General features: G+C 40.4%; 3 protein-coding genes and 2 long non-coding RNA genes across 14 annotated transcripts; 1 reads left to right on the forward strand and 4 right to left on the reverse strand.

Moving 5' to 3' along the window:
- Positions 1-302: 302 nt before the first annotated feature.
- On the reverse strand, positions 303-7,373 carry P2RX4 (purinergic receptor P2X 4). 6 transcript variants are annotated; one of them, XM_074920922.1, is made up of 12 exons: positions 7,066-7,373; positions 6,259-6,406; positions 5,188-5,259; positions 5,025-5,097; positions 4,470-4,566; positions 4,210-4,290; positions 3,527-3,663; positions 2,610-2,625; positions 2,041-2,134; positions 1,889-1,954; positions 1,706-1,801; positions 303-1,011 (listed from the first exon to the last, which is right to left on the reverse strand). In XM_074920922.1, exons 1-12 carry the CDS (start codon positions 7,194-7,196, stop codon positions 979-981), a joined length of 1,044 nt encoding a protein of 347 aa, XP_074777023.1. In that variant the 5' UTR covers positions 7,197-7,373; the 3' UTR covers positions 303-978. The 6 variants fall into 6 exon arrangements, 4 of the variants coding, with proteins under 4 accessions (XP_074777023.1, XP_074777022.1, XP_074777021.1 ...); XM_074920921.1 differs by lacking the exon at positions 2,610-2,625 and adding an exon at positions 3,965-4,106 and having other exon boundaries at positions 1,892-1,954; XM_074920920.1 differs by lacking the exon at positions 2,610-2,625 and adding an exon at positions 3,965-4,106.
- A 711-nt stretch (positions 7,374-8,084) lies between these two features.
- Positions 8,085-24,900, reverse strand: P2RX7 (purinergic receptor P2X 7). The gene is made up of 13 exons (XM_074920972.1): positions 24,455-24,900; positions 22,719-22,851; positions 22,109-22,180; positions 21,179-21,251; positions 20,149-20,245; positions 17,023-17,103; positions 16,311-16,440; positions 15,259-15,383; positions 11,863-11,959; positions 11,337-11,402; positions 11,117-11,233; positions 10,409-10,504; positions 8,085-9,928 (listed from the first exon to the last, which is right to left on the reverse strand). Exons 1-13 carry the CDS (start codon positions 24,577-24,579, stop codon positions 9,455-9,457), a joined length of 1,686 nt encoding a protein of 561 aa, XP_074777073.1. The 5' UTR covers positions 24,580-24,900; the 3' UTR covers positions 8,085-9,454.
- A 668-nt stretch (positions 24,901-25,568) lies between these two features.
- LOC141967428 (uncharacterized) lies at positions 25,569-29,183 on the reverse strand. Of its 2 annotated transcripts, none has more exons than XR_012634697.1 (3): positions 28,811-29,183; positions 28,083-28,205; positions 25,569-26,258 (listed from the first exon to the last, which is right to left on the reverse strand). It is a non-coding gene; the product is annotated as an uncharacterized LOC141967428 (long non-coding RNA). The 2 variants fall into 2 exon arrangements; XR_012634696.1 differs by lacking the exon at positions 28,811-29,183 and adding an exon at positions 28,670-28,798.
- A 70-nt stretch (positions 29,184-29,253) lies between these two features.
- On the forward strand, positions 29,254-74,486 carry IFT81 (intraflagellar transport 81). 4 transcript variants are annotated; one of them, XR_012634670.1, is made up of 19 exons: positions 29,254-29,330; positions 29,699-29,863; positions 30,645-30,748; positions 31,384-31,564; positions 34,500-34,589; positions 35,665-35,730; positions 36,049-36,159; positions 37,390-37,474; positions 45,390-45,553; positions 48,204-48,299; positions 50,308-50,454; positions 58,827-58,976; positions 60,911-61,039; positions 62,168-62,257; positions 63,265-63,351; positions 64,852-64,923; positions 65,014-65,099; positions 69,542-69,852; positions 70,760-70,860. XR_012634670.1 is itself a non-coding variant. In XM_074920853.1 (19 exons), the coding sequence occupies exons 2-19, from the start codon at positions 29,720-29,722 to the stop codon at positions 70,940-70,942; spliced, it is 2,031 nt and encodes a 676-aa protein (XP_074776954.1). In that variant the 5' UTR covers positions 29,254-29,330; positions 29,699-29,719; the 3' UTR covers positions 70,943-74,486. The 4 variants fall into 4 exon arrangements, 3 of the variants coding, with proteins under 3 accessions (XP_074776954.1, XP_074776955.1, XP_074776956.1); XM_074920853.1 differs by having other exon boundaries at positions 69,807-69,852; positions 70,760-74,486; XM_074920854.1 differs by lacking the exon at positions 70,760-70,860 and having other exon boundaries at positions 69,542-70,382.
- A 4,475-nt stretch (positions 74,487-78,961) lies between these two features.
- Positions 78,962-103,664, reverse strand: LOC141967259 (uncharacterized). The gene is made up of 5 exons (XR_012634671.1): positions 103,371-103,664; positions 90,719-90,829; positions 82,576-82,666; positions 80,664-80,827; positions 78,962-79,079 (listed from the first exon to the last, which is right to left on the reverse strand). It is a non-coding gene; the product is annotated as an uncharacterized LOC141967259 (long non-coding RNA).
- Positions 103,665-104,511: the final 847 nt, after the last annotated feature.

The following is a 104,511-nucleotide window of genomic DNA, read 5'->3' on the forward strand; positions in this document are numbered from 1 at the left end:
TACAGACCTGGTCTGAGCAGCTGGCACTAGTGTTTGGCTAAGGCCATGCTCAGCCAACCCACCCTGGCCTCTAACTTTCAACTCTTTTTCCCTTGGATAAGGTTTTAATGCAACACAGATGAGGTGTTAGGAGAATCAAGGTGGAGCAGAAGCTGGAGTTGCAGCAGCGCTCTCACTGAGGGAATCAAGAGGCAAAGCAGACAGCAGCACGGGCTGCGACAGCTCTCCTGTATAAAACAAAGACAGTTCATGGAGCCTAACCTTCACAGGCCCTGGGGAAAAATAAACAAGCAAACCCCAGCTTGCAGGACTCTGAAGAGGGCAATATTTTATTATAAAGGAAGTAAATTTTAAAGTAGTACCATAAAAATTAGACAAAATGGGAAAAAAAAAATCTCTGTACAGTAAGCCATTTACCATAACACAATGGAACCAGACACTGCTTTGTTTTGGCCTGTGTCCACTGGAGCTTGGAGACACGATTCAAGAGTAGGCACAGGCTCAGCTAAGCATCACAATCCTTCAGGGCAAGGAAAAAGCCAACGGCAAGGAGCTGCCCTCCCAAGGTCAGGCAACCCCTGGCAGCGGCCGTGTTCAGTGTAAGGAGGAATCTGTGCCTGTAACCCTGTGCTCTGCCACAGGTGAGCTCAGGGAAAGGACTGTCAAAACAACAATGTGGGAGTAGTCTCTCTCTCAGGCTTAGCTGGCGCAGAGGCCTGGCATAAACGCACAATTCTCCCTCTGTGCTTAGTGCAATTAACCTGGAAAGACAGCAGACAAGGAGCAGACCCCGTTCTTCTCCCTGGGGGGTTGGCTCCAGCCAGCAAAAGTAGTGAAATGTAATGAAGAAGGTCCCTTTCTCACGTTTGTTCCCCCCTTCCTTCCTTCCAGCAACAAGGGGGTGGATCTCATGGCAGGGTCAGAGTAACGTTCACAGCAGCAGTTGACAGCAGCGGTTGGTGCTGGAGCAGCAGGAGGTCAGGAGTCTGTTCCGTATGTATCGTTGACTCCCTGCAAGGATCAGAGATTAGAGCTCTGCCAGCAAACTTCTTACTCCCCCTTCCTCTCACATAAAACCCTCTGCACAGGCAAGCTACTCTCCACTACTCAGGGTTTACTTTTCCAGTGCCACAAGGTCTTTTGATTCAGTAACCCACCCTCTGCAGCACCACTTCTCACCAAGCACAGAGCTGCAGGGCCAAGCTCTGCCCTCAGCACCAGTCAAGCAATGCCACTGCCCTGCTAAACCCTTCTGCTGGCCAAGCAGATCACAGGGACCCTGGAGGGAGCTGCAGTTGCAGCTGTCAGGGAAAATACCAACCCACTGGATGGGTTTTCTCACAGCAGCAGGAACCCCCAAAAGCCAAGAAGGAAGGATTTGATGGGGACAGAGCTGTTGCCTGCAGCTTTCAGGAGGCAACTGCCAAGGACTGCAACCCAAAAAAGAGGAGCAGTGGGAGCATGACAAGTTCTTGAACATACATTTCCTTCTCCAAGACTGGTTGCCCAGGAAACATGACAATATTTGTTTCTGGTGCTTCTCCCTGCAACAGCTTTGAGGTAATAAAATTAGCTTCTCTGACGAAGACCAAGTTTCCTCAAAGCTGTGGTTCAAAATCCCCATTTGCTGTGGACTTTCTACATCCTCTTTCAGACTCTCTCCAGAGTCAGAGGAGGAAGGAACTTTGCTTTCACTCATGCTTACCAGTTCATAATCCTCCACATATTTGTATTTCTTCTCCCGATAGTAGTATCTCTTCTTCATGCAATACAGAACAACTATGTCACACAACACTGTTGCCTAGTGAAGATTGAAAGAGTTTTAAGACAATAATCCTCAGAACGAAGGCACTAATCCAGAATTGAGTCCAAGTGCAGTGTCACCTACCACGCCAAAGAGCGCCAAGCCAGAGCCGATGTTAATCATGGTGGGAATTACATCAAATTTCCCTGCCTAGAAGACAGTTAAAAGGGTGAATATACTTTTCAGCATCTCTGAAAGCCCTCACCACAAGAACTCCAGGAATTAAATCAGCCTACCTTTCCAAACACTATGATATCAAAGCGGATGCCATAAGCTTTGACCAGCGTCCGTGATTCAGTGCCATTAGTATCCTTGTAGTATTTTGCAAATCTGGAAAAAAGACAGGTCAGAGCTTAGCTGGAAATTTTGCAGTTGCTTATGTGATCATGCAACATCCAGGTGTGTCCCCCGTCCCAAGAGGATGGGCTGAACATCGGTACCTCCAGAGACAAACCCCAAACGATGGAGGGAGAGTCCATGCAGGCAAGCACAGCTAGGAGAAAATCCCAGAACAGGCGAATTTAAGACAGCGGGTTAGCACCAGCCAAATCAGAAAACTTGCAAAGCATAGGGTGGGGAGAAAGTTAGCTTTAGCAGGGGAGAAGAAGGAAGAGCAGCTACACGAGGCAAGCAGGAGGCTGCAGGAGCGCAGGCAGCCACGAGAGGGCAGGGCAGGGAGCAGGCAGCGGGGGAGGCAGCACAGCTCAGCCTGGCACACAAAGGCTCTTCCTTGTCCCGCACAATGTGACTCGCAGGCAAATGACAGGGAAAAAGGATGAGAACAAATAAGTGAGGTCAGACTTACTCCGCCACATGGTTGACTAAGCCAGGAGGAAGCAGAGAAGAGGGTGGAAGAGAAGAGGAAGGATTGGTAAGGGCCTGCACCACGGTCTGGAATCAGCAAGAGCACTTCAGAACCCACACCAGCTGGGCTGCCGTATCCTCCAGCAGGTCTCACCCGACACCCCAGTACCCACAGGCCTGGCACCTCCCAAACACACGCTGGTGCTGTCTGCGTGAGAGCAGCTTCTCAGTGAATTCATCCAAGTTCCACCAAGAGTGTGAGTGTGATTCTAGAAACAAGCACAGCCCTGAGCCGTGTTTCCTCAGGAGCAGGTCTGTTGCTAGGATCTTGGCAAGGTGGCCAGTCTGCACTGTTCTAGCTCTAAGTCTGGCTGCACCCAGGGACTCAGTTCTGTTTTACTGGAGGTGCTGGACCCACCCGTACTGGCCAGAGTGTCTATGTGGTGGAATATGCCAGGATACTCCTGGTGCAGACATAGTCTTCAGCTGACAGAGCCACTTTCTAGAGGTTAGTTTTCCCCTCACACAGAGCGAGGGAGGTACTTCAGTCTCCCATCCCCACGCCCCAGCCCCCTCAAATGGTGCCCTACCAGCACACCCCAAAACAGCCCATTCTCACATCGCCATGCCATGGGATGCCAGCCCAAACGGGCACCCAAATGCTGATGCAAATATGACTCAGACACTCTGATGTAATCGGTGGAGCTTCACTGACCTTCCCTCTCTGCTGTGGTTTGCACACGGCGAGGATCAGACCTGCTCTCTATTTTACAGCCTGAGAAACTCCGAAAGTTTTACAGCACCATCAAAAGTCCAAGGACTACCCGCAACTGCTCGAGGAGTGCAGGCAGCCTGTAACACTGTCCCAGCAGCAGACTGAGCAACAGGGTCACCAGGTGCCCTTCATAGCCACATTACCTGAAGTTGTAGCCGGGTGAGACAGTGTGGGCAGAGTCCTTGTTGTCGAGGCGCCGGAAGGAGTACTTTGGCACACAGTGGGAAGCAGCTCTGTCAAGGTTGCAGTCCCAGTTGATCTGCAGCGCCATGACTCCACCCTGTCAAGTGGAGGAGAGGAGAAAGTGAGCAGTCCAAGTCCCTGTGGACGGTGACCTCCATTTACTGGCTCTTGTCCCAGTCCCAAACACTCCTTCCCCCAGCTACATACAGAAGGACCTTGCACATAACCCCACCCAAACAAGCCAAGGCCAAATATTTGTTAAGTAGAATTGACTCCAGTCCCTCTGGCCAGAGCAGCTACTCTGCGTCCTGTGGCTCATGCCACGAAGCAGAGGGGGACAACCGCCTACCACTCCTTCTCTGCACAGCTGAGGCCCGAGACAAGGGTCTGCCAGATACCTCCACCGCCATTTCCTGGAAGTTCTGCCCTGCAGCTTCAACTATTTTCCCTAAACGAAAGATAGGGCAGAAGGGATCTGTCTGGGAGTCATAGATGCAGTTCTTGAGGTAGGTGGAGTTGATAGTGGGGAGGATGTTTCGCCTACAGGGGAACAGAGAGAGATCTGTTGCATCTTCTTCCACTCCTCCAGCTCCCCTTTACCGGCCAAGAGACCAGAAAGTGCAATGCCCCCCATGCTATTTACTTGCTGAAGTTGAACTTGGGGTACCAAATGTTGTTCTTCACCAGAATGGTGAAGTTCTCAGCTTCTTGCAGGAATGCTGGCCTACAAAACAATAGGAAAAGTAAGTTTTACTTATATTTTCACAAACAGGACTCTGCAGGGTCCTTGGTGAACACTTCTTCAGCTGTTCCCAATGGTACCTTACAGGGAGAAACATCAGCTGCATACTGCTAGCCTCCTCTTAGGAGGGCCACCACAGGGTAGGAGGACAGAGCACTCACTTGGGTATATGATAGTCATCCTCCACAGGACACCATGCAAAGACTTCACAGGTCTTAATGCTGTTGTTGTATGGTATACACTCCCCAGTCTGGATGCCTGGGAAGACAGGTGAATGCAGCTACACAGAGGCAGTATTTGTCCTGCAGTATCTCCTCACTCCAGAAGGTGAAAGCAATCTGCTCAGAGGTGAAGTGCCAGTACCAAGACCCACATTATCCTCCACTGCCATTTGTAGTGCCATTTCAGAGAAAGAAGCATCAGGTCCTCTAGTCAAATCCTCATCTACGTGAAATACTGCTTCATGGACTCAAAGTCTTGAGAAATCCCTCACACCGTTTGCTAACTCACCAAAGCACACATCTATCCAGCATCCATGCAATACAGAATAAGCCCATCTGCTCTCGCCCAGAAGAAAAATCTGAGCTTTCCTTTCAGTTCTCTTAGGTGTGAGAGAATGAAAACAAGGAGATCGAAGTGAAATGCTGTTTCCTTTACAGGAGGGAAGGCACAGCACAGATGTATCACAACACAGACCCTTGTAGCAAGCTTCTTACCACTGCTGTGGGTGCTGACGTATCCTGGAACACAGTTGTTCTTCACGTTGCACTCTGTTTGATCATCTGGAAACTGGAGAGGCACAATAATTACACTAAACTCTATGAAATCTCTCTCCCCCACACTCCCACCCACACATGGCAGGATTAAAGCAGATCCTACCTCTGGGCAGCGGTCTTGGCGCTGGTTCAGTGTGAGTATCACATTGGTCATGACAAACACACTGTTCTCCTCCTGATCATGCAAAACAAGAAGGAAATTTAAGAGTGACAGTCTGCAAAGAATATCCAAGGCACTGCCCCAAATGTCTCTGTTGACAGAGCCTAGGTGGCCCCACAGAGGGGACCCACCTTGGACAGTGCTGCTGGAGAGTGCTATTCCCAGAGCAGATTCCCACATGTATCGCCTGATGCTTCTGTCTTTAGGCAGAGGAAGGACTGTGGGATTAGCAGCTCTTTCTGTCCTCCCACTTAGCCCAAGTTTCCTCATTCACATTATGAAAACAGAGATCACACAGCTGCTCAGGGGAGTCGTAAGGCAGAAGCAGAAATAAAGCTCCAGCTGCAACTCTGAGCACAACTCCCACTCACTTTTTGCAATATATCTACTAGAGATTTGACCAGTCCTGGTTTGTTTCTCCAGGGAGCACCACTTCCATTCTTTTCATTCTGTACCATTTGGGATCTGTGGTTTGCTTCTGCTCCACTGATATGCAAATACTCTGCCTAAATTTGGCTAAATCTGTCGTTTTTTTCTGCACCAGTCTCACGTAGACAGAGTGACCCACAACTAGCAGCTTGGCTGTGCCTGCCAACCCCAGAGGCTGCCACATATTGCCCACACAGCCCAGATTCCCACAGTCAATCAGTAACTACAGTTCCGGATCAAGTGACTTGCAGTCTGCTCCCAGGGTTTCTGTCAACAAGTTAACTTTTGAGTTGTTTGCTTTAGAAAGCAGTAAGAGCACACATGATTATTGTTGCAACATTTTCCTGAAGCCCGCAAAATTCTCCCTCCTATATAAGTGCACACACAGACACTTTTCTTGAAACAAGCTTCCCCAGGGCTAGTGGTGCAGGTGCCCAGCATGACCTGCAGTGGAGCAAAAAGCTGCTTCACTCTCCCATGTCAAGGCCTCGCTGGAGCCGAAGCTGCTCCAGAGCTCAGGGGACTTTGCAGAGCAGTAGGTGTTTGTTAGAAAACCCTCCCTCTGCGTGTGAAAGTGATTGATACCTGAGGAGGGATGACATAGTCCGCTACATCCCAGATCCTGGGTCCCAAGGTGGATGTGTTTGTCAGCGTTACTCCTTTCACCTTTGTGGTTACAGAACTAACCACAGAGTCTGTTTCCTGGTAGCCCTTCTCCCACAAAAACACCCAGCTGCAAGAGAAGGTTGTGCGAAAGAAACAACAACAAAAAAAATGATAAACACCATAAACCACCACTGGCAGTGGGAAATTCTCCTTTTTCTCATGTGTCACCTGAATGGGATCGTCCAGATAGTTTTATAGTGTTTCCCTACAACAGGGTCACAGGACTAGCAATCTCCTTTCTGATTTTTTTTCTTTTTTTTTTTTGTCTTCTCAGAGCAGTTTGGCGGGGTGTCATTATTGCTTTTATGTACACCCCAGCCAGGGGAATGATGAACAGCCTCGGGGACGTCTCTCGTCCTGTCCGCAGCCGCCTGTAAGCAGCCCCGCAATCCCAGTTACTCCCAGTTAAACCGTCCCACCACCTCCTTGGTGGGGGCGGCTGCCACGGGCGAGCCCCGGCCTCCCCTCAGCCCCGCGGCGGGCACTTCCCGCCGCCGCGGCCCGGCCCGCGCCTCCCTCACAGGGAAGCGGGGGGGCGCCGGCCGCTGCCCTCCCGCCTCGCCCCGAGGGGAGCGGCCGGTTCCCGCCCCTCGGCCCCGGGGGGCTCCCAGCGAGGAGCCGCCCTTCCCCTCCCGGCGGCCGCCCCGAGATCAGCCCCTGCCGGCCCCCCCAGCGCAACCCGGCGGGGAGGGGGGGCCGCAGCCCGGCGCCCAGCCGCCCGCTCACCCGATCACGTAGGCGAGGATGGCGAGCTGCACCCCGCGGTTGATGAGCCCCACTTTGCGGCTCCGGATCAGCACGATGCGGGGGGTGTCGTACTCGAAAAGGAAGCTGCGGAAAGCCCCGCACGACACCATGGCGGCGGCCTGGAGGGAAGGAGGGAGCTTCCACACGCCGGGTAGCGGCTGCTACAACCCCGCGGATCCCGGAGAAGGTTCCCGCGGCCCCGGGGCTTGCACCGGTTCTTGATTGCCGGCCCCCGCCCTCCTCCGCCGGCTGCCTGCCAGCCACCGGCCCTGCCCGCGGCCCGGAGGTGCCGCAGCCTCCCCCCCCGGGCTGTTTTCGGTAGGAAAAAGGGGATTCACCGCCGCTCTTCGGGGCAGACCGGGATAACCCGCGGCTCGGCTCAGCCCTGAGGCCTCCCGCTGGCCTTGGGCAGTGCGGGTGGTGGGTCATCCCGAGGAGGATGCTCTCAACCTGGTTCCTAAATCTGGGAGACTTTTTTTTTTTTTTTTTTTTCCGGTGCTACTCTTTGTTAGCAAGTTTATGGGGAGCTTTTCACCTCCATACTGGCCAGACGTGAGTCAGCCGTTACCTGGAAGTCTGCTACTGTCAGCCCTCTCCTGAGTCTTGGCTGCTAAATCTCAGAAAGAAGCTGGACAGATGACCTCAGGCAAGGGCCATCCTAACACCAAGACGTAAGTTGCAGCCAGCTCAGGGCAAGGCCAGAGCACCTGCCTGCAAAAGATAGCAGAAGCATATCTAAGCCTGTCACCCTCCACAATGAGCAAATCCTTTATCCTCCTGCAGAATTAATCTTTAAAAGCGGAGCTCCACACCACCTAATTCATGCACCTTCCACCTGATGCTGAGCTGCCCAGCACAGTGCTTTATTTAGAAACATGACCACAACCCTCATAATAGCAGGTAAATCATTAGAAAGAGATGAAGTGAGCTGGCAAATTGGCAGTGGGAATTTCAGACAGCATGAAACTATTAAAGAGACTTTGAGTCAGCTATGGATTAGTAAAATTCTCTATTTATTACAAAAACAATCAAAATTGGAAGGACCAAAAAAAGCTGGGATAAGTAAGAATCTATATCCAAACGTGAAAGGAGATTAAAATCGCCGTCTTTAGTGAATATTCAGTGTAATTCTTCCAAAAGGAGAGTGGGTTCATGTATTGCAACTAGAATGCATTAATGACAACTGTATTTCCCATTCTAAACAGGTAAGACGCTGCAATATGAACGTTAATACAATTAATGCTTGTTCTAACTGAAGATACACACACCTGGCATAATCTGCCAGCAATATATCTTAAAATACATGTGGGTAACGGAAATGGCAGACTGCAGGATTAGCTTGGAAAGAACAAAGCTTAGTTGAAAGGAGTGCAGAATATACATGTTACAATCCTTTTCACCTTGTTTCTACAAAAATAGAACACGTCCAAGTATAACAAAAAGAAAGAACTGAAAAGGTGTTGGAGCACAGATTAATCTACCCTGAGTTTGCTGCTCCTGGGCTGTAGTCTGGCCTTACGCATCACAGCACAAAGCAACTCGCACTGTGCCAAGTTCAGTAGGAGGAGGTGTAAGAGGCAAGGCCTGTTTGAAGCTAAGAGCAAACAGGAGGCCGAAGTCCAACATTATAATTTCAGTGTGTATGAATGAAATGCCCCAAAACATTACATAAAGACAGCAAAAGTACTTTTCATTTTAATTCCCGAGTTCAAACTAAAAGGAATAATACAAAGAGAACAGCCAAGCTTTTCAGAAAATGCTTTATCCGTGTCACTGAAATCATCTAAAATGAGCCTGTTTAATCTGGATGGACCATGAGGCCTTCAATGGTTGAGTTACTAAACTACATGCTCAGTGGCATCTTTCTAGAGCCTCTTGATCCAGGGCTGCAGAAAGGTGGTGAGGCTTGGGGGAGAAAAATGCTCAGTACCACGTTTTCAAGTGACTTTTGGACTTCCTTCAGGGGTCATGTTTTGAGATGACGCTCAGCTCCACCGTATTTTCAGGTCATCTCCTGACTCAGGGGGGATTCGGGTATGTGCTAGTGCAAAGGCAGGAGGCCTGGAACCTCCCACTAAATGGTAGTCGCTAAGAACTCACCCCAAAGCTTGCATTTCCAGACCACGTGGGGTGACTCACAGAATGAAGCAAAGGCAGAAGTAAGCACTTTAGCTCAAGGTATCTATTCCTCTATGCTAAGCAGTAGGCAATGGTGCCTTTCCAAAGACAGTGTACCAGAAATCAGCAGTACTACAGAACGTTTTGGGAAGTCACACACATTCTTCTCTTTTTTAAAAGGCCTGTGAAAGAAAACAAAGGTTAAATGCCCAAGGTGGGTCACAGTGTGAGCTCAAGTTGTACTACGTCCTCATTCCGTCTCAAAACCAGTATAGTTGTTGTCTGCTTTGGGATAAGCATCTCTAATTTTCCACCTGCAGCAGCTCGGGACGACAGCTCTGTCTTCCAGATCAAACGAGCCAAAGCGCCAGCGTACGTATTGCTTGTAAGCAAGGTGACGCAGCTGGTCGTTGATTCTGTCATCCGTCAAGTCCAGAAAGGGGTCTTTGTAGAGAAGGGCTTTATTCAGGGCGTGACGGGACAGCACCAGCTGCTGAAACAACTGGGAGGTTGTGATGCACGGCCCTTCTTTCCTTCGGCAGCAGAGCTGCTCATGGTACTCCTGTGTTGGCCGGCATTTGCCACAGCAGCACCACTCTGGGAGGTACGGGGAAAAGGCCTCTTGTCTGAGAGCGCGTGTCAGCGCGTATTCTTCATTATCATCATTCTCCTCAGCCTCACTGGGGCAGCAGCCGCCAGCATCGTCGAATTTCACCAAGTCGCTCTGTAACAACAATTCCCAACATAAATGAAAGAAACCAGCGTTCGCTGTTTCATCCAACTGCAGGGAGACTTTACACCAGTGATCCTTACCATTGGGGTTTTTTCATTTGACACAGCACAATAGGGATAATGACGATAGATCAGCAGATCTGGAGGAGGATTGTCTTTCTGTGTTGCCAACACCCACCCTAGCGAAATCGAATCGACACCTCGCAAGTTGTTTCTACACCAACGCACTCCCGCTGGCACATACGCATCACAGGAAAGCAGCAAATTTTAGCTGACTCTAGAAAATAACATGCTCTGCTCACAGGACCGATTAACTTGAAGCGGACAGTAAGAATGTAGTTTTAACCCCTCAGAATTTAATCTGGAAATACGGGGGGGGGTGGCGGTGGTGGAAACCCAAATCAGTTTGGAATGATGTTCCTCAGTTCTCCCTTCTGAAGGGAGAATCCCAAAGGTTAGTGTCTGTCTTTACCTCAACAATGCTGCCTTGAGTATGCTGCAAGCTTGTTTTCAGAGGCTTCTTTATCAAGGTAACATGTGGCTCATCAACGTAGGACACATACATCACCTGTGCAGCAGAAGAAATGAGCACTGTCAGCTGAGTAGTTACTTGGAGAACTGGGGATAAACACAGCATAGACCTGACATCAGGGCTTGGGTTCTGCTGCCTGTACTCCAACAACCACCCCCTGCAAATGCATGTTGCAAGGACCAGTATTTCCAGTGTCCAGCACAGACAGGACATGGGGTGCTGCAGGGACAGAGGGAACGGGAATGAACAGGTATGGAACTAGCTGTAGGAGTGGGGTTGTGCAGGGCCTTCAGGTACTCTTCTCTTCACCCTTCTTTAAAAATACATGCCTAAAATGCTGGGGGATTAGCAGAGGCAGCCTACAGAAGTAACAATTAACGTCTTGAAAATGAGGAAGAAGCAACTGAAGTTGGCAGGGAAGAGGCTTTGAGCAGTGCCCTCTTCATGGACAGCCCTCTCATGATATCCTTCTGCTTTTTTGAAGGCTCACTACTCCCTGCAGGTTTCCCTGATAGAGCTGGTGTGTGTGACTCTGCCATGCCATGTAGTGGGTAGAGCCCACTACACTCATGCAGTGCACAGCTCCATGGAATCTTCCTGGATCAGCTGCATTTTTGTATCCACACAGCAGCAATTTACATTCTTTACCTGTCTTGGATTCAGCACAGTCTCAGTCTTTTTCCTGTTGTAAAGTCTGTAGAATGGTGATTTGCAGCAGCCGGAGCAATTACCTACACAAATAGCAATTTCAATGGCCGTTGCAACCTGCACATGAAAAAAAAAAAAAAAAAAGCAAATGGTGATTCCACTTTCTAAATGAGGCTTTATCTCCAGAATTCGTTTTATTAACACAAAAAATGTCTCTCACCAAGCCAAAATAGGACATCATGGACCCAATGTTTTTAATGAGTTCAATGGGGTTAAATTTTCTACCCTGAAAGAAAGCAGGAAAGAATAACTGGGAGGCCAGATCTATTATCATCCATTCAACTTAATGCCTTTTCTCTTTTTGTCTCTTTACAATGTATCTTTGTCTCTACAATTCAATCAATCCCAAAATTCCATAGACCATCTTAGACACTTTGCAGGGGAGAATAACCCACTTGAGAGGGACACAGCGGTGACACACAGTGTTCATGACGGTAACATCATGTCATGGGGATACCTGCTGTTGTCTCAGTTTTAAACAACAATCCTGCCTCCCACCCACCCCTGCCATTTCATCCTCAGCTTTGCTCTCCTATGCTGCTCAGTTCAGTTTACATCTACTCATCTGACATGACTTCCATCCCAGAATGATGGACAGGAGAGGGGAGAGCAGTATAAGGCAGAAGTGGGGTTAAGGAAATAGCAAGCTTTCTTGTCCCTCCACAAGGAAAAAGAATGGCATTTACTGTGCCGAAGACAAGGACATCAAAGCGTATTCCGTAGACTTTGAAAAGGGTTCTTTGCTCCTTCCCATTTGGTAGCAGCTTGTAGTACCTTGCATATCTGCAAAAGAGTAAATGAAGATCTGTGCAGCTTCCCTGGGGGATATAATGCCATGAGGCTGCAGAGTTTCTTCTCCCTTCTTCCTCCAGCCCTTTCAGACTTCTGAAGGGAAGGTGCTGAGGCCAGCTCGATGAACAGTACTTTGTCCAGCATCTGACCTGGCAGTCTAAACTAAATTAATACATACATAGAGATTTAGACAAATTAAAAATCTAACTAATATCCAATGAGTGTTTTGCTGTCTCAATTCAAATTGGAACCTGAAGCTGCAGAAAGCAGTTCAATCACGGGTAAAGGAGAGAGAAAACCCTGGTGAGGATACGTGAGGAGCTGGCAATGGCAAGAGTGCCCATGCTTTGGAGGCTTTAATATCATGTTATCCAAGACGAGCTCTGAACTCCTGAGCACACTTCAGCATGCTGGATATCGGCCATCTTCCATCCCTCAATCAGCAGAGATTCATGTGAGCCTTTACTAACTTCCAGTGTTTTATTCTATCAAGAACATGACCCTCCTGATGCACAGCTCACATCAGCTTATGGATCAATAAGCAGTCACAGAGCATGAAACAAAGAGATCTTTTTTAATCTGACAGTGAAAAGCTGGCAGTACAGACAAAATCATTACATTAAACTGCAAGACATATAAACCACACAATGCTACTAATATCCAACAACCTCTGATAACAATACCCATGTGTCTTCTGCCTCAGACATGCTGTCAGGACTTAAAGTGCTGTATTGTTCTTGACTGGTTTACTTGAGTGATCTCTGACTCCCATTCTCCTTCGTTTAGATAAATAATTTGAATTTGAATGTGAATTTGCTTAGCCAAAAGGACAGAAGGTCAGTTCCAGGAGCAGCAGATACTCACAGGTTACTCTGTCATTGCTAATCAAAATTTGTTTTATAGTTGGTTAGTTGTTCAAGTACAGAAAGAGTAAACCTTTTAATAGGATATGTCTGGTGTCAACGTCATGAGCTCAGCCCTCTGCTTTCTAGCATCTCCAGGTACTCATTCAGATAATGGAGACATCTAAAGAAAAATACATTTTCCTCCTTTCCTTTCTCATTGGGTTCAGTCCCTGCTGCTCTGCTTTGCCATCTCGATGCTAACAAGCTAGCCCAGAGCAAGCTTTTACGTGATTCCACTCTCCTGCACATCCTACTGCAAGCTAAGTTTGGCAAACTTTGAGTGCTTTTAATCAGAGTCCCCAAGATCATGCGATTGTTTGCTTCCCATTCACCACAATCTGATTTGTATTCTATGAAGGCAGTGAGTCACTCAGAAAAACACAATGTAATGTGTTCTGCTTTCTCCTTGCTTGCACAGACATGAAATCTCCTTTTTTGTGTGCTGAACAGTTTCACAGTCTGTGCCCAGTCTGGTCAGCTCTTCGCCTTTGAAGCCTACAGGTCAGTTAGGTTTTATCTGAAAGTTTTCCTAACTCTTTCCAGAATCAGAGGTTTTCTCTAGCCCTCAGGGTAGAGGTTATTTCACATCTGCTCTTGATGGACAGAAGCCTTCTCCGAACAGCTCTGTGCTCAGAGGTGACCTGTTAAGAGCTTTTTTGATCACTGGCTGAAGCTTTGCTCCCTTGCACCTCAAGTAGTTATTTTCTTTTGGAAGGTTAAAGCCTGTTTCCATTTAAGTCTATCACAAAATTCCTTTTGCAACTGAGATGAAATCAATAGGGCTCCATGCACACAGAGGTTATAAGCTGCCCAAAGTAGCTTTCCTCACTTCCAGGACAGCTAGACTGCAAGGTAAGCAGCATTCTACACGAGCCCTGTTTCTTACACTCTTTTCCAAAATTTTCTCCTGCTATTGATCTTTGTTAGCTTTAGGACACTGGGCTGGATGGAACCTTTGATATGATAATATTTTACATTCTTATGACGAAAAAGTTTTCTTGAAGATCTTAATTGTAACATCATTTCTAGTTCTCCCCTCCTTGCTCACTTGGGTAGTTCTACTGAAATCAGCAGCTCTGTTTATACAAGTTGGCATAAACAAGCTGAACGGTGTGTCAGGGTTTGTGCATGTTCACTTGTTTTAAATAGTATTATGCTCAATCTATTCACTGCTTTTCAACTTCCACTCTCTTTGCTTTTTAAAGTGCTGCACCAAACTACTCTGCTCCTCTTTTTTAATTTTGGAGACATTAGAGAATGGCATTTCTTTGCCAATAAACCCCCCGATTAACAGATACAGAGTCAGGCCACCAGGATGTGGTCTGGCACCGTGCACACTCTCCCAGCAGCCTGTGTTCTCACACCAGGCTCTCTTCCTGCAGCAGAGATTTCAGCTGAACTGCAGCAAAACAACCTTGCTACAGACTGGTATTGTGATACTTAAAAGATAGCAAATGTTGGGCAAAACCATTTTTGGCATTTTGACCGCAGCTGTTAATCTGACAGTAAACATCCTCAAAACTACTCCACTGTCTTCTTCCAAAAGCCTTCTCAGAAACGGCTTTGACTACAAAAACGTATTCAATGGAAAGGTTGCTGTCTTGCTTTTTCCTTGTGATCTCCCCCATCTCCTGTCCGTGGCTGCCAGGACAGAGGGAACACCTATTTGTTCTTTGTTTGCACAGCTCCAGCACGATGCAACTTTGGAATACGCTGGCAGTTCCTAGGCAGTTATGGCACTCATGTTAGCATCACAAATGCATGAAAACCTATCATGTAATAATAATCACGTCATGAGTCAAAAGAGTGTTGTTACACAAGAGTTTTGACCGAGATCTGAGGGACAGCTTTAGTTTTAAACGTGTTGATAAGCATTTGATAAAAGGTTTGTGTAACTATTCAGAACTGGAGTCACGTCAAACTTCTCATAAATCTGCTACATGCACACGGAACCAAAAGCTCTAATTTGCTTTTGAATAAATCTTGATTCAGTGAACTGTGGGGTTACCCAGATGGAAGAAAAACACTTTGTTATTTTATTTGTGTTAATTGCCTTGGGAAACTCACAAGTTTAGGTAGTTTCAAGCCTCGATTGCCGTATGGTGGAATCTGCCCAAACAATTCTTGTGTTTACTCCCAGAATACTTGTGAGAAATTTCTAGGCCTTTCAATACAGAAATAAAATCTCCTGCAATACAAGCATGCCCATTTGCAAAATGACCATGATGATACATCTACACAACTACAGTAACTGCAGATTAAGGACATGACTACAAGAGTGAAGAAGGAGAATGAAACATCTTGTCATTCCAAGTCACCATTCCCTTCACCTCATCGCATCTCTGCTTCAACTCAGAAAACATGCCTTCATATAACATTTTTTACCTGAACTGGAATCCAGGCTTTATTTTTTTGTCATCAAGGCGGCGGAAACCATACTCTGGATGGCAGTTGAAAAACCACCTGTCCAAGTTACAGTCCCAGTTAATCTCAATGGCAATGATTCCTCCCTAGAAATGGAAACAGTAAGTTTAGGGACTAGTGCTGTGATGGCTGCCTGTGCTAACTGCTGTTAAAGTCAGTGGAGACTTGAGGGATGCCACTGGCAGGGACATATCTCTACAGACACGTTAACAAGCAACATTTGCCAATCAAGCAGTCTTCTATGGAAGTGACTTAGTTATGTGACCCAGAAGCCACCATTCAGGCCTTTCCTATCTTCTTATTTCTCTTCATCTTAGTAGCCCAAGTGTGGATGTAGCTGATATACTGTGACAGTTCTTTCATTGCTTTAAACTACACAGAGCTTCAAACCAAAAGCCTAAGTTTTGTAGGCACCTAGTCCAAATGTTTCATCTTGAATGCAGTGTGCCAGGCTGCAAATCAGTAAATGTGGCTCAGTTGATGACTCTGGGCAGGACACTTTGTCTCTACTTTTATTTTACCCATCTGTTAATATTGACTTTCTAGAGGTATGGCTGGATACTGTGTTAAGGGCATTTGGCTCAATACCCTAAAGAACAGAGTAAAAATGTAATGGCAAAAATAAGTGCTTTTTGACTCTGAACATAAGCTGCCATTTGTGCCAGTCTGACTTTTGGATGATTCCCCCAGCAACATGATTTAGGATCTGCTTGAGTAGAATCAAAAGATGACCGCAAGTGGCAGCCTTGTATAGGACTTACTTAAATGCACTTGGATTTGTAAAAGGGCCTCTACATGCTACAATACTAACAAAATAATATCACCTCTGTCAACATGGGTCCCATCCAGTGAGCTGTTAAGCACATTTAATTCTTGAAAGCTGGGATTACTTTGCTTCTCATACATCAGTTTCTAAACCTAGAACAATTCCATGATACAGCAGGCAGAAAAACATGCAAGAAGAGAATCAAGGAAGCTGAAACTGAGCATGAAAAAAAAGTGGTATCACAGACCTTTACTGCCATTTCAGAAAAATTCTCTTTGGCTTCCTGAATAATATCTCCCAGACGGAAAATTGGACAGTGCGGGGAAGTATTCTTGTTGTATGTGCAGGAAGTATTTAAATTTTGTGGAATATTTAGTCTGTGAAGAACACACACAATTGTTTAAATTTAAAAACAAGCTGGAGCAGCTACGGATACAGGTAAGGGACTTCACCCTTACTAACTAGAACCTGTGTTAAATGTGCTCTGTTTGTAAGTATACGAGCTTCTGGTTTTGTTGCTACCAGATCTATATATCCCTAACTGGGATCTGGCAATCAAGATGATTTCTTTACTCTTTGGCTATTATCACCAGCAAAATTTTACCTGTGTATACTCAACACTTTCACCTTATAATTTCAATCACATGTCTTTTGTGATATATTTTAGTAATTTTACCCTAACATAAACCAGTGTATCTGAATGAACAATTCTGTTGTCCAGTGCATAAGAGAAATAATTATGCTGGGAGGTTCTTCTCCCAAGCTCTCCTTATTTCTCTTGGTTCCTGAAGGATTAATAGGGCTAAAGAATTATAGAAACTTGAGATTTATCACTCCGGCAGATACAACCCTGAATGCATAGCCTTTTTGAGTAAAGAAGGTGCCAATTTATACAATTCTTTTTTTTCAGAGCACAACTACTCACTCTTCAGAAAGCATTGAGGAATGCTTGCACTTACACGGTGTAATTAAATTTTGGGAAGTGAATGTTGTTCTTTATCAGCACAGTGAAATCTTCAGAATGCCTCAGAACAGCAGGGCTAAAAAAGAAACATTAAATTAACAAAAACTTCTTTTACTTAAATACATCAGTTAATGTTATGCTACTTTACTATTACCTGGAAAGCTGTCAGTAGGAGGAATATGTTGCTAAGAATAACAGATTGAAATGCAGGGAGTTAGGTGGCTTGGGGAATCAAGAAAGATACAGGTGGTTTTCTTAAGTTTTAGGTATAAATTGTTCTCTCTCTATTGCACTTGTTTGTGTGGGCCAAGCCTAACTAGAATCTCTACATGCAGCTGAAATATGATCTCAGGAGAGTTCTCATAGAAATCATGCTATAGAATAGTAGTAAGAAATTGCACCATTTGACAGCTGATGATTTCTGCACAGTGAACTGGCAGTTTCCTTGCTGATCCCCACGGAGAGGTGGGCATTTACACCAGAGCTGCACAGGTAGTAGAAGTATAAAAATGAGCCATGCGCTCAATCCTAGAGGATGTCTCTGGCAGTCAGGTGTCAGTCACAACACCAAAGGTTGTGCTGCCTTCCTAGCAGATTCCAGTTTTAGGACCTCCCCTACAGTGGTTTGCATCACTAAATCCATAGGTGGAACGCAGACACACTGGAAAGCAGGCTGACAGTCTGACCCTTCCTCGAAAGAGTGATTTCTCTGAAGCTAATATGGCAGGAAAGAAGGAATCTTCCCACAAGTTGCTAGCTGGGTAGCCTTGGCCTAGACTGTGTGAGACAAGCTCTGCTATACTCCAGGACTTGCCAGAGCTATAGGAAAGTAAGAGAGAAAGTTTTTAGCATTGTTTGTCTAGCACAGGGACTATGCTGAACTGGAATACTGGCACTGTTCCATTTAAGAATAACCAGGAACATTTTAATTTCCATCAAGACAGTGATTCCAAGGGGGAAACCCAGTCTTCGAAGCAGTCATCCACATAAAGGACAGTGCTTCTAAGCAAGGAATATTTTTCCTATCACTGTATTTTGAGCAGTGCCTCTGCATCAGAGAACTGTGATGACAAGAAGCACATTAGCTGGATGACGTGCAGCTTCCATGAGGGACTTGTCATGAGTGTCTTCTAAACCAAGTCAACGAATGAGACTTGATTGCAAACCAAATTAACATTTGTGGGTGCTACCCGGACACAAAAGTCACTGATGACTTCCAGTGTATAATAGTCAAGATATTAATAAAGTGTGTTAATTTTTAAAGAACTAAATATGAATGAACCTATAATTGAAACTGTAATTCATCCGCTGGGAAGCATCTGGAATCTGATGCAAGGCTCTTCTGTCCTTCAGCCAGCTAATCTGACAACTGTGCCCTGCTGCAGGCTGAAAGGAACGATCAAAAATAAAAGAATCTTCTTGGCAACATGCAATGTCTTTGTTCAGTTCCTGCCATAACTAACAGGAAGGAAAAGGAGGTCGCCTGTATAGTTCATGAAACATACCTTTCAAAGGAATTTGGACAATGAAGACAATCATGGGTGTAACCAAAGCCCAACATTGCTACCTCAGTATCTCAACCAGATGGCAAAGCTTCCTGTGTTCTGACCTTGGTCATATGTATCATTCTGGAGGAAAAAAAAACACTCAACTTTGCTTTTTAGTGAATCCTCATTTTTTCCTTGTCAATGGAACTTGTGAAGAAACTTTATAAATTAGAGGTTTGGATCAAAGCTCTTACCCATTATTGTTGGTCCCTGGTAGTGACCAACTATTGGCACTTTAGAGGAAGGTTAGGAAACAAGACAGAATGTGTCAACTGTGCCATGTAATTAAAAGCAAAATTCCCCCTGTAATATACACAGCAGTGAGCCTACGCAGTGTGACATTTAAAAATGACTGGCAGTCAGTGAAACTTTTTAAAACCCCCTAGGATTTCATTAACTCAGGAAGCTCATGCATATCTTTCTTGGAAGCCGTATGAACAATGCAGCCTTCCTGTTGTTGGAGAAAGCCTTTTTCAGATCACAATTCTGTCCACAGAAGAAGGGATGGAAATTCCTTTAAAGAGCTGGAAAAAGCTCAGCAGAAGGAGCTGCAGAAGGCATTGTGGGCTCTCGAATGGACCTGGCAGTGGAAAAAATGCTCAGTCTCTGCAGAAAACCCTGAATTAGGGGGTTAGATGGGATATATACATAGAATCATGCTTGTATCTTTTAAAAGCAATGAGTTAATAAAAGTGATAATTGACCTAGTTTCTTATACATGTCTTTCAAAGCTGGTTGAGATGAGCTAAAATTGATTGTCATTGGCTCTCTTAGAGTATAATTTCCATCATTTCAGTTGAAATCAAATCCTTTATAAAATTTTTTCATGCTTTGGCTGATACAGAATAGAACATGTTCATCTGGGAACACTGTACTGTCACGGGGTTACAAAAAAAAGATGGCTACAAGGCCCCCCCATCCTACTCTCTAGGTCACAGGAGCATTGTTCCATGAAGTCTTTTTCCTGGAGTTTTCTTCAGCTCGCTATTCCAGATGCCATCATTGAGGCCTTTATCATCTACCTAGAGAGGTTGGAGAGACTGTTCTTCAGCCTGAGGTGGATCCCTGAACACTAGCCTGCAACACAATGTACAGACAACCAACCTCCTCCTTCTGTTCTGGGAGGTGGAAGCAACCTCACTGTCATAAATGAACCCACAAAGAACTTCTGCACCATAGAGCCCTAAGCCTTTGCAGAAGAAAACCCCAAGTTAGGAAACCTTTTATTTCTGTCACTGATTAAACCTATCTTACATTGATGCATTATCCTTGACATTTGAATTAATGAGCCAAATGCCTCTAGTGAATTCAAGATGAGCCTGTGACATCTAAAACTGTTTCTATGGCAGCTGCATGATGATACAAACTGGAGGCTATGACTTCACTGCAGAATCATACAGTAGGACAGATTGTTAGAAGTTATTTAAATATTATAAAGAGTGTTAATGGTATGGCTGTTTTACATACATGAGATCTAGACGTGCCTAGGCAAAGGGATTATCCTAAAAGATCATGACTGTCAAAGTAAATCCTTCTTTTGACATTAAAACCATGCAGATATCTCTTTCACTTACTCAGGGGGGTTTTCCATGGATTCCACAGGGCACCATGCTCTGACCTCACAGGTTTTAACAGTTGCATTATAATACACACATCTTCCTGTTTGAATTCCTGTAGAGAAACAAGCTCTTACTCAGCAAAGACAAGAGTTTCTCGACTATTAGAGACAATTTCAACATATCAGTGGATTCCTCCTCAAATGTAAGACAGGGAACCCGACATTTCAGATTGTTGAGGCTTTCTATAAGAGGGAGCTGTAGAAAGAACCACCCAAACCATGGTTCTGCCACACCTCACCAGTCCTTGTTTAGCCATTTACTTGGGTCAACGGTGCTCGTCATTGTTTGGGCTGAGGGTGAAATAGTTTCCTTTACAGTTTTGTACAAAGTTACATATCTCAGTCTTGGGATAGATCAAGAAACCAACTGTTTCAGTCAGAAGTTTAATTCAACAACATGGGCAAATTAAACCAGGATATAAAGATGGGCAGGAAACCTTCATTCTTTCTGTACTAGTCTGCAGTTTCTGTGAGCATTCAGTCTTTACCAGAGGAGATAATAATCCAGCCATCCGCCCAAATTCAGGGAATCTCAGCCCTACAAAGAACTCAGATAGCTGATGAAAACAGTATGATGCCTTCTGGACAACTGATCCCAGAAAAAGGACAGGAGTCTCCTGACTTATTCCGAGAACTACTGAACCATCATAGGGGGTGTTACAGACCCTTCAAGCAGATCCCGCAGTCACTCCACTTGCTAAGCAGCCACGGACTTCAACAAGAACTCATTCACACCAGTTAGTGCTCTTCTTCACATCTCCCTTCCTCTGCTCCCTGCCACCGTTTCTCCTTTTAGTAAGGGCACACACGAGCTGGTAAGAACTCTGTTTTGTGGTTTCAAAAATATTTTCTCAGATATCTCTTAGGATTCCATACTGTTCTACTGCCATTCTCCAAGTTGGATCTTGCACATGCTGCACTGGTCAATAATACAATAGAAGATAGTACCCACAAAAAAAAATTACAATCTGAAAATGTTTACATACCATGACTGTTGATGTCTACACTTCCTTTTTCACAGGACTTGTCTGAAGAGCAGATAGCTTTAGGGAAGGGATACTGGAAAAAAATTACATAAAAGTGATTAAAAAAAAAATAATCTCCCTCACCACACCTATGTAAAAAGCCTTACTCAGCTTCAACGTAAAAGTATCAAATAATAAGAGAAAATAACAATGCAGAGCAGGTATAACCCTTACTAATGATTTGGCTTATAGGAGATAAAAGCTCAGCTACCTGCAAAACCAGAAAAAAGTCCTTTCCTTGCTTACAATAACATTTTCCTTTATTATTTATCTCTTTTCCCATTTTCCACACTCTCTCTTATACTATTAAGCACAATAAATGTAATACGGGACTATTTAATTCTTTGTTTAGTAACAGTTTCATATACTTTTGCAAGTGAAAGTCAACTTGTATTGGGGAACTACTCTGCAAGGTCCCACTTCTAGTCCAGCCAAATGAAAAGGAGAGCTGCAGCTGACGACCAGGTTTGACCTACAGAAAGGAAGGAAGGGGACATGTAGGAATGAGCAACGGTAATAGTAAGAGCGCCATATTAGCAGAGAAGCTGGTAACAATTCTGTAGCTCCATCATTCCTTCGGGTTTTCCTCAAGAGCAGCAACAGTGCCAGGGAAGCTGGACAGCAATCACTGGCCTGAATGTCATCACCTCCTGAAAGTGATGCAGATAGGTTTGACTGCAAGGTCACTGGTGTGAAGCAAAGTCACAGCTGCCAGCTGACTCCCCGAGAAAGAAAAGGAGCAATTAAACTAGATCTTGCACGTTATCTGCTGAGACACAGACATAAAGAGCAACAGTATTTGCTTGTACCAGACTGGTCCAAGAACAGTCCACTCTTTTACATCAACATGCATTCGATACATCCCAAGTATAAATCACAAAACATAGTTACCTCAGGGCACCTCTGCTCAATCTGATTCTCTGTCTTAATGATGTTGGTCATCACAAAAAAAGAGTTTACCGCCTACATGGAGGAAAGAATATGAATTTGACTGAAATTTCACATACTTGATTCAGACCTCAGTCATTCCAGAACATCACCTGGAATGACAAGGCTGTTCTTGCTCTATCTCCCCCTGATAAACATTCAGATTCTACCCAGCTCAAACAAGAAAAGCCAGGGACATCATCAGGGCAGGAATGAGCAGCTAGAGGCAAGAAGGCACTGATCTTTTTTTAAACTGGCATTACAACCAAGACACACGAGCATTAATTGGTAATAACACTACTGTGTTTCGTACAGCTATACTGCAGTGAATCTGTTCCTAAGTTTGCTATTACCAAAATAATAAATGATGTAAAAATTGTTTAACAAATAGCACCACAGAAATCTCATAAAAGAGGATTTTTTCCTTATATTAAGGGAGGAAGGGAAGATTTGGCTTTAAACATTGCTGTCTCCAATGGAAAGTAATCACACTGAATGGTAGGATAGAGACACATCAGGAAACCAACCAGATGTGTCAGTGGAAGTTGAATTCTGGAATGACATTAAGACTTGCCTGCATTGGTATAGTGTATTCTGCTGTATCCCAGATCCTGTTGTCTGTGTAAGCCACTCCCTTCACACTAGTGCGAATTGAGCTGTTAACTTCATCCGTCTCCTGATAGAGTCTGTAAATGAGGACTATACAACTGGCCAGATAAAACAGAAAGGACAGATAAGCCCATAAAAATAAAATGGGTCAGCTTCTTTGTATCATTCTTGGACAAAATACCCTGCAAGATAGAAGTCAGATGGACATTTTCAAGTAATTGAGAGGTTTTTTTGTGTGAGACACATGCACTGGCTGGACCAAAGTCTGCCTTGGTTTCACTTTCACAACTTTGGCTTTATCAGAAATGAACTGATATATGCAAGAAGAGAACTTCTATTTTCCCATCTGAAATGACATAGATAACATGAGGTGACATCCCGGCCCTTCAAGATGCCATTTGTGAAACACCAATTAACTGCAACGGGGCTTGATGTCATCCAAAAACTTTCACCCATGCTGCATTGCTGTGTACCAAGACTTTGACTTTTTCTGTCACAAACAGACACAAATGTCCTCTCTACATTTTTTTTTTTTTTAAAGAGAGCTTAAAATACTTAGTTCTTAACTCCCCAGAGTAACTATTTTTATGCCTCATGCAGATTGCTTCAAAAACTTTGTCCTAATGTTTTCACTTTTTCATTAATGTGTTAATAAAAGGAGGGACGCATCTGTGTTTAAGCTGACAGGGAAGTCATATAGCTTATCTAACTCATAAAAGGACTGTTAACTTTGAGAAACTATTGTACGTTCAGAAAATACTTTCTGCACTAGATAAAAGTGATATAAAAGGTTTGCTTTGAAAAACAAACCGTAAGAGCTAGCACTATTTCAGTTTAACAACAGACTGTCTGGGCGGGTGTGATAAAATAGTATCTGAAGACCAGAAATACAAAGCACCTAGTCAGCGTTCCTTTACTTGTACCATCTATTACAATAGCATATCAGCCTTTTCCTCCTGGAGAACAGTGCTTTGGGATAACCATGGCGTTGGGAATGGGCAGTGGGAACCCAGCTCTGAGCAGCAGTAGGTGGGTACAGTACCTTAGTAAGAAAACTTGAATTTCCTGCAGACTTGATTCTTTGAGAGATTGGGATCAGTGTGCTCAATGTCCTTGCTTGCTGCCCTCCCATGAGAACAAAACCAACTCTATGAACTTTTTGGCAGACTTTGTTCAGCAAGCACTTAGCACTGAGAACAGCCCTAGTTTGGCAGCAAAGAGGAAAATCTGCCCTTTAGAGACAAGAAATTATTGCATATTCCTAAAACATCTTATTGTTCTTGAACTCTGCTGCAAGGGGCAACTGGCTATTTCATCTGAACAGGAGACTCTACAGAGCACTTTAATCGCAAAAACACTGTTGTACATCTGAGATTATTCACTAGAGTTATTTTGGATTTTTCCAACAACAAACGAAACCAGACAGCATGGCAAGAAATGAAACTAAAAGTGTTTTTTAGAGCAAGCTTAGTTAACTCTGTGCAAGCAACCGCACTTTGTTACATAACCTCATATACCACACTCCCACCACAAAATTCCCACAACCATATCCCTCTTCCGAGAATGATCTAACACCATATCAATGAGCTTGTTTGCTGCCACAAAACTCAAAGTGCTGAAAGCCAAGCTGTAACCAGACAATGCCCAATACAAGAAACATTTGTTCACATACAACACAGCCTCCCGGTGCCATGCACTTACCCAATAGACAGAGCAACAGTTGCAGAGAGGAAACATCTCAGGCCACCCCATGTAACACTGTGAATGCGTATGTATTTCACAGAGTTGTACTCAGTCAGGCTCTCCGGCCAGCTACATACACCCATCACTAGCACTTCCTATGAGACGCCACCTTTTGAAAACTGCAGCTGCCTAGTGACCTCTTCTTCCACCCCTGCATTCTTCCTGGACCACCCCACTTAAAGGCGCAGTCAGAAACCTCTATGAGAATGGCACCACAGGACTTTTAAAAAATGGCAGTTGATGGAATCAGGAATGGCCTCAAGCGCCACATACTTAGGTTTGTTCACAGAAAAAAAAATAAAAAAAAAAATTCACCCTGGAGCTGCAGAGCTGATTGCTCAGCACTGTTCTTGTCACCTTTTGTTTATGGCACCATCTCTCCTCAGCACTACCAGACTTCACCACTCTGAAGTAACGCTGGGACAACTGCAGAGATGAGACTAAACAGATGGAAGCCAACATCATGTAGAGCTGCTTCTGCACCATCCCAACACTTCGCACCAGCACAAAGAAGATGCAATGCACTTCTGGATGGGCTGATGCACGCAACACCCACTTCGTAGAGGTGGCAACAGCCATGCAAGGCTCAGGGCAATGGTAAAGCAAGTTTTTGGGTCATCAGTGTCCAGAGAGATCTCCAGCATCTTCTCTCACATTGCATGGGACATGCATCCTACTTGGTTTTAGATTGGGTTTGTATTAGCTCATGGGATTAAAAGGGCGTGACAAAGTCACTACTCGTCTCAGCAGAGCCAAAACATGGCTGCAGCCTTTCCTGCTCTCCAGAAGCAGGCACAAGCCATAGTTGGTCAGTGTGCTGCAAGCATCTGGTCCAGGGGGTCAAGGATCAGGTGTGAAGCCATCATCTGACACTGTAAACACAGGAGGTGGAGCCCTAAAGATGCAGAGCTCTCAAGGTGGGGACTTGTAAATCTCAAGCTCAGAGTTTGAAAGACACGAAGCTTGGATCGGACCCAGATTAAAAGGACCAGGGTCCTCTCTCTTGCAACAGAAGACCCACCCAGAGGCACAAAACATACAAACTCTACAACACAGATCTGATGTTTTTCTTCCATTCCTTTTGTATTTTAAATCACCTCGGATGCTACCTATGGCTGTAGTCATGACAAAACATTCAGAACCAGACAGGCTTCTTGGCTGTCAATATTACCTTAAATGCTTTAGCAGATAGGAACAAGTTACATTCTGCACAAACAAGCTTAATTTTTTGAGACATCTGTGATCGCTCCTTAAGCTTTTGCTGACCAGAGTCCATCCTGCTGTGGTTGGTACTAGCGACACTTCGGCAAGCAAAATCCTGCTACATAATAACAACTGAAAACGCTGCAAGTTGGAACCAGAAACAGATCTGTGATGCATTTAGATGCTAGAATAGCCACAAAGAAATTGATTTTTAACATAAGACAGTCAGACCTATGTATACATACACATAACACAATATTTATAATAAAACAGCCAAACAGGAGGGCTCAGATTGCATAAGCAGAGCAGAAGTAAGTGTTGTCTTCTCTTCCTAAATGCTCTTCTTTTTACATTAACGTCTTCCATCTGTTTGGGATCTGACCTCAGCAGCTCAGCCGGACGTATTCATCTTCTTGCCCATGATGTTCCCATATAAGGTGATCTCTCTTCGCCCATGGAGCATGATTTTGATTTGCTCAGGTTTCATTCCACTCTGATTTGCTGGCCTCTATGGTCGAGCTCTCACAGTTTTGCAAGGCAGTCATCCACACAGCAGTAGCTATAAAGGGAGGAGAAAATCAGGAGGGAGTAATGAAGCCATGCCGGCAGATCTAAAGAACTCTGGATAGTTTATCTGCAGGCTCCATTCTCTTTCTTCTGCCCGTTGCCTCTGCCTTTTCAAGAAGCAGCTTCCATAAGCCTTTCCCAAGCAACATAAAACATAAGCCCTATGCAGAGAACTGGATGGAACTATAGGGCTGAACTTCTATTAGAACTCTCATGTCATTAGGAAACTGCTTGAAACTCTATCATTCTCCACTCTAACTGGGGAATTTGGAAAATGCCCCCTGAAATATACAACAAATATATATGAACACTGGCCTTTGATTCTTTAAGACTTGACCCACATATCACATCACCCCAACTAAGGTAACTTAAGACAAGTTAGAAGTCAAACAAATATCTCATCTGCTTTCTGTAATATCTACCCAAGGCTGCACTGAAAGCTATCATCTCTTTTAGGGCTGTAAAGATTCTGTTGTGATACAGAGGTCGACAAAGCTAAACCTTAATTTTTTAAGCAGTAAGTTTCCAAATTCAGACACCACTACAGACTGTAAATATCAAGCAGCAGGTGGGCAGCCTGGACTAGCAGTATGGCTACTTTGGGCTGCACATACAACACAAAACCGTTGGAAGAAAGGATTGTGAAAACACACTTTAAGGAAGACTCAGGATCCCCGACGCTATCCCCAAGTTGGGAAGTCTCACAGAACTGGGCTGTGATGTATGATTTTGCTCCCACCTTCAATTAGTTGAGCTTTCAAACAGGCCAGCAAGCCGGAGCTCAATCAGTCCAGTTCTATAATAACATCTGGTCACAGAGGTCTCCGTCCCCAAGAGTCAGAACAATCAGACTTCATGGGTTTCCACCACAACAGAGTGAAACAATCTAATCATCTTTTTTCCTTATTATCTTGGTATTTTCTAAAGTTTTCAGACATCCTTCCTCTTCTTTATCTGTTGCCTCTTTAACATTACAGAGACGTGAGAAGAGGGGAATGGTCCTTTGCTTCTTGGAAGGTGTGGGGACTGAAATAGTCTCATGTAAAGGAGAATCTCAGAGCAGCACCCTCCTGCTGCACCCAGCACAGATCCCTCTCCATCCTCAGCACTGTGGACACAATCATTCTCTCCTCTGCACAAAGGTCTGAAGAAAAGATGTTTATCAGTATTTTCAGAAAGTGTTTCTCTAGCATTAAGTGGTGGACCCACATTCACCACTTCCTGTTACCTTTAATTAATGTGATTTGTGGGGAGCAGACCTGGCCCCCAACGTCTCCACAGGAAATAGTGTTTCCATTTGCTCTCTCTGTGTCTTCTATAGGCTCAAAATACTCATCAGAAGAAAAGTGTAATTGATACTAGGAAAGCATGTCAAGAGAAAGTAGATCTCTTCTGTGAACTTGTAGGTAAATACGATTCCTAAAGGTCAGTATACAGACTGAAAGCACAAAGGAAACATGATCTGGTTTTAAAGTTCAAATCCAAGAGTCAGGAGACTTGGATTAAGTTCCTGGCTCTACCACAGCTTTCATGCACAATCACAAGCAACCCATCCGTCCCCTCTGGAACTTAGTTTAGTCAGTTAAAAGGTAGGACACCAATGCAGTGTCACTTTTCAGGCTTTCTGTGAAGACCAGCAAATTAGTATTTTATGAAGCATTTTCTGTTCCTCTGAAAGAAAAAAGGAGGTAACCTAAGATAGACGCAGTGCTTAGCATTGCAAAGTATTACATTTACGATTGCTATTTACTGAGTCAAATTCTGCAGTGATTTACAACCTGTGCATTTCAATTGGCACCAATTTAATATGACTCACCGCATATTTTAATCCATCATCTGTGGACTCACATGGTTTTCTAAGACTATCCAAGAAGCTAATTGCAATAGCAGGGGCTCCAAAATCCATCTATTTAAGGCCTAAGCATGGGGTTTGAAGGATCTGCAACAAAAAACTTGCAGATTGAGAGATACCCGTTTCATCAACAACTCTAACTTTAATATGTAGTCTATCTTTGATTTGTCTGGTGTTTTTCAAGCTCCAGTCCTTCAGATTTAGCATAGCTAGCACTACATTTTTATGGCTACTTTGAGGCACGCTGACAACTGATGTTCAGCCCAGAGGACATGAATTTGCCATTTGCCCCTAATGAAGCCTGGCACAGGAGGGGCATTCCTGCTTCACAAGGATCCTCTGTGCGTTTTACCATTTCAAAGAAATGAAGTAACCATTCACCTGATATGTACATCAGCCACACTTTACATCTTTATGCTGTCAAAGACTGCCAGAAGTCTTTATTGGGTAACTGCATCAATCTGTTTGTACATCTCCTACACATGCGACAACAGCCTCCCTCTTAAGAAACCGCAAAGCTAAGTTTATACTTTAAAGAGTGAATCTCAAACCTATTTCTGCCGTTCCTTGCATCAAGAGCACTTGTGCTGTGAAGAAGCCCCACGAGAGACTTGGCCTATGGAGCTTACGCCCCAGCATCACCCACAGCGACCACAGCCGTGCTTCCCACAGGACAGAGCAGCTCAACCCACCCGGTGCCCAGCGATGGCGCTGCCCCTACCCCTGCCGCCTCACACCACGCCGCCTGGCAGGGCCTGCTGCTGTGGCACCGCCACCAGCCGCCCTCCGGTCAGGAGCTGGGGATAAAAAAAACTCAATTCCTGCCCAATTCGGGGCGGGATGGGGAGAGACTGAGCTTCCCAGCTCCCCGCCGGGCTGGCAATGAGGCGCGGCGGAAAGGCCTCCCGGTGCGGCCTACTCCGCGTTGTCTCCTCTCAGGCCGCAGCCAGCTCCGGGGGCAGCGAAACAAGCGAGGAGAGGGCGGGGACCCGCGTTCCGCCGGGACAACCCGCCCCGTCCCGTCCCGTCCCGCCGGGGCGGCCGCTCCTCCCCGCAGGCCGCCCCCGGCCCGCTCCGCCCCGCCGCCGCCGCTCTGCGCATGCGCGGACACCTCCTGGCCCGGGCCCCTTTCCAGCCGTTCGCGCGCGTTGGCAGAGGGCGCGGTAGCGTCGGAAGTGACGCCATCGCCCTGGCCTGGCAACCGTTACCAGGGTAACCGGGAGGCGCGCGCCGAAGGGCCCGGGCCGAGGGGGGGGCGGGGGGGGCGAGGGACGAGGCCGCCTCGTCGCCTCAGGGCGCTGCCCCTCGAGCGCGGGTGGCCCCCGGCAGGCCTGGCTGGCAGTAGGGGCCTGGTCGCCTTCCCCCGCTGGCCTCTGTGAGGGGCCGGACCTTCCCCCATAGGCCAAGGGGTGCCCCCACCGGCGCTGAGGGCGCGGCCGGGCTGGGCCCCACCGAGCCCGGTGCCAGCCCACCGCCTCTGGGCTGCTGTGGGCCTTGCTGAGGTGGTGCCTTCAGCCGCCCTCCTGGCAGCTCCCTCTCCCTGCCGAGGCTTTGTGACATCGCTTCTGTCTTTTCTGCAGAGGTTTTTCCAGGACACGATCATGAGTGAGCAAATCCAGTTCATTGTTGAGAAGCTCAATCAGGAGCCCTTCAGGAAGAACTACAATTTAATCACATTTGACTCCTTAGAGTCAACGCAGCTGTTGCAGCTGCTCAATGATGTTCTGGGGGAGATTGACCCAAAGGTAAGGAAAGCAATTGGAGGTGCTCAGACCTATGTAATTGCAAACATCTTAAATGGGCTTGACACAGAAATTTGCTTTTCTTCAGGTCTGGCTGCGTATAATCCTGTGGCATGTTTGGTTTACCAAAATAGCTTGTATGAATCTTCCTGGAAATAAATGCACCTGGCAAGAATCCTTTCTGTCTATACATCTGTGTGGTTTTGGCAAACCAGGAAATGTTTCTTGGGCCAGGGACCCTGGATCCCTGTCCCCCAGAGACCGATGACTATATTTTTCCTTAGGAATCGGGATACAGATCTTAACTTGGTTCCTACTAACAACCACTCTGTTAAGTCAAAGATCGGGTTGTCTTGCACACATACACAGGGCAAGAACTGATCCTCATGATTTATCTGATGCAATACATATTGAATCCCTCTCCTTTGAGGTGGCCAAAAATGTGTGTAAGATCGGAAGGGATTGTTCATACATCTGGGGTGCAGATACATGTATCTTGCTGTGCAGGGATATCTGACTTCCTTGGTGGAAGTAATCGGTTTGTCTGCATAGATGAGGTCCCATGAGCAAGGGAGAATAAATTTACCTGAATACACATGTTGAAGAAAAACTCGTTTGAAGAGAATGGAAGTTTGGTGATAAAAAGGATGTTATGTGTGAAGCATCTCACTTCATTGACATAATCATGTGATAAATGGATAAAGTAATTTTTTTAGTATTACTAGTTAATTAACATGACTTGGACAAACTGGTTAATTATTTTTATTTTTTAAAAACTATTTAGCATGCTGTTGACATTAGAGAGGAGCTGCCGGAACAAACAGCTAAAAGAATGTTGAGTCTTCTTGGTATCCTTAAATACAAACCTCCAGGAAGTATATCAGACTTGTAAGTATCTTTTTGTCTACACATCACAGTAAAACATCTTTTACAGCTGATGCAGTAACGACCTTGAATTCAGTAGTTGCGTGTATTTTTGACCTCCAGCATCCCAGTGGGGTATGTTTAACGCCTTGCATACAGCTGCTCCCTTGTCCCCATGGAGTAATGGTGTAGGGGCTGCCGGCAGAAGGCTCCCGCGGGTGTAGGCTGCCCTCGGGCCCTGCTGCAGCAGCTGCTATTGCGGAGCCAGCCAGGAGAGGGTGCCGCACGACTGGAAGGGTCGGTCCCTTCCCCATCCCTCAGACCAGCCGCCCGGGGCTGGATTGCACCCTCCTGCGCCAGGTTATAACTGAGAAAACCCCCACTCTTCCCACATTGCCCTTATTCCCGAAGAATATCGCTGAAAAGGAAGAGTCGTTGTTGCTGGCTTTAGCGTTTCGATGTGTTATGGGGTTTTTATCTGTCTCAAGGTAATTGGGATCATAAATAGCAAACTGGCATCACGAGTGTTTTCTCTTTTAACAGCATTAAGAAAATCATTAGGCAAGTGGAGAGGGAATGTCAAAATACTGCAAATTGTGTGTTTCAAGCCAGTGTTCTTTGAGATTTATTGATATTTTCTTTTTGTTGATTTTATATAGGAGTGCTTTTCGCCAAGGGTTAGTGACTGGAAGCAAACCCGTAATTCATCCTGTCTTACATTGGCTTCTTCAGAGGACCAATGAGCTCAAGAAAAGAGCTTACCTGGCACGTTTCTTGGTAAAATTGGAAGTGCCAGCAGAGTTCCTACAGGATGACACTGTGGCTGACATCAACAAACAGGTACCATTTTTCATGACTGCCAACATTTTACGTTAATTAATTGCCAATAGGAAGAGGGATAAATGAATTGGGGAGTTATGTTGAGATACATGTTCAAGTGAGTTTTAAGAGCATGATGGAATCAAGGGTGAGCAAAAATTTGTAATAAGAAATACATGTCTTGACCACCTTTCTTCCAGTAACCCTGAAAATGTCTATTAATAGGTAGTATTGAATTAAAAGGTTTTAAGCCCCTTAAGTACTGGGTGCTAAATAATGTTCAGAGCCATGGTGGCCAAGACAGATTTTTATTTTTAATTTTTAAACACTTTTTTTTTTCCCCCCTTATGAACTATGACATGGATATTTTTAACTTTATAAATCACCACTTCAAACTAGTCCAGAAAATGTTCCAACCAAAAGCCAATGTCTCCTAATTATCAATTGATTGTATAGTGTTTAGCACCTAATATTTGTATTAGCTTTATCCCACTTCTGCTTCAACCATTTATTTTTTTGTGAATAAGTAAAAAATTTCTTTTTCCTGGACTGACATTCCTACTCATTATGTTCCCACTTCTTTTGTGAGCATTAAATGTTGATTTTAGATAGTCAGAGTGGGTGGGTTTGAAATGTAGAGCTTAAAGTGAGCCAAAGTTATGTTTTTAGATCGGTATTATCTGAGGTACATATTTACCTAATTTTTATCCAGTTTTCTATGCCTTTTGTTATGTATAATGACTTGCAAAATCACAGTGGGTTTGAATGTTTGTAACAGAGAACTCGATTTATTAACCAGCAAAGCTGTATAGTCTGACTGAAGCTTGACTAAGCCTTTTATTTTTTTGTTATCACTAACAATATTGGATTTATAACTTGGAATAACCAAGCAGAAGTAGCATAGAGAGAAAGGAATGCAGATTGTATGTTTTTTCAGTATGTCACAGTCTTAATATGTATAAATATCCAGCTCCGTTATTTCCATTACGTAAGATGTATTCCTTTTTGGGATTACAGTAATATAACCATTTTATTAAACTAATACCCTGCTGATTAATTCAAAACAGAAGCTGGGGTAATGCACTGCCTTAATGTAGTTTAATATTACAATGCAGATATTTAGGTACTAATGAATTAAAGAATTTAGCCTAAATTATTGAGATATACAGGCTTGCAATAGTGTCTTTTAAGAGAAACATTCTGAATATGAGAGTTTGGAAATCTTAGAACACAGTCAAGTTTTATGGGTGTCTAGAATTAAGCTCAAATGTAATTTTATAAATTATTGAAAGAAGATGCTGAGAATACTTGCCACCTTCCTGATCACATTATGGTTCAGACATCAGATTGGCTGCAGTATATAATTTAAGAAGTAAGCAAATTCAGGTGTAAATCTTGCTGTCCAGTCTTCAGTGAGTTGCCCCCAGGTGCCGGGAATGTTTTTTTCCACTATAGGAACCTGAGTGTTCTTTGGTCATTTGAGTGTGTTGCTTATTCTGGGTGCACATGGGGTAGCTGCAGCTTTTTTTCAGTGAAAGTGAGAAATCCTCCCTTGTTATGGTCTGGCAAACTGTGCTATGCCCTTGTTTGAATCTTGCCACCGGTCTTGAAATTTTGTGTCCCAATAAGGAAAAGATTTACCCAACTCCCCTTTTGAAAGAGGTGGGGAATCCATGCAAGAGAAAGCTGTTGGACATCAGCAATCCTGAATACAGTTGCTCAGAGACTACCTGTTATTTTGTATTTGTTAAAGTATTTAACTTCTATAATGCTCAAGTGATATATAATACAGGCCAGCTGTGTTTTTACTCCTACTTTTTTGTAATTCATTCTTTGTTGTCCAGTGTGTGCATACCTTATCATACCTTTGTTTGCCATTTAATGAAGCTCTTTCTCTATTATTTTCTCTTCTTCTCAGTAGCCATTTTATTGCTATTTTTTTTAATTCATTCCAGCTTGTCAGTGTGTGCCTGATACTGAAATGACCAGGAATGAACAGAGCATTCTAGATGCTGGTTCTCCAGGGGTTCATAGAATTGAATTGCTGCTTCACTGCTCAGGGATATGATGCCTTTGTTTGAGCTGGCCTTTGCTGTTGCCATTTTGTGTTCAACATTCATATCAATTGCTCTTTCCGGGAAGTAAGAAATGACTTGCTATTCTCTTTTTAGATTTTTCCATCTCATTTAATGACTGTTTCTGTGGAGATTATCTTTCCTTCCATCTCAGCTTGCATTTCTCCAAGTTGAATCTAAATTTATTTCCAATCCATATTTCTAAACTCTTTCTGTCCCCTGTTATTTCTCTACCCACACAGACTTTCACACTGCCTCTCAGTTTAAGCTTACTGGTGGGCAATGTACTGGTGTGGAAGTAGCGCACTGTCTACTTCTTTCTAACTACCGAACTACATCTATCAATCTCTGTAAGATACTGAGGGCATGATTACACAATGTGTCAAAACTATTTCTCACGTGTTAAATCAGGTGTGTTCTTGGACCGCTTTGCTGGATTGAAGCTCAGTGCTGTATAAATTCAAGCCCCATTGCTCGATCAAGCATGTTGTTAGCTCACGCTCTTCCTTTCTGGGCTGATAAATTTATGTATGTGATGTACACCGATTTGTAGTAAGAGAGAATATTTTGTTAATATAGTTCAGATAACATCTTACCTTCATGTTTTGAAAATACACTATGTATTACAAGGGAAGAGGTGAAAACAGTGAAGAAATTGTGCTACTTCTTAGCGCTCCTTCAAATGGAAGATAATTCACTGTGATTTTTTTAAATTTTTGCTTTATAAGTTGACAAGCTTTTGTGATGAAAAAATGCCTTTAATTCTTGTTCTCATGATATTTCTGTTTCTATATTTACCGTCTTAGTAGTAAAACAACATGTTGATATGAAAATCCTTAGACACAGAGCTCATTCTGCATGGTTTTTATTTCATTTTATAGTATGAAGAACTGATGGAAGCATTTAAAAACCTACATAAGGAGTGCGAGCAGCTCAAAACATCTGGTTTATCTACTGCAGAAATACGAAGGGTAAAAAAAATCTGACAAAATCACACAACTTTTGTTTAGGGTTTTTTTTGAATGTCAGTTCTATTTTTGTTGGTTTTGTGGATTCATTGCAATGTATAAGTTGTAGAGGTTAGAGCTGGTAGGCACTGCAGCTGCCTTTTTGAAACTGTTCTGTGTTGGCAAACAGATTAGAAAGTCCTTGCTTGTGCTTAGAACTGAGCTTTCTGAAGCAGATTGGGAAGCAAGGCTGCCAAGACTGTGTTCAGCATGATTTTCCAATATTAGAACTCCTTTTCCTGTGAATGCAAACTGATACAAAGCCTTTTGCTTTACTGATGTAGGGTAATAATTTCAGAGGATATTGAATGAATTAAGAGCTTTACTCAACAAAAATGGTGATCCTGTGTGACTGAGGTGTTAAGTAAAGATATTTGCCCTCTTTCAGCAAAATATTTAAGCGCGGTACAGCTTTCCAGTAAGACATATGGACAAGATAAGAAAATGTTGAGATAAGGCCTAAATTTGGAGAATTTATTTCCCTTTCTCTCATAACCATCGATCCCTGGGATCCTGCTGTGGTAAGATAAGATTAAAGGAGAGTAATAATCGGATACATGTTTTAGCACTAGAAAGTGTTTCTTTTAACACAATTTTACTGCAAAAAGTGGCAGCAAACATCACTCATATGCAACTACATGCAAAATTATCTGCCAGGAAGTGGGTAATGATGGTAACATTAAGAACATGTGTTTGACTGCATCAGATGTTGTATTCATACTGATTTTGGCTTGGTCGTTTCTGATTGTTTGGTTTCATTTTAGAGAAATCCACCTGCTTTTATTTTAAGTGTTCACACTAATATTCAAGGATGCGGATGAAGGAATGTTAGCATAAAGAGAGTGGGAGCTGTGGGGGAAGTAAGAGAGAGAAGAGAGACTGAAATCTAGGATGTCCTGATCATAGATCAATAAAATTATAACTGCTTCAGTGTATTCAGAGAATTCTGATTTTTGTGTTTATTTGAATAGAATTTAGTCCAATCCATATTATATTGTAAATAAATTAACACTGTATCTATTTTGTTTCTGCTTTTTAGGACATCAGTGCAATGGAAGAGGAGAAAGATCAACTCATCAAAAGAGTAGAGCGTCTTAAGAAGAGGGTAATAAGAGAAGTAACGCTGTTACATTTCAGTGTCATAATCCTTGGCTTGCAACTCTGATTTAGGAATGCAAACAAGGATTAAGATAAACATACTGTATGTCTAGGAAGGAATCGAATAACTAATTGACCCACAGGGAATCTCCCTAGGCGTTAGTCCAGAGCTTTTAAGAATCTTGAGTCCAGTACTTTGCTGTCATTTCTGAGTAGTAACATGTATGGAAAGGAAGTGCTAAGTGGGCTTGTGAGACATATGATCTCTTTAATGTATTTCTCAACTATCTGACAGTAACATGCACTATTTATCCACTTGCTGTAGGTGGAGACAGTACAAAATCATCAACGGATGCTTGAAATAGCAAGACAACTTCGCTTAGAAAAAGAGAGAGAAGAGTCTTTGGCTCAACAGAAACAAGAACAAAAAAATCAGGTACTGACATAGAAGCATACCTGTTAAAATAAATAGTTGTTATTTGTTTGGGAATCATGCATTTGAAAAGTACATCAGGAACAGCAGTCCAGAGCTTCTCCCAACACCAGAAAACTAAATCCCAGTAAAATATCAAGGTACATTTTAAGGGAAGAGGCTTGACCCTGCAAGTTTGGAAACCTCATTCAAGGTACTTGGCTGCCCCAGCTGCCTCTGACATCGTCATTTACCAGTCCCAGTTCCATGACTTACTGTTGTAGCACTCAAAGAGAAGTCTTTATATTTATGGTAGTGAGCAAATCTTTCCTTAGTTTGATTTGTATCTCTGTGCATCTGCACTAAGATTTCAGGGGCTGAGTAACACAGCGAGTACCTTAGGAATATGTTTTCAGGAGCAACCTTGGGAGTTTGCTCCCTGAGTTTGACAACGATGATGTCCTAGGAAGCACTGGAAGCAGTTGACATCTGAATATAAGGGTAGGTTTTATTCCGGAGCTATGTTGTCAAAACCAGATACTTTTATAACATCCAGTGCCATACTGTTATATCATCTCACCAAATTCTGTAGCGTGTCCTTCAACACCGTATTAAAAGGAGAAAAACCTTCAGATTTCTAGTATTGCAGTCTGTATGTGGATGTGGAATCAATGTGTACCAGTAGGCTTTCAAGCGGTTGGGTCTTTGCTTTGAACCTGAGTGAGATCACAAGTAAAATGAATGTGATGTCCAGCTAATTCCAGTTCTTAGTACACATCTCTCCAAATCACAAAAATGCTAATGAACAGGGGGGTGTTTGGCAACAAGCTTTCCAGTGTGCTCTCAGGTTGGACAGTGGATTGCTGTGACAACTCCGCTGCAGTGAAGAACTGCAGTCTAAGGGTACTTACCTGCTGCCATCCTGATTCTTGCTGTCTATTTTTTTTGTTGTTCTAATGTTCAAGACACTCGTATTTTTTGTTGAAAATTGCTTAAAGAATTTCTGCCGTAGAGAAAATATCACTTGGGAGTATAAGAATACTTACCTTAATTAATACTGGAGGATATCAAGTAAACCCAGGCCAATTGCTGAAAATTTGTTTTGGCACATTCCCTTGTGAAACAGATAATCACCAGATGCTTACAGCTACCATTTTTTATATTTGGGATTCTTTTTGATACTCTTTTGTTTTAGTTGTTTAAATATGCATTTCAAAGGATTGTACTTAGGTGTGTCCAATTCTCTCTCAAAAGTTGTTCCATGCAGAGCAGAGACTACAAAGAGCACAGCTCCAGCTGAAAGAGATGCACCATGCAGTAGTGGATTCAAAACCTGAAAGTAAGTAGTAATCTATAAAAGCTGGGGGTTTATGCTTCTCTCTTAGAAATTAAATCAAAACTGGATGGCTGTCAGTAATATTGTGGTGCCAAAAAGCATATGGGAACTTAAGAGAATCTGAAGAAAGAAATAACTCGTGTTCTAAAGGCACATGCTGGAGATCCTAAGCCTGATGATGTCATATTTTTGAGGTCCACTTTTTAAAAAATCTTAAAACACTTAAATACTGAATACTAACCATAAGACTCTGCAAGAAAGAATCAGTTGGAATTATAGAGGGCTGGAAAAAGCAGAAACCTCTTCCTAAATCAGAAGTTTGTCTTTTCTAAGGTTTTATGCCTTTTGTATTTGTAATTGGGCATTGGTGAAATACTGCTTCTTCCAGATTTTCTCAGTGAACATACAAATACATTGAATGCTGTGTTTTATTCAGTGTAGGCTTATTTTTCTAGTTACCGTCTATAAAATACTTTGTTTGAAAAGCTTTAATGCCTGTTTCTTTTTGTAGTGCAGTTATGTTGTAGTTTTGTATGGTACCAAAAATAAAGCTACTTCTTAGTTAAGCTTTTTTAATTGAGCATGGATTATATATATACACAGACCCTTATATATGATAATGTTTCTAAGTATATATACTTGATATATCTATATAGTGAAGTCTATTTATATATGAATAAATTTGTTTACATATGAAAATACTTTGTTCTCATTATACGACTAGCTCATTTGAGTTGTATGTTGCTGTGTTATATTAATATAGTGAAATTGCTTCTCATTTTCAGTGGTATCTCAGTCTGCAAATAACCTCAGCAAAATAAATTATACTACTTGTGGAGCAAGTTAGTACTCTATGATCATTTATAAAATGAGCAGGTGGGAAGGAATTGCAGGTACTAGATAAGCGCATAACTAGCTGTCTCGAAGGTTACAATTTGACAGCCTCTAGGTTTGTGAAGATTTAATCGCTTTGAAAAAAAAATATAACACGGATTAGCCTGGCAGTTTGACAACAGCACTAGGAGTCAGTTTAGGGTTCAGTGTTTCAGATGTATGTGATCTTTGGCAAATCGCTTAAGCCCTTTCGGTTTTTCTCTTGCACTTGGTTGTTAATAACACATCACAGGATTGATAGAGGTTTTATGTGCTGTTCATACAGGCATTGAGATTGATTTATAGGGAAATACTTTGCTGTATATGAGGTAGTGTGAAGGTATAAGAGTCAGAATGGCCCTTTTCACAGGGCTTTTCCAGTTCCATTCTAACTTGCTGTGGTAAAAAAAAAGCCATAGAATGATTATTATATGTATAAATTACTTCCAAAATGATAGAATCTGACTACTTATTGATTTAAACTTAGCAAAGTAAGTCATTGGCCTACTCTTCCAAGTGCATTTAATATTCCTGTTGCCTTGGCAGCTGTTTTGAATTAGAGAATATTTTTCAGTCACCACCACATTGTGTTGTCATTACTTTGTAATTTTACTTTAATTTTTTTACGATGCTCATCAGCTGCTGAACCACAAATGGAACTAAAAGAGTATCTGAACTATCTTCTTTACTCAAAGGGACCTGCAGTGGATTTTATAACTGTTCCATTTTTGCAGTAGCTATTGGATCGTTTATACAGCAAAGCTGTGTCAACATTTCTATTTCAGTTCCTGGGTTTTTTTTAAGGCCAATGGAAACTTGATGAGTTCAGTTCACAGAAGCAAAGGTAACATAATAAAAAGCCAGTAAATGTGTCATTTAATCATTGAGATGAAAATAAAGATAAAGTTAACATTTAATTTTCTTATCTTGAGTCCTGCTTGCAGGGGAAGAGAAAGTGTTTAGATGTTCTGAAGAAAAACTTGGAGTCATTACTTAAAGAAAACTTGTGTTGAAATATTGCCCAAACAAAGACTTCAAGACTTAGCTTTGTAATTGCTTTTCCCCCTAGTAGTTACAAAGACACTGCCTGTAGTAGCAGTTACAGAATGCCAACTGTGTGTTTTAAATAATTGAAATTAGGTGACCACAGTGCACTGAATAGGATTCCATTTATTTTAAAAGCTTTGTTGGTCTACAGTTAGCACAAATTATATTTTAAAAATTCCCTTTGGCTGCAGTTTGGTACCTCAGCTGCCTGTTGAATCTCTAGAGCTTGTGTGCTGACAATTCAATGGCTGGTTGGTAGGTGTGGATTTCCGCTGGAAGTGACATTCCTTTTAAAATAATATTCTTCCATTTTTAATACTTCAGGTGTTTTTACTTCCAGAGCAAGTTAAAATGATAAAAGTTGTTAGTGAGTGGAAGCATTTTTGTTTGTCTTAAGGATGCAAGCTGCTTTGATTACTTCATCTTATAATTAATTTAGGATAAAGAAATGAAAAGGAACTCTTTAAGTAATGCAACTAGCGCGTATTCATGAGTATCATTAACATGCAGTTAGCATCAGCCTGCTTTAGCTGTGCCAGGAAAATACAGCTTATGGTTAGTAGGTTTTTAACGCTTAGAAATAATAATATTTAGAAGACTTCGTATTGTATCATGAAAAGCAGTTGATTGTTATGAGATGTTTTGTTGACCAAAATTGGTCATACTGGTTTCCACAGTACACTCCTTTCCTGTTTATTAACTTCAGTACGTTGTCTATCTAACAGAGAGGCAGTTGCTTCTGGTAGCACTAAGTAACATGAATTTGCTGTTTCTGGGGGTTTTTGTGTTGTTGTTTTGGATATGAATAGTATTTTTATTAACACTGACCAGTAGAGTTTGAATAATCTAGCTCATGCTTTCTCAGCAGGATTGCCATCTTTTTGCTTTGAATATCTCTGCTGGCACAAACACAAATTGTTAATGCCAAGAAACAAAATGAATGACTGAAATTCTTGATCTCTGTCCATTTTACAGGACATTATTGTTCACTTTATTGGCAAAAATACGAAGAAGTGGATGACTAGCTTGAAAATATTGATTAAAAGAATGTGTTAAGATGATTGATGATAAACAGTGAAATGTGTAATTTATATACTCCATTAAGTTAATATGCAGTAATAGATTTAGAGCACTGAGAACTTCAAAGATACCAATCAAAGGGGAATTGCTTTGTACCGATGTCTATTTTATGTCATTCTGAACACTTGGTGAAAAATAGACATTTAGGATGCTATATTGTTTAAATATTCCATTTGAGTGAAAACATTAACATTTTTCTTTTCCACAGAAGTATCTTTCCCTAAAATTCCACGTTTAAATGATCTCCACAAACACTGCAGTCCACATTACAATTAAAATTAGAGATGTATTTGGTAAAGGAGAATGGATTAGGTGGAACTTTATTTCCACCTTTAAATTATTTTATTTATTATAAAGTCACTGTTAGTTGATGTAAGGTTGGGTGAAGCACTTCTAAGCTCACTTGGTATCTTTGATAAGAATACCACTCTGGTGGGTAAGATTAATAGTATTGCTATGGTTGACTTTTTGAAGACCATTGACTCTTAACTTGCACCCTATTTTGAAGAACAAATAAGACAGGAAAAATTCAACGTAACCTCTGCTAAAAGGACTAAAAGGAGTTTATTGAAACTTTTAGAAACAAAATTATTCAGGTATCACCAAATAGATGTGTTTCTAGTCGGGACATGCCAAAATCAGTGTTTGACCCTTTCTTGTTTAGTGTTTACATCAGATACCTGAAAGAAAATAGCAGATGATCACTGGTGAGATTGTCAGGTGAAATAAAAATTGGGGGAATGACTGAACAATGAGGAGAGCAGACAGTTGATTCAAAGTGACCTTAATCACTTAGGAAGCCGAGTCCATGCCAGCAGTATATATTTTAAGTATTAGTCAAATGTCACGGTATTCCTCTACAAATAACATATATTCAATGTAGTTATAGCATGTGGGACTCTTTTTTTTTAAGAAGTGACTCTTGAAAAGGACTTGTGATGTAAAAATGGTAGAACTGGAGCTCCTGGTGTCAAAGATTTGGTGCTATCCATGCATTTATTTATTGGAGAAAATGGAATAGAAGAGTTAAGTTACCTCTTTTTAACTCTGATATGTCCATCACTGCATCCACTGACCAGAATTCAAGAAGAATGTTGAAAGGTCAGAGAGATTTCAAAGAGCATCAATAATAAATATAAACATGGAAAGCATAACTTACAATGGCAAATTCTGGAAGCTTTTTATTTTTTCAGGGAGATATCAAAGGGGTGATTCAATGATAATCTGTCAGTGATGTCCCAGGCATTCTCTTAATACAGAGAAATTGGAAGTGATATCAGTGGTAGCTGTGGAGGGAATAATTTCAGCATTCTTAGTGAGGATGATGGCAGAAAGGGGAGTGAAGGCTTTGGTGGGGGTGAATGCCATGTGGAAGTCTGTTCTAGATGTTCCTTTGCTGTGGGCTTCCTACGTGATATTAAATGAAGTCTTGGCAGATAGTCCATAAAATGAGTGCTCCTCTTTTTATTATTTTTTTTCCCCCCTAGTCCATAAAATGAGTGCTCCTCTTTTTATTATTTTTTTCCCCCCTTTTTAAAAAAATCAGTTGTTATTGCAAATGGTTTTAGTAGAAGATTCACAATTGGTAGCCTGTAGAGGGAAAAGAAGTAGGGATCTGAGTGCTAGGTTAGTGAAGATCCATTCACAGAATTATGCAGAGAAACATGCCTCTTTCCTACATGACTGAGCAAGCACTAAGAAACTTTTTCTCCCATCCTTCTCTTTGTAATAATAATAAAAAAAAATTGAATGGAAAACATGAGGAGTTGCCCTTAATAGCTCTTCATATGTAAATACGTGGTTGGCAGAACCTTGCTAAAATAACCTTAGGGCACAGAGCCAGACTTTCTGTGCAGCTTACGTATGTGGATTTTGTAACCATAAGTCAATGTTAAAACATTAAAAACAGAATTTATATGTGTAATGGAAAGATTTAAAGTATGCTTGCTTTTCTTTCCTCTAGCCTGGGAATTTGAAAAAAAAAAAGTTTTTCAATGGAAAAAAAATTAAAACAAGAGCTGCCCTATATTTTGTTCTTTAAGGTTCTGTTAAGCAGCAAAAATGGTGCTTAGGTAGTTAATTCTTCAGATGTTGAATTGTATAGGAGGAAAAATATATCTAATGTATTTAGGAAAGAAACTACATTAGTCATGGGGGATGTTGACATCATCATGTCTTTCCCCATCGAGACGTCAAGTTTTAACTTGCTTCATTGCTTGTGGCACCGTCAAGAATAAGCATGATGCAGAACCAGTCAGTGTTTAAAACTTGGTAATAGCTCTCAGGTTATCTGAGAAATAAATCTAGATAGTGATCAAGGTTATATCCTGTGAAGTCACTAGGTCCCTGCTCTTATGAAAGCAGTTGTTTAGGCATGGTCGTTTCCTGCGATTAGTGTCATATCTACAATAAATTAGTTAGGCATGTACATTTTAGTAAGAAAACTGGAGTAGTGCAAGAAATAAGTGTAGGCTATATATGCAGATTTTTCTTGCTACTAAGAGGAAAACAAGAAATGAGTTTGAAATAAAAATATTCATATTTAATATCAGAATAATTTAATTGATATCACTTTGATTTCCACACCAAAGCTCTTGGTTATAAATATGAAATTGGGAGTTGTGTTCCTAGTCAGCTCTGAGGTGATAATTCAGCTCACAGTGTGTGTGGGAAGCTTTGCTGCATTTACAGAGGTGGTAGATTCCTAGGGAGACATTAAGATGTGGTCCCTCCTGCCCAGCTCTGTCGTGGGCTGAGGAAGACTGGAATTGAGTTCTTCTGGAAGAAAGAAGTGGGAATTCTCTCTCAGGAAGTCCAAGTGTGTTCCTCAGGGTATAGCTGTAGTGCCAAGTACATAATGGTTATTGCACACACAGAGTTACTCCACTTACCATTCTGAAACCAGCCCTGATGCTGTTTGTTTTGCACAAAATAAATGACCTTTCCACAAAGAGATCATGCGGTAGTGTTGCTTTTCATAAACACAGAAATCAACAAACTAAACTGCTGGAAAAGAGGAATTCCCGCTCATTTTTAGTTTGTGTTGACTTGACTTTATTAGCAACACAGCTTTCCCTAGGGCCTGTTTTCTTTCTTCTAGTTCTTGAGGCTTTCTCAAGAATTAATGGCTTATTTCCTCTCTGGCAGCTAAGCTGAGTAGCTTTCCTTTCAATATGAGCTGGGAGCAGAGGGTGAGGAGGATCGATCAGTACAGTGTTTCTGGAGCTAAATGGTGGCAGAATAACGGGGCCCCTTTTCCTAGGCTTGTACTTCACTTTGTTCTGACCTTCTCCTGTCAGTCAGTGATACAGTCATCAACCCAAAACTCTGCTTTCACCTACATCCTTTCCCATCTCTGTGTCAGCAACACCAGCTGTACTATTGTATCTCTGTACTCAAGCTTTTCTCTACCTGTGCAATGTACGAAACACACAGAGATTCAGAATTTTTTGTTTTTCTTGACATTTCCTGGCAATTCCATATTCTCCCAAAGATGGAAAGAACCACCTTCCCCCCAAGAAACAACCCAGCCCAAAGCTAGCAAGTAGTTTTAAAAAGTACCTGGGATACTTACCTTTTAGTCATCTAGATCATGAAAAATATTCTGAAATACCTATTCCCACTCTCATCTGACATATAACATCCAAGTTTTACTGTAGTCCTTGGCACAGGTGTCTCGGAGGAGTAATTGCACTAAACTGCCTGTTGTCAGCGGAAGACTGTGTAATGTAATTTAAATAGATGCTTTATTTTATTCTGTCCCATTTTTCTAGCTGTGTATTGTTCTTATCTAGATGTACCTGTGCTTATTTATAAATTATCTGTTAAGGAGGCAAAATTACTCTCCCTAGCAAGAACCAGATTATCATAAGCACAGTGACATGCAATGTGAATCAGGCTTGAGTAGAGCAAAAGTGATAAATGGGGTTGCTTTTTTCAATGGAATTTTGGACATTACTCAGGAATTCCGTCTTTTTTTAATTATTATTATTATTTTGAGCATTCTCGGTCTATATACCGTCCTAAGATTAAACACTTGTTCTTGCAAGAAAAACCAGTGGGCTATTTACAGGGAGGTAATTTTTAAGAATTCCAGCAATGTATAAAGACCCTTAAAGTAGGCATACAGTAAATTCGGCTCATATTAAGGCCTTTTTAGATGCCAGATTGAAATAAAGTTTTAAGGGAAAATTTCCAAGGATATAACAAATTATACATGAGCTAGACCTAATTAAGATCTTTGTACAGATAAAGGATTCACCCTGAGATAATTTCTGTCTGTAGATGAAGTCATTCACACAAAAGAGTGACCTGTGCAAGCTGTAAATAGGACCAGCTTCTGGATGCTTGCTCCACTGCTCCAGACAGGGACGTTCGAAGGGATACAAGCTTTGAAAAACGTCTGAGCAAGTCAGCATAGTTGTGACGTGCTTTGCTGCCCCTCCTCTTGCATGTACATAAAACAAAGTCTAGCTCTTAACTTCTAAAATTTCAGAAGAATATAATTCACAACACAAAAAAAGTAACGTAGAATCCAATATCTTGATGTGTTTAAGACACACAGAGGGTTAATGGCTTTCTGTATCAATGCTGCATGTTGAATTTTGCATCTGATTGAGCTAGAGTTTCACGTAAGAAGGGTTTTACTTGTTTATTGATGAAAAGAATATGTCAAGGAGTTAATAGTCCTATATTAAAGATACAGATGGATAATAATACCTATTATAGTGTTTAATATTCAGATTAAAAATCTAAATCAAGTAACTACCCGTTTCTTTGAGCGTTGAAAAGAAGACTCAGATGTTATGCTGTTGTTATTGTAATGTGCTGCTAAATACTTTAATGTGTTGGTGAAATCAGACTTAATTATCCACTACATTACTTTTATAGACGCCCACTGATTTAATTTGTTTTTAAGGTTTAATGAAGAAACTGGAAGAGGAGATAAATTTCAATTCATACCTGGTTACTGAAAAAATACCTAGAGAGCTTGAAAGTAAGAAGAATTCAGCATATTTCTTACAAAAGGTGGTTGCAGAGCCAGCTATGAGTCAGTCTGATCTCAATGTACTTGAAATCAAGGTAAGTTGACCAAGGTGACTCTTTGTGTGCATGGTCTAAGGTTCTTGTACACTTTTCTTATCCCTACTTTATATCCTTGCAAAAACGTTAAATTCCCAAAGGACCAACCCTTCAGTTGTAAACCAGAGAAGATGTGTTAATCACGAAATACAAACTCTCAGAGAAGTTTTTAAAAAAAAACCCACAAACCAAACAAACCCCAAACCAAACCCAACCATATCCTTAAATGCTATTTAGAAAATTGTGTTACCAATTCGCTATGGCATGAACAGGGATGTTAATTTAGCACTAAAGGTTTGATTTTTCTTCAGATTTCACTTGTTTTAAACTCTCACAGATATCAAGGGAGTTTATGCCAACATACAGAGTGTTTATGGCATGCTGAACACCATTCTCTGAGTGATGTATCTTCATAATATTATGTCTTAGTCAATGTGCAGTGGCTCAGAACTCCTTAGTGTTTGGAACAGGTCTATATCTTTTGTTTTAGTTGGTGAGGCCAAAGGAAATCTGAGGATCAAATACTTGATCTACCTTTCCATTTTTTTTTTTTAGAAGTTAAAAGCAAATGGTGTTAGAATGAGCAAAAAACCTTATTCGCAGTATATATCCAAAATGTGCAGAGGGATTTGTTGCCACGGAAGTACGTTTATATGTTTCACTCAGTGAAGTGTTCATGCTTGCATAATCCTAAATGAAAGATTAAATATGATATATTACGTTCTAGAAGAATTTAAAGAAATGCTTATTATTATTATTATTATTATTATTATTATTATTTCTATTGATGATGATAAAAATTTACAAGTGTTAGCCAGGGCGGGAAGACTAGTCCTACATACTACTAGGTACACTGTTCAGTATAAATGTCTTATCAGTTGGTTTTTAATATTCCCAAGATCTCCAACTCTGACTTTGCTCTCAAAGATAGATAATGAGGAAACAGCGTATTTGCAATAGATCAGAGACTGATTTACCCATGGGCATGAGTGCTGCCATCCACAATTATTCTTGTGTCTTGAAGCAGAGAGAGGTTCAGCTACTCTATCAACATCAGAGCAGCCTGTGCATTCACACACAGAACATGCCAAAGTAATGTAATAAAGAAATGCCCACAGGATTTTTGGATCAGACAAGAATCAGCCATCAAGTGTCATCAAGAATACGTTCTATTTTAAGGTTAAGACTACTTTTTACAAAAGTAAAATCAGTGACAGCCTAATGCATTTTGGATTCCAATTGTTATACTTTTAAGGATGACAGCATTATTAAATGGTAGATTAGGTCTGAAATAATAAACTAGCTCTGTGATTCAGCCTCTGCTTTCCCAGTTTATTTCTTCTAATCAAAACAGTATTTGTGGTTGCAGTTATTCCTTTTAGGCATAGTTGAAGCCCTGTTTTTCACCTTTCTTTTCCAAGAGTATAGTTGGACTTTTGGCAATATTTTAAAAAGCTTCAAGGTTGTTGTTGTTGGTTTTTTTTTTTTTTTTTTCTCTTTCTCCATGAGGTAACCTTTTAATTTGTTATATTTTGGAAGTATGTTTTTCTTAATAGATAATAAAATCATGTCATATACTTGGCTGTTATCACTGTGTGGCCTTAGACAGCATTTTTTTTAGTCAGTCTTCTATTATCTCAGTGACTTAAAAATGAGCTGAATTGCACTAAGCGTGCTACTATTGTGCATTCTATAATATATAAACCAGAAATTTATTCACAGAAGGGAATATTTATGCCATCTTCAAATTCAGGCCTGTTCTACCACTAATAGCTTTTGTAAAGGAATAGAATTTACAGGAGATTTTTTTTTTTTTTTCAGGTGTTGGAGTATTTTTAGTCCTATTGAACACTTTATTTGAAATACTTAGCTTTGAATATTTTGCTCATATAAATGTTAGGGTCATGCCCAGCTCTGTACCTGCATGACATTTTGACTTCATTGGATTTCAGCACATACTTACACTGCTTGCTTATCAGCACTCATCTAGTTAGCAGAGAATTAAAGGAAGGTTGCTAGGGCTGTGGTTTCCATGGCTGATGAGAGTCCCAGTGGAGCATTAAGTCAGGACTGGAAAAGCTGGAATCAGTACGCTGGGGTGGCTGCTTATGAGTTTCTAGATGCAGTGGGCTCTAAAGCTTCAGCTAGAATGAAGATCAACAATTTGAGACTGTGGACAAACAGGTGCATTTTGTGGCAGTCGAAAGAAGGTACCGTAGAGCTGGAATGTGACAGTCTGTGACTCTTCAAAGTATTGCTAAAATTCGCTATCACTTAGTCTTTATTTGCTCCCCTTTAAAGTGATTGGGTGAAAACAAGTTGAGATTGATAAAAGTACATTTTTCACATAGTGTGTGACAACATCAGTCTTTTTTCTGTCTGTACCAATTCACATGCATTTTCTCTCCACATGCACCAGTTTACTTCATTTTCAGGGCCAACATCATGCTTCTGCCTTATCATAAAGGCACAGACTGGAAATCCAAAAACATAGCCTCTTCCTGGCCAATACTTAATGACTCATTGAGTTTTTTGGGTTTGTTTCTCTGTTTTAAAAATGGAACTAGCTGGATTGTAAATCTGGTTTGCAAAGCATTTAATTCTTGGAGAAGACAAAGAAATAAAGCTCCATTTCTACTCTGTCTTGCAGATAAATGAAGTGAATGCACAAATGAATCAACTTATTGAGAAAAGAATGATGAAGTATGAGCCAATTGATAGTAAATTTTCCATGTATCGTCAACAGGTAAGAAGGGACAAAACATTTTTTAAGCAGAAGCAGTAGAACAATTTCAGTCACTGATTGTTTTGCATACTGATTTTTTCTTTATTTAGCATAAATCGGTAGAAATGTGTAATAATGGAGGACAAAAAGAAAATAACTCGCTGTTGAACATACATATGTGTAGGGCTGAGTCAAACAATTGCTTTTGGTTGTGTGAGTGAGTTTGTATTGACTGCTGCCCATAAGCTGTTAGGTGTTGCCCTTCAGCTGCATCACAGTCATTCTGGAAGGATCGTTTTGGAGGAGCTATTTTGGTAAAGCTCCAGCTGTGGACAGGTTCTTAAAAGGCAGCATGTGGGCTGGCTGCTGCAGTCAGACCTGGATGCAAGGCTTGCTTTCAGTTAGAGCCCTTGCTTGCGTTTGACCACATGCTATTTCTCCCATTATATCTATTAGGAAGATATTCTTTGATTTTTATTTTTTTTTTTCTTCCTGAGGCTATAAAATAGTCTATCTATAAAATAGGCTGTCTGGTCTAGTCTTAGTAAATTCACAAGTTATCAAAAGGTTTTATGAACTCTCAGATTTTCAGAGCTTATGCAGAAATGTGATTTCTTTTCCGGGCAACCTGTACCACTGCTAATTTTATTGAAGATTTTCATCATGATGCTTATGGTGACGGTTTAAAAAATAAAAAGGCTTAAGCAAAATGTATCAGTGGGAGGAAAAAATTTGTGATAAAATATATACTGCGGTTCAATCACATATGCAATATGAAACGCACCATTTTGTTTTGTAAGAATTGCTCTTCTTCCCAAGAGAAGAGCCTGCTACATAATGTGCTGGTACCACAGACCAAATGGCTTCTGATAGAATCACGTTCAATGGAGGAACCACTCCAGGAGTTCAGGTCACTGCTGTGAGCTGGAAGCATATGGTGGTCTTTGCTTTGTTCTGGTAGGGACTGGCTTCTGTTTCACAAAATAATCATATATATTGTACCATAATTTGTCACTGCAGATACCTCATGAAGCAAAGAGCAGAGACACTACCCCCCAGCAGAATTCTGTTAGATATATTTTTAGAAATAAAACTGGTCTTTTTAACCTAGTGTGAGAAAGTTGGTGTGTATTTTGCTTCATTTTTTAAGTTTTCCCTTTCATATGAAGAGACCAACCATGCCTCCGGATTCATGCGCATGCATCTAAATTAATGTGTTGTGTTATTTTAAAATATTTTTAAATAGCATACTTTGGCAAGATAAAAATGCTTCTTTTTTCCCCTGAACTAATGTATACTTATGTTCCCAAATCTGTTAGCTTCTGGTCAAATGTTAGGTACTATTAAATATTCTGTCTTGTATAAAATACTGGTTTTTAAATGCTTTATCTTCTAGACTCAAAAAAAAAAATCTGCAATCTACACTATTTCTGTACTATATTGCTTTATTCATCGTCTTCTAGCTATTTGCCAAGATTTAGTGGCTCAGTTCTGCTGTTAGTATAACATATTTCTGTAGGTTGGAGTAGGTTGGAGTTATAAAAATCTCTATTATGACATTTGTGAAATCTTGGATAACTTTCCAGTTAAGCCATGTTGGTGTATCTTACATATGCACAAAAAGGGACTAAGTAGAAGGAATGGAGCAGCTAAAATGCCTACCTTTTTCTTCAATGAAAATAAAAAAATGAAGTGAAGAAATGTAAATCTAAAATGTAAAATATATCAACACAAATCTGGGGGAAAAAGGGTATTCTTGAAATCTTGACCATACTGAAGAAAGTTGGGAGCCTGCATTCAACTTAATGAAGTTGTGGTTTAACCCACGGTGTATAATGAGTAATCAATGCTTTTTTTCTTTGCAGTGAGACATGCTGATCACATTTCTTAATGAAAATCAGTTTCCGACAGTCAAAAATGTGGTTTCAGTGGTGCAATGCCTAAAATTTAATGGATTACATTTTACTAATGATTTAAATAAGGCAATTTTTACTTTACTTGTCCATATGCATTTTTAATGATCGTGCAGGCATCTATAATTTCCCGGAAAAAGGAAGCCAAGGCGGAAGAACTTCAGGCTGCTAAGGAAGAGATGTCCAGCACCGAAAAGCAGATGCTACAGAAGACCAGTCAGGCCCATGAGTTAGAAGGCTCTGAAGTTCTGAAAGGGGATGAGGTATGCAATATAACCCTGGCTATAAGGAAGAGGATATTTGTAAGAGATGGATCAATTTTTGTTAATTTGGAATTTCCTTTTAACTTTAGGTTGCAATAACTGCTTCTGCAGTATCTTATCTATTTTCTCAGTCTGTTGTCAAACTACGTGGCTTCAGCGTTGCAACAGATTGGCCTCTTTTTTTAATGCACGTTTTTTTGTCATCAAAATCCAAAATTAACATATTTGAAGACTTTTTTTTTTTAATGTGCAGATAGTGCAGAGCTGTCCGGTGCTTTCAAATGCTTCCAATATTTGTACTGCAGCAGTGCTTGATTTGTAGCTATTTTCAAATTATGAATTCAATTATTCACATCATACCTAATAGATGGAAAGATATATGAGACTTAACGTTGGTCTGTCTTAACATTCCAGACTCTGAATCAAAATAATGTCAATATCATTACAATGACATGATGGTAAGTAACTAATTATAAAAGTCAACAAGACTAATGAAGGGATTAGGAGTTCAAGTGATAAATCATGTAGATTAATTTTATTATTTGATGTATAATAAAAATCTGTGTTACTATCCATTCTCTATATATGATCATAAAGCACAATACCAGCAATTACCAGAAATGCAGTTAGTCCTGTTGCATTTATTCACACAAAAGTTTTTACTTAAAAAAATTTTTCCCAGACCCTCCTGAAGTTTAGCTGCAATGCAGACTTTGACTAGCACAGTGTAGCTCAGGCAAAGTTCTGTTTGAAGCTGTACTTACCAAAGCAGCTTTTTCTTCTTTAAAAGTTTGCAAAGAATAAGTCTGCTGCAGCTGGGTAGTGGTTTGTCAGCAAAATGAATTGACTTTTCTTAAGACAATAATTTTTCTCAACTTGGAAAAAGCCTGCTAAATGTACTTACAGGCAGAATCCTAAAGCAAAGAGTATTTTAGCTGCATCATTCTCTGACTTAATGTATCTTTTCATTCCCTCCACATTGTGTTAATTTGCACCGCCATCATTTATCAAGAGTAACACTCTTCACTTTCTTTGTCTGTTTCTGTGCTTTTTTTACATACTACTCAATGCAGGGAACGCCTTTGTAGAAGGAACTCCCTTCCTGATCCCATAAGACGTGCCTGCTCCACAAAAATCAGTTCTCTTTTAAAGGAGCTTTAAAGAGTGAATCACGTATGGAAACGTGGATGCGTACGCTGTGTATGTGCACACTCATACATAAAGGCTTCCTGTATAATACAGAATCTGGGCATATTTCACTTGTGCCTTCTTGCTTTTCTTCCTTTCTGTAAATCAAGAGAAAAACTACAGGTGGAAGCAAAGGCACAGAGACTTTCAAGAATTAAGACGTTGATTTCTGTTACCATAACATAACACATCCCACAGGTGTTCCATAGGTAGCAATACTAAGACCACTGCATTAGATTTCTCTCCCTACGAGGTTTTCAACCTCATGTTGCTAAAGTCTTTTGCTACTTTTTAAGTAAAAATAAAAACAGAAAGCAGACAATCTGTGTTTCATGACATGTGATGGGAAAAAAAAAGTGTTTAATTAATCGAGAATGTGTTACCAAGACAGCAACATATGTTTTACATTATCTGTAAATACACTGTAAGGTAAGAAGGCCTGTTCTTGAGGGGGACAACATACTCTGGTCTATAACAGTTCAAGGAGAGAAGAGTAGCAGGGAAACATGATTACAGAACCTCGTAAAAGGCTTAATAATGAAAAATTCAAGTTAATTGTCTTACACAAGGAAGAGGCTCAAGATAGAAAAAAGACAAGACCTGTCTTGAACATAACCTGCATTCCTTTTGTTCAAGGATGATCTGCTTTTGACTTTTCAATTCTTCATTTTGAGGAGTGAAGAATAAATGACTGAACACTTTAGACAAAACCATCAGCTTAAAATAAGGGATGTTTGTCTTTTTGTAAGAAGCATTTCCTGGTTTGTAAAATACTTTCTGCACATTGGCCCAAGGAAGTTGATGTTATACAATCTGTGTCCTGTTCTTGTTACTTCTTTGGGTGTACTGTAGTGGTACTCACTGGCACCAGTGTAAAGCAGTAAAAAGTGTTTCCTATGGCTAAAAACTAGGAAAGGATTTGAATTTGTGGTGATCTTGATCGCTTCTTTTTCAAAGGTTGCATATTCCTCATCTGGAAAATGGAGACAGTGATATTTAATTCTGTTGTAAATATCTGTTGCTAAAAATGCTGCATAGGACCTTGGTGCTTCGTATCTGCTTAAAGTACATTGCAAACTCATATTACAGAAACAGCTCTGCTTCAGGGTCTAGGTTGGGAGAAGACAGGACTGATAGATGAGACAAATAAGTTGGCAGGGAGGAGGTGATGAAGCAAAAGTGAAGTGAACAAGTTATCTCTCATCAGTAAGTCTCGGTTCATCACTCTCCAGACAACCTTTTGCTATAGATTTGTTTCTGATGTGTTATGCTTTTAAATTTGTATTTTCTGGTTCAGTGCTCTGTTACTCCAGCTTTGAGCCAATACTGAAGGAAATCTTGATTAATGTAGTAGTGGTGAGTCACTGTTGTGATACATAGGGTCAGTGGGGACAGAAAGAGGTTGTACAGTCAACCTTCACTTTGCACTCTCTGACAGCCAAGAGCTTCCTGGTGCTTTCTTGTTGCCATCAAACACATTTTACGTTTAGTTCCTCCATTTTCAAAAAGGGAAAATCCAGGGATTTTTAACAAATGCTTTTGCTGTCTTAAGTTTAAAACAGACTTTTAATCCTACCATGTTTAACCTATCTAAATGCTACAGTTAAACCAAAGAATTATTTTTCTTCTGTACCTGGTTTTTCTCATCTTATCTTTGTCTGGCTTTGCTGTATTCTCTTGAATCGTGGCACTCACAAGACTTGGCAATTGAAGAATCGGTGCCTTCCTAACTTGTGCACCCCTACCAGTATTTGGATTTCCAGTTAAAGTCTTCTTAGCACTTCATTCACCAAAAGGTCAATCCTGGCTTATGTTTTTAGGTGCTAGTGTTTTGCTTTCCTCTCTAGTCATAAAAAGGAATGTTCAGCATTCCACTTGGTTGGAGAGGTGATACAGCTAGATACAACATAGAAGAAGCAGCAGGGAATAACAATTTCATTTACATCAAGCACAAAAAGGTAGGAATAAATTGTCTGCTGCAGGGATTATGAAATCTTTTTAAATACTTCAAACAAAGTACAATGAGCATGGGGTAAAGCTGGCAGGCTCCTAGCTGCAGCTGTCAGATCCTGAAAATTAGGGAATCAAATGTTGACACTTAGAAGGCTAGATGGTTCAATTACAAGTGATCCTAGGTAAAGCTGTGATATTTTTAGCTCTTTACACAACACATTGTACTTTTCAGAGTTCAGCATAGGGCCCCAAGTACCTAGACTTTCCCGAAGTATCGGAATAGAATACAGTACTTGAAATGAATATGTTTTTGAGAATGTGGCATAGAAAGTCCTATCGGTTTGTTAACAGATATGCAAGGTTTCCATATGCATTTACATAAGGAGTTTAATTTTTTTTTCATACATATGCTCATCCATGCCTACCTGCCCCCTGGTAAAACAATATTATAAAATGTTTCCATTTGCAAACAGAGAAAACAGTCGGTCTTGGACCACAGATCTTGTGACATTTCCTCTAAAACTGTTGGGTCCATGTGAATCCACCAGAAACAGTTATCTAGCTCCAAACTAGGTGGATGGATTTTTAAGAAAGTAGCTATAAAGGAGCTCCTAACTTGAGCATTAAATGGTTTAAGCCAGAACCCAGGATATATTATCCTATGTTTGCTATCTTTCTCTTAACTTTTCACTGAGGTTCTAGGTACAGTTCTATTCCTGTCTGTCAAAGGCTCCTTACGCATGAAAATAGGAGAGTAGCTGGTAGTCAAGTTGTTAGAGCAAAAGTGTCAAATCTGTAGGATTCTTACAGAAGCGAGAAGCTTTTTGCTGTAAGAAGTTAACCATCGTTTAAGCCAAATGTATGCAGTGATTCAGACAAATCTGAACTGGATGCTCTTTCAGCACCCACTGACATGAATAAATCATCAATTTTATTGATCTGTGCATTTTCAGTGATAATAGAAAATGATTTTTCATCATAAATATTCTAATTGATCCAAATTATTTGTAATGGCTACTTTAATCCTTCTTTCCTGACCAGAAGCATGCACTCCTAGAAGAGATATCCTACTTAATGCTAATGAAGAATTTTCCTGATTGATCTGTCCAGTGAGCAGGCTGTAGGGTACTTTCATTTTAATAGATTGAGGTAACGCTGCTCATATCTTTTAGAAGTTTATCCTTTTATGTGTGAGTTACTGACTCGATCCAACAGTGGCTGTACTAGCTTAAATGTAAAGCCTCTTAGGGAAAAATACTGAAAATCTGTCACAATCGGGAACTTTTCCTAACTGAATTTTAATACTTTGGACATTCTGTATCCCGTTAATTGGTCTAGTTAGAAAATTAAAACATCTGTTCCTCAATTCTTAATAAAAATAGAGATAGTCCGCTAAGATTTTCTGCAATTATTGTGCTTATGCAAATAATTTTATTAACAAAGCTGTTTATTTGGAACCCTGTTTAGATTATGCATTTCAGAAAGAAATCTCTACTTTTAAAATTTATACGTTATTTTCTGTAGTACTTATGTATGAAGAATATTTTGATTACTATCTCACAATCACATTGATACCGTAATCCAGAAAATACTATTTTTAGAGATTTGACTCAGAAATGAGGGATTAATCTGGGATTTGTTCTTTCCTGAAAACAAGCTTATCCATTTTCTCCTTTAATGATGATCTTGGAATAAGAACCTTGTGAAAACTTCACGTGGGGCAAATGTTAGTTTTAAGGAGACGAAATGATGGGCTTATAGTGAAAGCATAAAACTTAAGCATTAGAGGAGCTGGGCTTTGATCCCAGTTCAGCAGTGCACCGAGGCATGTGGTCAACACGCTTATGTTCTTTCCTGGAGGGGGGTAACCTGTGCCTGACTCTGTATGGTCCTGGAGAAGCCATTTTAATAGCTGTGATTTGATTTTCGAATTTAGAATTGTTGTAATACTTGATTACTTCACAAAAGTGTGGTAAAACTTAATCTGGTGGTAGCAATCTCAGACTGAAATAAGTGGAGAAGCGTAAAGTACTGGCATTGGTGGATTTTTTCAATAAAAATGGAACATAATACAGGAAGTCTACCCAGGGATGCTAGATACCTGCATGCTTCAGGACATTCTGTGAGAGATCAAAGTCCTATTCTCATTCACTTTATTTCATAATCTAGATTCCACGCTTGTTATGTTACAATCAACCATAAAAGACAAAAAGCATAATCTTTCATTGCTTTCATTTGGATAGCTTTTATATCTCAGGGGGCTCTGACTCGGCTAGCAAACATGGGTCTCCAGGCTTGTTTACTTGAACTGCTAACTCAGTGCCAGCATTTGGTTCTTGTCCAGTTATTTAATCTTTGAAGCTCAAATAACTATTTGTGTTAAGTTGCTTGAGAAAGAAAAGCTTACGAGTGGACATAGCCTTGAATGGTACATCACTGCGGGCACTGACAGATCCATGGGAATTCTGTCGGCTGAGCTGAGTTTCTGCGCGGGGAGCAGTTGACCTGGTCTATGGGAAAATGCTGCTGCTCAAAAATGGATTCCTTTTGGTTAGTTAACTTTAAAGTGATATGTTATTCTTTTGTGAACTGTTCAAATTATTTAAAAGACCTTTTACCGCAGTAAAATCCAAGGTTGTACAGCATTTTAAGGGCTTGATTTTTCATCTACATATAGATGGGAGCATGAGATGTATAAAGCTTCAGAAGCAATTAATGCTTACACAAATGAAAGTACTGGTATTTTACAAGAAGCTTATTTTTAATTTTTGGAAACCTACAGAATGATTTTCAGCTTTTAGGCTGAAGAAACCTAATTTTGCCATAAGATCCCTGCAAGCTGCTGATTTGAGCGGAGTCAAATCTAATAACTCCAGCTCTGAATTTGGTCCTGGATCTAAAGAAGCCTTCAGTTAGATTTTGAGGGGCTAATCTGTGCTGTGTTTGGAGTAGATGAAGTCTTTTGAAAATTCTGCCATTCTGCCGCTGATTTGCTACAGATATTATAAATTTACTACTGATGTATATATCTTGTTCTCCCTTGTTTGCTGCAATAAAAGCTATGTGAAAGGTTAACTTTGCTTTTAAAAAGCCAGAGGTTGCAATGAAAAGTAGACATCCATCTCCTAAAATGAATAGGTTTTGGTCGCCAATGTGAAAAACCTGTAGTTCATTTTGGATTAAATTTTTATTATATAGTCCTAACTTAATCAACTAATAATAGAACATTGGTGGAATCAGTTCTTTAATCAACAAGATCCTTTGACTTCCATTGTAAGATACATTATGCTTTGAATATGGAATATGCAAATACTCTACCTCCCACTCGAGCTATTTTCAAGACCTTAAAAGTAGCTATAGAAGGGAATAATAGTTTGCTTTTCATCCGGGATAAACTGTCAGAAAATCGTTCAGATTTGATAGCTGTATGTGGTCACGTTAAGTAAGTTTAATCCTTTATATCCCTTTTTTGCTATATTTCACTGGTCAAATGAAATACCTCAGGAACTACTTGGTCAAGACAGACGATTGTGCTTCCCTTAAATTTTCCTCAGTTAGTTGGAGAGATTGTATTTATACTTCTATAATCTCTTGAAAATCACAGAAAACTCAGTATTGTCTAAACCATTGGGGGAAAAAAAAAAAAGTCTTTTGTACGAACTAAGAGGAGATGCTTGAATTTGCTATGAAAAAGAATGAATTCTGGCAATACTATGTTAAGTTTGCCAAGAGTGTAACAAAGACGGTACGACAGCAACAGAACTGCCTGCGCTGCGCAGTGCTGTGGCTTAGGTGACCTTGTCTATCCTTGTCCTAGGTAGTACACACAATGTAAAATGGTGTTCCAAAGCCACACATAGTCCAATCTGCATAGAGCACATTGAGTAATTTGTGGGTTTGTTCTTTCACCAAAAACGTTTATAGCTTTTGGCTTTAAAAATAGTTCTGGAGCATAGCAAGAGAGAAGCAGCTTTGGCCTAGATATTGCACAGGATGGCAGATGAACAGGGTTGATTTCATTTCGGGCATTTTGCCCAGGACACTTTTTATAGAACATACAGTTACTCTGGGGGTTCTTAGGCTGTGGTCACATTGGTTTTTTTGGATTTATTCTTTAGAAAGGAGAGGCATAGTTTTGCAAAAAGAAAAATTAATGTACATTTCAGACTCAAAGTTCTCTTATGTTTTGAGTTTTAAACTTGTATCAGTGGTAGTGGGACTCCTCTTTTCTCCATGGGGCTGCCAGCTTTATGCTCACTCTGCACACACTGGACCCCTCCTCATCAAGGAACTTTCTGAAGCCTGTTCTTACATCATTTACTCTAATAAATTTTATTTGCTTTCTATCTCTGGATCTGAATGCATTTTTGAGCTCTGACTGGCATTTGCCTCATAGCTCTCATGTAAAATAGAAGAATAAGAGCTAAGCCTGTTTGACAGATGGACAGCATTAAGGCAAAGAAAAATATTACATGTTTGTTTCAACACCTGATATTTCATACGTGTTACAAATCGAGCACACATGGATTCGGCTGTAAATTAGCTAAGGCTGTTGAGCTGTAAGGTTATATATCAGTTTATTTAGTCTTCAAGAAAAAATATAAATTCTCTATTACTTTAGATTTTGAGTGAAATAGATATTGCATTTCTCTGCTTCTGTGCAGTCAGTCTGCTTTCATTTTTCCTGTTTTTAAAAACATAGCTAGTGATGTCATTTAGATCTGCAAGAGTCAAGGAAAGAGAACATCAGATTTTAACCGTTGACAATTATCACTGAAAAAAAAGTTTTCCCATCTCTCTTCCAATTTTTCTGCACTTTCTTATCATGTTTCTTGGTCTGCAGAGCTCTTTGGGGCTACGCGCTTCTGATCTGGTGCTCTGTCACAAGTGCAAATTACTGTTACATTAACTTTTTTATTATCCATGATTCTCAGAACATTTTGCAAAGAGTTTTGCAGATGGGGGTGAGCAGAACTGTATGATCTCACTATTACAAATGAGTGAGCTGGGGCAGAAAGCAATAGAGCTGATTTTCTTGATCTCACTCAGTGAACAAATGCAGAGCTGAAAATAAATAGACCCTGGGAATCCTGAATTCCAGTCCTCTGTTCTAAACACTTAATCTTCAATATGCAGTCCAGATAGGATAATTACATTTTATATAGCAACAGTCTGTGATAAGGCCCTTTTTCACTTTTAAGTTAAATGATACTTGTGTTCTCTCTTTCCAGTTCAAACACTATGTTAATAAGCTCCGGAGCAAGAACACATTTTATAAAAAGAAGCGACTGGAAATAGCAGAAATTACAGCTGAGTATGGTATCCTCCAGAGGACAGAAGAACTTCTAAAACAGCGCCACGAGGCTATTCAACAGCAGTTGGTAATACAAGCATTTACTGCTCCCACAGTCCACCACCCATCCCTCCCTGCTAACAGCTATATGATAAGATGGATGTTGTTTGGTTAGATTCTAATGTATATCATCCTCAGCTCTCCTGCTATCATTAGTAAAAGAGTCATTAGGGTATAAAATTTATTTTTGTCTCTTGGCTATGCTAAGCTGCTTGCTTTATGTTCAGCAACTGTTTCTTACAGGCAGTCATGACTGTTCTGCAAATTCTTTTTAGACTGAGGGGCTTGACCCTGCTTTTTAAAGTCAATGGTAGATCTTCACTAAATCCAGTTAGAGCAAGGCTGGATTCTTAAATTAGTTTTTGGTATCCACATACATAGTAAGGGCTTTGAAAATTATCAACAGCAAGAAGGATTCGAGTTACTGCTGCAAAATATATAGGAATGGTATTTAAAAAAAGAGTGGACAGGAAGGAAACATTCTAACCCCAGAATATTTAGAAGAAAATGCATTTCACAGTCAGTGAAACATTTAAAACTGGATGAATGCTTTTTCTAAGCCAGAACAGCAGGAGCAGGATTTCTGTAAGCATTTGGGGAATATACATGCATCCCAAATGCAGTATTACTGCTGTAGTATTTTCTTCCAATACCAGTATTCTTGTTATCAAAATACCTTCGTTTTATTTATGTTGTATCTGTTTTCTTCTATGTACATATTTTGCACTTTTAAACATAAAAGTAAATACTTATTAAAAGAAAATTGGAAATGTGAAGATACATGGGATAGACTTTGGAAAGACACTCACATAAATGCAGTGGATGATGTCATGATATTTCAATTGGGCATTCATTGTTTAATTAAAAATAAAACCAGAACTGCTCCCTGGGTAAAAAGTAGCACCTAAGCAGTAGGATCAGAGCTTTTTCTCATGATTGCTATTCAACTAGAAGGAAGGTGAATAAACACAGTGTTTATTTACAGCAGGATAACTAACCTACACTGGTTATCTCACAGGAAAATCACAGCAGAGACAAAGCACGAGACGTTTTCCTGTGAAAGGGCTACACATGGTAAACAGTATATTCTCATTCAAGTGTGATCTTTTCTGAACTACCCTGCAGTAAAACTGCAGAGCTTTGACTTCATAAGGTTCTTACCACCGGATGGCTGCTGCACACTTCTTCCCCATAGAATCAAACACACTTTTCCTAGCCCTGGGCGTAACACCCTGTCAAACTACACACTGCTACTGAAGTTTACAGAATGCTTCCATCATGGTAGCAGTAGCTATTAGTAGAGACAAATCTTTTCTTAACCATATGGTTGTAAAAGGTTTTTGAGGATAACGGACTTGGAGTTCATAGATCTATGGCACTTTTAAGAAGAAATGTTTTGCTTTCTAACAAATTGTAGATGCGTGAATCAACACTTAGCTTTCAAATTTCAGAAAATACCCTCCTCACGTACTTAATGAGTAAGCATTGCTAAAGCCCATTTCATCAACATATAAATAATTGTAAAATTTATGTAATGTAATGCTAGAATTTGGTAAGATGGTATTAATATTACTATAATAAATACAATACTAACTTAGTTTTGCTTGACAGTTGTTTAAAAAATAGTTAGCTACATCTTCAGATTAAACATCCGGATTTTACACAGTGAACTTCTTCAGAGCCTGGCCTAAAGCCCACTGTACTTTGTGGGAGCTTTCTCTTAATTTCATTGGGCGCTGGATGACCAAATACTGTATTCACAGAAAGTTCTTATTTATGCTACTGGTACAGGCACTAGATAAAAAGTTAATTTTTCTGGCGGCTAGATTATTAATCACTTTTAAAATCCATTGGTTACAGTACTTACCTCTTCCACTTTCAATATTTTGACTCTGTGAAGGAATTTGCTATGTTACTTGATTAATGGATTCACATTTGGCATTTAAATTTTTGTGTCTGCAGCAAGCTATTGAAGAAAAGAAAGGTATTTCTGGATATAGTTACACCCAGGAGGAGCTGGAAAGAGTATCTGCAGTAAAGAGTGAAATGGATGAAATGAAAGGCCGGACGCTAGATAACATGTCTGAAATGGTGATTTTCATCTTAAACTATTTTATTTCCTCAATTTGAATATCTGGTTCCTTAGCATATAAAACCAAGTTAAATCTTTTTTTTTTTTTTTAATTTTATTTTAATCTATGTTTATATATTTTTTTAAAAAATTCAAACAGTATACATCTGCAAAGGGAATCTAGAAAAAGTTTTATTAAAATGTGCATTTCTTTTAAGGTACAAAGAAGAAATTTAGAATTAGCAAAAAAATAAATCTTAAAAATTACTCCGAAGCATTAGGGATATCACGTCTTGTCATCTTTGGTTTTTTACTTTTTAATGATTTCAGGCATGGTTTCATATTCGTTCCTGCACATTATTTGAAAGAGACAAATGGTTTGACTCTTCAACAGAATCTTTTTCTAAAATGCTTGTAGATCACTGGAGTTAAGCTTTTGTTTAAAAAGTATTTAATGTGCCTAAAGAGCTAAAAATTTTGTCTTTTCCTCTATAGCCTAATTATCAATTGCCCTTAGATCTGTCATGTTTTAATTTAACTTCCCACATAGCCATAGAAGCAAGACAGAACTTGAATTTCTAATTTGAAAATATTCAAAAGGAGCAAAAAGCAAAACAGCATTCTTTGAAACCATTAGGACACTTTTAAAATAAAGTGGTATAATTAAAATAGAATGATTCTCAAACAGAAAGCTGGATCAAATTTGAATTTTCAGTATAAATATTTTAAAGTGACTCTATTTTAGCATTTTCAGACTTTATTTAACCTATGTAGCTTTGTTTGTTTGTTTTCTTAAGGATTTCTTCCTTTCTCTCAGTCCATCTCTATGCAACTCTTTCAGTTTCCCCTGCTCCTGAATCTCTTTAGGTGTCTGGCACATGGGCTGTTTTCTGGACTTCGATGTGATGTTTTCTTGGCTGAAAGAACGGGAGCAGAATTTGTCTCATTTTGTCATAATGATCCCACTGCAAGTTGGGCTCTTTCCTTTTGCAATTAGGCCTAAACTTCTGTTATATATAATTCAGGCTTCGTCACCCATTTTTTCTCTCCATATTTTGATTTACTTCTCTCTCTTTTCACATTCCTAATTATAGAAATGTACTATTAGTATCATAGTGTTAATGTATATTATTTTGTCCCTCTATCAGGTAAAAAAACTGAATGCTATGGTGGCAGAGAAGAAGGCAAGCCTAGCTCCTGTTATCAAAGAACTGAGACAGTTGCGTCAAAAGTGCCAGGTTAGTAGGAACACTTCTCTTGCTCTCTGTAAATAAAGTCAGAATTACAAGTAGGTGTAATTTACAGGTCTCTGTAGTGCTGTACAAGGACATAATCAACTGAAGGAAAGCTGGAAATAGCAGGATGGGTCAACAGTGATTTGCAACAAGCAACATGTTAAAGACTGGAATTTGTAAAAGCTGATAGCGAAGGCACAAAATCAGGCTGATGATTTTGTCTTTTATAGCAATTTTAAAAATTACTATGCCAGGAGAAAATTTAAAAAGTCGTGGTTCAAAACTATAGCAAAGTTAGTTTTCAAATTGGTTTCAGAGGTTTTTCTGCACCTCAGCACTAATGATCTCAACTAATGCTCTCCTTTTTAAATGGATTGCAAATAATATCTCATCCAAATAGTTGAATACATTGATCTAAGTCCTATATTAGTCTGTAGGAATGACAGATTTATCCATTTGTTTTCAAAATTTTAGAGCTGCAAAAAAAGTCATTGAGCTGCTGTAAGGTGGCTCATTCCTATAGAAGCAGAGCTATCCATTTATCTATCAACCAAATTTCCAGCAAACTTACTTTTACTGGTTTTATTAAAGGTGTTAACAAGTTAAATCCAGCGAGGGCATTTGTGGTGTGCTGCTAGAAAGCTGGCTTTTCATAGGTAGCAAGTATATTAATCCTTTCTTAATCTCTACTTTTATAATTATTTTTCCTTTCTTCTTGCAAACGCTGCCCTATTAACCTACCACATTAAAGCTCTGGATGTAGCTGTGAGGAGGAAATTTGTGTGTTATGTTGTGGTGTGTACAGCTGATCTGCCAGTATGCGGGTGGAGGGTGGTGGCTTCCCCGGGTGTAACGATACCCCTGTGCCTGCTGGGTTTATGTAAGTGTCTGTGCGGGTGCCAAGAGCTGAGGTGGATGTGTGAGACCGACAAGAACACCGTCTGCCTGAGTGTCACATGTCAGTCAATTGAAGAGTTCATTTATGTACCCTTTTGCCCTTTTCACATAAGGAATTAACTCAAGAATGTGATGAAAAAAAAATCCAATATGACAGTTGTGCAGCGGGGTTAGAGAGCAATCGCTCTACGCTGGAACAGGTAAGATGGGGGCACAAGATTGGTGCATATTAATAAATGCTGTGCAACAGGTTATTCACTATGGTTTGATATTTTCCCTGCCTTCCCTCTGGGTAGGGAAAGTACAAACCCACTTGAGGTTGAAGGGAGTCAGTGGTGATCCACAACTATGCAAATCATGGCTGAAGCTGCTGTGGGCCAGCTACAGTCACACACATCTCCTGTTCTGAATAGCAACAAATGAACTCAAGGGAGCACCAGCCCATCCACCGACAAACAGCTTTGATTAGCAGGGCTCTTGTAAAAGAAGATGCGTCTGCCAGAAATCCTGCTAAGAATCTGACCATAAAATGAGGTTTAATTTATTAAGACAAGTCTTTATATGCATTTAGCAGATTCATTAAATTAGCAACCAATCCAATGGATAATTAATGCACTGAAATGGATGGCAAGGATACTTCATTAGATGTGACTGTCTTGTATTCTGCCATGCGACAGTTTTTTAAAACTACTGCCATGTATTTATTTGAACTCCAGTGCTTTTAGGAAGCGAGGTACTTAAACCAGTGCACTCCTTTCGGGTGGGGACAGTGTGAATATGTTTATGTGAATCTGCTTTATCTCACGAGATAACCTCCTGTGAATTTTATCCCGACTTGATTTTATCCCGCCTTGCCCACATAAGGAATATATTTCAAAATAAAAAAGGCCTACATTTAAAGTGTGGGTGGGTATAGATATAATTCTTTTCCTGTACTAAAAGTACCTTTGTATGGCTTCATCCAAGCAAAACAAAAGAATCCACAGATGAACCTACTATGAAGTAGACCTTCCATGAGAACTATTTCACGATATCAATCAAGGCTTTTTTTCTTGGCAGACAAATCTTAGTCATTTTCTAACATGTGATGACAGTCACATCCACTGATTAAGCTGGATAGGAGTGTCAGCAAACTCTAGCAGTTGAACAGCAGAATTCAGTTTTCCAGCTGATGGTCTGAAAATCAGATGGTGACAGAGCTTTGGAGTTGACAACTGCTGTGTGACCTGGAGTACACAGATTCCATTGGGATTATTAGTTTTTTTTGGCATGGACCATTTAGAGATAGGACGAACCCACTGTCTCCATACTCCTCAACATAATTATCGATTGCTCATTAACACACTATTAACGTGTCTGTATAGGATGTGCATTTAGCACTTAAGATGTGCTTAGGAACAAGAGTCTTGGCAGCACTTGTGGAGTGTCTGTTAGAAGTCAGTCATACTAATAAACACCTATTAACAATCATTTAGCATCTCTTAACTGTGACTGAAACTGCAAATCTAAAAAAAGCAAATTGCCTTTCACTTTAAAAGAGACTTCTGTAAAGCCCAAATTATATAAACATTGAAGAAATTATCAACTCAGTGTTATTGCCTCTTACTGTTATGGATTCTCATGGTTTATATAGCAACACGGGGCATCTCCTGTGGACTTTGCGTTACCGTGTCCTTTGAAATCTTATTCTTGTACTGCAGGAAGTAAAAGGACTTCTTGAGGAGTGTGTTCAGGAAGAAAGCAACTACCGTTACATTAACTGCATGAAAAGGGTAAGATCACAAGAGGGACCAAATTGTTCGTTGTGAAATGGAATAGCGATTATAGGAGATCTATTTTTTTAATGACACATTTCTTTATAGAATCTAGAAGTGCAGCTGCAGCGTGCTAAAGAAGAAATGAAGGCATACATTTCCCCAGACCCACAGGAGAGACGAAAGGCAATTCGGTAAATGTATTAATGCGTTTCCTTTGTGTTAACTTGAAGGATATTCATAAACTAAGGCTGAAGTTAGGAATTTTCTCACTGGCATTTGAACTGGAGGAGTTCACCTGATAAATTTAGAAACACTATAATAATCTAAAAATAAGCATCTCAAATTCCAGTATATACTGCTGTAAACCTACGACTTCTCTCAGACATACCAAAAGATTTTCCCTTCCTGCTGGAGATTATAGGCCCCAGATAGCGGTTTTAACTTGCAGCCCCTGTTGGCAGGAGCTCAGAGAAGCTGTGTTTCAGCTAGGTCCTGCGGGAAGTGTGCCTCTACCAGACATAATGCCCCTGCCAAGCTTCTCCCTGAAACTAGTTCTAGTTCTTCTACTCCAGTGTGCAGGAGTAGAAGTCTACCACCTCTTAGAGAGCAACCATATGCTGCCCTCAGATTCTGGCCATTTCTTGCAAATCTTTTCCTCTTCTTCTAAGAAAAAATCTATTGCCATCGTTGGTACAGGAACAGAGGACTGCATATACTCATCATAAATGGATTTTGTTTTGCTCCTATTTGTAGTTCTTACTGGAGGTAGAATGACTACTGTTCTGTACCATCACACTAACCTTCACCTTTACACTCACTTGAATTTACTCCAATATAAAGACCGTTGCTTCATTCTGTGAGTTTTTCAGGACCCCCTGCCTATGCCTGGTAGGGAGAGAAGCAGAAGAGGTTATGAGTTGAGCTGACGATTTTTTTGGTGTAGTTTTTCTATTTTAAATGATGCAGTCCTGCCAAGGATTTTTTTTTTTTTACACTTTACTGCATCCTACATATTTTTATAAAACTACCCTGTTTAAAATTTTTGTATATGTTCAATCTTCTAATACAATATGAAAGTTGAAACAAAAGTTAGACAATAAAGTCCACAATCAAAATTAAACATCAGGAAAATCCAAACCAAAACATTTATAACTTTCATTTGGTAAAAGTGTCAAAATACATGCTTTTTATTCTTCATAATTAGTTTTTAAAAATTTCAGAGTTTTCCATGAAATAGAAATTCTGTTTTCCAGCTAGTTTTATCCTTGACATTAAAAAAAAAAAAAATCTTAGATGCTAGCGATCAACAAAATAAACAAGCTTAAATTGTTGTCCCTAGTTTTACGAAGTGGTCTCTTGGCTTTTGCACCACAGTATTTCTCAGTCAGGAAAATATTTATTAAAACAGAGGTTTTAAAATTCACATTTGCCTGGTTTGATCAAGGGTCTTTGGTTTATTTTTTCATGAATGTAATGAGTGAAAAACACTGTTTTGAGAGTAGGAATGGGTCTCCTTCAAGGTGTAGTCATTACTGTACCAAGGAATCTCCACAGAGTGTATCATTTTTAGTTCAGTGCGGAGGGGGCATCAGCTCTGCCTCGTACCTCTCCATCTCACAGTCTGCATCATTCAACATTCTTACAGCTTCCTTCATTGCTTAGGCTTTAAAAAGCCACAGCAATGTAGTTCCTTGATGTGAGGCCTCTTCTTAGACTTCTACATTTGTATTTCAGCAACAGGACAGATTGTAGCTTGAGATCTGTGTAATCTGTCATGTCAGAGCTGTGGTTCATGTACAGTCTTCTGTACGATGTGCCAAAACGCTTCACAGAATTGTCCCATTCACAAACCCAATTTAAAAATGTGAATGAGTGACAAAGCAAAGATAGAACTACTTAACTAGACAGTTAATAGTTATTCTACATTCCATTTGAAATCTTCACATCATCCAGCATGCTGCCGTCACAACAGGAAAAGAGAACCAGTAGTTGTCTGTCACTTCTCAAACGAGATGGAAAGAATAAATTAATTTCCCAAGATATCTGTACTCTTAGGAGTTTCTACCTTTCATAATAATTTCTGGACCTTTCCGTTGCAGTGGTGGCAACGAGGGAAGCACCGTTAGTTGGTTGTGTACGTAATCAAATGTCATTCCCTATCACAAGAGGCAATTTCTTCACTCATTGTGGAGGGAAAAAAAAGGCAGTAGTTGACCACTAAGATGTCATGGGCTCTGGAATGAGGCCCTTGACAGGGATAGCGATGTGTCAGACTGAGTGAGGAAATGCCAGGGATCCCCTCAGGAGACACTGAGAGATGAGGTCGTCTTCCTCCATCAGATCCTTCATGAACTAGAAGTTGTCCTGATGCACCTTGCGCTGGTACCAGCAGCTGCATCTCCTGCTGTTCTAGAACATGAGGCAGAGATCACTAGGAAATGATGGGCTAAATTAATATTCATCACAGAGACCTTCTGCAAGGCTCTGAAAATGTTTACACTGTGTAGTAAACAGTGTAGGAAAAATAAGAGTAAGGAAAGAATCAAAGTTACTAATGTTAGGGTGGGAGAAGAAAAAGATGAGGAGATAGAATGTGAGTGGAGGCTAAGAAGCCTCTTATTTCATCTCACAAAATCATGGAAGGCTGTAGGAAATAGATTAATCTAATGAAAGATGAGGGAACAGTAAAATTAAGCAGAAGGGGGAAAAGAGAAGTGTCTGTGAGAAAAATCTTAGTGACGATGTGAAAATTCATTAGTCTGAAAAGCAGGACAGCTCAGCCAAGCAGCTGAGAGGAAATGCAGGTCAAACAGCAGGCACTGCCCTTTTATGGCCTCGCGGGGAAGGGGAGGGTCTGAGTTTACTCGCAGATGCTAAGCAAAAAATGCTCCAACTCAAATACTCGTGAAATGAACCTCCACAATGTGAGTATTCACACGGACAAGCCATCAGAGCCGAACGCTGGAATTCAGTGCGAGTCCAGCTATGTAATTCCAGGTATGGTGAGGAGAATGTGAGCGGAGCATTACCACTCTCTCTGCTGTCCCTGTTTCACTTGCTACCCGTGGGCACAGAAGCGAGGGAAATTACCCTCACACAGTGACTATACACATTTTCGACCTTCTGTAAGAGGTCACAGACCCGTCACATTTAAATGAATTACAACAAAGTTCAATATTGAGATCTCTGCAAAATATAAAATGAAACGATAAATTTTTTTTCTAGACATCCTTTTAGAATGTGAATGTATTTTTCAGCAGGCACTGGAATGTAAACGGAGTAAAAATGAACCATAAATAGAACAGCACTTTCCTAACAACGTATTGAACAAAAAATGTCTTAATTCTGTCCCTCTTTATTGAATATAAACTCTCTGTTCTGTAGAGTCACTTCTTAGGAATGTGAAAAGTTAATTTTCTTCTCTAAAAATAGAAAGTTGTGGGTTTTTTAATGAAGTTACTAAGTTGCATTCTTTCCAGTCATCATTGTAAATAGTAAAGAAAAACTTACTAGGAAAGACATCTAATCTTCTGATGATTACTTTGAAAACTACTTAAAAAGAAAAAAGTATGTTCTCGAGGCCAAATGTGTGCGAACATACGCTGTGTGCCAGTGGAAATAAGAAGATTCAGTGTGGCTTTCTGTCTCTGATTTGGTGGGGATTGCTGGGGCTCAGCTGTGCAGCACGGCACTTAGAGCAGCCTCGAGACAGCTCTGATTTGGGCTGCTAGAACTGTCCAAGAGCGCGAGGTCACAAAACCATCCAGGTTCATTCCTGGCCCGTGCGCTCCGCAGGGAGCGTGGCAGCAGGACCAGGTGGCCAAAGGGCCCAAGGGCTCCGGTCCAGCGCCTGGAGTACTTAGTAGAAATGGAAGGAATATAAGAAACGTGGTGCCTTGGTTCTACATGGCTGCTCACCACGCTCTAGCAAACCTTCACACTCGGGTGTCATGAAGGCTGATATTTCTTCCTGGAAATTAGGATTTCTCCACGCAGTGTTCTTCTACCCTGGGCAATTTGGAACTGTCTTTAGATGAGCCAGTTTATTTTGTATTCCACTAGCAAATTCTCAACCTCTAAGTGTACCCGTTACACACAAATTATAATAATTGATTTTTAAGTGAATCGGTGAAGAGTTTGTTTATTGTCACATTTCCAAAAAAGTTAAAATAAGTACATAGTAATGTATCTCAATCGTGCTGTTGTGGTTTGCATATTATATTGTCAGGTTTCATGTATCAAGTTTGCATATGTCAGAAAGTGATCCAGCCACTTGTTACAGACAAAGGTGTACAGCCAAGATTTTTAATAATGAATGTCAACAGTTACCCTTCTAAGCCTATATTTAGGCACCTAAATGTGACGGCTGTTTTCTGAGAGTGAAGAACGCACAGTGGTTCCATTGCAGTCGTTGGGTTTGTCAAACCTGGGCTGAAATACTATTCCCCTTCGTTCCTGTATTTTCCCACTTGTTCTAACGCTGCATTCACAGGAATTAAGGGCTGTGGATTTGTAAACTCTGATGCTGGTACAAATGAGGCCACTGGCTAACCTCGGAATATCACCAGGATAAATGCATTATTAAAAAGGGATCGTGTATATCTTATCTAAATGATCTTGCTGTTGTCTTCAGGCTGGAAGGAGCAGTAATGATGCCTGCTTCAAAAATAAAAGAGATCTTATCCAATATCACTTTTCCCAACTGCACAACTGAGAGAATTGGAGAAGATGTGGTGCTTGATGTTGTCCAATGATGAAAAGGTTTCTTCGTGCTTTCTCTTCTGTCTCATTTATGAACCTCCCAATCCTTTCATAATGTTCCATGATTGCATCATTGTTCTGTTCTATTACATAGAACCAAATGAAATCATAATAAAGTTATTTTATATGTCCTTCAGAGAACAGTATACACGAATGATCCTCGAACAAGAAAACCTTGGGAAGGTAAGAATGAGGTTTTTTACCTTGTAAAAACATTGTACGGCTCATGTTTTTGTGGGGTTTCTTACTAAAGACTGTGGTCAGTCTTTTATAAAAAGCATATTGCAGCTTACAAATAAAATTCCATTACTGCTGGCATTGGTAACTAATACCCTGAAAAGAGATCACGCTCACTCTTCAGGGCTTGATTTCCTGCAGAGTATAGCATGAGCCGCTTGTAAAAGATAGTCAAACAGCTTAACGTGACAGCACATTCCCTGAAAACCATTTGGATAAGAAACTGAAACATGGGCATCACAAAGTGTGCCAGCTCAAGTTTTATGTTGTATATAAAGCAACCTGTTGAAGACAATAAATTTTGAGCCTGTCAGCCTTATCACTGTTATTAAAGGCCAGGGGATCATCAGCGCCGCAGTGTTAAACAAAAGCAGTTGTCCACTTTAAATCCTGCACGAAGCTCAGATCAGCGCGGATGAGGTTCACACTAAACATCTTTCTTTTATTAGTTTCCTTTTTATGACTCTGTGAGTGATTTTTACAGGTTTGGGCTGCCACTGTTAATAATCAGTAGCGGGTTTAATTGTAAAACATTGATTTATATTATAATATGAATCCATTGCAGGTTGCAACTTGATACTGCAAGAGCTCAGATTTTTAGCATAACTTCTCCAATAGATAAGACTATTATTTAGACAGTTTTGCAACATTGAAGTAATTGTTAATCCATACAAAGCAGATATCTGAGTCCCCGGTGTTAATGCATTTATCACTTGCAAGGAGTGTTATCAGCTTCAACAAAATAATATTTCAGCAGCATATAAAAATCTTTGTCATTCCAAGCTGCCTATGCAGGCAATTTTTGTGGCGTAGAACTGTTCCAGAAATCTTAATCTTTTTGTATTTTTGACAGAAATTACGAGAGAAGCAGAAAGTTGTACGGGAAAGTCACGGGCCAAATATGAAGCAAATTAAAATGTGGCAGGATTTGGAGCAGTTAATGGAATGTAAGAGAGAATGTTTTCTGAAACAACAGAATCAAACAGCTATTGGTCAAGTCATTCAGGAAGGAGGTAAAGATAGGCTCGTACTATGAATTCTGCCTCCTTATACCAACATAAAGTCAGAAGACAGTGTGTTGGCTTCTTAAAGGTAACTTCTTGCTATTTATTGTTGCTTTCATAATTTCTACATAAACTTGTTGTACATTATTTGGTTTTGGTGGATAAAGAGCACAACTAAGCACTCCGTGAAGCTTTTCCTCCATGGTTCAAGTGACAACATAACGTCGTTAGGAAGATCTGTTATGAGAGCTGCACTAGGGTGAACCTCATCGTAAATCTTTGTTTTATGAGGCTGGGAATGGCATGCATCTGCAGAGAGATCAAAGGAAAAGAAATCCTTCTCCAGGGTCACAGAAAACTTACGCAATTGCTCTGCTCCTTATTCTGTATCACTAAGGTTACATTTTTGCAGGGCCTGGGAGTTGATATTGTATAATTGTGGGCCTCCTGGCTTGGCCCTCTCCTTCCCTATTGTCTTTATTCACTCAGTGTGACTGGCAAGAATGGAGCCATTTTCGCTCTGAGCTGCACAGACCTCGCCCGCACGCTCCTAGTCAGACTTTCCTTGCATGGTTGAATTAAACTGATTGTGCTTCTAGGAGACAGTTCATCACTACAGCGTCAGGAGTATGAGTTCTGAGAACAATTACTTGAATTCTGAGGTTTTTTCCATTATCTTTTGTTGTTGTTGTTTTTAACAAATGTATTTTTCTTGTGCGTATACCTTCTAATTTTTCTGAGTTGCCCATGTGAAAGCACCAACTAAAAGCTTTCTCACTGAGGACATTCTGAGCTGTTTGGTGTGTGCAGTGTGGTTCCAGAGTGCTTACGCTGCCCAGAGAGGGTCACCCCAGGGACAGAGGGTTGTTGATGGATGTAAAAGTGGCACAGTGGCTCCCACATACGTTTGGATATGCAAACCAGGCAGACAGGTGAGCCTGCCGTGTGCTCTGGCTTTGACCTGTGAGCTACAGGCAATTGTCCCTGCCCTGAAAATTGCATCAAGACCCGCAGCTGACCCAGGATAAGAGGAATGTAGGTGAGGCTTGAAACCGTCCCTCACGCTTCATCATTTTGGATGAGCACCTCTTAGCCACAATCAAAGATTAGAAGCAGAGAGACAAGTCTGTGGGACCAGAACTCTTGCTATTCTTTAATCTCTTGGCTTATTGAATTTCTAGATAGAGTTGGGGTGGGTCTTTTTTAGTTTTTCCTGCCTGAAGTAAAAAGTATTTTCAGGACATAAAAAATAATTTTGCTTTCTCTGGTACCTAACTATGAGATCTGCTGCTGCTTTCTATATCAAGAGAGAGTATGGTAATTATATAGTTCCTAGCTTGCCTTTGCATTGAATATATTTGTTAACAGAACTAAACTAAAATCTGATTACTACATTTTGACTGTATGGTATTCTTTTTTTTTTTTTTTTTTTTACATTTCTTAAGAAGGTAAATTGTTAGTGAGGAGTAGCTTGCTGGGCCACAGGAAAAAGAGGTTTTGAATGGGTCATTTAATGACATTTATTTCAGATGCCCCAAAGGGTTCAAAACTGCAGCATGTGTGTAAGGAGTGGGTCTGAGATCCATAGATTCCCAGGACATCCTCCTGTAAGCCCTCCCACGCCGCTGAATAGCCAAAGATAGTCAAGTCTTTCTCAACAGCTGCACGCTAATCTTTCCCAGGACAGGGAGAAGCAGCACGTTTCCCCCTACACACATTTACAGGAAAAAACAGGTAGAGTTGGCTGGGGTGGGGAGAAGGTGCAGCTTCCCTGAGCTGAGTACTCGACCCGGGCGGGGAACAGGCCTTGGTAAGGCGCCGAAGGGAGCCACATCCATGGGAAACGGAGACGCTCCGGACCAGGACATGCAGCCTGTAGTATAGTGTGGGCAGAGCTGCCTCCAGAGACACCTACACGTGATGTCCCTGCTGGCCCCGTGCCGTTATCACCTCACTTCACCTGCGTTGCACTGTGGGACCTCTTGAGCTGAAGAAAATTATAGGAGTCACAGACCTGGACTTGTAAAGGAGGGTTTTGCTGAATACTTGCCAGCTATAGTAAAATAACGCAGACAACTAGATAGGAGACATGCTGAAAACATGGGATAATCACCAAAAATGGGCATTTAGGTTACTTAGGAATCAGCCTATGGTTCAGAGTCACAGACAGGGGAGGGAGAAAGGGAGTTTTATATACTTGAAGTCAAAACTTTTAACAAAACCCTAGAAACCCTTTTTGACTAGACCATTTATGTGAAGATGTATTACATGGATTAGCCTGCTGCCCAAGAAAAAGCAATGCTTCTGAAATTCATAGCAATGATGTAAAATAAGATTGAGTATATTTTGTTTTTCTGTTCAGAGTTACCCTAAAAATAGTTCATCTTTTTTTCCTTGTAAAAACAGTTTATTGCTGGTTACTCAAAGATGACGTGATTGTTGTTCTGATCTGATTAGTGTTCTGTCATTTGTACTGCACCAAGAAAGGGCACACAGATTACATACCACAGCAGCAGCAAAATGACTTTCTGAGATGAAGCAGAAAATCATAATAACCGTTATGAAAAGAAAATTGGAAAAACTCAAATGCTATTTTTAGCTTCTTATATAAATGGACATTTAATAAATGCAACCTTAATGGATTCTGTTCACTGGCTTTTCCACCTAGTTCATGATTTGACAGGAGCATTCAAAAATCTTTGCATGTCACAGTTATATTTTTACTTCCTCACTTGCAACAAAAAACTTACTTCTAATTTTTTTGCTTTGTTATTATTAATGACCTCACTGGTTAGCTAATAAGATTAAATATACCATATAGAAAAACACCTGTCTTTCCCATGTGAAGGTCCAAATAAAAAAATGTGTGGAGCTGAATCTGGGGCTCCAGCACTTAGCAGATTTCTTTCAGTTGGAACACTGATCCGAGCAGTCACTCAACGAGCAGCAGCTTATTTTGCTTCAAGAGCTTTTCCTTATCTTTACCCCACGCTAGATGAGGAAGTATTCCAGCTCTAGAACTACTCTAGGATTCTGCAGCTTTGCATTTATTTAGTCTTGTTGACTTCAGCTGTCCCGAGAGCTGCAGCAAGTTCCAGGTGGACCTGAGAGATGAGACAGTGGCTAGCATCAGCAATAGGCACGAGGAAACAGTACCTCTGCCAGGCTCTATGGCCAGCCGTTGTACCAGCTGGATAGCAGATTATTTTGATTATATTACTGGTACCATTTTACTTCCATTTGAATTATAATAAACAAATGTTGTTAGAGTTCCTTAAGTTATCTAAATCTAGGATTACTTATTTGTATACCTTTACTCACATGGATAATACTACTAAAAGTCATATACATATAGTTGCCCACAATCATAAAGGTTGGGCCTTGCTGCTACATTATTTATTATGTTTAAATATACTGATTTCCAGAGCTTTCTTGGTAAGGTTTTCCTGCACTATGATGCTGCTCGCTGTTACAAAACACAACACAGCAGAAGTATTTATCAACAGTTCAGTGCCTAGAGAATGTCTTCACAGGGAGGGTGTTGTGATTAATAAGCAGGGATAGTATCATACCCAACAAGCAGTGTGAAAGCTGTTCTCCGAGTGACTTGCCGGTTCCAGAACTGGAAATGAAGTACAGAGCTGCTTCTCCTTAGATCACTATTTCACATCTGCCTCAGACGAGCAGCGAGGGAAAGCTCACTGCTAACTACCTGGTGTTTGTCCTCAGCAAGTGATCTATGCAGAGTGATTTGGCAGTATCAGCCTGGTTCCTAAATCACCGCGCTGGCAGTGTTTGGCGAGCCTGGAGCCAGCTTCCCCGTGAAGGCAGACAGATGTACGACTGAAAGACCAGGCAGGCTGAAGTGCTGTCACCCCAAAGGTGTGCCCTCGGGAGAAGGGTCGTGACACGTTGACCCCGTGGAGTGTGAGAAGCTGTTACTCCGTCATCCCGTCAGGGGACGAGGAGAGCACTGATGCTTGCAGATCTGGTTTCTCTTGTTGGCCCGGTATTTGCTCAGACTTAAGTGAAAAAAAATAAAGAACTCCAGCTGAACGTGTGCCCTGTGTTATCATTTGTAGCAGTAGGTTTCCTGCTGAAGGAACACTGTTAACTCTTCAGCTGCTTTTCTCTGTTGCAATTTGTAATGGAAACAGAATTGAAATTTTCACGGACACGCCAGTGTTCCAGTGAGGAAGTATTACACGAATCAACAATTTTATCACAAGGTACCACCTGTCTGGACAACACCCAATTGGGTGGTTGTTTTCTAACAATCAGAATTTGACTTATTTCCAGCTTGTTTAAAGAGTTCTTTAAATTCCCAGCGTGAATTTAAAAGGGGTTCTCCAAATTCTCAGTGTCTCTGTTTCTGCAGCTTTAGGTCTGCAGTAGCAGCCTCCAAACTCCCAAGGCAATCCAGTTTAGTCCAAGGTCATTGGGTGAAAAGGGTATTTTTCACAATTGCATTATACTGATTTTCATGATTCTAGTTTACAGATAAAAAAAACCCACTGTAAGACACTGCACCGTGGTGATGTCAAACTCTGGTGCTTGAGGCGGGGAGCAAACATATTCCAAATAATCATCAGGAACTGTGAGACAAATCATGCTGTCCTTACTTTCACAAACCCTCACTGACTTCAGTGGGAGTTTTGCCAAAATAAGGTCTGCTGGATTTAGCTCTGTATTCTTCCTCCTGACAGAACAAGCCGGAATTAAAGGGCCAGCATGAGATTTATAAGACACAGTGGAAAAAAAAAAAAAAAAAGAACTGTAATTATCTACAATAATGACTCTCATCCAACACAAATCAATGTTCTATTAGACACATTCAGATTTATAACAAAAATTAAATGTTTGTGGAAGTTTTCCTCAGTGCAAACAATCAAAATACACAAGTCCTTAGCAATATGGTTTGATTTTTATTATCCATCTATGAGATGCTGTCTTGCACAGATCTAGTGCTGAAGTATTTATAGTGTTTATCACTAAAATACAACTTTATGCATTATCTTGTATTTGAAGGGCTCATTTATATTTATTATTTTAGAAGTAGTATATTTTTATCTTTTTTTTTTTTTGCATTTCCATTCCTCCTCATTTTGAAAAAAAATCATGTTTTTGCAAACTAGGGTATGCACAACCAGCGTTTGCTGAATGCCAAGAACTAGAGTTCTTTTCCTGCAAATGGATCTACTCAAGCCAATGTCTATTATACTGTTTCAGCTCAGGCTGTCATTACAGAATACCATGTCATTTTTAAGCTGCTAAATTTTGCTGCAACTGCTCAAGTTTTAAAAACACTCATTTATACAATAAGCACTTAATTAGGACAGTTTTTTTAAATAGGATAAAGCCCAATCCTGCACACTGTGCCAGAAAAATTGCAGTTGATAAGAGTATGGAAAATGGGATCTTACCAGTTTTCAAAGATAAATTCCTTTCTCTCTCCCTACTTCTTTTCCCTGGAATGGAATAGAAAATATCCCTGGCACTTAGGGAGCAACAACACCAGAACCATGAAGGCATACATCACATCCAAATAATAACCAAGTAAGGGAAATAATGAAGGAATTAATCTCACAATTTCTCCTTTATAAATTTTACAACTGGTTCACACTGAAGAAAACACAAAATTGTTGATTAAGATTTTCTGCAATTAAGATTTGTGGGGGTTTAATGATTTTTTAAAAACTGGATTAATGTTTTTTTAATAGTTAAACTTCTAGGATGATAAAATATAAAGAATTCAGCAGTTTACTTGGTTTACGCTATTGCAGCATTTTCTGGCAGGTAAACTAATGTTTAAGCATTTCTTTGCAGTTATCACAGAAATCTCAGAGCCATTAGTGAAGAATTACCAAAAGCAAAAAGGCATGATGCATTTGGGATTCTAAAAATTGAAAATCTAAAAATTAAAAAAATCACATGAAAATGATGCATTTTGCTTATCAGCTGCTGTTTCACTGATGTTTTGCTCCAAGACTGCATTCTGTGGACTGCAGCATTCAAAAACTTTGAATAGTTTTAGGTATTTATAAAACGTTGTACCCATCTCTCTTATTCTGTGCTTTAGAGCTCCCCATGTTTTTATAGCATATTAAAAAGAAAACAGAACTCTATCAGAACATTGAAAAGCACCCACAGACAACCTGTTCCACTAATATTTTACATTCATGTGGCATCTTTTGTTCTGGAGGACTTCTCTTCATTTTCATTTTATGTAGGCTGATTCGACTGCTCAGGTATCTGCATGAGTGAGCCACGAAACAGAGAGAGGTCTAGTTAATGTGTCAGAGAACAGAAATGAAAATTGGGAATTTATTATTTTATGGGCAACGCCAACATCATCTCAAAATTAAGTCTCCTTAGGAAAATATATCCCACAGCTAATAACTAGAAAGCAATCTGAATTCTTCTAACAAAGAGGTGGAGCGTGGCATACTTCATAGCAGGTTGTTACTGTTGTGCTTGCTATTCCTTTTCTAATTTTATTTACTACACTGTACCTCAACCATTTGTATGTGAAATCCATCACTTTAAATTCAATATACACTGAAGGTTCTTTTCTGCTTGTTGATTTAATTGAATGAAGCGAAGGTTGATCGTAAAATACGAGAGGGAAAGAGAGAACTCATATACTGGAAAAAGCACTATAAATATTTTCCTGGGATCATTAACACAACCTTATAACACTTCGCCCTATGTAGCGGAAAGAATTATACAATCCTTTTATGAAATGTCTAAAAAGTGTTTACAATTCCACCCCAAATTAATGTGGCGCTTTTTTTTTTTTTTAATGTAAAGTAAACATCCCATAATTCTTAATTCTGTTCTCAAAGTTATTTTCAACCTTTGAAGGGATTCACTTGCTAGTGACTTGGCAGTGTCAAGCAAATGTTCGACTTTTATTCTGACACTTCTTGAAGAATTTGATTGAAACTATATATGTCAAGATAACACCCAACAAAGTGCTCCTCTTGCGTTTGTTTCAAGATATTTTTGGAAACAACAGAGGCGACCTTGGATGGAGCTGCTTTTCCAATTTAGGACTTCATTTGGTCTAAGAGAGTAAAATCATACTCTAATCCTTTTGTGTACCCACAAATAAGACAGCTTTAGTTTATGCTATTGTAGAATTGTTTTTCTGTACCTTCTTTGCAGTGTCGATCTGTTTAGGCTAAGAATTATTTTAGATAATTGACAGTTCCTTTCAAATGTACATATAAATAGTCCTCCCATGTAGCGCATATCCCTTCAAAATATTGTGTAATCTAAACAAACAGTGGTCCTTTATGTAATGCCTTTGGTCCTTCAGAACTAGTGTTAATAAATAAGCGTTAGCCTTTGTCTTTGCTTATGGACATGAAGAATCTGATTTCAAGCCAGAGCTCACACAGACTTGATGTAAAGTCTAAATGAGGAGAGTGGTAATGCTGGTGAATGCTCTGTGATGGGACTGCCACCTGTCCCGATCCCAGGAGAAATATTGTTTGTCAAGCTTCAAGTTTAAAAGCCAAGGGTAGGAGCCAGGTTCTCTGTACATCTAGAGTGGGGTGATTGTTTTCTTCTGGCTTTGGTTTGCCAGCTGTGCAATTGTATCTGTAAAATTTTATTACATCTAATCACTTTAAGATGTTTTAAATAGTTTGCACTTCATTTGCAATATAATCGATATATTTTAATTCATTTGTATTACTCTCTGCTGTAGGCACACTGCACTCGGTACCAAAATGGAATTAGTTTGTTGCAATGATAATGCAATTTTGCTGCTGTGAATAAACCCAGAATTGACAGAGTACAGTATTCTTGTAATTTATCCTGTACAATATTTACTCTTTTCAGTAATAATGTTGTCCAGTGTTACTGAATGATCCAATACAAAGTATAATATGGAAACTAAATCTAGACATGCCAGTGGAATCCATCTGACATAAGCGATATATGCAAATGCAGATGTAAATATACTACTTGGGAGGATATTGTTAATATTCATTTGATCACACTTGGTGTCAATGCATATTTTTGTAGCTCTATTACATACTTACTGTGACTGATGGCTCAAGTTCTAACTCCAGAATATCCAGTTTGGTGATTGTATGGCCTTGTCATGTAAAGTAACTGTGGACAGCTGAAGAGAAGCAAATCTTAAGTGATCCTGTGAACCTGTATGTGTGTGAGCATGACTGCGTTAGCATATGCACAAAGCAGGGTGAAATAAACTATTTGGTATAGCAACTTTCATCACAGAATCTCAAAATAATTTAACAAAAACCTCTGAGTAAAGTCTATACAGCCAGATAAAAGTTGCTGCTATTGACATTATTTTCCAGATGAACAAACCACAACATGGAACGAAATAGAAGCAAAACTGGGAATCTAGTCCTTGTCCCTGGGCTGTGGTCTCAGGGTGTGGCCAGAATTCCCAACCTGTTCTCCCTGAGAAACCTCCTGAGTCTTGTCCTGAGCGTGGCTGTTCAGACCCCCCAACCCTCATCCTAGCCCGAGGTTTGGTTTATTTTAACATAAAGGAATGATATAGCAAACGTCACAGCATTTCCCAGGGCAGTAGTCAGTGTCCTAGCTTTGACTATCCTCAGCTGACCCCTGCACTCCCTAGAAGTAATTCAGAAGTAAAATCTCTGTACACTTGCAATGTGATAATTCATTGAAATGTGTAACGGAAGAGTCCTAACAGATACAGATAAACAAATATGATGCAGACAAATGTAAAGCCGTTTCCTGGAGGAGTTTTTAATTAAATTGTAACAAGGAAATTCAGACATAAAAAGCATCACAACTACCTTTGAGCTAATGGAGTCAACAAAACTAAACGCGAGGTTTTCTCTTACCCTGAGATCTTTTTATAATCCTAGAGAGATAAATATCAGGAGAAACAGTCTGAAATAGAAACATTCTGTGTGTGCATGTGCACGCATGCATGCAAACGAAGATTAGGTCTCTCAGTTCTCTCAGTTATAAACCTGGGGCAACTTGTTATTTGTGTGCCTCTTCTGTGTACATTTTCAGCTTTTTACAAGTGTCTGTGCCGTAGCTGAAACACTTTGATTATATAACCTAGCACAGAAATAACAGGAAATTTTCTTTTTTCTTAAACATCTAGAGGAAATGAAGAGATTTTGAATATTATTCAATGTTTTCTTCAAAAAAATGTAAAGATGCATGCATGTGAAAGCACTACCAGAGGAAAACGGGCTGGGTTAGGACATGGGAAGCCACGAGAGAGTTTGTGCTGCTGGTTTATTGCCCCAGGCAGCTCCGGACAGAGCTGCTGCTTCTGCTTGGCTGATCTACTCCTCAGTGTACTGGTACAGAACTAGTTGGAATTAGACATCAAACAGAAAGCCAGATTTATCACTGGAGCACTAAATTTTGCTTTTTTATGTGAGAACAAATCCAGGGTAACCTCAGTTAATGAATAACCCAGTCAGTGGTGATAGCTCCTGTTTAGTCTGATAAATTTGGCCTTAAACAAAACCTGAACTTACATGCATATACCACAGGGGAGTAAAACCGTTTTCTCCAAGAAAAATTTCAGTCTCAACCGAACAAAAAAAATCAAATGTTCATATTATTTCTGAAAAATCATGTTTAAAAAAACCCAACTTAATGCAAAGTTAAATTTTTCAAAAGAAAACATACTTTTTGAAAAAATAAAAGGTTCTTTAGTCAATACAAAAAAATAAAACCAACTCGAATAGCTTTGATGGAAATGTTCTCCTTACTTACAAGATGTACAGCCTGTTACTGTGTTGTGCCATTAGAATCAGATGAACTCTTCACAGCAGGCTCAGTTTATAGCATTATATTCTCCAAGGAGAGGCATGGATACCAGAGTTTCATAATAAGGGAATTTTTCTTTGATACAGCAGCTGAATCAGAGCCCATTTTACCTGCAAATACATAGTGCTGGTGCAATTTATCTTTGAAACAATCCATATGGGTACATCCAGTTTTTATAAAAGGGCATTCAACAAATAGAGTGGTTTGCAATGTTATTGCTTCACTGATGCATAAATATTGAATATCTAAACACATCATTAGCTAATTAAATTTGGGGTGATTATTGGCCGGAGATGAAGCACAGAGTAAATAAGGCTGGATTAAGCCTGCCCTCTTACTGCACATGCTATGGTTGCTCCGTGAATACAATGAGGATGTAGGTTTCCAGGAGATTAAATCCAGCAATAATTTGCACCTGGAATCTAAAAGAAGGCCAAAAAACATTAGATGGAGCTTCTTAAATTGCAGAGTGCTGCACAGGCTGTATGGAGCTTAAGCCAAAGCTTCTTCAAAACCAAAATATCTCCAGTAAAGTCATAGTGAGAATTCTGCTTTTAACTGAAATCATTACTTGGTATATACTAATTCATTCTGTAAACCAAAACTCACAAAATGCTGTTTCAAAAGAGAAACCTCATATACATGAACTCCACACACTCACTCCTGCTGTTACACCAGAGCCAGCAGTTATCCCAGCCAACCTGCCCGAAACAGAGCCATCAGAAAACACCTTCTACATAAAATATTTTATTTTCCCATAGGACTGCTGTTTCATAGCCACCACTGCACTAATGGCAAAAAAAAAAAAAAAAATCAGTCCCCACACCCATGTTTCTCCAGTTGTAACCACCTTGTGCTTCATCAGCAAACTGCCTGGATGACTGACCGTGTGTTACGAGTTTTGGAGACCTGACCCATCTGAAATCCCTTTTTCAAGGCTTGTTTGCAGCCACACATTGTTGACACACAAGTCCACAAACGCAGTATGCAGGCTATAATTTTTTAAAAATGAATTATTATTTTAAGTGCTGTCAACAAGCTAAAGGATCTACACGAAGGTGAGTGAGCTAGTGAAAGAACATGCAAGAAGCTGGGTCCTGGGCAGAGCACACTCACTCCCACTTCCAGTGCCTGTGGAGCAAAACTGGAAAGAAAAGCCAGACTGCCTTGATAGAAAGCCTATGAAAGACAGCAGCTTTGCATTCAACAGAATTCTGGGCCAGGTGATTTAAAAAAATCCATGTTAGCATATTTATTGATGTGTTATACTAGCATACAGTGATAGACGTTACTGCATGCTTAGGAAAAACCAACTGGTAGCCTGGTGGAACTTCTCTGCTCTGTGGTACCATCGTCTAAACCAGCTTGCAGTTATTGTGAAAACATGTTTTCAGCTGTATTGGCACAACTCTCTGTGGGGCTGCATGGTCAGGCTTATCACAGCCTCTTGGTGAAAGATGATTATTAACTCAGTTACTCACTTTATAGACACAAATAACTGTAAAAGCACAACCAAAGGGGTAGAGAGCAGCAGGCAAGGAGATGGGAGCAAGTGGGCAGGGACACAGAGAACCAGGGTCTGGAGCTTTCCTAAACTGCCTTTGCTGTCAAAGAAAACGTTCTGTAGAACTGCACCTATGTCTGCAGTTCCTAGTGTTTTCAATGTGCTTCAGCGATCAGCTCAAGACAGGCTGAAGACAAATTAGAAAAATAACAACTGCTTTATTAAAAAGCTCATAAGCAAAGGTGACATCTCGCCTTCATCAAAACCTGCTCCCCTAAGGGGATGTTGAGTGATCACAGAGTTAAATAACAGAAAAACAAGACAGAAACTTTTTATCATCTAAGAAATGCTTACCAGGTGATCAGCATTGGAAGGCAGGAAATTAATCCTCGTAGCTTCTGATTTGCTTTGTCAGAGGTGTCCTGCTCCTCTCATTTGTGTGATTCTCAAAAAAATGAAATACAAAGATGCAGAATGATCACCCGAGCTTTTGATTTTGAGGGAATGCTTTTCCCTCCATAAACTCATTATCCTCCCCTCACAGAGCGTATGCATCTATTAAACTAGAACATAAAGTTCTGGGAATCTGTCTGCTTGCATGATGGTATAAATGAGCCTAAGTCACTTTCCTGATGTAATGTCTTGGACAGATCCCTTTCGATTTCCTGAACAACCACAGAGAAAACAGACTGCCCTAATTAGTGTACCCCATCATTTACATTAAGCTTTCTCGTTGTAAGGCAGGACTTAATGAGTTTTCCTGAGTGCAACATTAATGCCCAGACACATTGTACACGTTCTGTAAGGCTGATAGCTAATATGAGGTAAAATACAACAATAGGGAGATTATTAAAATGGTTATGTAAAAAACAGTGGAAAACTCCAAAATACTGGAATCTAGTTATGGGTTATTATGTAATTCAAGTAGGCAATATTTTTCAGTCTCTTAAGCAATGAAAATTTAAGATATGTAATAAACCCTACATCATCATGCATCTTGTTTATGGTCAGCTTAAGATATGAGTGCATGACTGATAATGCACTGTGGCAGCCTGGTTTGGATAGATGCCTTTGCAAAAATCAGAGAGAGACACTGCAAAGGAAACATTTGTCACAGTATTTTCCCCAGCAAATGTTTTCATCCTGAACTTTGTTAAAAATATACATAACTAATACAAATGTAATAAGAGCATACATAACTACTAACAGCAATTCATGCAATATCATGAAGAGATGCATGAATAAAAAAGTCTTACAAGATCAAAATGTCTCCTCATAGGAAATGCTAGTCTCCTTATGATTAATTGCATGGCAGTTATTAGGGGAATGATTCACTGATGCTATAACTCCTGTGAACTGAATGAACTAACCTCTTTTGAGTCACACAAGTCACACCTAGCTAGGAGAAAAGAGTCCGACCCAAATAATCCATAATTAGATCATCAGCTGCTAACACGATTGATCTCCTGAGATTTGGGGTGGCCTAAGCTGCCATCATTCTCCAGCTGCAGCTCAGAGAACAGATTTCATTCTTGAAAGAAAAATTTTTAAAGGACATGTGGAATACTAAATAAATGATGCTGGATATCCATCTTCTTGGAATTATTTTAGTTGCTCTTAATATGTAATCAGAAATCAGATTATGATTTTGTCAAGCAGAACAGCAATTGTAGTATTGCTCATATAACTGGGGGTCTGCTTGCCGCTTTTTATTGTACTTTGCAGGAAAATTCAGGTGCTGTTCAAATAGATTTAAGTTCTTAATAACAGGTTCAATCTGCCAAAAGTTCAGCTGCAAAGATATTCTTCACACAAATCCATTTTTAGAAAGTAGAAAACCTGAAGTTTTGAAACAATGGAAATCAGTACTGAAGTTATAAAAGAATGAATTTCCATCTTATTCTTACATATTGGGTATTTAATATCTATTGCCTTTTAAGAACATGATATTCTTGGGTAATTCAAATTGGTACACTCTGTTTCTAGTGCTACTTTTCCAGTGGTCAGTATGTAAATGTAGCAGGTTACCTATGGCTTTGAAATTTCACATGATATCTCTAACAGTAGAAATATTTCAATTTTAGTAGCTTATGATGCAATTAAACTAAAACTGTTACGTGCAAAAGTTTTAATTTTACTTAGAACCTTATTCACAGCACAGTCTGTGATTATTAACTCTATTTGAAAAAGAAAACATTATTGGTATCAGGTACAAATAAAACTAATTCCTTTCCAAAACCATCTATATTAAATCAAGCACAAACATACTGAGGCACACAGGAACCTTCAGAAAGATCAGAAGGCCCTCACACTAGCTGCAGTGGTTTTTTTCCTCATTTCTATGGCATATGTTGTATCAGAAATCACAGTTAAAAGAAATTTCATGCTCAAAATTGAAATCTTTTCTCACATTTTACTCAGCCAAAATTCCTGTGATGGCAGAATTAAATTTGGGCTTGTTCTCAAATGGTAAGGAAGTTACAATATGGAACAATTACCATTTTTTTTAATTCCTAACTACAAAGACTGTTACTTTCTCTGAACATTTTTAATCATCTTAAAGAATCATCAGTAGCTGTCAAATAAGTCCATTGTCTCTGCCCAGAATTTCTCAGGAATTTTTTTTAGAGGAACTTGCATATGTACTGATCTAGAAGAAATAATTAATCCTTTTTTGTAAAATGCAATGAGTATAGCAGATGGGAAGTGACATTCACTTACAAAAACTTAGATGTAAGCAACTTCTTAACCTCAGCTGAGACTCTCTTTTTCCCACAACAGATAGAAAGGTGAACTGCTACCTTAGGGCTAGATCAGGCACCACATCCAAAAATTAAATTCCAGCCTGGTCAGACTCAGACTGGGGAGAGAACAATTTCAGTGATTTCAAAGTCTTTGTCTTCTGCCAATATTTTAATTTTCTTGCAGTAAAAATATCCCTAGAGGAAAAGATCTCACTGCATGTAACTTTTTTTCTGTTGAGTCATTTGATTTGTTTATGTATCCTATGTAGAGGTGTAGTTTTACAAAATGCCTTCTGCGTGCAGGAAGAACTCCTCTCTAAACAGATTCTCTACCTGAGCATCAGGGAAAGAAATGAATCTGTAGCTGATGACATTTCAAGGGCAAGGAAAACAACTGTTCAGAGGAGAATTGTCTGATTTGGTTCGTGTTTATTTTTACTTATATCTAGCAATCTGCTCTCCGACAGAAGACGCTTATTTGCAGAAGAGAGGACTGTCTCCTTTTTGGACTGATGCCCGATCTGGAGAAAAGGTGCCACTAAGGACAAGAGGTATGTCTTAAGTATGTATTGGCTAATGAAATAGGTGCCTAGTGTTGTAGAAGCAACTGTATGTGTCATATATGTTAACTACCTAAGGCTAAATTCTTCATGTCTTTCCCATCACGCTTCTTACCCACTAGCTAACATCAGCTAAATCTGCCTTCCACTCAGGAGTACACATTCCAAAGTAAAATATTCCACATGTGGAATTTTAGAATTAATTATTCCCAAATAACTTGTGTAGAGAAGCTCAAGGGTACAGCTCGGTTAATGTATTTTACACACACTTACTGCCAAGTTAGAGGGCTTTACAACTTCACAAGAAATTTTTTCCTTTCAGGAACTGTTTGGAGAAACTTTTCCAATTGTAGTATCCTGTAATGAATGTCTGAATAACTCCAGGTTGCAAACTGAAGTAAAACAGATTGTAGCAGACTGGTGAATAGGTTAAGAAGCAGAAAAGACATGTTTCTTTTTGCCGCAACTGAATCATGAAGAAAAATGCAAAAGAGAAAAATCAACTTCCATCTGCTTAAGGCTCAACCCTTATTTTTAGGTTATTTCTACCGTAGTGATTTTGTCTTGCAAACTCTTTCATGTAAGACATGAAATAATGTCGAGTTACTGGTGTGCCAGCTATGGTATCCAGTAGTTACTGAATATAAACCCAAGTGTTTGCGTTCTCCAAGTCTTTGCCTCAGGAATATCTTTAAACATAATAGTCTCTGCCTGTTGGCTTGCCTTCTCATGGGGAGGGTGACAGAACATTTTGTGTTCTCTTATCTTCAATAGCAATGAAACAGGAGGAGCTCCACAATGCGAAACCAAATCTACTGCTATTAATACAACATCCCAGCCACAGAGAAGAGATTTGTTTATTTACCAAAGCTAGAGATGCCTCTCTGACCTTTCCAGAGCTTGTGTGCTTTAGCTGGGAATAGATTCCTCAGAACTGGGTGCTCTTTTTAAAAATATACAGTAAAAAACATACACACACACCCCCGAAACAGAGCCCAGGCTGTATCCCAAATTGCATGAAATGACACACAGCTTTGAATAGTTAGAATAAGTCTAACTAGGGCACAGTCCATATTCAGTTTTGATTACTTTGCTAGTGCACAGAGATCAGTCAGCTTTCCAAAGCCCACTCGCCTTTCTTACTGCCACTCAGTGACACATTTAGCTGACTATAACCATACATGGGCCCACTTTCTGTCTGAGGCCTAACATCTCTCTGCAGCCTAAGAAACCTGTCAGTATAGATTTTTTTTCTTCCTTGCATAATTAAAAGGAGCTTCAGACTGTAAGATATTTGGTTTAAAAAAAAAAAAAATCAACAATGAGATTGTCTTCTTCTGGAACTCACCCTGCTTTACCTGTGCTTTAAACCAGTGAAAATCGTTACATACACAAATCAAAATGTGTTTAACTCTATTTTTCAGTGATAATCACTCAACAATATATAAAAGGAAAACAATAGTTATGCCAGCTCCTCCTCCAACTACAACAGAAGGCAGCACACAGTCTTAGGAAGACCCAGTCTTATCTGACAGCTGTCAGATAAGCTCTGAGCATGCTTGCTTAACTGAGCCCTCCAAAGACCAAGGCTATAGCTGGTATTCTAAAATCCCAGTCTGGGTTTAAGGTGCTACAGCTGGTTCCCTGCTCCTGCTGTCCCTGCCCCTGTGCAGCTGTGTCACCCCTCAATCATGGTGGCACCAGTGCTCTTGCAGCAGAATCACAAGCCACATCACAGAGCTCTTCACCTGAAAAGTAACGCAAGGAAAAAAGTTCAGCCAGTCTCGTTCAGCATTCAGTTCACAGTGTGACTGACCTGTCTGTGAGCTGTACTGGTAATATTGCTTGTAGGGCTGAACACTGAATCTACCTGGTTAAAATCAGCTTTTTCTTCCCTGAATAACTTTCCAGTGCCTGTACCAATACAATGAGGGAGGATACAGGGATGGAGACCGGCAGCAAAGTGTAAGGTGGGAGCATGACTTCTTTTGGCAAAAGTAACAGATTTGGGGCGGCTTAAGTTGTTATTTGAACTATGTGTTATGTCAAAGTTTTGTTTTGATTATCATATTACTTATTGTTTTCTAGACTTTACATACAGGGTCCTGTGGTTTGACAATGCCAGTCACCTGTAGAATTAGAAATAAAAGCCAAGAGTCTAAAATAACTGTAATTTCTCTATAACCATTGGACAATATTATCTATAAATAAAACGTTCAAAATATTATTCTCAACCATACAGCAGCTTGGAAGGCCAAAAAACTGTCTTTCATTACTCTAGAAACTACTTCACACCTTTGAAGGAATTGGTTTAGCAGTGATGCATCCCCTCATGCTCTGACCAACTTCACACTTCATTTTTTATTGAAATCTAAGTAACAGGCTTTGGGGACCTTGTCTGTATTCCTTCCTACTCAAGTCTGTTCCCATCTGCCTGCTCCCCTCAGTGACTTTAGAATACTTTTGTGTTACCAGAACTACTGCTGCTTCCCAGTCAAACTTCCCACACTGGTCTCTAAAACTGCACTCCCTACTTTTGCATGTTCAGTTTCTGTATCTGCTAGTGCATGAATAAGTGCTTGTTTTTATGCACAGAATTTACTATGACCATTTTTACAATTTGTGTTAGGGCGGACAACTCTGTACACATAGACAAGCTCTGTCTCCATGGAAAACTGCCAAAAAGCATCTGATCCCCGTAATTAGGAGAAGGTTTTGTGAGGAACCTGTGGGAAGGGGTCCCCCACCCCGCCTGATCTGCAGCTGGGGTTTCTCCCTGGCAGTTGAGACCGGTGATGTGAGAGGTTAGTTGAGAGTAGGAGCAGATTCCTGTGGGGCTTCACCAGACAAATTCCAATCGAGCAAAAGGTTGCTACAGCAACTCTGAGCCTCCCGAGATACAGAAATTATTGTAATGGCTGCTGAAATGCCTCCCTACTGCTCTGAGACAGGATAAGGAAAGTCCTTCCCTTTGATACAGAACGGTTACCCACTGCCACACTTTTTCCATCAGCTCTACACAAGCAACAGGTTTCCTGAACTTGCTCAGGAGCTGATGGCTGCCTTTCCTTCCAAAGCAAGATGCAGTTTCTCATTTGCTTGTAATGCAAACATTGAAATAATAAACCTAAACACCAAACAACAAGGACTACAGTTCCAACACTTTTTTTCCCATGGAGACAGCAAGAGAAAAAACAAATCATATGACAAAAGTTAATATACTGCTGAGTGGGCTGAACAGAATATAGAAACCTGTACAAAGCCAAAATATCTATTTTCCAGACTAGAGTTTGTGGTTTTCAAAAACCACATAGATACAAAAAAACATAAACAAAGCAAAAGGGGACAAAACCCCTCATAGCTTCTCAATGACTGTCCAGTAGTTTTTTGGCTGCCTCCAGCCTGCGCATGTTTTCCTCTGGCATCTGGCCCACTCACAGTTCGTTCAGTCCACTGGACTACGTAATAAATACCAGACAGAGATGATGCTTTAGACAGAACGGGAACACTTGTGACCTAAACAGGTCCTGAATCTAGAATGGGGTGGACTGAGGATAATCACGGCACAGAAACAGCAAGTATCAGTGTACACCATAAGTGGATAATCTCTCTCAAAATTACCGTTTCCCTCCTTTTCACTTTTCAGCCACTCAGTTTGCTCTTGAAGCCAAAGATGAAAGCAGTAGAATCAATTGTCTGAAGCAGTACCTGTGCTTACCTGAAATAACTGGATGGCTTTTAAAATTATTTCTTTAAAAAAGAAGTCACAACTTTTGTACAGCTGCTCAATTTAAACCTGAGCATTGCATTTTGGCCACAACAAAAAAGGATCAAATTCCTCTGGGTATAAATCCAGCAAAATCGATAGTTACCTCCTGGCTGAATTTGGCCCAACATGCCTAGAACATCCTTTGGGATTGTTCAGTTCCAAGTATTGCACTAATTCAATCTCCCACAGTTGCCAAATGCTGTAATGTTCGGTGTCAGCATGCGGCATTTTAGATTTTTTGACACAAGCTTGGTCTTTTGTTAATAGAGTATTTCATTGGTTTCTTACTTTTTGCCAGGGCTATGAGCTTTTGGATTAACTCTGCAAACCTTGAGAACAAACTATGCTTTCAGCAAGTCAAAATAGCTTGCTCAAGTCAGAGAAAATTTTTGTTTTTCTTCCCTCGGTTTTGTGTCGACTGTGAAGATGATTCTCGGAGATCAAGAAAAGCATATAATGTTTAAAACAAAACATTTGTTAACTAAGGATTTCCTGGATTTTTCTGCTTTCTTATTTATACTGTGTCCTGGACCTTGTGAAATCACTGTTTAACTTCCAGTATTATTTATGGAAGCCAGCCTGTTGCCGTTTCCAGATCTTACAAAGAACTTTCAGTTTGCAGTTTCAGTACCAGGTGCATAGTCCTGGCTTAAATTAATCAACTAAAAAGTAACATACAGTAAGAACTTTACCGTCTCATACTCTGACTGAATCTTCACAGGTAGGATTTTTCTGCCTCTAAGCTATCTCATTAGGGTGAGGTTCCTGAGTCCTGAAAGCTCCTCTTCTGTGACAGTTTGGGACTGCACAGCCTTTTCAGTGCAGCAGAGGTGAGTACTAGTTTTGGAGCATTTCTGTTGTGCACAAAGATCTGAAATATTAGCCTCTTAGTTATCAATACAAAAGACTAACTGCCTAAGCATGGAAATAGATTTTAGGAAATTAATAATTTCTATGAGGCTTTGCATGCTGCCGCTATTGATCAAAACTCTTCAATCCATGATAGAAAGAAGTAGACAAGGAATAATGATTTAGCACACTGTGTCCAACTTCTGTGCTGTCGGTGTGACTACTCTGACTTACAACCATGGTGAAAAAAACAGCTTCAAGTGTAACCCTCCTCGGCATATGGGCCCTGGATTTGCATGCTGTAGCATTACGCACTCCCATTCACAGCTGCATAAACTAAGTGTAAAGTAATTTTAAAACGTCAGCAAATGAGAAACCAATGTTTTACATTCATTTAGCATGAATAGAAATGACCATGTATACGGTACAAGGCAGTACAGAATCAGGTTGATGAAGTTTCTGTGCCTGCTGTCTAAGCAAGGCTGTTAATGGTTGCGCAACACAGAGCATTAATGAAAATGAGAGAGGGAGCAATAATAAGTAAATTATTTAAAACTGTTCACATGCTCTCTTACCTTACAGTCCTCTTGTCTGACACCTATAGCTTTATGTCACGTGACAGACATGGATTCATTGCTCAGACTTCAACATCACACCAACATCAGCTGTAGCTCCTCAGGAGTCTCCTAGGATGACAGATAAAGGTTTACAATCTGATGATAACCCATCTGGATGTTAGTAGGATGGAAAATACTTTTTTGAAAACCTGGGGAAATACATCCCAAAAGTCTTTATTTAAAAGAGAAAGTATTAAGACTGCCAAATCAAGCACGCACCGAAAATTTCAAGATTAGATAAAGAAGCCAGGAAGCATGTAATTAAAGATTACTTTAGGGCATATACATGGAAAGGCAACCTTTATTCTGGCATTTTCTAACTTCAGTGTGCTTGCAAATTATTCATATTTTGGCAAAGATTTTGTATATGTAAAATGTATATATTATATATAGAACCGAATTAATCTCTGATACATTTTTGCCTCATAAATACAGTTTCCTGTTTCCATGCTAGAATCTACAGCATTAACATATTCAGATGCCAGTTACTGGATTTATTAACTTCTTGATAATCCAAAGGCTGAGCCTGGACGTGCTCAGTCTCTTCAAATTTCAGTCTTATCTAGCATTTTTTCTAAGCCACACGGATAAATTATCTCAATGTCCTGAGGTAAAGTGATTCTCTTGTCCAGGGCCTCTGAACTGCTCCAGTATTATTTTTTTGTGCTTCATCTGTCATACATTTATGAGCTCAATTAAAACTGATGAACAGAAATTTTTTTCTCTGTTTCACTAACTCAATTTTTCAAAAACATATAATGCTGAAACAAGGATTGTTAAACAAAAGAAGTAGCTTTAAAAACACTGCTTTAACAAGAGTGTGGCCAGTTTATTTCAGTGTGCAACGACCCACATAAAGAAAGACCAACACAGTGAATCTGAAAATAATCTTTGCGTAGAATTAGAAAAGTGGAAGAAAGGCTGGAGAGGGAGACACACTAATTCATCTTCTTGCAAATTATATAAGAATGTGACATATTCATAGGCACTTGAACAGATTATTTTGTTCTGCAGAAGAAAGCAAAAAAAAATTTCCTATAAATTTTTTCCTGTAAACTTTTGAAAAATAATTTGAGTTAATAAATTATAAAAGAAAAACATATTTAACTTTTATGGCATTCAAATTTTGAGTTTGCACACGGTTCATTTTCATTCATGTCCTTTTTCTGTAATATAAATGTTCTGCACAAGCAGCAAAACTGCTCTTGGTTGCTTTGTAACTGCTCAGTATCTCAAAGCCTTTAAAGTGGAAGTAAGTTTCTCTGAGTATTACGCAAACACTTCAGTCCCATTTAATTCAGTGAAAACTGAGGCACACAGAGTCAGGCATTGAAGCTTCTGTTAAATCTGAGAGCAGAGCACAGAACCTTCAGTATTCCATCTGCACACACATTCCTCAGCCTTCTTCCTTCTTTCCTGCGTATGTACACTTACAGGAAAAAAAAAAAAAAAAAAAAAAAAGGCAGGCACTTCACTAAGCATCCTCTGACATGCTTAGAGAACTGATGAGTCCACAGAGCACAGAAAACCTGTATTCAAGATGCCAAGAACACTAAACATGTTAGAATCAGGAAATCCTGGTTTGCCTCCATTGAGAGGTCAGTGAAAGATAATTGTGTACGTTTGCTGCTCGTTACTCAAATATAACTTCCTTACAACAATACACATTACTTCATCTCCAAAGGTCAACGAATTACTCTTTAGTTCCTTCCAAATGCCTGCACAGTGAACTTTGCCATTTTTAATACACATTTCTCGGCAAAGAACTGGTGGTACAGGTTTGAGGCTTAGAATTCTCAACCTGGAAACACCTTTCACTGCAATGTATTTCTAACACTACCCATGCAGCTTTGTAACTGTCAGGCCCGAGCAGAGACTTCTCCCTGTAGTGTTCATCCACAATTTGCACAGAACCTTGCACAAGCTAAGCACGTAAGGAGTTCAGCTATCAATTTTCTGGAATCCTCTTGCAGTACAAATGATTAGCCAATGTATTGAACCTGAAACACAAATGCAAAGATTCGGATTTAGGAAAACTGAGATGTGCTGTCCTCTGAAGTGTGACCATGGTTAACAGCAGTTTGGATGAGTAACTTACTGTGTGTTGGCAATTGCTTCGCTTAAAAAAAAAAAAAGAGGACCTCAGGTGGAAATATTGCAAGTCAACAGCTTGTCAAAGCTGCATATATGCACAGAGAATGGTATGAATGAACACAGCCCTGATCTTGTGAGTTAAACTACACAGCTGCTGACTCCCCTTTTCATCCATGTGGTGCCCACTGAAACCAGGCCTGCTTGTATGGATACTCAACCCAGCCTACAGGTTTGGGGGCTATATTCTGAACCAGTGTGGATAGTTTGAATAGCACTAGAAATCTCCATGCAGAAGCAGGACAGCAGGGTTTAACTTAGCAGGTAGTGGAATGCACAAGCACAGCACAGAGACAAGACTGGGGAATTAGGCTGCTGGCAAGTAGCAGCTGAAAGCTGATTGAATACAACAGATTGGGCTTTCATACTGGACAGATAGGCAGCAGCTATTTAAATGAAGTATTAACAATTTTACTCTTAATTATTTCCAAACCTTCCTGCTAATACAGACTCAGTATGACATGTATTTTGGCCTCAGTTAATTATTTGCTCTTTCTGTATGAATCCACTTAAAAGAAAGCTGAATGGTTTGTTGAGAATTTCTGCCTATTTAAAATCATTCTTTTAAGTGCTTGGCTTCTTTCTTCAAACAGCTGTCATGGAAGTAACTGAATATATACCTCACAAAAACGTTCACTTTCTCCATTTCAAGTGGAATTTCTTTCTGAAATGACACTGCCCCACAAGCCAACAAATGGTCATCATTCTGGCCCAGTGGCAGGTGGGAGGCCATGAAACTCCAGTGCTAAAAGTGGAAACTTTATGCCTTCAGAAAAGGGAGATTGCTATCTTGTCAGTTTTGGTCTGGGAGGATCTGAGTTTGTGGCATTTCTATGTACAGAACAGCTTTTTCTAGAATTTTCTGAAAGTACATTACTTACAAGTTTTATTTCAGATACTTACATAGTTAGTCATGTGAAAGCCACAACAGCTGGTTTACACCTCAAAGAATAAACAATTACTAATAAAAACGTCAAACCTCTCCCAAACATCTCTGAAATAAGAGAATGACCTTCCAAAATACGTTTCAGCAGACTGTTTTAATGCAGCTGCTTCCAAAAGTGAGCCCCTGAGCTTTGTTTTCATATCTGTATTTTCTATATATCCTTCCTGACACTCTCTTGTACCTGGGATCTCTCATCAATACTAATCCAACACGGATCCAGGGTAGACACACAATAGCACTTGTGACAAATAGGACAGAATGTACTATATGACATTTATTCAGCTTGTGTGAGGACAGACGCATAAAGATTATATAGCAGCATAAAGTAAAAAAAGGTTCGTGTAGACAACACATGATCTAGCGTAAAGACTGCTGACTGGCACAGAGCCAACCCATCAAAAAATCTGATACATATTTTTACTGTCAGAGTGAATTTATAGCCTGAGATTTTTATATTCCCTTCATAAAAACCCCTTCAAAGTCTGCTTTGTATTTCATCATGCTCAGGAAAGGAAGAATGTCCTCTCACCAAACTGAAGTGAGAATTAATTTAACTGAGTCTCTTCCCTAATCAGAATAATTGAACTGATTCTTCTTTGAGCCAAAACAGCAAAAAAGTAAACTACTGGTATTGCTTTGGTTTACCATGGTCTACAGGCCTCTTTCTGGGATGATTCAGAAGGAATTAAAATGTACAGAAACAGTAACAAACGACAATCTCATATGTGTCAACCAGGATCAAACAAAAGGATTAACTGGAAAGTTTCAGGTGGTGACCACAGCTTTGCAAGCAAAAATTGTAAACGTATAGGAGATAAGGGATTTAATTTAAAAGTTGGACATAGCATTTAGCAACAGTTGAGATGCGTTGCATAAATCCCTAGCCACACTGAAAGGTACAGGTCTTTCTCTTTCCCATCAGCCAAGATGTCTGTGCAGAAAGAAGAAACACAGAAGCAACAGAAGTTGTTAAAGGCTCCGGCATATCATACTCAGCACAAGGTGGCTATAAAACACCCAGGTTTAGTATTTTGAGGCCTTAAAAAGTGTCACAAGGTAGAACCACCCTGAACTTATCTCTCAAACAGGATACTGAATGCTCCAAGTTTTCTTATGGATGATGAGCATCCAGAGGCTTTAACAGAATACCTGTCAGATTACCACGGCTCAGTGAGTGTGGACATTTTGAAAAAAGTAGTACTTGCCTTTAAAGGTCTGTCTAAGCAGTGGAGATCTTCCAGCTTTGCAGAGCAGCGTGGGGTTCTGCACAGCAAATATGAATTCGCAAATCCGCTTATCCCTTCCTACAGTTGTCATAAACAGGTGCTACATTAATACAGGCCAGAAACAATTCGTGTCTTTACAATTCTCAATGAGATTTACATTTGTCTTTTCTTCTTGGTCTTTTCTGTGACATTCAAAATGTGAAAATTCTTGTATACGCAAGGTAATCAAGTTCACATTTGGGAATGGTACATGAATTCAACATACTGCCCTGAGGCTCAGGCCTGAAGGAATTTCAACTGTGCAGAGATGGAATATGTGAAGACAGAAATGTGAGGAACATGGCAATGTTGCTGTCTGTGAGAATAGATGGGCATTACTGGATTGATAAAAATAGCATAGGGAGGTAGAGGTGCATGTAAAATTATATCATAATATAACAATAGTGCTTCACACTGCTTTTGCACAGGTATAAAGAGCTACACAAGCATTGTTGTTGTTCAATGCTGCCAGAAAGTCCCCAGATGAAGGCAGCACCAACCAGTATGACTGAGCCAATGTGGGGTAGCAACAATTCTTACTGTATTCTTTCAGTGACTGCCGCAAGATTTCTGGCTGCCACACCTAAATTATTCCTGGAGTACCTGGTGCTCCTCCTCCACCTCCTGCATGGCTGGTTGAAGCTACATCCTGGCCCAAATAGTGCAGCTAGTCCCAACAAGTACGGTAAACAGTCCAAAGCATTCTTGGCACAGTGAAGCAGAAGTGAGCAACAATTGCCTTTTAGCAGTTGCTATCCAAAAGAGACAGCATATCTTTTCCAGTTATGGATTCTGGATAAAAATTATGAACTCCAGATAGACAGTTTGTACTGTACCTTCCATTTCAGCTACAGATGTGAAACAGATTCTTGAATTTGCAGTCAGAACAAGGTAGGACAATGTCTCTAATGCTTTCTCTTTGCAGACAGTGGAAAAGAAAATCAGTGTTCTCCACAGTGGAGTGAGTTTTAATCCAAGCTTCATTTCACTACTCCATTGAAGGCAACGTTACACAAATGTGTCCAAAAAGCACAATTTGATACTGTATGTTTTTCACATTTTCTGTGCTATAAACAAGAAAATTAGATTATTTCATTTTTTCATTCTATTTAATCATCCTTTCATACCTCATATTTATCTCTTTGTCTGCGTATCACTATATTGTCTTTGAATGTTGTTGCTAAATGCCATTATTTTTATTGTACAAATAGGGCACAGAGAGACAAAATGCTTATCCACATGGGCCAGTGTTAGAGCTAGAGCTGTGAGGTTTTTTAATTCTAACCCACTATTTGTTAACAAAAAGTTTCATCTACTATGCACTTGAATTTAAAACATTATTTTGCCCAGTTCAGAGATACTGTATTATGTCTCCAGCTGGCTTTTTCTTAGAGCTATACAGCTGGAGTACAAAAGTGTTCTGAAATGTCCCAAATGAATTTCAAATGAATATAAGAAATAGGCAAGGATATGCATGATACATGCAGGATATGTATCTAGGGAAATCACAGAGATCTAGTTTCCACTAGTTGGTTATACATAAATTATTTAGGCAATCTTAGTAAGCCTGTTGACTTGCTGGAGGCAAAGATATCTATTCTGGGTGTACTTAGGGTCAGGATTAACTCATGAAACTTGGATGGCATTGCCCATGAAACAGCTAGAATAATTTCAGCAACCTCATTCAAAAATTAGGTAGTTTTGGGTTTGTTTTTTTTTTTAAATTATTTTTAATATTTTGTTTTCCTTAACAAAGAGGACAAGATTTTTGAAAATCATGTGATAAATGTCTTACAAAACTACACTAGAAACTATTTAGGGTGACTGGAGAAGAAACAGGACTGGGAGCCAGGAGACTATTTCTATTTCTGTTTCTAGTTCTGCCATAGACTGTGTGACTATGACTTTGAACCTCAGCTCCCATTTTTGTGAAACAGGGATGATAATACTGTTTCCTCAGGGATATTGTATAATATAATTTCATTAAGGTTTGCGAAATGCTTGAGATCCTTCAAGCTGCAAAAGCAAATTATTAATCAAGTAACAGTAATCACAGTATCAGCACTACTACTACTATTATTAATAATAATAATGTTTGTAATGTTATTAATATTGAATTACATGCTCAACAGCTTTGTTCTTATAAAAAGCCCAACATGCACGTAGCTCACTTCTAGGAACAAAAATGCTGCCGGCTTAGTTTCAACATGGGAGTGGAAAAGAATTATTGAAGTTCTTCATCTGAGCAATTGTAGGTGGTAAAAATTAATATCTTTTCAATGATGATTTGTGACATAAGAGCAGAAGCAGCTTTAAGAGCTTAACAGTATTTTTAAAAATATGAGTCAGGAGGGGTTTTCTTTTTCTAACAGAACTGGGGAAAAACAACACCAAAACACTCAGGAGTTAAACAATCTTTTAGAAACCCAGAACCTTAAAATAGAACAAGTATTGTAGGTCAGGATAATTTGAGTTCACATGCAACATAATTGACATACAAGAAATCTATGCATAAACAACAGGGAAAATCAGATCTCTTATACTGGCAGCCTTGAGCTCTGACAGATTAATCGTAAGAATTTTTGTTCTGTGAATGACCAAAAACTACCACAGGCAATTTGGGAGGTTTAAAGCACCTTTGAAAATCCATCATTTTTGTGAATTGTATTGAATGGTAGAAATGAGGTGAGGAAGCAGAAACATGGAAGATCAATATAGCATTTATTCCACTAAAGAAAAATGCGTTCAGATTTGGTTAGAGTCACATTAATAGAGAATGAAGGCAGCCTAGCAGTTTTCCTTTTCCTCCTGAACAGCCCATGTTAGGAAACGGGTGTGAAGACCTTAAGAAAGGTAGGGGAAGGTGACAGACACAGTGTAATTGCACCCATTAATCTTACCACGGAAATATTGCCTTTTGAAAAACAAAACCCATGTGGATTGTGGGTTACACAGGTATCTGATTGTTCAGACTGCAAGAATTTAACTGGTAAACCAAACAGAGCATTTGGTTTCAATTCCTCATTTTGTCTTATTTCATGAGAGAGAAAAAAAATTCAACACAAAAGAATTTTATATTAAATAGAATTTCCAAAATTCTATTTAATATACCACATAACCAATCAAAGAGCTTGTCTAATGGTGTACAATAATTTTAACAATGTCTGAGAACTGAAGTGTGTTACTTCACTATCTTACTAAGAACTATCTATGAGTTTGGAGTAAATCCTCCACCAGAAACACAGAAAGTAACTTCAGCTTATGTCATATCACAGAATGTCACAAGTCTGATAAAAGTGGTAGTCATGTGCCATTAGTCCCAAACAATGGCAAAAAATGAAGTAATCACCATGACTAATAAAAGCTTTTCAGTCTTACATTACTGCTACTCACCTACATGGAGTGCATCTGGATGTCTTCCTTTCAACCTTGAAAAGTCAGAGAGAGTGTGGCTTTTCATTGTGATTCAGTAAATATATGAAATATGGTATGATCACAGCTATGATACCCCAGTTAGCCATCAACTTGTTACAGATAGAAAATGTAGGGCAATTTTACAACACCTTGCAAACAACAAACTCTGCCATTTTATAAATATTGTGCCTGGCCACACAGCCCCCCACAGGCTTGGTAGCATGCCTAGCCCCTTCTACAGAGAGAAAACTTGAGATCCAGAAGCACACAAGGGATATTTACACAAGAAAAAATGGCAGCTAGCTGCCAAATTAATCAGAATTAGACCTTAATTAGATGGAAAATTCAGGTCAGGATGAGATAAGAATTCAAAGCTCATGGGCACCAGCCAGTGCTTCATTTCTAAAAATGTGCATTTTTAAGATAGCAGTCAAGCTGATTTCCCTTTAAGAAAAAAGACTTGGCCATCAAATAAGGATAAACTATTTTTTCAGATATGCATGATGGATCTTGGTTCTGATACAACGTTGTTCTCTCCCATACTTCTAGGTCTCCTGTTGACATGGGATAGACAGAAAGATTTTTCCAAACAGGGAAAAGGAGATTATTGTAGCAAATAACTCTATTGGAGTCTTCGCTGACAAACTAAGTGACTATCCATAGGATACAGAAATGAAAGAATAAATCTACCAAGCCAAATTGTGATCTCTTATAGTTACTGTCATTGAGATGAGAAGGTCTCTTGTCTCTTTTACACTACCAAGGCAGCAAGCAGCTGCTTGTGCAGGAACAGTGATCCAGTTCTAGAAATCTCCCAGCAGCAACACTACCCTTTGTATTCACAGTCTCTCAGTCTCAGTGGAAGTCAGATTCTACCTGCTGCTGATGGAGGAACACACATTGCCTAGAAATAACAGTTATTCAGAATAAACTCAGATTATCTTAATTATCAAAATTTAAACTAATATTTTATCACTGATTTTTCTACTGGGTTTGTGTAATTGTTTCATCTCAGTATTTTTGCATTTTGCTGTTTAAGCTATAAGCTTCTTAAAGGGGAAGAGGGGAAAAAAAACCCCTTGACATAATACCATGAAATCAAAGAGCAAGCTGACTGGAAAAAAGAGTTACTATATTTAAACTGCATTATCCTATGACAGAACTGCAGTTTTAAAACCTTTCCACTTTGATACAGCACTTCTGCAGTATTTTAATATGTCTTAGTAGATTTCAAGTGGCTGAAACATTTTAATAACCATAATTTAAGAGGAATAAAATAGTACCGTAGGAGGAAGAAACAATGTCCCCATTTGTCACTCATGAAGACTTGTATTTGAAATCAGCTGGAGTAATAAGAGCAATGAGTTTGGTGGTCTCAACTTAAGCCCTGTTAGGCAACTAGCCAGTCTGCAAAAATCATGACATAATTTGGCACAGTTAAGCAGAATAATATAACTGTGTCTATGACCACCGAAACGAGATCCAGGCCTGAAATAGGAAGGCTATTGCAGGTCAGCATTCAGGTGTATTGGCTCAACAAACTGGCGTTTTGTGTAGTGCCCTTCTGTGCTGCATTTAGCTCCAGTAAAAACTATTAATCTTCTTTGAAAATTGAGCTACGAAACATATGTTTTTGTGTACAGCAAGAGACAATTCACATTACGACCAGTAACTCTACAGTGAATCTGCTTTGCAGCAATAGGGATGACTTAATGTTATTGCAATTTGAAGGAAAGCATCCTGCAGTCCTCTCTCAGGCCAAATTCCCATTTACTTCAATTAGTAAGCATTACAGGAACCATTTTAATGCTGCTGCCTGATGTGTTGGCTGCTTCTTCTAATATATTACAGAAAAAAAAAAAAAGAGAGTAGGCCAAATGTATGAATGGTATACTTCCATTATGTGAATGGAATTTCATCAAGGCCAAAGCTGGCCCAGTTTGCTGTGTTTCTTTCCAAGGTACCACTCTAAGGGGTGCCACTCTAAAAACGAACTGCAACTTCACTTCACAGCAGCAAAATACACTGGTTTCCTTCTTCCTTAAAATGGAGAATATAAAGCTATCTGTACCTGTTGGAAGTATTAATCACCTGGAAGCTTTCATGGGCTTTTTAAGGCAGAACTGAGGTGCTGTCATTCTGATTTGGGTCAAGATAACCATCTTCCTTAAGAAACAAGACAAATTTCATAGGAAACTTTATGAATCCTTGCATAGTGATTGGAAATAACACTGATTTCAATCCACAATTCTAAATTTGTATCATATCAAGTGATGCCAAAATTAGCAGGTACTGCTTCTGGTGCAGTATCTACATGGGTATTTGTAGTTCATTCTGTACTATGCTGTCTAGACCAAGCATTGTATCTGCAAATGTCTTTCAAATGTGCACCTGTCAGAAGATCTTTAATGATTTGGAGGGTAGCACCTACAAAGAAATCCTCACTGGTCAGCTAGCATCGGTCTTGCACATCTGTGGAAAGACAGAGAAGCAATCCTGAAGGAGATGCAGTTTATTCTGCTCTGGAAGAGAAAGACCTGTAGAACAGTTCTCAGCTCAGTCATTCTTCTCTCAAAATCCACTGAGCCATAAGAGAACATAGGACAGAAATAAACACAGGCAGAAGACTGTGCTTTCAGGTTCTGTTCTAGATTTTATGCAGGGTCTATGTTCAAAAGGTGGGGAAAAAGGGCAAGAATCACGTCCTCTATTTGTAGCGGATGAATGAGAAACAATGGAAGTGGAGTTGTCAAACTGTAGCTGAACAAGTGAATCCCAGAGAATGCCAAGAGTTCGCTAGATTCACTAGAATGCAAACTCCCTTAGCTTTCCTAGCAGTATTTCTGCCTGTTAACAAGTTAGACTGAAAGGGCACCATATCTACTTTATTATAGACTCTGCCAAGCTCTAATTGCACATGCCGTGGTTCTGGTATGCTTAAAATAATTTTCCATAAGCCTTTTTGGAAACGGGCACAAAAAGGAAACCAACAATGACATACAAAGTATATCACAGGGAGAAATAATATGAAATATGACCCGAGTTTCTTTCTAATACCAGTTGGTTTTGAAAATTGTCACTGATGCTTAATTGTATTGCTTTTTTTACATTTTAAAAATAATACTTAAAGATAGTAAGCAAATGAAATGCAGGACTTTCAAGTCCTTTACATGTGCCCTTGCATATGAAGGCTAGCAAAATATGCTTGGGTGTAAAAACATTGCTGTGGTATTTTTACAAAAAGCTTACATATAATGCAGGCTGTGTCAACGTGGTAGAAGGGAGGAAACTACTCCTATAGATGTACTGTGCTGTCAGTGAAATATGTTGATTCAAGGAGCTGGCATTATTCCGTACATTATGATTGTCAAAATTATGTATTTTTTTATGTTGCATATGCACGTAATATGGGGGCTGACACTAAGTCTATCATGCAGAGGTGTCTGAACACAGAGGTGCATACGTACATACTTGTGTGTTAGAGGATGCTGAAAACTTAGGTGTGGGTTAGGTGGGCCTGTGACAGGCATCGATCAGCAGTTTTGCTGGCAGTGAGTGCATATTTTCAAATATATTGTTTTGTAAGTATTAATTTCAGATGCATGTGCACCTTGGGACTACTGTTATGTTTTGGGGATGATGGGATCATGTTCATACAATATAAAGTATTAAAACTAGGTGAGAAACAGGAAACTATATAAACCATATAAAACTGTTCTGTTGACATTTTTTACCCCTGTAACAGTCAGGGTATGTCTATATACGTGCAGTGTGAGGTAGTGGTACGAGAAACAACATAACTGTATTCAGCAACATTTGGCCATACTGATTAATCCTGATGATAAGCAAGATAAAATTAATACAGGCAAGGCATGGAATAAGTGATTGTCACACCTGAACTAGATCATCAAATCTAATTTGTGGATTTTTATTCAGAACTGCCCTGCCAAGTGTAGACATGCTGTCAAGTTATCCTTCCCTGGACGTTGGCTACAGAGGAGTCTCTTGGGGCAGCTGTACTTTTGCTAGAAAGGATATAGGGCCACACATACCTTAGAACATTGCAATTTTATATTGGCTGTCCCCTCTCATTACTCCTTTTGCTAACACAGAGGTAAAACTAAGATATTTTCCTTTGAGATCAGACATACAGTATCTTACAGCGTGGTGCTGTGGGTGGCTTGTAAGAGCAATGGATATGCAGATTGTATGTAGGATCTGTATTTATGTAAGCCAGCACACATGTAGAGATCAGCTTTTATACTTGCACATGCATATAACAAGAACATCGCTCGGCACCAAGTGTTTTTAAGGGAAGGTATTTATACTGTGCACTGAATTGCTTGCTGTGTTGTGTATGCATTGCAGGTGTCATTAATGTCAGCTGGTGCCGATCTCAGTTTGCGTTGTGTTCATTGAAGTTTCTGTGAATTACAGGGTGGGATGGCTAAATCCGTCGGTTTTCGGTGTTCTATATTGGTTTGCGAGTCTGTGCCAGTTATCGAGATAGCGTGCCGAGGAAAGCTGGCACCTCACACCACTCACGCTGCTGAACTCACACTGTGCGGTCTGTACCTCCTTACGTTATCTCTGTGCGAGCCCGAGCTGAGGGTGCGTGTCACGGCTCTGCCGGCGGGGCAGCGGGCGATGGCGGAGGCGGGAATCGGGGAGGTTGTGCCCAAGACACGGCTCAGGTCAGCGCAGGGGCAGGACCTCCGAGCAACGAAGCCCCTGGGTGCCGGCGCGGAGGGACACGGCCCTCAGGCCTCCGTGCCGCGCTCACGGCGGGGTGAGGCTCCTGCCACCACAGAAGCGAGGGCAGCCCCACACTCACCCTTCGGCTGGATGAGGCTCCTGTCACGACAGAAGTCAGGGCAGCTCCCACAGGCAGGCTGACACTTCTGTCACGACATGCGCCGGGGCAGCTCCGCGCCGCGCCCAGCCGCCTGTCGCGACAGGGCGGGCGGCGGGCAGCTTCCCCTCAGGCACCGCCAGGCGCGGGTTGAGGCCGGGACAGCGGGCGGGCAGCCGCGGCGGTTCACGCCGGGGCAGGGAAAGAGGAGAGGGGACGGGGGGGCGGGAAAGCGGCCACCCCACCTGCGGGCCTCTCCCACTGCGGAGCGGAAGCGCCGCCGCCGCCGCATGAGGCCTGCATCACCCGCCTCCGCCGCCGCCTCCGAGCCGAGGGCGGGCGGGCGGCCGCGCTGCGCAGGGGCCGCGCCAGGGGCCGCCGTCACCGCCCCAGCGCCGCGGGCGGGGCCGCGCCTTCGCCCCGCCCCGCGCCGCGCGGCCCGCCAATGAGCGGCGTCCACATGCCGCGGCGGCGAGAGGGGCCCGGGCGGCCCGGCCGCCGGGAGTTACATTAGAGCAGCCGCCGCCGGCGCGCGACCGGAGCGAGCGGGAGGCAGCGGCGGGGCCGGGCGGGCTCGAGCCGTGACGGCGACAGCGGCCTGGGCTGGCGAGGGGAGGATCGCGCCGCTAGAGCGGGGGGGGAGGGCGGGCCATTCCGACCCTTCCCGGCGGAGGCGAGGCGGGCGGGCGGCGGGGCGACTGCGCCTTTTTCTCCCCCCCCCGCCGCCTCTGGAGGCGAGCGGAGCGAGGCGTGCCGTTATCGCCCTCCGCGGGGGCGGCTCGGAGCTTGGGGAGGCGAACGGAGAGGCCGCTCGGCCAGCTGGACGCGGCCCGGCCCCGCGCAGGCACCCGCCGAGCCTCCCGCACGCCCTCCCGCGCCCCTCCGGCCGCAGCGGCTCCGGGGGCCCGCGCCGCTCTTCCCTCAGCTGCCCGCCCGGGGCCGGGGGGCGCCTGAAGCCCCGCTCAGCCCCGGCTCGGCTCTCTCGGAGGGCGTGTGGGGTGGGAGGGGGGCGGGGGCTGATTTTTTTCTTTTTTTTTGATCCGCTTTCCTTTTTTTTTTTTTGAATTTTTCATTTTGTTTTTTTCCTCCCCCTCCTGCCTCCTCCGGGCAGAGCGAGGCGCTG

This window comes from Athene noctua, chromosome 17 (genome assembly GCF_965140245.1).
Source record: "Athene noctua chromosome 17, bAthNoc1.hap1.1, whole genome shotgun sequence".
Classification (NCBI taxonomy): Eukaryota; Metazoa; Chordata; class Aves; order Strigiformes; family Strigidae; genus Athene; species Athene noctua.

Excerpts from the sequence above, each read along its gene's own strand:
- P2RX4 (XM_074920920.1), bottom strand. The coding sequence starts at position 7,196 with ATGGTGTCGTGCGGGGCTTTCCGCAGCTTCCTTTTCGAGTACGACACC. Across the intron at positions 6,407-7,065 it reads ATCCTCGCCTACGTGATCGG|CTGGGTGTTTTTGTGGGAGA; the intron begins GTGAGCGGGCGG and ends CTTCTCTTGCAG. Across the intron at positions 5,260-6,258 it reads ACTATGTCATCCCTCCTCAG|GAGGAGAACAGTGTGTTTGT; the intron begins GTATCAATCACT and ends TTGCATGATCAG.
- P2RX7 (XM_074920972.1), bottom strand. The coding sequence starts at position 24,579 with ATGGGTGTATGTAGCTGGCCGGAGAGCCTGACTGAGTACAACTCTGTG. Across the intron at positions 17,104-20,148 it reads TCCATGGAAAACCCCCCTGA|CCCTGCTGTTCTGAGGCATT; the intron begins GTAAGTGAAAGA and ends TTTCTTTTTTAG. Across the intron at positions 9,929-10,408 it reads CTCAAGGCAGCATTGTTGAG|AGCGACTTGGTGAAATTCGA; the intron begins GTAAAGACAGAC and ends TTGTTGTTACAG.
- IFT81 (XM_074920853.1), top strand. The coding sequence starts at position 29,720 with ATGAGTGAGCAAATCCAGTTCATTGTTGAGAAGCTCAATCAGGAGCCC. Across the intron at positions 31,565-34,499 it reads TGGCTGACATCAACAAACAG|TATGAAGAACTGATGGAAGC; the intron begins GTACCATTTTTC and ends TTCATTTTATAG. Across the intron at positions 61,040-62,167 it reads TAGATAACATGTCTGAAATG|GTAAAAAAACTGAATGCTAT; the intron begins GTGATTTTCATC and ends TCCCTCTATCAG.